General features: G+C 38.5%; 2 protein-coding genes across 21 annotated transcripts; one reads left to right on the forward strand and one right to left on the reverse strand.

Annotated features, from left to right (window-relative positions):
• Positions 1–23,816: 23,816 nt before the first annotated feature.
• On the reverse strand, positions 23,817–95,764 carry SPATA18 (spermatogenesis associated 18). 20 transcript variants are annotated; one of them, XM_036764258.1, is made up of 16 exons: positions 95,372–95,746; positions 80,494–80,599; positions 80,255–80,370; positions 79,264–79,382; positions 70,859–70,993; positions 67,993–68,233; positions 67,044–67,202; positions 66,260–66,435; positions 64,471–64,594; positions 62,759–62,842; positions 60,262–60,307; positions 42,595–42,726; positions 38,585–38,802; positions 36,632–36,749; positions 25,777–25,837; positions 23,818–24,180 (listed from the first exon to the last, which is right to left on the reverse strand). In XM_036764258.1, the coding sequence occupies exons 1-12, from the start codon at positions 95,456–95,458 to the stop codon at positions 42,683–42,685; spliced, it is 1,437 nt and encodes a 478-aa protein (XP_036620153.1). In that variant the 5' UTR covers positions 95,459–95,746; the 3' UTR covers positions 23,818–24,180; positions 25,777–25,837; positions 36,632–36,749; positions 38,585–38,802; positions 42,595–42,682. The 20 variants fall into 20 exon arrangements, with proteins under 20 accessions (XP_036620146.1, XP_036620153.1, XP_036620151.1 ...); XM_036764253.1 differs by lacking the exon at positions 42,595–42,726 and having other exon boundaries at positions 23,824–24,180; XM_036764257.1 differs by lacking the exon at positions 38,585–38,802 and having other exon boundaries at positions 23,827–24,180.
• Positions 95,765–101,951: 6,187 nt separating this feature from the next.
• On the forward strand, positions 101,952–126,041 carry SGCB (sarcoglycan beta). The gene is made up of 6 exons (XM_036763943.1): positions 101,952–102,049; positions 108,467–108,676; positions 109,815–110,000; positions 111,450–111,641; positions 112,004–112,135; positions 122,817–126,041. The coding sequence occupies exons 1-6, from the start codon at positions 102,005–102,007 to the stop codon at positions 123,018–123,020; spliced, it is 969 nt and encodes a 322-aa protein (XP_036619838.1). The 5' UTR covers positions 101,952–102,004; the 3' UTR covers positions 123,021–126,041.
• The last annotated feature ends 13,139 nt before the right edge of the window (positions 126,042–139,180 follow it).

Raw genomic sequence — 139,180 nt, forward strand, 5'->3', positions numbered from 1 at the left:
GGAAGTTAATATTAAGACTCTGCCCTGAACCAGACCATTGCAGAAGTACTGAAAATTTGTAAGACCCCTGCAAAAACTGTCCCTGAGATCCTGGAATAACACAACATTCACTATTCCAAGAAAACAGCAGCACAAGTAGCCCAGATATTTTCTCCAAAAGGGTATGGGGCCTGACTCTAACATGAAGTCTGAAGTCTGGAAGTAGACTAGAAGAATGAAAAAAAAATAATCCTATATGAAAAGCTATTATAGTAACAGGGATGCTCAAAACACAAAACCAGAAGAAGAAACTGACTATAAAATACCTACAAGCAAAGAGTCCAAAAAATGAAAAGAAAACATGGTGTGGTCACAAATCCAACTAGAATTTCTGGAAGAGATGAAGCAAAAATTTTTCAATGTTTAAAAAAGAATTTTTAATAAGTGAAATGAGAGCACTGGAGGAAAAAAATGGAAAAGAAATGAGAGTGGTGGAAGAAAGAAATGGAAAAGGAATTAACAGCTTGGCACAAGAAGTACAAAATCTTGACCAAGCAACAAACTCTCTGAAAATTAAAACAGATAAAATAAAATGACTTTATGAAATAAAAGATATTAAAACAAAATCAAAAGACTGAAAAAAAGAAGAAAATGAAAATTGTGTCACAGCAAAAACAACTAACCTGGAAAACAGAATAAAGAGAGAAAATTTAAGAATCTTTAGGCTACTAGAAAACCATGACCAAAAAAAAGAGCCCCAGACATCATATTTCAAGAAATCACAAAATAAAACTGCCCAGACCTTTTAGAACCAGAGGGCAACATAGAAAGAACAAGAATACATCAGTGACCTCTTGAAAGAAATCCTAAATGAAAACTCCCAGGAACATTGCAGCCAAAATCCAGAGCTTCAAAGTCAATGAGAAAATACTACAAGAAGCCAAAAAGAAAGAATTTAAGTACTGAGGAGCTATAATTATATCACACACAATTTAGCAGCCAACATTTCAAGCTTAGAAATATTGTATTCCAAAGCTGGGAATATGATATTCTAGAAGGTAAAGGATATAGGTTGACAACCAAGAATAATTTACCCAGAAAAACAGTTGGAGAGTAGGCTGGGAAGGAAGAATGGATTTTTAATGAAGTAGAGGACTTCCAGGCAATCCTGATGAAAAGACCAGAACTGCATAGAGATCTTGAAGTGCAAACACAGTAGTCATGAGAAACATAAAAAGGTAAACAATAGCAAACAACTATAAGGGACTAAATAAGGATAAACTGTTTACATTCTAATATAGAGAGATGATATGTGTGTCCCCTCAGAACTCTATGATCATCAGGGATCATAGAGGGAATCTAATCAAAGGATTAATTAAAGGACCAACCAAACTAAGTGGTTCAGTTGTGTTTTGATGATCTTAAAAGAAGAATGGAAGGGGAAGGAAAAATGAATGTGAGGGGGAAAGGGAGAAGGAAGGAAAAGGAAAGTTATCTCACATAATTGGGGAATAGAAATAGAAGTTTATATATGGTGGAAATGTTTCACATAATTGCACATGTATATATACATGTATATACATATATACATATAATGTATAATATACATATAAAACATATATATATAGTTTTATACATAATTAGGGGAAAATAAAATATTTTTTAAATGAAGGTTCTGGGAAGAATTGGCCAATCTGAGAAACAGATAGCAAGAGTCAAGTTATCTTCCAGCGGGGAGGAGGCTGTAGAGTCATTCAGTCTCTTTGAACAGTTTGGTGACTGGCAAGTTCATCCAGCCTCTCTGTGACTTGCAAATAGGACACATGTTTGACAATTCTGTTCTACATGAACTCATTAAGAAGGCTAACTCAGAGCAATCCCTCAGCTCACTGACTCCCTGATCCCCCTACAGCTGGACTTTGGGCTATCTCTTTTGGATGAAGAACTTAGTGCCATGGATAAAAATAAATTATAGGACTGCAGGCATGTTATCAACAGAACCAACAAGTAGAAATGAACCCCAGTTGAAGGAAATGTGCAAAGAGCTTCACTAGTTATATTTGAAGTCATGTAACAGGCTTTCCAAAATAGTGTTCTAGAAAAAAAATTTTAGAGAAAGATTCTGTAACATGATGAGTGGGACTCAAAAAGGAAGGAAGCAGAGGGGACTGCAATGCCTGAAAGGGTCACCACGGTTCTTCGCGTTGTAAATTTTCAAATGGAATCTGGATGATATCTTGTTGGGGAGGTTTTAGAAGGAATTCTGGTATGGATTGGACTCTCTGAGGTCTTTTTAAACTATAATATTACACCTTAAATATTTGGGTAAGGTGATTGATTTTTTTCTGACAGTTTGCTTAATTTTTTTTTCCACTCTATAGAATGCAAAGATGACCTAACAAAAGAAAATCCATAGATCTGGACTTTTCCTGGAATAGAGAGAAGCTTCCTTCATTTCTCATTCTGTTGCATTCATCTTGTATTTCCTTGACTTCTCTACCAAGCCTCCAGGAACCTTATCATTGGGAAATCTCATCATCCTGGGTGATCCAATTTGCCTAGGTACTCAGCCCTCATCAGTACCCTCTGCCCATCAAACTGGAGGACATAGCTAGGAACTCCTCAACCCTCATTAAACAAGACGGCACAGGAGAGACCTCCCCTCATTTCCCACCCAGATGCACTCATTTTGGATTTATTTGACTTCCCTATCATGCCTCTATGCTGGGTTACTTTCTCCACTTTTTTCAGCTTTCTTTTATATGCTGTCTTCTCTCATTAGATCATTAGCTCCCTGAGGGCAGGGACTGTCTTTTTCATATTTCTTTCCTCATCACTGTGCTAAAGTACGATGCCTGGCACATAGTAAACACTTAATAAATGTTTATTGACTACAACTTAACTGAGAAAGGGAGCCCAGAATTGGAAGGCCATAGATAGAAAACAAAACAAAACAAAATCCTGGTCATTTCTCCAGAATCATTCCAATCTCTCAATATGAGCATCTACAATTTCAAGTGGCCTATTTTTGAGGAGAGAAGGAAGAATAACAGTGATCCACAAACTTGCCAAAGTTCTTCGGTTTTCTGAATGAACTTCTCTGTTGCAGAGACTTTGGCTGTTTGTCTTAAATATTCTACAGGAACCTGCATGAAAATTCATGGGAGGAAAAAAAAATGTTTCCTGATATCCACTTGGGTCCTGAAAAGCACTGACCTGGCAAGCTTCCCTGTTACTCAAAAGCCCATTAGCACAAACCTATACTAAGTCAATCTTTTGATTCCAAATATTATAAAACTGTATTTTCCACTTCAGTTTGAACTAAATCTGGAGGCACAGACCACAGAAATTCAAAGGAGGGTGATCATAGGAAACAAAAGACCAACTAAGGATGTTTTATAAGTAAATACTGAGAAAGGCTCAAGGAAACTATTAGTTTAGAACCAAAGAAAGGTCATGTTAAGCATTTATCTAATTATGTCTGAAATGTCATAATGTCATTATGTCTTGAATTCTAGTGTTTACAAAGTATCTGTGCACAGAATCATAAAAACGGCATCTATAAATTCCTCTAGGGTGGGAAACATTTAATTACGATTTTTATATCCTCAGTACCTAGTCAAGTGCCTGGCACACGGGTGGCAGATAGAGCTTGATGCCTGCCTATTGAAATGCCCAGTAAAGCTTTTCACTTCCCAGTCACAAATCTCTCTCTAACAATCCACCATCAATAGCTACAGAGAACTTTGCAAGGGCCCCTGCTATAGAAAAGAAAAGAACCTAACAAATGAGCGTCCATGCATTCCCTCACCACTCTCCTGGAGGGGGGTGGGATATGGTACCCAAGGCATCCTTCTTGCGTTGTCACTTTTTCTCTGACATTCTTCTCTCAGACCTTCCAGAAGTTACTCCCTAAGCTGCCAAACCAAAAAATCTTCAGGCACTGTTTACTTGACCTGCCATAGCATTTTTGGCTGTCTCAAAGAAATTCAGCGTGCTCGTTCCCCCAAGATTAGAAGCCGATAGTCACTCTACTGCTTCCCCTCTCGTCCCCCCCGCTCCCCTCCAGTTCTTAAGGTCAAGTGCTATATTGATGTCAAAAATCCAGGGAGGAAGCAAGAGCACACAGGAAACAGATACTGGTGATCCAGAAGCAAAACAGGAAGAGTAAGAGGAGCCTCCAGGACTGAATGTGCAACAGACCAAACTCAGCAGGCATTGTAAAGAAAGAAAGAAAGAAAACACACATCTAGCCCCTCTGACAGAGCCACATTGTAATCCCTGGGAAGCAGCAATTGCTCAATAATAGTCCTGTCACTATTCTCTTTCCAAAAAAGAGCCAAGCGTTCCACTCCCGGCCCAGTGTCAGTAACCCCTGGGCCATCAAATTATTTTTCTACACAGGTGTCATTGCATTTCTGCATGCCTGGTGTGCTCCCAGATGTTCGTATTTGGGTCAGGAACCAGTTCCTTTCCCTCCACAGTGACTTCCGTTTTGATTCTGACTTTCAAGTTGGGCCCCATATCCAACCTCCCCCCACCCCCATGTGGCTCCTTGTTTGTTGTCTTCCATTTCAGTAGCAAGATTCTTGGCCAGGAGAAGCACCCGAGAGGTGCCAATGAAAACAATATGGTTTGAGTGACCTACTTCTCTCCCCTTCTCTCCCTTTTTCAGCTTGAAGCCAGCAAAGAAAGGGTTGGCTATTTTCCATTGGTCCACCCTTGGCTATGATATCTGAAATGAAGAATCTGTTAGAGATACCATGTCACATATCATGTCCTCAGGCAGAGGACATCTTATTTTAAGCTATATGTGCCAGTTGCCTCATCTTGCTTTCTTTTCCATTGCTTTTTCCGACTGGTAAAGTACCTTACCTGCTCTGTTCATCCATGCTAGAAAGTGTTTCCGATTTGGCAGGTTTGTAGGGGGTTGAGTTTAGAGCTGGAGGTAAATGGGTATGAATCTCAGCCCTGGCACTTAACAGTTGCTCAACTTTGGGCAAGTCATTTCATATCTCTGGGCCTCAGTTTTCTTATCTGCAAAATAGGGCATTGGACCAGACGGCCTCTGAGGTCCTTTCTCTGACTCTAAATCTGTGATACTATGATCCTGTGATTTCACAGGATCTCCAGGTCCTGTGAAATCACTGCGATGTGGAGAATATAAAAAGTCAGAGGACTTGAGTTCAAATGTAATCCCTCATACTTAGTAGATGTGTGACCTAAAGCAAATCTTTTTTATCTCTTTAGTCTTCAATTTCTTCTTTGAAGTCCCTTTCAGCTCTAAAACTTTTGGAAAAAGTGAATCCTTCGAATGACCATGATAAACTGGGTCTCTAAAACTCATCTTCATGAGTTCAAATCCAGCCTCAGACACTTACTAGCTGTGGGATCTTGGGCAAGTCACTTTACCGTTTGCCTCAGTTTCCTCATTCGTAAAAGGAGCTGGAGAAGGAAATGGCAAGTCATTTTAGTATATTTGCCAAGAAAACCCCACATGGAGTCACAAAGAGTTGGACATGACTGAAAGGACTGAACAACAAAAAACCAATTGCTGATAGATTCAACAAAACCTCAGCTAAACGAAATAAAATGAACACCTAAATGGTGTACAAACACAATGTCCTGAAGCCAATAGAAGGTCTTTACATGCTTGGAATGTGGAAAGGGCTGCTGAAGTTACTATGTAATATTCAATCCCACATGGTAATAATGTCGTTTTCAAAGCCAAAGGCCAATAATCCATAGAAATAATTAAATCCCCAGCTAGGATCAGAAAGAGACCCCATGCATCTGAAGATTCATGGCCTGCCCTGGCAGTAGAACACGCCCCTCTGGAAAGGAGATGCAAGGCCAAGAACAGCCTTGAGAATGGCTTCTAAAGCATCAGGACATGTTCTACTATGCTGGTCCAGGGCAGCCTGGGTTTGAAATGAATCCAGAGAAATTTGCCTTGGCTCCTCATACCTTCACTGTAATTACACCACCGGCATTTTTAGTGTTTGTGAATTACAGATGGTTTAAGAAAACGTTCTTTCTATTTGTCCTTCTGCTATAGCGAGTCCCAGATGTGCCTCGTCAAAGGAAAGATTTAGGGAAAGTGAAATTATAGATTTAGACTCAAGGGCAGGATCTAAAAGCTTTATTTGGACTAATCTAAGGGTCACATCATACATGGCCTTGGAAAGAGTCTCTCTTTAATCCTGTGACCAGGGATTGACAGTCACACCACCTTGATAAATGTCAGGATGTAGGTCCTTTCTTCTAATATGACATATGACAAATGTCTAAGGGCAAGTAATGGGACCAACTGGGAGAGGCCCTAACACAGAAAATTCCATGTCTCCATTATGGATTCTATTAATACCAACCCGACTGTGTTCCCTCAGCTTCACCAAGGCTCTCCTCCAAAGGAGGGGAAACAAGCTAGAATTATAGCTCCCTCTTTATATATACTCTAGTTCAAATAACAAGATAGGATCCTTCCACTTGGTTGTGATTTGCCCTCCTGGGGAAGGGGAAGGGAATGAACATTTCTATAGTGCCTACTACTTGCCAGGCAGTGTACTAAGTGCTTTACAAATATCTGATCCTTATAACAACTTTGGGAGGTAGGTGCTCTTATTTTCCCTACTTTACAGTTGAGGAAACAGCGGTTAAGTGACTTGCCCAGGGTCAAGACACTTAAACTCAGATCTTCCTGACCCCTAGGCCTAGCGCTCTATCAACTTTACCCCCTATCGGCCTCTTTGTGGGGTTAAGGTCTGTGAGCTAATTCCTTTTCAGATAGAGAAAAAGGTCACCTTCTCTCTCCACTGCTAATTAAGCAACAAAAGAAAAATAGTGTCACCTGCTCCAGTTGACCACATTTTCCCTCTCCCTTTGTACTAAAAGAAAAAGTTCTACTCTCAAGTCAAGTCATTAAGCACCTATTTTGTACCAGGCATTCTCAGAGGTTCCCAAAGTGGGTGATATCCAGGGCCCTGGGGGGCCCTGGAATGATCCAGTGGGTTGGTAGTAGCCTCAGGTACAACTGGGGTGGAGCATTGAATAGAAATAAGATGGTGTTTGAAACACAACAAAAGAAGAAAAGAAAAGAAAATTTTGAAGAACTGTTCATACATGTTTCAGCTGTTATGTAAGAGTTAAAATTGTAGTGATTACATTATTTTCTTAATAAACACACAAAATGCAAATTATAACCCATCGGTGGTTAAGTCCACTGACAGGTCTTAACAAGCAAGTGCTGGCAGGTGAGTGTGTCCCACATTGTCGGGAAGTCCAGCATGCATCATGCAGGAATATGTGCATGTAATGACTTTACAATATGATAGTATACAGTTACATGACACAATATTGTGTCATCAAAATTTCAATGTAGGAAAAAAGCCACAAATTTACAATAATATTAAATTTAAAATGTGCCTTTTAAAAAAAATTACATTTTTTGAAATAATGCAATTTTAAAAAAAAAACCATTAAAGAGTTAAAGATTAAGTAAGGGGAAAGGAGATGGGGGGAGGGGGTGATAGAAGAGAGGACAGACTGGGGAAAGGGGCAATCAGAATACATGCCACCTTGGGGTGGGGGGGAGCGAAGAGATGGGGAGAAAATTTGTAACTCAAAATCTTGTGGAAATGAATGTTGAAAACTAAAAATAAACTTTAAAAATTTAATTAAAAAAACAAAAAATAAAACTAAAACAAAACAAAAAAAGATTAAAGATTTCTGGGGGGCGGGGCACACTGAATAATATTTTTTAAAAAGGGAGCAGTAGGCCAGATAAGTTTGGGAACCTCTGGGCTAGAGAAACAAAGAAAAGCAAAAATAATAATAATGATAATGATAATAATAATAATAATAAAGCCCCTGCTCTCAAAGAGCTTACAATCTAATGGAGGATCCAACATCCAAACAACTACATACAAACAAGATAGGTATACAGGATAAATTGGGAATAATCTGGGAGGGAAGGCTCTAAGATTAGGGAGGATTAGGCAAGATTTCTTGTGTGTGGAAGCTGGGGGCTGGGTGTCCTGCCAGAGGCCTCTGTTCTGCATCTGAAGGTCTACAGCAGCCTGTGTTGCCCTAGTTGCCTTGGTGGCTGTCCCTGACCTTCAGCAGCATCTTCCATCTTTATATAACCTGCCCTTGAATCACAGCTGCACCAAACAGGAGAGCTCTGAGGGCTTCAACCAAGTGGAGTCATTGACCTTGTCTCTTTACTGTTTTACCTCATTATATTGAGACGCCCCACTGAGCTCATCTGCTTTCTTTCATCCAGCCCTTGGCATAATCGGCGTTTTCTCTATTTTTCTAGTCGTCAGTCTGCTTTTATAGGGAAATCCTACTTAGGTCTGCTCCTCATTGGTTCCTACAGGACAGATGAGAATGTTAGTCTAGGTAACTGTATATCCCCAACTTTGCCACATACTAGCTATGTCACCTTGGACAATTCATTTGATGTCTCTGAGCCGGGGTTTCTTCATATAGAACATTGAAATATTACCTGCCCTGCCTACCCCTATGGGGTTGTTGCAGATCAAGAGAAGAAATGTGTGTGTGTGTGTGTGTGTGTGTGTGTGTGTGTGTGTACGAGAGAGAGAGATGTCTATAGATACCTTTGCAATAGGGTTATTGCAAAAATCAAAAGAAATCAGATATCACTATCTTTAGATATCTACATTAATGCTATGTACAGACATCATTATATATATGTTTTGATACATGCATATATTATGCCTATATGATATCTACAAACACTAATAATCAATCTATACATGAAAGTGCTTTGAAAGATAAAAAGCTGTATAAAATGTAAGGGATTATAGTTCTTGCTAATAATATTATTATCCCAAGCTCCTTTATCTTCCCTGAATCGCCGCTTTTCTTTCCATCACATGCCATCACATCTCCCTGTCCTCAGTGATGTGATGATTATGAGAGGTTATCTATTGTCCTTCCCTCCTCAGGTCTCATTCCATTCCTGTCTCCTCACACCCCAGCCTCTGCCTCAAAGATGCTTCCAGAAGCCAGCCTTTATTGGGCATTTGGTACACTGTTATGGGTTAATATCAGACTGATAAGACAGTAAGATTGTCTATTGGGGAAAATGCTGAACTTGGAGTCAAGAGCACCAAGGCTTAAGTCCTGGTCCAGCCACTTACTAGCTATATACTCTTAAGCAAGTCGCTACTGTTTCCTTATCTGAAAAATGAGATTGGATTAGATCAGGGGTTCTTAACTTCATGGATCCTCAAAGGGTCTGTGGATAGATTTCAGAGGGTCTATGAACTTGAATTATATCTTTATTTTCACTAAATTCTAACTGAAATTTAGTACTTCCTTCAGTTATATGTTCTCAGCATTGTTAGCATAACTGTGCACAGTAAGTGCATCCCAGAAATTTGGGTATGTGATCTCACCATCATCTTTATTGATTTTTTCTATGATTTGTTTGTTGAGCCACTCATTATCTAGGATTTCATTGTTAAGTCTCTATTTGAGTCTGGGTCTTTTGTTTTGTGATCTCTGAAATAATTACTATTTCTTTTGCTTTATAGTATATAAAGTATGCGTTTTCTATTTCCGACTTTATACATTTTGTCAATATCTCAATGCCTTATTATAATGGTCAATTTTTGTAAAAGTTCCATATGGTGCTGAGAATTCTTTAATTATGAATGTAAGCAACAAGCCACCATAATATTAGCAACTCCTGTGACTTTCTGAGCAATAGAAATCACAGATATTTTCATATCTCAGTATAATTGTCTCAAAATATCTCAAAAGTATCATTTACACTCATCGCTTCTTCAAAATTTCTATGACTATTAGATCTACCTCCAGAATACAGTATTTCTGTCTACAGACTATATATTACAATATCGCTGGTTTCCTTTGTAATCCTGACTATTTTATTTTATGTACTTAAAGACAGTATTCTGAGTAGGGGTCCATAGGCTTCACCAGGCTTCCAGAAGGGTCGTTGACACAAAAAGGCGAGAAACCTCTGAGCTAGACATTAAGGTCTCTTCCAACTCTAAACCTATGACCTTATGAAGCAGCTGCCACTCTCAGGAAAATAAATGGAATTGAAATGCAGATATTCATTCAGAACCAAATGTACCATACCCTGCCCAGAAATCTCACTATAAAGCCCAATGACCCAGCTGAGCCCCATCTCACAGTCTGGAGAACATACTGAAGGCAGCAACAGCTCATTCCTCTAAAGCATAGAGGCGGCTTTGTCTGTACTGTGTGTTTGAGCTGCAATGCCTGCTCTACAATTCTCATCTGAGGATGGAACTAATTCTAAGACCTCTGATTGTGAAGCATGCAGATGAGTGTCCAAGAGAAAGAATTCCCAAAAGAACAATTCCACTTTAGATGGGAGATTCTCTTATCCTTATCAATGGAAGGCTTACATAAAACAGACCCAGCCTCTGGAGTCGACTGCTATTCATGGTAAGCCTAGAAGAGAAGAGATGTGAAGTTAATGAAAAACAAATGTCAACTTTGGCAGTGGATGAGGTTGACGTAAGGGGTTTTTTGCCCCCTCTCCAGTGTTAACAAAAAAAATTAATTGTCATAATGAGATAGAGCTGAAAGCATACTGAATGTTTTTAACCATTTGGGTTCCCCAGTTGAACTTTTGATTGGGCACATACAACATATGGAATAGACATTAACCCAGTATTTAATTTGTCACTATCAAATTAAAGATATAGTTGATAAAAACCTATTGGCTTCAGAAGAAAACCTTTAGATTTCTTGGGCAGTTAGACTTTTTCATGATTGCTTACACAACAAGTGTTCTTTTCTATTGTCTAGAGCTGTGAATTCATGGATCAAATGAGATTATTTATACAAAGAATTTTGCAAAACTTAAAACACTATATAGATACAAATTATTACTATAATCAGCAGCATCACAAGGAACTCCTGGACCGGAAACTCCCTCCACCCATGCAGACCAGCAGCTTGTCTCCCAATGGCCGAAGATGTTAAATGGCTTGCCGAGGGCAAAACAGCTATATCTGAGGTAGTGCTTGAACCCAGGTGTTCCTGACTTTAAGGCAGACCTTCTAGTGACCATGCCACTCTCTCTTTTTGAAAAAATATTAGAAATCATCTAATCTAATCCCTTCATTTCATAGATGAAATTGAGATACAGAATGATTTCAGAAAGCTAATTAGGGTATTATAATGGGTGGTTCCCCCGAAAAAAGCAAGAAAGAAAAATTGAGTCTTATATACTTGTGAGGAGAAGGTTGTGTTGAAACATTAATATGAAATGGTGATAACCCGTACACTAAAGCATGCAAACACTCATGGCCGAGGAAGAAAGGAAATAGTTCATGTGATTCATTTTGACTAAATAGACTTAAATGAAGGGAATACTTGGATACATTGGGTTGTGTTGCCCCAAGAGCAATTGGGAGAAATCGCCATGGCTGACAACTCTTAGAAGTTCTTAGTCAATGGGACCAGAAGACGTGTCCTGCCTGTTTTGTTGAGGCAGTGTGACTGTAGGTTGCCAGGACAGCACATTGGCACCAATAGCCAAGACAGGTGGTTGGGCAGTAACTAAACAAAAGAGCTCCCTGTGGCTTAAGTAAATATTCAGTAGCTACTTTCCAATATCCACATAGGAACCAACAGAGGCTAAATTGTCATAATTGCTATGGAGATCAGAGCTGCTCCTCTGTGAGAGATAGTTGATGGGTTTAAATTTTGAAACTCATATTGAAAGATCATAAAGTTTAAAGTATCTTATTAACAACAACAAATTGGTTCCCAAAATAGTCAAGCTAACGTCTGTCTATCTTTTTTTTATATAGCATCATTGCACCATTGTGCTCTGGGTTCCATAATCAATCAAATGCATGAACCAGACACTGAGGAGAGGTGGTAATGGGAAACTCAACTGAAAATAAACAACCCAGGGACTACCTAAAGAAACTGCTAACATATTACAACTACTTACACTCATCAATTGTAACTGAAATGCACGCTAATATACTGGATAGAGTGCAATTGTACATCTGCATGTAGTTCATGTGAGCACTGTTAACTTTTACTGTTTTGATTGCAGAAGAAGCAGTATTTTTATTTCTGAGAGAAAAAAGGAAGTATTTATTAGGTACCTACCATGTGTCAGGCACTGTACTAAATACTTTACAAATATTACTTCATATTAACAACAACCCTGTCAGGGAAGTGCTATTATTATCTCCACTGTATGGTTGAAAAAACTGAGACAGGCAGAGTGTAAGTGAGTTGCCCAGGGTCACACAGCTAGTAAGTGTCTGAGGCCAGATTTGAACTCTTCCTGACTCCATACCCAGCCTCTTGAAGTGGCACGTAGGCTGAGCTTGAAGGAAGCTACTGCTTTCAAGAAATAGAGATGAAGAAAGAGAACCTTCCGGGCAAGAGCCTGTGCAAAGATATGGAAACAGGAGATGGAAAATCACGTGTGGAAACTATTACTTGTCTGATTTGAACTATTTGTCTTTCCATGTATGCTAAAGAACAATCTATTAGCTGATTGTTAAAAAGAAACACACCAGTGGGGGCTTGTAAGTTAGTGTTAAAAGGATAGCTACCCACGAGCTTACCCTAAAACTCAAACTAACAGGTACCCTTTTGGGGACCTAACCTGCCAGGGCCAGTACAAGTTGGGGGAGTAAGACCAGAGGGAGTGCCATATATAGAAGGTAGTACGTGAGGCTGAATATTATGTAAAACTGGAGTCAGATTGTGAAGGATATTAAGATGTCAAAGAAAGGAATTTATATTTTATATTAGATGCAATAGGGAACCACTGACATTTCTTGAGGGAAGTAATATGGTCACAATTGTGCTTTAAAAATATCAGTTTGGCATCTCTACGATGAATGGATTAGGAGGGGAGAGATTGGGTTCCAGAAGAACTAATTAAGAGGCTGTTTATTACAGGTAAGAGGTGATAAGGCTCTAAACTAAGGTAATTGTGGTGTGAGTATAGAGAAGAGGATGAATGGCAGAGATATAGTGGAGGTAGAAATAATAAGACTTGGCAACTGATGTGATGAGGGGCAGGGTGGGGCACAAGGAGAATGAGCAAGAAGAGTCCAGGCTGATTACTGGGTTGTGAATTCGGATTAATAGAAAAACAGTCATATGAGTTGCACTAGATGACTCAAAACTACTTTCTAATTGTGAGATACGACTCAAAAACATTTTGACTTCTTAATGTGCTGCCACTAATGTTTCCTGTGACCTTGGACAAGTTACTTTACCTCCAGGCAGCTCAGATCCCACATTTATGAAATTAGTCTGGGTTAGGTAATAATAACAATAGCCGGCATTTACATAGCACTTTGAGATTTGCCAAGCCCTTTATGTATTTGAGGTCACTGAATCCCCACAATGACACTGTGAGGTAGGTACTTATAGCCCTGTTTTGCAGATAAGGAAACTGAAACTTAAAAGAGATGATTTGGCAAGGAAAGCAAACAGATGTAAGAGGTGGGATTTGAACCTAGGACTCTTTTGACTCCGAGTCCCTCTTACCACTTTACCACACTGCCTCTCAAAAGTCCAGCCTGACCATCCTCTTGTTCTGTAGACTACCTTATTTTCCAGCCTGCATTTATTTCAGATAGCTCTGAACTGTGTACAATGTGTCCAGATGAATGTTGCTCTGCAAATATCAATTTTGACATCTTCTGACTTATACATCCTCTCTCAAAAAATACTTTTCCAACAGGCCCATCTAGAGTAACCCATTGAGAAAAGGTATAGCATGACCTTGGTGAATGCATTACACAGCTTGTGTTTCATTTCAACTATCTCTTTGTTTCCTGTGAACATCATTTGATTTATTGCTGCTGTCAGAAGACCCCCTTGGTTTCCAGTAAGAAATGGAAAAAGATTGCACGGCCTACATCCCAGATGTCCAGTGGCTTGGCCTACGTGGCATCTGTGAAAACATTAGTGGTGTATTTCTGTTCTCCAACTTTATGTGAGAAAAATCTAGACTTGAAGTCTTCCTTTCCATCATGAGATTTGGTGTCTTTAGACTAACAAATATCTAGGTTAAAAAAACCTAAAAAGACTTTGAATATTGCCAAATATTACAATTACCATTTGAGTTACTGAAGCTTTGTCAGATATTACTAATTACCTGAAGATCTTAAAACATTTTTTAAATGTTACCTTGTCCATAAAGGAAGCCTCATGTAGTGAATAACTGCTGGGCTTGGAATCAGGAAGTCCTGGATTCACATCCTGCCTCTGACATTTACTAACAGCATGATCCTGGGCAAGTCACCAATCCTCTAAATGTCTACAGCACCACCCCCAGGTGGGATTTCTTAACCTGGAGTTTGCAAACTTTTAGGGTTTTCTTGGCAAAGACACTAGAGCAGTTTACCATTTCCTTCTCCAGCTCATTTTACAGATGAGGAAACTGAGGCAAACAGGATTTGTCTGGGGTCAGACAGCTAGTAAGTGTCTGAGGCCAGATTTGAACAAGTTGAGTCTTCCTGACTCCAGGCCCAGCACTCTAGCCGCTGCACCGCCTAGCTATCCCTCCCCAGCTATATCTAACTACACTGGTAACTAGGTGCTAAGCTCAGCTGTCCATATTCAGATGCAAATGCTATCAGCACGCTCTAAATTTCAGAACCCTGAAACAAAACTTGATCATTCCTCCCTGGTTGAAGCTCTGACTGCGGACTCAGTGCCTCGGAGGCCACCCAGGTGTTGCAGACAGTTTTCCATTCATGTGGACACCAAGTTTTGCCATTTTGTTCTTAAAATTTGATCTGAGTTCCAAAAAGACCATACAGTGTGATTCAGAAAAAGGAATAAGTAAACATATCGACCGTAGACTAAATAATGTCTCTTGTGTATGTAAATTAAGTTTTCTGTAGTGTTGTGATTAATAAAATGTAAATTCATCACCATCATGTATTTTTTCACTCAACACTAATAATATATGTAGAATTCTGAAAATTTATTTTACTTTTAAAAAAGGACCCTCATATTTGAAAAAGTTGGGAGGGGACAGGGGCAAGTGTTACTGGAAAATAACAGTGTGTTTTTAAAAGATCATTCAGAGAACATTTTAAAAGAGAAAGGAAGGAAGGGAGGGAGGAAGGAAGGAAGAAAGGAAGGAAGGAAGGAAGGAAGGAAGGAAGGAAGGAAGGAAGGAAGGAAGGAAGGGAGAGAGGAAGGAAAGAAGGAAGGAAGAAAAGGAGGGAGGAAAGAAGGAAGGAAGGAAGAAAAGGAGGGAGGGAGGAAGGAAAGGAGAAAGGGAGGAAGGAAAGGAGGGAGGGAGGAAGGAAGGAAGGGAGAGAGGAAGGAAGGAAGGCATCTTATTGTAGCTTTAAATGCACCAATCTCTTATCCAAGGATTCTTTTACTGTCACACTCTCTTTGCATGGATGGCTTCCTTCCCCAAACACCAGACCAGTACAACAAACCTAAATTGATAAAGTGATGACAAATTTCATACTTGACAACTAAATGCTAAGTTCTTGGAAGGCATCAACTGACTCTTATAGACTCCAAGAGCTGGAAGAGACCTGTTCATTCCCTTATTTTACATATAAGGAACCTGAGTCTGAGAGAGGTTTGATGACTTGCCCGTGGCCATATTGGCAGAGACAGGATTCAAACTCTGATCTTCATTCTCCAAGTTCTTTCTATTTCTTTGTATCCCCATAGTGCTCAATATAGTAGAAGTTCATTAAATATTGGTTGATTGATTATTGAGCTTAACCAGAAGGAACGGAATATCTTTTATTTGGCTAATTCTGGATTTTTATTTCTGGGTATTACAATTGGACCCATGATTGAACTTACTAAACAAATGCTTTGGTCACTTTCTAGGGGCTACACTTTCACATATAATCAAAGCAGAAAACATAAGGTGGAAGGATGTCCCATGTGTTGACCTGAAAGTTTGGTTAAAGGAGGCAAAAAAGCTAGGTGATATATAAACTCATAATGTTTATTCCCTTAAAGCTAGTGAAGCTAGCTTACTTGTAAGTACAAGGAGCCAAAGCATAAGTTCTGACTGTCTGAACCAAGGAATGAGAAGGTTTAAATACATTTTTAGTCCCAACTCAGCAGGCCTGTGTTACTCAATTTTATGATCCACACGTATGTTAACCAAGATACAAGAAAAAGACTTTTCTTAATTGAATAGGTTGTAAATACAACAAGATAAGAGAGTTGACAAAGTGTCAATTGAAATTAAAACCCAGGATCTCTGTGTTTAATTTACCATTAACAGGGGCAGCTAGGTGGCGCAGTGAGTAGAGCACCGGCCCTGGAGTCAGGAGGACCTGAGTTCAAATGTGGCCTCAGACACTTGACACATGTACTAGCTGTGTGACCTTGGGCAAGTCACTTAACCCCAATTGCCCTGACCCAAAAAAAAATTTACCATTAACATGCCCATAAAATATTAAGATAAGAAAAAATCACATTATTCAAGATAGTGTCTCAGGTTAAGGGTCTCATCCTTGATGGCCATAGACAGAGGAAAGAATGCTCTTAAATCAGCCCAGTCTGGCCTTGCTGACATAGGAAGAGGTATTCTCTCAGTAAACTCAGAGAACAAAGAAGCTTAGGTCCAGGCTTTCCTTCTGGTTGACTTTGAGTTCAGGCTCTTGCCCTTACTGAAGTTACTGAATTGATATTAAATGATTATCACATGTGATGATCGTGGTATGGCAGCCTGCTACCCATTCCCCTGATAAGACATTGTACCTCACATCTCATTGGCTTTGAATGCGCTCCTCCCCTCCCCCATCCCTTAGAATCCCCCGCTTCCTACAAGGCTCAGCTCAGGCCCCATCTCATGCTGGAGGTTTTCCCAAGGTCCTAGTGATTATTGTTCTCTCCCTTTTACATCATAGATGCTTAGTGCACAGGCTGTATCTCTCCACCCCCACCCAGCAGAATGCAAGCTTCTTAAGGAAAATAACTGTTTTCTTTTTCTTTGCATCTCTAGCAGAGTGTGGCAGCTAGGTGGCTCAGGGGATAGACTGCTGGGCCTCTGAGTCAGGAAGACCTGAGTTCAAATTCAGCCTCAGATACTTACTAACTGTGCAACCCTGGACAGGTCACTTAATACTGTTCACCTCAGTTTCCTCATGTGTAAAATAAGAAGGAAATGGTAAACCCTAAGTGGGGTTATGAAGAGCCTGAAATGACAGAACAATGACTAACAGAGTGTCTTGTACATAGGAAATACTTAATAAACATTCTTTGAATTGAACATGCCGCTATCAGATGTTGCATGATTTTGAAGCATGCAATTATTTCACGATTAATTATTACATGATCTGGCAATTCTAGACCTGTATAACACTGAATCTCACTATGTTTATTAATATAATTAATAAATTATAATAAACAATATATTAATTAATGTATTAGATAATTATATGTTAATTATTAATGTAATTATATTTGGTATTGCTTGGCAGTTCAGCTCAAGAACCTCCATGTCTAGTACACTTTGATAACAAAGAACACCAACCAACCATATTTGTTATTTCTTATTTCTTAAAGAACTCATGTTTCCTGGCACCAAGTAATACTATTTGAGCACATAAAGGCCAGCATGTTATACCCATTTCCTTTCCAGACTTGAGGAAGACACCAGTATTGGCCTGGCATGTGATCTTCCCCCACCCCAACCCATGGCCCCTCACAGGTGTTTTTCCTTATGGGCCCATTTAATTTGAATTCTTGGGAAGGACTTGACTTGCTAACTGGAAAGCGATCCTAGTTGGAGGAACAACCAAACTAAATCCAACCCCAGGGACCTTGTGACTTAGAGGTCTAGTGCAGCCAAGTTATCTGCCAATCTTGGCCAGCGCAGGTGTAGCTCAGTCCCAGAGGAGCAGCCGGAGACTCCTAACAAGAAGGTAGGGGCAGGCCAAAACATTAAACCAAGAGATCTCAGACGGGAAATAAAATGGGTCAAAGTAAGCAGACCTCTCCAGTCCCAATCAAAGGAAAACCATTCCTGGAAAGTCATCTGGATATCCTTAAACACTGGCCCAGAGAGAAAAAGCAATGTTTTTGGACCTTAACCCCCCAAATCCAAAGAGGTTGGAGGCTCTTTATTGAGAAGATGGAGAAGAGAGAAATGAAGCACTATAGTATAATGGGAAGGGTTTGAGGCCTGGCTTCTTCATTTACTTGTCTCCTATATAACTTTGTACAAATAGTTTAATGCAACAAACATGTATTAGTTGCCTACTCTGTACAAAGTACTGCGCCAGGCACTTTGGAAAATACAAAGTTTAGTTAAAGACACAGCACTCACAGTATGGTCATAAAGAAGTTCCTTGACCTTGTTTGTTATATGTGTCATAGGTAAACAAGCGAAGCCTATGAACCCCTTCTTGGAATGATGTTTTAAATGCATAAAATAAAATAAAATACATACAGTTGTAAAGGAAACCAATTATGTTGAAATACATTTATCAAATTTTTTTTTAGTTGAGAACTCCTGATCTGGTGGGTAGATAACACATGGATTATTTAGTATGACTGGCTACTGAAATAGGTCAGGGAGGTGGGCTCCCCCTATTCTTAGCCCATTTGGCAAACGATGTGATTCTTGGGCAGTTTCCACACCAGATAAAAACACATTCCTTTCAATGAAAACAAAATGTTAATAGGATCTAAAGCTGGGGGAACTTAGGGCACATGAGCACAAGGAGCAGAGCTGGAATTCAAACCTAGGTAACTAAGCCAACCAGCATTTATTAAACACCTGCTGTATACCAGGTACTGTGCTACCCTGGGATACAAATATAAAGAAACTTACATTCTGTTAGGGGCAACAAGTATAAGATCCTGTAACTCCAAATCCTGGGCATGTTCCATTACCCCAGACTGTCTCCAAAACATCAAGAACATGATTGTCCCATGGAATAAAATCAAAAGTTGCTTACCTGAGTTTTTCACTTTCTAGTTAGTCACATTAGGACCACATAAAGAGTCATATGTTTTATATAGTGTTAGATCACCATTTGAAGTTAAATTATCTTAGTAAAATATTAATCTGTAATTGATTTTTAAACAAAAGTAGTTGAATGTATCTTTGTTCATTTGGGCATCTCGCTAAGCTGTCTTTAAACTTCAATATTTCGACACTCCATAAGATCTATGAATTCAGTCACATGGGCATTTCCTCTATTGAAACAGATCCTAATCCTGTCCATCAGCCAAACTTTTGGTAATGAGTCTCCCCACACTTGGTCCATCAGCAGCAGGTATAGAGGCCATTGCCAGGACCATATTGGATGCCTTCCCAGCTTATTAGAATCTGCAGGAGTCTAGACTATGCTAACCTCAGCCGTAAGGAACCAAGAGGCAACATTCATAGAATGTTAGAATTGGAAGAGGGCAGAGAGGTCCTCAAGGCCAGCCTCCTAATTTTGTAGGCAAGGAAACCAATGTGTCCCCACCCTCTTCCATATCTATGCTCCTTGTCCTGGGCCCAGATTGTGGTACTTGCCCCAGAGGTGCAAAAGTTTCTAATTAATGCTCTGTTCTGGGACAGTGAGTACTGTCTATCCCACCACATTTTTAAGCAAGGTTTTTTTTAAGAGCATAGCTGCATTCTTCACCCTGCCTCTCCTACAAGCAGTTACTATTATGATCATACCCCTTCCTCTTGACTCCTTTGCCTTTCTTTCTTGACTTGTCTCCCTTAAATGTCTACGAGTCAATACCATTTCACAAAATAAATGTTTTTCAAAGAGAGCAGTATTCAGTAAAAAAAATAACAACAGGCTCCTCAGCCCCAAGGTTCTGTCATATAACATAATGCAATCATATTGAAGCGCGTTTCACACCTTTTACATCATACCTTTAAGGAACTGTAACTTCCCCTAATAAAAGTGCCAAATTTTGACAATTTATGATAATACACAACTACATTTTCTTCAAGGTACAAAAAAAGATAGCTTGGAGGTGGAGACAATGGAATGAAAAGTCACCTATTTTTTGTAGCCCCAAAGGTCAAATATTCTTCAGAAGGTGGGGTGTACTCGAGCCAGCTTATACCCAATTGTTAAACTTTCACAACTAGGAAACTGGCAAATGCTACAAATCAGGGTTTGGTTTAGTTTTTTTTAATTGTCCAGACTCAAGAGAGTGATGGAAGAAATGCTTTTTACCTAGATTAAACATGCCTACTAGCACATTACTGTATATATCTCACTTTAATAGCATCGATCATGCTTGCCAATTCTTTGTCGAGATGCCTGGCTTTTAGAAGTTCTGGGCCAAAGAAATGAGATGTAGAAATACAGCCAAGTCAATGATTCAAAATGCTACAAAATAATACAAAATATAAAAATGGGAGAGTTTATATGCTGGAGGGCCAACAGCAGCTGTAAGTGAATAATAGGGAGCAGACACACTTGCTGAAACTCAAGGCCAGTGGGGCTAGACTATTGTCTTGAAGAAGTAACTTGAATCCATTTCATGGTTTACAAAATCTATGCACTAATTTTCAGTATACCAACCAGACACCAATACATACTTTTGCAGGCCCTTCCAAACTCTTCAGAATCGTAGTCAGACCTGGAAGGGACTATACAAGCTGATAACACACATTTGATCCTCCCTATGAGGTAGGTAGGGCCCAGATACAGTGAGGTTAAATCAATTTGCCAAAAGTTACTCGGCTAGTAAGTAACAGAACTTGGACCTATTCTTTTCATTGTAGAACACTTGTCTCCTCTACTATGATGACCTAGGGCTACTCTGAAGGAATGTATACAGCAAGGTCCTGCAGGCATGCCTAGCAGAATGAAAGATTCCAGTGTAATGGGTCCTCAGTCAATACCTATTAACCAATTGGCCAAGGTACACACATCCTACCATCATCTCGGCTTAGGACAAGATAGCCTACCAATTTAAAAATAAAATAACAAACAAAATAAGAGCTAAAGCAACAAACTTTTTAATGTCAGAGGATCACGTGGCTCCATTTTCCCTTTAACATTTTCACAGAATCATAGAATTTTTAGAGAGAAAGGAAGTTGGTGGCCACATAGCACAACTCGTACTGACGAGTAGTCATCCAACCTCTGCTAAGAGACCTCCACTGAAGGGCAATCCACCACTGTCATGAGTGGCTGTCCCACCTGTGAACCCACTGTTCTTTACCACCAAAGGCTCCCTGTTGTCCCAGACAATGTTAGAATAATATACAAACTTTGCTCATTTGGCATCAAAAGAACCTTTCACAATCTGGCTTCAACCTATCTCTCTAGTTTTATTTCCCATTTTCTCCCTGATCGTACTACAGGTGGCATAGCAGATGGAATCTGGAGCCTAGAATCAGGAAGACCTAAGTTTGAATCCACCCTAAGATGCTTACTAGTCCTGTAACCCTGGGCAAGTCATGTAACCTTTGCAGCCTCAGCTTCCTCATTTGTAAAATGGAATTACTAATAGTACCTACCCTCTTAGGGTTGTAAAATAAGTGATACTTAGAAACATTACAAATGTAGTATTTGTAAAATGCTTTGCAAACTTTATATAAAGCTTCATATAAATTTATTTAACAATTTATATAAATGCTATTTTAGGTTCCAGTCAAACTGGACCCCCCAGGGGCAGCTAGGTGGTGCAGTGAGTAGAGCACCAGCCCTGGAGTCAGGAGGATCTGAGTTCAAATCCAGGCTCAGACACTTGACACACTTATTAGTTGTGTGACCTTGGGCAAGTCACTGCCTTCCACCCTCCAAAAAAAATACCACCCCCTCAAGGGAGGACGTGGACAAGTCACATCATACCGTTGTCATGCCCACCTTTGTGAATTTGCAAAATAATTCTCTGAATTCATTCACTTCTAATTTCTGTGAGTCAGAATCCTGCTCTTCCCTCAAAGTTCAGTGAAAATGACACTTTCTCTGGGAATCTTTCCCTAATCCCACCAGCTGAAAGGTTTTTTTTCTCTCTCTCTAAAAGGATTCTAGAAAACTTTGTCTGGCACTTTCTTTAGTTCCCAGCATCACCCACCTTGTCTGAATATATGTTGCTTCCTCAGATTGAATGCAAGATCTTTGAGGGCTGGGAGTGTTTTGTTCTTGTCTCCATATCCTCAGTGCCCAGTGCTAGGCCTTGACTACGCCAATGGTATCGCAGATGTGTGGATTCTCTCCAATGGTTCAGATCCCAATACATCCCCATAACCATGTCTGCCCATCTCGTAAGACTCTTGTCTGTGTCTTCCCATGAGTTCATCATAAAGGGTACACCCAACCTCCCGCATGCCTTTCTCTGTGTTCTTTTGACATCACAAGGACATCAATGGATGATGTAGGCTGTCTAGCCATTATCCTTCCCTTTGTCCATGTGACCAGTCCACCTGGCTTCTTTTATAGGAAGAATATAGATATTACTATAATTCCCTCCTTTGCAGCTACAAAAAGTATAGTGAACAGATGACTTGGCTTGGGGTCAGAGATTCAGTCTTAGAGGTGGAAGGGACCCCTATCTGGTGAAGCCCCCTCATTTAGCACTTACAGAGAAAGATCTAAGAAGGTGAACGACTTACGCAAGTGTCAGAGGAAGCATTGGAACCTAGATCTTCCTAACTCCAAGTCCAGTATTGTATCCATCACATCATAAGTAACACCTGAGTTGGAATCCTGCCTCAGACACTCACTAGTGGTATAACTCTGGGTCTTTCTCACCCTCAGTCGCTTATCGGTAAAATGGGAGTACCATCATTAAAGGGTTTTTGTGAGCATCAAATGTCATAACATATGCAAAGTTTTTGAAGTACTATAGAAATTACCATTACATATACATATGTATGTATATGGTTTATATATGTATGTACATGTACATATACATATACATATACACATACACACACAATATTTTTGTTGCTCAGTCGTTTCAGTCATGTCTGACTCCTTGTAACCCCTTTTGGGGTTTTCTTGGCTAAGCTACTGGAGTGGTTTACCATTCCCTTCTCCAGCTCATTTTACAGATGAGGAAACTGAGGCAAACAGGGTTTAGTGACTTGCCCAGGGTCACACAGCTAATAAGTATCTGAGGCCAGATTTGAACTCAAGAAGATGAGTCATCTTGACTCAAGCCTGCTGTTCTATCCACTGTACCACCTAGCCATATATACAGAAAACTATTCCTCCAGTACAATACCTACTTGTTAGTCATTGAACCAGGCTCTCGCATTTATTGTACAGGTTATTATGGTACTAAGTTAATATTTATATTCACTTTGAATCCAGGATTCTTAATAACCTTTCTACCCTTCTTTACTACTCATCCATTCTCAATGCAGGAGCAGGAGGTCACTCAGGACTGTTTCATGAATTTGTTTTTCAGTTGTTTCAGTTGTCTTCAACTGTTTGTGACCCCATTTGGGGTTTTCTTGGCAAAGATACTGGACTGGTTTGCTATTTCCTTCTCCAACTTATTTTACTGATGAGGAAAGAGACAAACAGGGTTAAGTGACTTGCCCAGGTCATATAGCTAATTGTCTGAGGCTAGATTTGAACTCAGGTCTTCCTGATTCCAGGCCTGGCACTCTACCCACTGCACCACCTCGCTGCCCTGTTTCATGGATTGCCATAGTCAAATGATTCATCACTAAATGGCTAGTCCACTGGTGATGAGCCACCGCTCTGCACTTAACTAGACTGGTCCACAGAAGGCAGACTCAGTCTGTTCCTGGCACTATACCTGATGCCATTCTCACATTGTAGGACCTACCAAAGTTTGTCCTTCGCTGGCCTAGTCTTTAAGAACTATATGGCAGAAGCTTCATATATGTTTGTTGAATTGAATTTATTTTCCCCAACGCATATAGGAAGATTTGGTGGGTAGAGGTCAGAGTGCTATGAATGGAATCCACTCTGAAAAGGTCCCTTCAGCCATGATCAAACAGCACATCTTCAGCCGACTCTCTTTATAGCCTGGATGTCACAAGGTCATCAGCACAAGACTTGTCTTTCACTACTTGCCTATGTCAGAGATCTCTTGGGAGGTTGCTCTTCAGTCACGAAAGTGATGTTTTGGTGAAGAGGTAAAAACAGTTGTGGGTGTGGGTTCAAGCACATGATCTGCCACTTATAAACAGCATCAGGAGTTTCACAAAAATCAGTGTATTCTTCTGAGCCTTAGTTCCTCCACCTGCAAAACATGAATAATGATAATATACGCACTACTGACCTCAGGCTAGAAATACGAGGAAAGTGCTTTTAAAAAGTGCCATATAATATGTTGTTAGAATTATTGGAAATCGATAGTAAGTTCCTCTGCATGCTTCTACAGGGCATAAGCTACTCTATTTGGTAATTGGCAGCTGCTTCAATGATTTCTAGAGGCCAGAACCCCCACAGCTGGAAGATCTGGGAAACATTTTACTGAATATTATCAGCATTGGCCTTGAACATGGGTCCTCTGTGTAACCTTTATTCACAGGGCTCACTCCATCAATCCCAGAAGGATGGCTGAAGAATAGAAGAAGGGAGATCCAAAATAGAACCCTACATATCTTGGCAAACACTTCACCAACCAAACCTAGACTTAAGGCTAAATAAAAAAAAAGACCTCTGGTTTTTCCAATTGTGTGTCAAGTGTCCAAATAAGTTATAAACCCCTTGTCCCATGGTACTTTGCACATGAACCTAAAAGTCATGCACAGAGAGAACAGGAGTGAGATCCCTGGGCCTGCAATATAAACATAACACAGCCAAAATAGTGTTTGTTTAATTTGTAGAAAACTTCAGTTTTAACAGCCTTAAAGTCACAATGTAATCACTCTTACTGTGGATTTAATTATGTGTTAACATTCCCTTCACTCCCCTCCTCCCCCGCCAAAAGATATTAAATTGGTTTGCCTGCTTTTGAGTTTCAATTACACTGGCTTGAGGGTCTTTCCATTCTGCTGAGTTTCATAGAAGGGATTTGGAAACACCGTAAAGCAGTCGCCACAGAGTTTTATAATACAGACATGGGTTTGCCAGTTCCCATATTAAATTTAGAAGCCAACTTGAGATTTAGCTCTCTGCTCTCCTCTCTACCATACTTTAAGGACAGACACCCCACATAGTCCTGCAAGATAGCTATTTTGGTCAAATGCTATTCATCTCTTTGAAATAAGTAGGGGATGAAACTATCTGTGGAGGGCAGAAATCTGTCCCTACATAAATTCAGTATCAGACTCAAATAGAGCCTGGAAAGGAATGATGACATGGCTGGTCTGGGGACTCTCCTCAAAATGGAGATTATGGGAATAACCAACCAGTCTGAGGAAGAAGCCTCAGTGAGAAAGTCAAGAAAGGAATGAACGTCCAAAGTAAGAAGGTGAACAGGGACAGAGTGAACTGTGAGGGTGAAAAGGCTCCTGAGACATGATAGAGAATGCCCAGAGAGTTAGGAGCAGAGTCCTGAGGAGAGAGGATGCCAGCCAGGGCCTCTCCATGGTTAGAGAACCATGGGAGATTGGGGGTAAGTCAGAAGTAGGGCCAGAACTAGATATGAAAAGGAAACTAACAACATATCAGGTAGAAAATCCATTAAGGGGTTGGTGAACAAGGAAAAAAGTTGAAAATTTTTGAGAAGAGGAGGATGCCCACAGCATGGAACTAATACTGATAATCACCATAATGACAACCATAATAATAAAAAGCGGTAAAATAGATGGAGAGCTGAGTCACCTGGATTCAGGGGCATGCTGGGACCAGCTTAGAAGAATTAATTTTTTAATATTCAGTGTGACCGTACCTCAGAAATCAGCAAACATTACAAATTCAGGGCTTGATTTATTGTTTGTTGATTGCCTAGACTAAAAAGAAAAGATGGAGAAAATGTTAAAAGAAATAGTTAAACTTAAAAGTGTGTAATGTGAACACTCATCCCAGTGGAGAGCCAGTTGTCAAGCTTTTTACCAACACACCACTGCCTAGATTCAAGGTAAGTCCTGACTCTGATGCATACTGGTTGGGTTACCTTGGGCAAGTCACCTAACTTGACATCCCAGGTCATTCTCTAAGACTGTAGGTTGACATCTGCATTACCAGAGTGTTCTTCAGGGGGAGTTCTCTACATGACAAAATCATATGTCTGGTTTAAAAAAACCTGGCTTTTATAGAGTGCTTTAAGGTTTTTGGAATGCTTTATCAATTAATTAGTATTTAGTAAGCACCTGCTATGTGCCAGGCACTTTACTAGGTGCTAGGGATACAAATATAAAGAATCAAACAAACCCTACTCCCAAGAAGCTTACATTCTTATGGTAGAGACAAATACATATAAAATATACATATATTATCAATATAAAGTGAATAAATACAAATACACACAAAATAGTTTGGTAGGGAGGATACTGTTAGTTGGTGAGATCAAGGGAAGGCTTTGTGCAGAAGACAGTGCTTGAGCTACATCTCAATCAAAGAGGACCCTATGAAGTGGAGGTAAGGGGGGAATGCCCCCCAGGTATTGGGATGGCAAGTACAATGGTTCAGATATAGAAGATGGACTGTCATGTGTGAGGAAGAGAGAGGAGGCTAATTTGACTGGATCACAGAGTATGGGAAGGAGAGTACTGTCCAATGGGGTTGGAAAGATGGGTTGGGAACAGATCGTGTAGAGATTTAAAAGCTAAACAGAGGACTTTACAGTTTATCCTAAAGAAAAAAAAGAAGCCTCTAGAGTTGAGGAAGGAGAAGAGTCCTGTGATCAGATCTGTGTTTAAGGAAAATTCTTTGGCAGTGACTGGAGGAGGGACTGGAGTGGGGAGAAGCTTGAGGCAGAATTTCTCATCAGAAAATTCTGGCAATGGTCCAGGCCAGGGGTGATGAGGGCCTGAACTAAGGCAGCAGCTGTAGGAACGGAGAGAAGAGGATGTGTTAGAGAAATGTTGTAGAGGGAGACACAGCAAGATTAGGCAACTGATTGGATGTGAGGGATGAGGGGGAGTGAGGAGGAGAGGATAATACCAAGGTTATGAACCTGAGAGAGTGGAAGGATGGTGGTTTTTTCAATAGAAAAAGTTTGAAAGGGGAGAACATTTAGGGGGAAAGAGAATAAATTCTGTTTTGGATATATTGAGTTTAAGATATCTCCAGGACATTAAGTTTGAAATAGCTAATAGGCAATTGGTAATATGAATCTGAAGCTCAGGAGAGAGACTGGGACTGGATGTATAGATCTGGGAGTCAAGTGCATTTAAATGGGAGTTAAAGTTATAGGAACTGATGAGAGGGTTACCAAGGAAGAAGAGAGCCCAGGACAGAGCCCTGAAGGAACAGTCACAGGTAAGACCCGTGGTGTGGATGGCGAGGGGGCTGAGGAGGAGTGGTCACACAGATAGAAGGATGTCAAGAAAAGTCAAAGAAGAGAGAGTATCCAAGAGGAGAGGGCCTGCAACAGTGTCACATGAAGCAGACAGGTTGAGAAGGATAAAAATTGAGGAGAAAAAACATTAGATTTCTCCATCAAGAGATCAACAGTAACTTTTGAGAAGGTAGTTTCAGTTGGGTGATGTGGCTGGAAGCCAGATTGCAAAGAGAGAAGTTAAAACTGTGTCTACATTGGGGGAGGACAGTTTAGGAAGAAAGAGGATACATAACTGTTTAAGTTTGTAGGACTGTCATGTGGAATTAATCAATCAATCATCCAGGACAGAATGGTACCCTGAAAACCCAGAGAATCCAGAGAATTCAGGAGAGGGTGCCCTGCAGTTTCAAATATGGTAGAAAGCTTGAAAAGAACCAGATTCCCCTCAGAGCAATGCTGTGAGGCAAGTACAAGTATTACCCCCATTTTACAGATAAGGAAGCTGATGCTCAAAGAGGTTAAGCAACACAACTAATAAGTAGGTATGTAAGGAGATGTCCCTTCCTTAGGCCCCAATAATATAGCCAGGGGTGGAGGTGGGAGTGAAAAACGTAGGCATGCATGACAGAGCTTGAGACTTAAATATGAATTTCCTCACTTGATTTCTTTCCAAGTTGTCCCATCACCAGGCTTTGCCATTCACCCTGCAGCTGCACCAACCTGCATGTGTTGAGCCCCCCTCTTAGAATGTAAGTTCCTTGAGGGGCTACGTGGCCTTTGCATTTGTATTTACAGCACTTAGTACAGTGCTTGGTACATAATAAGCATGTAATAGATGTTTTTTAATTTATTCATCTTCAGAAAATTTATTTTAGTAGCAGCCTTCAGATGTTTGCTGCTAGAAGCAAAGCAATATGTGGTCCCCAAATAACTTCCTACTCAGAATTAAGACTCTTAGTGGGAATTATTTCCTAACAGGTACTGATGAACAATCAATCCAAGCATTTGCAATATTAAAAATGATCTGCCTAGCAGTCCTTTCATCTTTTCCCACTCAGACCTCAGACAACCTATTTCAAAAAAAAGCTGGTTACAAAAACAAGGAAAGAAATAGACTGAGCATAACTTTGAAAGGACAATTTGTATAGCAGCAGAGACCATACAAAAAGTGTGGTTAATGATGCTTGATCTTCCTAAATGAAAAAACAGGGTGTTTTCAAAGTGTCATATAAAAAAATGAAGAAATTATCAAGTCCCATTTACAGCACAATGACATCTGTAGACCCAGCTGAACAACATTAGCCTGTGGACCACCGCATCATTACAAGCAGATGTTGCCTTCAAAGAAGTGAGACAAAAAGAGGGGTTGGGGGTGCTGTGGAGATTTCTAAATATAATTTAAATATCAGTCTTATTACACAACTGGCCAATGGCTGAGATCTATATCATTATCTCAGATGCATTTCCCCTTGACTGCCCTGACAATCCTAATAAGTTTCAAACAGCCATGGCTCTCTCCTCAAACCCAATGGCCTTGGCAAGAAATCAATGGAAAGGCAAAAAACTCTGAATTTCCTTTTCCTCAACTCTTTGGGGTCTCTACAGGCTGTTGGTTGCTGTTTGTTTCTCTTATTCTTTTGGCACAATGACCTGCTTTCCCAGAAAATCCTTCATGGTATGGTAAAACTTCGGTTGGGTTATCTCTGGGCAATCAACCAGACGAAGTCAAAAGCAGCCTGGGTGATTATATCCTTGAAGACATGATAGAAAAGGCTTAGGTTCTTTTTCTTTGTTCTGTTTTGGAAAGAGGGAAAGGTTAGGGTTAGAGATCTCTATCTCTGTCTCTCTGTCTCTCTCTCTCTCTCTCTCTCTCTCTCTCTCTTTTCCCTCTCCTCCAGTCCCTAATCTCATTTATGCTTTCATTTTACCTATGATTCCAGGGTGGTTTTCAGTGTTTCTAAAACAGGGACCAGTAGTAGTTCAGATAACTTATCTGATAGACTGAACTTTGCCAGGTCCACTCGGTGGGAGGGAAAATCAATGGGGGCAGAGAACGTTTTTCTCTTTGCATGGCAAGCAGTAGTAACTTAATAAATCATGGCTGAATTGTATTGAATTGAATTGAAGTGAACTGAATTGAACTGCATCACAAAAGGCAAGCATCTTGGCTTATTCCCCCCACAGTTTCCAAATGATCTACTTTTATTTTTAATTAAAAAGTTTTGTTAGTTTTCCCAGATGCCATGCAAAAGTCCCTGATTTTATTTTGGAAATGAATACCTTCCAAACTCCTCTAGTTTATGTAATAGTCATTTGAATTGGTCACAAGATCTCAAATGAGAGAGAGATACACAAGTTAAGCTATATCCACAGCACTGTGAATGGTAAGGAATCAACTACAACTTCAAGGATTCCCATCCATGACTTGGAAAAACAACCAGCACATCAGGGCAAACAGGAAGCCAAGAGCTATTCCTTACTGCGCATGGTCCCACACATGTCCCAGTTCTCTGCAAGAGTTCAACCTTCATCTGCTTGACTAATACACGAAGTCTGTGATGCCCCCATTGCTTTCATCTGTGAAATGCCCCATCTGTATCATATGCATGGACTTAAGAATCAAATTAAAATTCTGCAGGGGGAATACAAGTCAATTTCAAAGCATTTTCGTGGGGATTTTTTTTCATGCAGAAGACCCTTTTATTTTTTGTCTAGTTTAAGGACAACTCAGTTTCTTGGCTGAACTGGAAACCATTTCACACTATAAAAACATGCTGTAGTCAACTTCTAATTATTCCACCTTCTGTCAGCAATGGGGAAAACAGCTTCTGGACACTGCAGTTTTTCAGTTAAAGAAAACAATAAAGTGGAGCACTCAGCAGACAGGAATTCCTATTTCAGAAGACATGGTGATAACTTTGCAGTGAGATTATTATCCCCATTTTACAAATGGGGAAACTAAGGATGAGATCTAGGATCTTACCCCTAGCAAGGGTCTGAGGCAACAGCTAAATTCAGGCTTTCTTGACTCGAAGTCCAACACTCTGCTGCCTCACATCACTGCCCTATCAGACTGTAAGCGTGTCTGTTTTACTGATGGATGGTAAAACTTCCTCTGACTCCACGGACAGTGCTTTTTCTATTGTAACAAAACAAATTTTAGATAAAACAGGCTCTGCTTTCCTAAAACTTAAGAGTTTAGTTCATATATATGTCACAAACTCGTTAAACAAGGGTATTAAAGAAGTTTAAGGGGGCAGAGCCAAGATGGCGGCTGGAAAGCAGGGACTTGCCTAAAGCTCTCCCCCAGGACCCTCCAAATACCTATAAAAATGGCTCTGAACAAATTCTAGAACTGAAGAACCCACAAAATAGCAGAGGGAAGCAGAGCTCCAGCCCAGGACAGCCTGAATGGTTGCTGGGGAAGGTCCATCGCAGGGAGTGGGGAGCGGAGCGGGACAGAGCCCAGCATGAGCAGCGCCTGGACCAACCAGATATGAAGCCGGGTGGAGCAGGCCCTAGTGCCCTGAATCAGTGAGCTGTGGCAGTTACCAGACTTCTCAACCCACAAACACCAAAGACAACAGAGAAGGTTAGTGTGAAAAGCTGCTGGGACAGAGTGAAAAGAGTTCATGGTTCAGCCACCACCCCGTGGCAGGGGAGGTGGTGCAGCTCTGAGGACAGAACTACAGCTGCAGTTGCTTCTGGCCCCAGGCCCACCTGGTGGGAGGAATTAAATGACAGATCAGAGCTGGAGTGCAGAGCCTGCTTAAGATCTGAGTCACGGTCTGGGTTGGTGGTTCTTGGGGGAGAAGGAGTGCTGGTGTGGCAGAGCTTGCTGTGCAGAAATAGCTCTGAAAACAACAGCACAGCCCCTCAATCTTGGGACAAAGTACTCTCTACTCTACAAGAAGTCATACCCCGACGAAAAACTCAAGGGTCAAGTAGCTGCCTGGGAACATGGCCAGGCAGCAAAAACAGACTCAAATTCAGACTCAGACTTTGGAATCTTTCTTTGGTGACAAAGAAGACCAAAACATACAGCCAGAAGAAGTCAACAAAGTCAAAAAGCCTACATCGAAAGTCTCCAAGAAAAACATGAACTGATCTCAGGCCATGAAAGAGCTCAAAAAGAATTTGGAAAAACAAGTAAGAGAAGTAGAGGAAAAATTGGGAAGAGAAATGAGAGTGATGTTAGAAAACCATGAAAAACAAGTCAATGACTTGCTAAAGAAGAACCAAAACAATACTGAAGAAAATAACACTTTAAAAATAGACTAACTCAAATGGCAAAAGAGCTCCAAAAAGCCAATGAGGAGAAGAATGCCTTGAAAGGCAGAATTAGCCAAATGGAAAAGGAGGTCCAAAAGACCACTGAAGAAAATACTACCTTAAAAATTAGATTGGAGCAAGTGGAAGCTAGTGACTTTATGAGAAATCAAGATATTATGAAACAGAACCAAAGGAATGAAAAAATGGAAGACAATGTGAAATATCTCATTGGAAAAACCACTGACCTGGAAAATAGATCCAAGAGAGATAATTTAAAAATTATTGGACTACCTGAAAGCCATGATCAAAAAAAGAGCCTAGATATCATCTTTCAAGAAATTATCAAGGAGAACTGTCCTGATATTCTAGAACCAGAGGGTAAAATAGGAATTGAAAGAATCCACTGATCGCCTCCTGAAAAAGATCCCAAAAAGAAAACTCCTAGGAATATTGTCACCAAATTCCAGAGCTCCCAGTCAAAGAGAAAATACTGCAAGCAGCCAGAAAGAAACAATTTGAGTATTGTGGAAACACAATCAGGATGACACAAGATCTAGCAGCTTCTACCTTAAGGGATTGAAGGGCTTGGAATATGATGTTCTGGAGGTCAATGGAGTTAGGATTAAAACCAAGAATAACCTACCCAGCAAAACTGAGTATCATGCTCCAAGGCAAAATATGGATTTTCAATAAAGTAGAGGACTTTCAAGCTTTCTCAGTGAAAAGACCAGAGCTGAATAGAAAATTTGACTTTCAAACACAAGAATCAAGAGAAGCATGAAAAGGTAAACAGGAAAGAGAAATCATAAGGGACTTACTAAAGCGGAACTGTTTTGTTTACATTCCTACATGGAAAGATGATATGTATAATTCATGAGACCTCAGTATTAGGGTATTTGAAGGGAATACACACACACACACACACACACACACACACACACACACACACACACATATATATATATATATAGACAGAGGCCACAGGGTGAGTTGAATATGAAGGGATAATATCTAAAAAATAAAATAAAATTAAGGGATGAGAGAGGAATATATTGAGAGAGAAAGAGAAATGGAGAGATAGAATAGGGTAAATTATCTCACATAAAAGTGGAAAGAAAAAGCAGTTCAGTTCTGTTGGAAGGGAAGAGGGGGCAGGTGAGGGGGAATGAATGAATCTTGCTCCACTCAGATTTGACTTGAGGAGGGAATAACTTACACACTCAATTGGGTATCTTACCCCACATGAAAGTAGGGGGAAGGGGATAAGAAAAGGGGGGACGATAGAAGGGAGGGCAGATAGGGGGAGGAGGTAATCAAAAGCAAACACTTTTGAAAAGGGACAGGGTCAAGGGAGAAAATTGGATAAAGGGGGATAGAATAGGAAGGAGCAAAATATAGTTAGTCTTTCACAACATGAGTATTGTGGAAGGGTTTTGCATAATGATACATATGTGGCCTATGTTGAATTGCTTGCCTTAGGGAGGGTGGGTGGGGAGGGAAGAGGGGAGAGAATTTGGAACTCAAAGTTTTAAAAGTAGATGTTCAAAAAAAAAGTTTTTGCATGCAACTAGGAAATAAGATATACGGGCAATGGGGCATAAAAATCTATTTTGCCCTAGAAGAAAGTAAGGGAAAAGGGGATGGGAGGGAGTGGGGTGACAGAAGGGAGGGTTGACTGGGGAACAGGGCAAGCAGAATATATGCCATCTTGGAGTGGGAGAGAGGGTAGAAATGGGGAGAAAATTTGTAATTCAAACTCTTGTGAAAATTAATGCTGAAAACAAACAAAAAATTAAATAAATAAATAATGATTTTTTTTTTTTAAAGAAGTTTTAAAACAAAATTGCAGGGCAGCTAGGTGGGGCAGTGAGTAGAGCACCAGCCCTGGAGTCAGGAGGACCTGAGTTCAAATCCAGCCTCAGACGCTTGACCCACTTACTAGCTGTGTGACCTTGGGCAAGTCATCTAACCCCAGTTGCCCTGCCTTCCTTCCTCAAAAAAAATTAAAAAACAAAACAAAATTGCTACTGAGATCCCAAATGTAATTATAGATGGGAGAAGACAATACCACCTTGAATCTGTGTAGGTTCTTTTTGGTTGGTTGTGTTTTTTCCTATAGAGTTACAAATGCTTATACAATAGGCATCTTATTGATTCTCATGTAGTCCCAGGGCTAATGTTAACATTGGATGTCTCAAATACTACAATTTCTTGGCAGCCATAGATATGAAATGAATGCATAAATATGAGGGAAAGGATGGAGACAGATAGCTGATGCTCTGACAGGATTCCACCTAAGAGATTTTGTTTCTTGCCTTTCCAAGCCCCTTCTTTTTCATTTGCGTAGGAAACTCAAATTATCTGAGTACGAAGGAAAGGAAACAACTGAAGTCCCGAAAATTCTTGGTTGTTGTTTTTTTTAACAGAATCCCCTAAAATTAGTTTTTAGGATCATAGCTTCCCCATAAGGAAATTAAGCAAGAGTTAAAAGGGCTTTTTAACCCTAGGTGGGGCAGTGGATGGGGCACTAGTCCTGGAATCAGGAAGATCTGAGTTCAAGTTTGGCCTCAGTCAGTTACTAGCTGTGTGATCCTGGGTAAGTCACTTAACCTCTATTTTCCTCATCAGTAAAATGGATACACAATGGAGAAGGAAATGGCAAACCACTACAGTATCTCTGCCAAGAAAATCCCTAGACAATGTCCCATGGGGTCAGGAAGAGTCAGACACAACTGAACAATTCAACAACAACAAGTATAAAGGGCCTGACTCTGAAACAAATGGAGCTTAAGTATCTGAGTTCTAAGTTAAAAGAAATACAGAATACACACACACACATATACGTATGTATATATTGTATATAATATATATGTATATACATATATACATACATACATACACACACACATATGTGTGTGTGTGTGTGTGTGTGTGTGTGTGTATACAGTCTTCCTCTTATGGGGAAGAGCAGCATTTCAACTGAGGTTCTCAGCTGAAACTAGAAGCTATAATTAATCGATCGATCAAGCATTTATTGAAACCCTTCTATGAGGGAATAAAAATACAAAGAATCCTTACTCCTGAGGAGCTTACAGCCTATGGGGAAAGACAGTAAATACATATCAGCATGTGCAGAATAAATGTGAGGAGAATAAATACAAGATAGTTCTATACAAGGGAGTGAAGGAGGGTGCTAGCCCATGGGATCAAGGAGGGCTTCATGTAGGAGATGATACTTGAGCTTAGTCCTAAAGGAAATGGGATTCTAAGAGGAAGAGGTGAAGAGAGAGCCCAATCCAGACACGGGGGAAGCCAATGCAAAAGCATAGAGACAAGAAATGGGATGTGGTATATGAGGTAGTCTGGCGGGACCACAGAGTATGGGAAGGAAAATAATTTTTAAAAAGTTGGGAAACCGAATGTGAGAGGTCATGACCTACCTAGAGACCCCTAGGGGTGATAAAGACTCTCCCTTCACCAAACAGTCACCCTCAAGTCAGGGGTGAAGTGGGGCTGGCCGGCACTCAGTTTTTTGATGTGGGGGCAGCCTTGTCTCTGGGTTTCCAGTACCTCTAGTATTTGGAATCCTTGCCCTGGTAGGATGCAAAATCTTTAATATTCCAAGGAGCTCATAAGCATGGGAGACAAGGAAAGGATAAGCTGATAAAGTTAATCCTGAGCATTTTCTTAGAACTGGGAAAACAAAATCTAGTGCAAAACTAAAAAATTTCTAGCACATTTTACCAGATTGTGGGTATTAGGGTGTATTTTCTTTAAAGATTTCCAGTAAGATTACACAAGGTTTGTCCACAGAAGAAAACAGAAGCTCAGAGTCATGTGGTATAAGCCACTGCTTTGAGGGTAGGAATATTTCCCCTCCCAATGTCCCTGAGTTTTCTGGAAGGGTCGAGTACAGTATATAGTTAATTTTTTCCCCCATTGAAGCTCCTATTACTTTTAGTTCCCATTAGCTACACATATGAGTAATATTTGGATGAACTAGAGACTTGGAAATTGCAGTGAATGGAGTCATAGTTTCTCTAGAGTAACTGAGCAATAAAAATGCTGCTGCTTTTGGTAACCTAAAGCTAGAGTTGTTGACATCTGCTTTTGGAGCATGGGATAGGCTTAGTGTTTCCTTAATATGTTTCTCACAAAGTAATTCTGGACTGTCCAAGTGTCTCCATTAAACTCTACCTCTCATGCTTCGCCATGGTACAGGAAGTGACCCCTGAATTCTCAGAGCCCATGTCAATGGACCATAACCGCTGTCAGGTCTTGCCCTGATGGAAAAGTTTTGATGAGCAGAGCCAGAAGGATAATCTACATTTTGGTGTCAATATTATATTTTTTTTAATGAGCCATTCTGAAAAACTTAGGGATTCTGGTAAATTAGATGATTAGCCATGATTCCACAGGACTTATAAGGAAGAATGCTGCCTACTCATGCCAGAGGGATGATAGACCAATATGCAGAATAAAAAAGGTATTTTTGGATGTGACATTTATGAGAATTTGTTGTACTTGACTGCACTTATATGATATAGGGGTTCTTTATTTTTTTTCTGTATTTGTACCTGCTTTTTTAAAAGTAGATAGGGGAAGTGGGTGGGAGAAAAATGATAATTGAAAACATATAATAATAAAAAGAAACTCTTTGAGGATGAGCCTGCCAAAAGATTGTATATCTGTCACATAAGGACCATACTACCTAAATTTGGAAAGGGTCATCATGGGGCTGACCACAGGAAAACAAATTTTTCTACCACAGCAACTCCTGCAGACCATCAATTAGGGTCATAGAGGGGGTTTGACAGAGGCAGTGCCCACTAATTAAATTATATATTCTTGCATATTCTTGTGTGTGTATTGATAAAGTGCACATGGCTATTGGCTTGAGTGGTTTGAGGGTGTTTTTCTCCTAAATTTGGCTCAGATAAAATTCCACATGCATTTGAGTTAATCAAGTCAGCTACCTGATCTCTTCAATGAGCCACAGTCAAGCCTTTGTTTGGGATTTTGATTATACCTTTCAATGAAGGGTGTAGGTACAATCGTCGGGGCCTAGGGGAAGATGAGTTTTGCTGATGCCAGTTGAATTTGTTGGCTTCATCCCTTGTGGCTCAAATGCTTCTGGGAGGAACCACCTACAAAAGGGACATGCAGTGAGTTACTCCTCCCACAAAAATCAATTAATTGATCAAGAAGTACTTATTAAGTGCTACGTTTATCAAATTAAAAACTGGGAATACAAAGGCAAAAATGAAATTTTCCTTGCCCTCAAGATGCTTACAATCTAATTTAAGAGACAAGGATCAAAGCCTACTGATTCTGGCATCAATGAAACCCATTGTACAGGAGGCACCAAAGGATTTGTCCTTAGTATGGATTCATAATAATTAATTAATAATAATAATCGTTAATAAAAAGACTCATTCTGTAAAACTTGGGACTCAGTCAAAAGGCCACACACTCAAGGACCTAGAAGGCCACATGAGGCCTAGAGGCCAACAGCTCCCCACCCCTGATTCATATCATCCGTAGGAAAGTACAATCAAAATCCCAAACCAGTGTCATCACCCTGAAGTTTCTTGAGTTGGTCACAAGACTCCCTTTATCAATTGCCTACAGAACCTAGAGTCAAACTGTTCAACATCCCAATGCCTGTTATTCTCTTTCAGTTTAATGAAGTAGAAAGTACAAGGCCAATGTGCTTATCCAGAATTAATTCTAAGGATCAGAAAGTTTCTTATTATTTCTAACCTTGGCCTCTACTACTGCAGTTTGGAGGCGTTTCCTTCAAGAGAGGACCACTCTCTGTAAATGGATTTAGCATTTGGGGTTAGTAGTATGTATGGATGAAAAGAGAAATTTGTCTCCAGGAGAAGCCTTGCAGCTGACACTTTTCGGTCATGGCTACAGGGCTAGAGAAATCTAGAGAATGTCTAGACCAGTGCCTCTCCCCAGGATATAAAGCCTCTTCCCTCACTGGAGAGTGCAGGGCATTATACATGTGGGCAATGGTACAGATTACCATGGAAAAAAAACATTTGAGCTAGAAACCAAATGAGAATAGACAATGACATTTTAAAAGTGTAAAGACAGCTAGACGCAGTGGATAGAGCACTGGGCCGCCAGTTAGGAAGACTCTATATAGCTTAATTGTGAGTTTGATGGTCCAACATAAATTGAGAGGATAATTTCAGTTGTTAAAAGATGACCCAGGAACAAAATGTGAAGGGTACAAATATAAATCTGAAGTGTTTGACTGCTTCCTCACGTTACTCATGAATTTGTGTGCTTTGTCCACATTAGGGAAGTAGGAGTTGCTTCTATGCCAAGCACTTATTATTTACCTTAAACTGTGACCTAGGTGGTGCCATACTGCATAGGGTACCATGCCTGGAATCAGGAAGACCCATCTTCCTGAGTTCTAATCTGGTTTCAGATACTTACTAGTTGCGTGATCCTGGGTAAGTCACTTAACCCTGTTTGCCTCAGTTTCCTCACCTGTAAAATGAGCTGGAGAAGGAAATGACAAACTACTCCAGCGTCTTTGCCAAGAAAACCCCAAATGGGGTCACAAAGATTTGGACACAACTGAAAGGACTGAACAACTACAACAAAAAAGGTGAAGGTATCTCTGTTAATCTCATCAAAGTAGGACCCTGTCTAACTCAATGATGAGGCTGCAGGGATTGTACTACCCAAGTCTTATGTTTTGGGACGTGTCAGTGCCAAATAACTCATACAATGCCATTGAATGACCCATCTGTGTCCTCCTAAGTTATTCTGCACAAATGAGAATCTGTCCAGCTCAAAGACCACCAGAGAAGAAGATCTACAGCTTTGTTCCAGAATTAATTCTAATGATCAGAAAATTCTTTATTATCTCTAACCTTGGCCTCTGTGGCTACAGTTTGAAGACATTCCCTTCACGTGTGTAATCAGTGAGAATGAAAGGCAGCTAGCCAACTCTTACCCTGTGGTCTTCACAAGCTTTAAACTCATTTACTTCCAATGGCTGTGGATGTTGATCCAAAAAGCACTAATCAGCTTTGGCCCTGGTTACCATGGAGATGATTTTTCTCCCAGTGAACTTTCATAACAGTTGAGATCAACCAAGGCCTTTCTGCTAGAACATCCTAAGTGTCAGGGGACCGGACCTGGCTACCCATCTGCTCATACTTGAACTTCTCTCTGCAAAGAAGAAATATGTAAGCAGGTGTTTGCTTGGCCCACAGGAGTGCCATTGGGGTTACCAAGATGACATAAATGTGCACTTTTCCAGCAGCCTCTGTATTGGGAGCAATTAATAAACCAAAGAACTCATGAGGTGATTTTGTGAACTGAGCTGAGAGAAAATGGAGCCCAGTCAGGGAAAAGTGGAGCAGATTCCACATGAGGGACACCTAACAACTAGCAATCCTTGCCCTTGGAAAAGAGCTTTCAAATACAAGGTGAACCAAAAGTCTTAATGTAGTTTTAAGCTTTAATAGTTTAAAAAATAGTGTATATTTTCTATAGTAAATCTTTCCATTTGAGCATCACAATGACTGATGCCTGATATAGTAGGTGCTTAATAAATGTTTGTTGGTTGAATAAAAATGGATGATAGATTGGGTAACTAATATTATTCTCTTCTTACAGATGAAGAATGAGTGCCAGGGCAGTTAAAAGGCTTTTGTCCAAGGTTGCGCCAGCTAGCTAACAGAAAAATTCAGGACTTTAAACTCCCAGTCCAGTGTTCTTTCGACCACCTCTAGTCAACGAATATAGGAGACGCTTCATTCTATGCCAGAGAGAAACCTAACCCTACCCTACCTCACCTAGGTAGCATTGCATTGCAGGAGTGAAGTCTACCATGGCTTCCCAAGAGCAGGTGAGGCTTCTTACGCACGCCAACTCCTCATGATTTCTATGGGACAAAGGTCCTGGGAACACAAGAACTAGGAAGGTCACACAATCCAGGCACCCTGCCATCAAGTGTTCTTTCCATGGCAACAAATGTCAGCTGTTCTCTACCGGTGTTCACAAAACCCTCCTAAAACACCAGACACCATTTCTCTCTTCATTTTTGTCAAGGTCACATTCCCAAATTTCTTCCCTCCCATGAGGGGCTTCAGTGTAGTGATGTTGAGTTGATTTACATTAAAGTCAAGTCTTGAAAATCACATCACTGAGACCTAAGCCATTATCACATTCACTTTATTTTTTCCCTACCAACTTTTCTGGCAACTCAAGGAAGCTGTAAATATAAATATAAAATTGGGAAATTAGGAATCATATAATAAACATATCGCAATCAGAACTTGAACCAAGGTCCTCTTGTTCTAAGTCTGGTACTCTTTCCACCCCACCATGCTTGCTTCCTCACTAAACACAATTTCTTAGCAATCTAACCTTCAGAAACATGCTTATCAACCTTCTATGCTACTGCCACAGACTAGAAAGAACCAAAAGGCTCAATGCAACTTTCTGGATCTAAGAGCCTGAGCTGGGCTCCCATCACCTGGAAATGGAAAAACAGAGCTGAAATTACATTTCAGAATTGGGCTCTCCCAAAGCCATGGGCCTCCAGCTGCTCAGCTCAAAGTTTCTTACATTCCACTGCCTGCTTAGTGGCCTGTCAGCTCTAGTTTCATGTCAGGCTGAATCTGGTTTTGATTAGTGCTGTGGGCTCAGGAAGGCCAGCTTGTAGTCAGCGATGCTTTCCTTGGTTAACGAGCCCCTCTAGCTCCTCCCAGAAAACCCTATAAACTGTCTGCCCCTCACTCCAGTCAGGCTCCAAATGAAACAAAAGCCACACACTGCCTGTGTTTATAGATTTGATTTAATTGAGTTTTTAATTATTAAAAGTGAGACCGGTTGGGAAGGGATTTAGTGAATCAGGAGTTAGAATAGCACATCATTGAAGGGGAAAAAATTCTCCAGTCTCCTAAAGCCAATTAGTGTGTGTTTTGGAGGTGAGGGTAGGGGTCCAATTGAGCCTGAGGGAGGCCTCTTTGCTCTTGGTCTAGATTTTAATAAGGGAGTAGGGGGGTTGTGGCTCCATAAGTTTCCTTATGCTTCCACGGCAGTAGAGCAAAGGGATAATGAGAACTCATTTAGCAAAGCAATTCCATTAGGACTAGAGATAACTTTACTCTGAGAAACAGGCCGCTCTTTGCAGCCAGGGTGAGGACCACAAACAGGGAAATCCAAAAGATAGCCTCTCTCTCACTGAAGCTCCAGACCTGATCAGAAATGATGCCAATTGCTTCTAGAGATCTTTGTTAAGGGGGTCTTCAAGGACCATCTTGTTAAAGTAGAATTGGCGTCTGACTTTCTTGGTTAATTGCAGCTTCCCATCCTCCCCCCAAAATGCCCTCTATGCTTCAGAAGAGTTATTCCCATCTTATATATCATGACTATTTGGTTATGTCATACACAACTTTTCCTATTGGCTGTTGAAGCTATGCAATTACTGCACAACGCTCCTGGTTTTAAAATGTCTGCCACCTTTCTGCCTCACCAGTGGTATCATTTGCCCAGGGAAATTCCATTTGGTCAGACATCATATTTGGAACTAGTCCTCTACTACCATCTTGGTGGGGTTATTTCATAGTTATTTCCTCCGGGGAAAGAAACTATCCATGCATTTTAACTCTAGCTCACAAGGTAGTTCCATGAGAGAGATAATGTTACAGCAGGTAACTGGTAACCTGTCTATTATACGTTGTCTTGGGTTGACCAATGGTGCTGTCCATGACAATGGAGCTCCTCTATGCAGCCGCTAGGCTCAAGACCATGCTCAAGCAATCGAGCTACAGGCCAGAAATCACCACAGAAGGAAATGTATTGAAAGCAAGGGAAATCAAATAATGAGTAGTTCTAACAAAGGGGAAAGAATAGAACTGGAGAGATTTTCCAGCGGGGGAGGGGAAAATAGGGCTCCCCATTGCACATTGGGGATAGAGATCTGGCTTCAGAATCAGGAGGATCTTGGTGTGTTCAAAACCCACCTCGGATATATTTTAGCTATGTGAACCTTGGCAAATTACTTAGTCTCTCCGTGACCCCAGGCAACCCCTTAAATCTATAAACTGTAGGGTACATTGTACATTGTAAAGGAAGTTTCCTCATTGGGAGTTCCCTAAAAGCAATGATACAACAAGTCTAAAAACATTTTTTAAATGTGAAGTCCCACACTCGGGTTCAAAGAATTAATTGCAATAGGATGAAGGAGAGACAGCTACACAGCAGTTTGTAAGAGTTGAAGGTTTTAATGAACTGCAAACTCAGTGTGAGTCAACAGTGTGACACAATAATCACAAAAAATAATTTCATCTTAGGCTTTCTTAATAGGAAAATAATGTCCAAAATGAGAGAAGTGCCCCAGTCAGAGCACAGCTAGAATATTCGGTTATAGGAACATCATTTTAGGAAGGCTATTGATAAACTGAATCATGTCCAGAGGGATGTGACAAGGTCACAAGAAGCCTGATTACCATACAGCATATGAATCAGTTGAATGAACTAGTAATGTTTAGTTCAAAGAAAAAGAAAGGGAAAAAGAAGAGAAGGAAAAAAGGAAGAAGGGAAAGAAGGAAGGAAGAAGGAAAAGAAGGAAGGAAGGAAGGAAGGAAGGAAGGAAGGAAGGAAGGAAGGAAGGAAGGAAGGAAGGAAGGAAGGAAGGAAGGAAGGAAGGAAGGAAGGAAGGAAGGAAGGAAGGAAGGAAGGAAGGAAGGAAGGAAGGAAGGAAGGGAAGGAGGGAAGGAGCATTTATTAAGCATTTATTATGTGTTAGTCACTTTGTTAAGCTCTGGGGAAATACATGTAAGCAAGCAAGACAGTCTCTATCCTGCTGGAAGCTTAGACTGTAACAAGAAAGACAAGACACAAAGAGAACCTGGAAACAGGACAGGAGAAAAAGGAAAGATGGGATTCCCCAAGTGAGCATAATAAGAAAATGTGGAGGTCTGGGCCCCACAAGATAAGTCCAAAGCTCACCTATCAGAGCCAGCGACCCAGGGGTGGATTTCAAGTTTCCAATGAGGTGGAGATGGTCAGAAAAGGTCGTTAAGTATTTGAATGGCTGTCATGTTGAAAAAGGATTAGGCTTGTTCTGCCTGAAAAAGAAAACTAAAACCAATATAAAAATTTCAGAGGGGCAAATTTCAGCTTAATGTCAAGAAAAATTTCCTAACAAATACAGCTGTCTGTCCTAGGGTGGAGTGGACTAATGAGTTACCCCTAATTCAAGTTCTTCAAGAGAAGGCCACCTGGGGTTTTATGGAAGGGATTTAGGATTTCACTAAAAAGACCCTGGGATGTTTCACTGTGAGGCAGGAACCCAGTCACTCTGTGATTTGGTGATTATCTTTTATCTTGTACTTCCTTGTGCTTACGACATGACAGAGTTAGAGGGCCTAGGTTCCAGTCCCATCTCCTCCACTTAACAACTGTGTAGCTATGAATGTTAGTCAATGTCTCTGTTTTTTCATATCTAACATGGGGGTCATAATATCTACCCTGTCTGCCTCACAGACCAGTTATAAAGATCAAATCAATCAATGTATGAAAAGTATTTTATAAACTTTAAAGTCATATATAAATGTCAGCCATTATAATTATTAATAATCTCTCTGGACCTGAGTTTTCCCATCTGTAAAATGACGATTACAATGCTGTTCTAATGATTTCCTGTGCTGGTTGTTTTTACTGTGTAACATGGAAAGTATTAAGGGCAAGGCCAGAGAGTAAAGGGCAAGAGTAAAGGGACCTGACTTTCAAAGGTCAAGATGGTCTAAAGGATGGTCATCAATTTCTAATACTCTGTCCAATGTGGGCCAAGCACAGAACAGAACTTTTGTACATGGGCAGAAGAGTTCCTGACAGGAGTCCCATGATCTCTACATTTCTCTGCCTCCAGGAAGGACATCCACCTCACACACACCACCCAAACTCAATGCTAAATTTTGTACAGACTAGATTTTGCTATTTTAAATTTGATGCATTTATGGCCTGGCATTTACAATGGCCCTGGAATCACTCAGGTTCCAGGGCTACCTTAAGAAGAGAGAACAATTTCTTTTTCCTTCATGAGGCATGGAGGATTTTCTCCAAACCACCGGTAAACTCCCAGGAACAAACCAAACTCAGATGACCAGTCCCTAGCCACCAAGCCCTAGGTGCTTTCTCATTTCTTTCTCTCAGGGTTTTTGGGCAGACTTGTACATTTGAAAGAGAGTTGCCCACGGCCAAATGTGGTGCATCACTGACATGTCAGTGCAGTTGGGCATAGCAAATAATTAGTTTTGGGCGTCTGCAGGAGGAAGTGTCTATGATTAATTAGACTAATTCTGGAAGTGAAGTGGGCATAAACTGGGAGGGAAACTTGCTCCATGAAAACGCCCTGTCTTGGCCTCAGCAACATCTCCAAAACAACTTCATTAAGTCTAGCCTTGTGGGTTGCACAGAATGATGCATAAGGGTTGCCTCGAAGTCTTAGGAAGAAGCAAAGGCTGTCACTTTCATTATCCACAGCCCTTCTAAAGAAAAAACTTGGGAAAGCATTTAATTTATAAAGAACCACTCTGATCTTTTTTCTCTTTCTTTCATCCTCTCTTCGTCTATCTCCTTCCCCATCTCTGAGAGGGAACGAACAAGGCTGCCTCTTTGACTCCAACCATCCACCCAACAAATGAAGTTTGAAGTTAAAGCTGGCATTGAAGTCAAAATTATTTGGCCATGACATTACATGGGCTTTCCATGGAGAAGGTTCTGATGTCAGGTGGGATTATGACTTGAAATGAGCAAAGAGAATTCTCCTAAAACCAAGGGCTTTCCCCCCTCCTCCCTGTTAGGGTTTCTGGTAATAAAAAGCAGAGGGGGATCATCCTGGAAATTCAAATCATAGGCAAGGATGACATCCAGAGGCAAGGAGAATAAAGATTGTGACAAAACGAGGAATTTGGGATCAGACTGACTGCCACAGTGCCTAAATGCATCATTTTGCCTGATTTGCTTAAGTTTTCACAGTGCACCCCGACATTGGTACACAACTCCTTTACTTCCACATCAAAAAAAGTAATGATTTTAGGAGGGGGACAAGGAGAAGAAAAATCTTTTTTGTTCGTTTCAAAAATTTTAGGAGCACAATTCTAGAATCTTTAGGAGAAACTAGCTAATTGCTTAATTATAGTTTATTTACAGCCCTTGTAGAGAGGTTTGTTCCTGGAGAGGAAAGTCTGTAGTATGAGAGAGTGGGATGGACAGGCAGGATTGTTTCCAAATGAAATGTTTTTCCATGGTTTCTATAAAGCACTCATTGTTCCTTGAGCCCAGAAAATACTCATTTGTCACTGTACACTTAGCCAGCCTATGCATCACCAGCAGGTTAACTCTTCACAAGGCATACACTCATCTCCATAGAAGAATTCACAAGAAAGAAACTCCACTGGGGAGAGAACCAAGCCAAAAGAGATACAACCTTAAGAAAGCCCTGGCCACAGGAGAGTGAAGGCAACTGGGAACTGGATGGTGTGCAGCCACTACGGGTACATTCCAGGCCGGTAGACTTTTATAGGAAAGAATAGCTTAATTATTACAAGATCCTAGCTTCAGAGATGGAAGGGACCTTAGTTATCTAGGTTATCTAGGCAGGAGTCAAATGCATTTGACCCCTTTTCCTTTGAAAAATAAATAGTAGGGACAGCTGGGTGGCATTCACTCTAGAGTCAGGAGGACCTGAATTCAAATTTGGCCTCAGATTCTTAGTACCTGTGTGACCCTGAGCAAGTCAAGTCACTTAACCCTGATTGCCCCCACAAAAAAAGAAAGAAAAATAAAAAGAGGCCCAGAGAAGTACAGGGATTACCCAAAGTCACACAGCTAATAAGTGATAGAGCCAAGGTCACGCACTCAGGTTAATGCAACAGAAAGAGTATAGAACTTAGAGTCAAGAGATTTGAAAACTGATTTGAAAAAATTTGAAAAAAAAACAGATTTGAAAACTGCCTCTACTCCTTACTACCCATGCTGACTCTAGACAAGTCACAGTTTTCTCCTGTGTAAAATAAGGGGTCATTGGACTAGCTCACCTTTAAGGCCTCTGTGGATTCTAAAATCTATTGTCCTTTGACTCCAAATTCAGCACTCTGACCACTGCATCACGTTCCCTTTCTTTATAGACGCAGGAAACCAAGGTTCTGTTATACCTACCAGTTCATAACGCTCTTGGTGTCCTGGCCGTTGTTTTTCCTATCACCATCCCTGAAAGTTACTAAAAACTAATAAATAACTATACTAATTAATAAATAACAACATAATATAACAAATTCAGCCCCTGACACTTACTAGCTGCATGACCCTGGGCAAGTCACTTAACCCTGTTTGCCTCAGTTTCCTCACCTGTAAAATGAACTGGAGAAGGAAATGGCAAACCACTCCAGTATCTTTTCCGGGAAAACCCCACATGAGGTCACAAAGAGTCAAACACAACTGAAATGATTGAACAACAACAAATATATATATATATATATATATATATATATATATATATATATATATATATATATATATATGTATGTATGTATATGTATATGTGTGTGTGTGCGTGTGTGTATGTGTATATAATGAATGATGATGACAATGATGATGATGACGATGATGATAATATCTAGTATTTATTTAGTAGTACAATGGAGAAGAGCACTGGACCTTGTCTTAGAGTCAAGAAGACCTGACTTCTAATCCTGCCTCAGATACTTCCTAGCTTCCTTTCCAAGCTGTGTGGCCTCGCACAAGCCACCTAACCTCTATAGGCTTTGGTTTCTCCATCTATAAAATGGGGGTGATCCCTAACCTCATAAGGATTTGGTAATGATAAAATGAAAGAGTATTTGTAAAACACTTAGCAAATATTAAAATTGAATTTTAATGTTACAATATGTGCTATTACTATCATTATTGCCTATTATTTAATATCACTCAACATAGGGCAGCTAGGTGGCACAATAGAGTATCAGTCCTGGAGTCAGTAGGACCTGAGTCCAAACCTGGGCTCAGATATTTGCTGTGTGACCCTGGGAAAGTCACCTAATTCTGCTTGCCTCTGTTTCCTCATCTGTAAAATAAGCTGAAGAAGGAAATACCAAACCACTCCAGTATCTTTGCCAAGAAAACCTCAAATGGGGTCAGAGAGAGACATGACTGAAATGACTGAACTACAACCTCACTCAAAATATTCCAAAAAGAAGGTCCCTGTGGTAAACTACAGTGCCATAGCCAGGCTATACTTAGGAGAATAAAAACAATCTTCATCTAAATCATTGTAACATATTTCTTTCCAACAGGGATTGAAATCAGGCTTTCTCACCCCTGTATGAAAATTGGGCAAAATGATCTATTATTGACTAAGACACTCAATGATCCATATGTGGTCTCCTTTAGCTATATCTCTAGATGTAAAGCAGGAGGGTTGGAAAGTTTGGAGGGAGGGAAGATGAGGAAGAAGACCTTTGAGAAATTTTACGTGGGGAGCTACTGTTTAAATTTATGCTTGTGGCCATTAGCTGAAGATTTATTTCAATTGACTGACCAATTCTACACCATTTTGTCCTTCTATTCATAAGTAAACACTAAAAAAAATAAGAACACAAGGCAAGAGAAGAAATCTACTGTATACCATCTTTCGAGAAATAACTTACTATAACTTTCCACGAAGGAAGATGACCAACTTTTAAAAGGCGGGCCTTGCAATCTGTAATAAATTTCCCTGCTTCACAATAAGATACCAAAAATACCAAAGCCCAGAGGGATCAAAAAAAGAATTTGTATATTGGTGAGGATCAGTCTCCTGGAAATGAGCAAATGAATACCATAAAAATGACAATGAATCAGAGACAATGGAAAGATAGGCACACTAATACATTGCTGGTGGAACTGTGTATTAGTCTAACCATTCTGGAAAGCCATTTGAAATTTTGCTAACAAAGTTATTCAAATATCCTTATCCTTTGATTCAGAGATGCCACTGCTGGATATGAGCCCTCAAGGATATCAGATAAGAAGGTCCCATATACACCAAATTGTTGAATATAGAGAAGCATGGGAAGACCCAATGTGCAGGGAAATAAATAAAACCGGGAAAAAAATATACAGAATGAATGCAAAGAAAGAAAATAACTGAATTAACGCATGTAAAAGTGCTTCATAACCTTAAAGTGCTAGTTATTATAATGAGTAAGCTTGTCCCTAAAGAAGAGTGGAGACAATGTACTTCCCACTCTTCCTTGTAGAGGTGAAGAGCTATGGATGTGGCACATTGCCGGTACTACTGTGAGAGTCCATTGATATACATCCAGACTAGTTTTGCTGAATTGCTTTTCTTGCCCTCTTTTTTGTTTTTTATTATAAATGCTGGCTCGCTAACTAGGAAATGGAGGTGAGGCGATATTGGGAAATGAAAATGTTGCAAAAACAGAAGATATCAGTAAAAACTAAAAATTATTTAAATGCTAATGAGCTATTGCTAATGTTAGTTTCCTAACTGCTACATCTTCTTTCAATCCGTTCTGTACCAGTTTGGTTAGTCCCTGGAGTAACTCCGAAAGGTACTCATTCTGTGAGGATCCTAGAATGTCATAGATGGAAAGGATCTTTTTGTACTATTTCATTTTCCAGGCAAGAAACTAGAATTCCTCAGCTTTTTTAGCCCTACAACCTCTCATGCTCAATTCCAATGTATGTATACTGAATAGAAGCAGCTAATAATCAAAGAAACTCCAAAGATGCTTTAAGGATAGAGTTCTATATTACTTTCAGTACAAGTTTATAGAGCACCACAAGTATTTGCTAAAAAACTGTACATTCCCCAACAACAGGTATGGACTATAGTGGTGGGCTTAAGTCACATTGTTCAGTCATTTTCAGTCATGTCCAACTCTTAGTGACCACATTTGGGGTTTTCTTGGCAAAGATACTGGAGTGGTTTGCCATTTCCTTCTCCAGCTTATTTTACAGATGAGGAAACTGAGGCAGAGTGAAGTGACTTGCCCAGGGTCACACATCTAGTAAGTATCTGAGGCTAGATTTGAACGCAGGAAGATGAGACTGACTTCCTGACTCCAGGCCTGGCAACTCTAACCACTGTGTTATCTAGCTGCCTAGGTCACATATTTAAGGTAAATAATAGATGCTTGGCATAGAAGTAACTCCTAATTCCCTAAAGTGGACAAAGGATGCAAATTCATGAGTAACATGAGGAGGCAGTTAAACACTTCAGGTTTATATTTGTATCCTCCACATTTCATTCCTGGGCCATCTTTTAACAAATGAAATTATCCTCTCAATTTATATGAGACCATCAAACTCACAATTAAACTACATGCTCCAGGAATTTATTTTCTATTTTGAATTTTATTATTTTTTCTTTCCATCTCTTAAGCAGCAGTGCCATCTTCTGGACAAATATGAACATGACTTTTGGTGACAAGAGGACCTTACCAAGAGAGATTCTTTTTCTGCTCACCAAAGTTGATGATTCTTTTGTTGTTGTTGGACATGGGATGAGGGGTTTCACAGGGCGACAGATTCATTCTAATTTCCAGTGCCCACTATTGAAGACTACTGACCATAGTTGAGTTGTATATAAAGTCATTCCCCAATTGATAAATGGTTGAAAGGTATGAACAGGAAGTTTTCAGAAGAAGAAATAAAAGCTATCCATAGTCATATGAAAAAATGCTCTAAACCACTATTAGAGAAATGTACATTAAAACCCTGAGGTACTACTTCACACCTATCAGATTGGCTAAAGATAGAAAAGCAAAATAGAAAATTTTGAAGGGCAAGTAGGAAAATTGGGACATCAATCATTGTTGGTGGAGTTGTGAACTAATCCAGCCATTCTGGAGAACAATTTGGAACTCACCCAAAGTGTTATAAAACTGCATGAATCCTTTGACCCAGAACTACCACTAGTAGGTCTATATCCCAAAGAGGTCAAAGAAAAAAGAAAAGGACCTATATGTACAAAAATATTTATAGCAGCTTTTTGTGGTGGCAAAAATTGGAACTCGAGGGAATGCCCATCAACTGGGGAATGGCAGAACAAGTTGTGATATATGATTATGATGGAATACTACTGTGCTATAAGAAATTATGAAGGGGATATTTTCAGGAAAACCTGGAAAAACACATAACAGATGCGAAATGAAATGAGCAAAACCAGGAGAACATTGTACATGATAATAGCAAGAGTCCAACGATGAACTGTGAATGACTTAGCTATTTTCAGCAATACAATGATCCAAGACAATTCTGAAGGACTTATGAAAAATGCTATCCATCTCTAGAAAGGGAACTGATGAAGTCTGAGTACATATTGAAGCATAATTTTCCCTTTTTTGCAACATAGCTACTATGAAAATGTTTTACATGATCTCATATGTAGAATTGATACATGTCTTGCCTTCTCAATAGGTGGGGGGAGGCAGGAGGGAGAGAATTCAGAACTCAAATAAATGAGTATTTTTAAGAGTTATATGTAAGCTTTTATTTCATAGTATCTCTCTTTTGCTACCAGATGAAGAAAAGCTAAATTCAGGAAGGGAGCTGGCTGATCTTCTGGAAGAATTTAGCATATGTATTCAAATTCACAGCAGGCTCCAGTTTGGACTGTGTCTGTTTTCCTCTCCTATATTAGTTCAGAAGGGACCCATTTTTTGGTAGTGAGACAAGTTACAAAGATAGGACTTTGTGTTTGTTTTTCTAACCCTACAAAAGTCTTATATGTTCTTATATGGAAACTTCAAGCGCTTCACAATGCTGAGGCATTTGGGTTTTTGCTACATAAAGAGAAATAGCCAAGTTATCTCATCTGCATTTAGCTGTGGGTAAAATTCTAGCTAAAGAAGGCTTGTACAGGGGCCCAATATTTGGAGCTTTGATGCAGACTAAAGGAAAGGAAAGTTACTTTCATTGATTTTCCCCTATAGTCTCTAACCCTGGGCACCGATGAAGATGGGGAAGAGGACCCGCAAAAATCATCGGATAACTACTCATTTTTAGTGCACAGGGTTTAGAAACACAAACCAAAGTTAAACTGGCATTATATAACATACTTTTTTTTGCACTTTCCTGAGTTTTTCTTGAGCACAATCTAATGATGAACTACCATGAAGACTCTCCCAAATCTAAAATATCTAGCACCCGTTGGAAATATAGGAAAAGTCATAGGGACTCAATTTATGATTTTATTGATATGCCAGGGCAGATCAGCCCCTTCTCTGCATCTCATGGTCTCAGAGAGCTACCTAGAGCAATGAGAAATTAAGTGACTTGCCCAGAGTTACAGTCAGTATATGTCAAGGGGAGGGGAGTGGGTCTTGAACCTTCTATCCACTCTATTATACTAGGCCAGGGGTGGGGAACCTTCAGCCTTGAAGACACATGTGGCCTTCTAGGTCCTTGGGTGCCACCTTTTGACTGAATCCAGATTAGAACAAAGAGTTTGGATTCAGGCAAACAGCTGTACTTGACGAACAGGAGGGCCACATGTGGCCTTGATGTCACAAGTTCTCCACCCCTGCACTAGGATTATTTGAAAGTAAGACCAAATGACAGGATAACTATTCCTAATGTTCATTTGCATTTATAGTGTGTATATTTAGGTGATGCAGAGGATCTAGCACTGAGCCTGGAGTAAGGAAGACTCGAGTTCAAATCCAGCCTCAGATGCTTGTTAGCTGTGTGACCTTGGGCAAGTCATTTAATTTCTGTATGTCTTTGTTTCCTCAACTATAAAATGGGAGTGATAAGAGCACCTACCTCACAAGGTTATTGTAAGGATTAAATGGAATAACATTGTAAAGCACTTAGCAAAAGGGCCTGGCATGTAGTGTATTTTGTAAATGCTCGCTCCTTTCCCCTATGGTGTAAAAGGAATTTCTAGTAATTTGGGGGGGGGGGGGCACAGTCTAGACTTACAATTTAATGGCTGTGTAGCCACTAATGAGACAAATCAGAAATTCATCTGTAATTTAAGATTACTAGAGTTGCCGAGGGCACTGAGAAGTTTAGGGACTTCCCTAATCACATGGCCAAAATATGTTAGGGGCAAAACTTAAATCCACATCTTTCTGACTTCAAGCTCAACCTTTTGTCCATTGGGCCAGTTTCCTTACAATGTAAATGCAAACCACAGGAAATACGTTCACAAACTCTAACACAGGATCATGCTCAAACATAACATCCTACCAAAAGAAAATGTAAAACTCTAAGAAAGGTAAGAAAATAGCTATTCTGTAACTTTTCTTCTTCTGTTCCTTATTTTATTTCTCTTTATTTTCAGCGATATGCATAGTTATACAGCCTATCACTACATACTTATTACATTATGTACATACATATGTATGTGATTGTTCTCCTTCCACCATGTTCTTGGGTGTGTCATACCTGTAAAAATCTTCATGTTTCAAGTTTTTGTGGCAAGTTATCAAATGTCCCCAAAGCACAGGTCAAATTAACATGCCAAAGTTTTCCATTATGGAAATGAGTGATGGATGGTATAACAAATCCTATAGATGATTTCTTTGCAATGAAGTGTGGAATGAAATTTGGACAAAAATAATTTTGTTTGTAGAGTATATATACAATAATAAGTTGTGGGGATAATTTATGCTGAAGATTTGGTATGTTGTAACATCATGGCCCAAATATATATATTTATTCAGAGATACTGAATGAGGGAGTGAACTGTGTCTTATCTAAATGTCTGTCCTTCCTAGCATCATTTTTTTTTCAAAAAATGTTTTTGATACTTTTTTTCATATATCTTTTGTTTATATCCCTCCTTCCATCCTAGCCAGAGGGCCATCCTTAATAAAGATGAACTTTAAGAAAGAGAGAGACAAAAGCACTTCTACAAACTAATTAACACATCAATGTAGTCTGAATAGAATTATGTCCAGTTCCACATTCAAAGTCTAACATCTCTGAAAACAAGGGAAAAAGATGCAGTCTCCTAATTCTTTTTCAGAGTCAAGGTTAGTCCTTATAACTATATAGCATTGAGTTAAAAAAATTTCTTTGTTCTTTCCATTTACACTGTTGCAGTCATTGTATATATTGTTTTCCTGGTTCTGCTTACTTCACTATGCATCGGTTCATATAAATCTTCCTATGTTTGTCTACATTATATATTCATTAATTTATTCAAGTTCAGTAATAATCTAATTACATTCACGTACCACAATTTGTGCAGCCATTATACAATAGGCAGGTGTCTACTTTGTTTCCAGTTCTTTGCTACTACAAAAAAAATGCCACAATAAATAATTTGGTGTATCTAGGACTTTTTTTTTTTACATTCTTGGAGTATATGCCTACCAGTGGGATCTCTGGGTCAAAAGTTGTGAGCATTTTAGTCACTTTTTAGTAGAATTCAAGAATTTCCAGAATTGGTTCAATTCATAGTTTTAAAAATAGCATATTAATATGCCTTTTCACACCACTTCCAACATTAATTATTCCCACCTTTTGTCATCTTTGTTGAGTATGAGGTGAAACTAGAAAGTTGTTTTAATTTGCTTTTCTCTTATTATTAGTGATTTGAAAGAAATTTTCCTTTGGCTGTTTAAAGTTTGTAATTTTTGGCAGTTTTTTTTAACCTTTTTGCCAATAGACCACTGGAGAATAGCTTTTGGTCTTCTATATTTGTATTAATTTCCTATATGTCTTGAATTTTAGACCTTTACCAGAGATAATAGAGGATATAATTAACAGTGAGTTAAATTTTTGCTAGATCATTTATCTTTCAGTGATTAGCAAATACATAGTAATCTTTCATAGTAATCCTGCTTGTCATAAGCTGCTATTAGATCTCTTCACACTTAAGAGTAAAGGTCCCTATCATTCAGGACCCTCATGAAACTCAGTTCACAATGAAATCAGCAGTTACTTCAAATCTACTTCTGAAAAATGTGGTAAGGTGGGGTAACATAGGGAGGGGAACAGAGGGAAGGATTTCTTATCTTATTGTGAAATGGTCTATGGTCATCTTCAGCTTTTGTACACATAATGAATACAAATTGCATATATTATTGTGTACCACTTCTCTTACCGCACTCAGAAGAAATGTATTGTTACAAACAAATAAACAAAAAACAGATGCAATGTTTTTTCTTTTCTTTTTTTTAATATGCAAAGTCAGGAGGATTTAAAAACAAGCTAAGAGCAGTCTACAGACATGAATTTGTTTTAAAGCTCATAAATTGTAATCAAAAACAGTTGGCTTAGGCAATCCAATGTGTTTATAGATGCCAAGTTGGGCCTTTGGCCTTAGAAACACCACTGTCCAAGAACAAAGTTGCCTAATGAGCATGCAGAGAAAGGACAAGGCTTTTACACCAACCAACTGATAAATGTATGTGTGTGTTTGTGTGTGTATGTGTGTGTGTGTGTGTGTGTGTGTGTGTGTGAGAGAGAGAGAGAGAGAGAGAGAACTGTGACTTAAGTGAAGTGTGTCTTTGGTGCCCTTGCCTCCATGCTCCCTATTATTCACTCTACCCCAAACCCCCACCCCTTTTAGGACTCTCTTCAAATCCAGCTATCAAAACCTACTCTCAGTAAATTGTCTGAAACTCATTCACAGAAAGGTATGAGTGATAACAACAAAATCAATAATGCTGAAAAGCAATAAAGTTTTAAAAGGATCAAACCTTAAAATAAAAGAATGAAGTTTTAAGGGCTGTGGAAGATTTCAAGCATTAGCTTAAAGGAGAATTCTTTTAGACTCTAAGGTCTTCCTGAAGCTAAAAATCTGACTTTCCCCCTTCTTCCCACCCAAAGTCAATTTTCCACTGTGCCAAGATGACCACTTGTTGGAGATGCTTCAGAGAAAGTTTGGACTTAATTACCTCAGAGGTACTTATTGATTCAGTTCCGTACAAAGGCATTTATTAAGTGCCTACTGTGTGCAAGGCACTGTTGTAGATACTGGAGATATGGAACAAAATTTTTAAAAGTACTTCCCTCCAAGGAATTTATATTTTACAGGCAAAAACAACATGCAAGCAGATGAGTAAATGCAAGATAATTTGAGGTGGAAGAGGATACTAAAAAATTAAGGGATCAGAAAGATTTCCCATAGGAAGTGGCATATGAGCCAAGCTTTGAAGATGCCAAGGATTCTAGAAGGCACTGGTGAAGAGTGAGTGCATTCTGGTATGAGGGGACAACCTGTGCTACGGAAGAGAGGTGGAGGTAGAAGGTCAAATCTGAGGAACAGCAAGTAGGCCTTGGATTCTAAGGCCAGTGGTGATGTGAGAGGGCCCTTCCTTGCTCTGATTATTGGGATTCTAGAAAGTGAATACACATTCTTTTTACAATGATATTATAGCGTATTGTCCTCTATTTAGAGAGCATCATTTCATACATATCCATGTTCTCCTAAATATTTTCTTCCACAGTGAAGGCTAAATATTAGTAGTTTGGAGTGGTTTAAAAAACAGAAAGAACACTGGATTTGAAGTCAGGAAATCCTTTTTCATTTTAGAACAATCTTTGCCACTCTGAGCAAGTCTCTCAACCTTTCCAAATCTGTTTCTCCTAAACTATAAAATGAGGGTAATATTAACTGAAACAGCAACATCACAGGATTATTGTGAAGATAAGATTTGATGACGAATGTAAAGCACTATATAAATATTAGTTGCCGTTGTTGTTATAAAAGTACTTCCTAATGGCTATTTTCTGATATTTGACATTCATTAGTTAACTTTAGGAAATCCCCTTCCAAATGGTTCAAAGTGAATTCTGAGATATCAGATCTCAATTTTCAGGCCATTGACCATATCAAACTCTGGCTAAATTCACTGTTCATTGAATGGGTTTGAATCTTGAACTGTGACGGCACTTGCAGAGGGACCTTGAGCGCACCCTGTAGATACAGTGATACAGGAGTACTGTAGAGCTAAAAATGTGTCCTCCACCATTCCCCTTATTTTCTATTCCTCTATGTGTAGAATGCAGTCTAGGTGAGTCACAAAAGACAGCCTAATCTCGGTGTTTTGTGATTGTAGATGATGCAATTATGAAACTTGTATCCTGTCTAAGAGAGAAACCCACCCTCATATGCCTGGCACCCCACCACAAATTGATCCCCAAGTGTCAGAATTCAGAGACGAGAGTTATAATTGCTACAATATAGTTACAACCAGCTTCAAGAGCACTGAACTACTACTACAAACAGCATTTCTAAAATTGACTTCACATCACACTTCAACTCATTTCGGAATTATCACTTCAATCATGACTAATACTGTATTGGAGCATAGCATAAACCCCAATGATCATATTTATTTGCTGCTTACAATATAGAAAGGAATAGTACCAGTTGCAGTTCATTGCCACATTTGCTTTTGTGGTTAGGATGGTGTTTGTATTGACACTCAGTGGATGAAGCAAATTTGTTTTGTGATTTTTCTTTTGGCTGTTAAATAAGACCTTTTGAGATAAAGAGTTATTCTGCTTCACTTTCAGGGTCTCCTCTCACTGGAGGGAGGTTAGTGATTTAGTGCTTTGATATTTGAAGGACAAACACCAATAACAATTTAGAAATCTTGTAATGCAGCACCACTAAAGACAAGGAATATTTGTCACGGAATTTGTCACGGAAAAGCTCATAAACACTTGCTCCTTATTTGTATTTATGAATATCTTAAAATGATGGCTCCTATCAAATGCCCTCTTCTCTCTGTCCCACAGCCAGCAAAAGGCTATTGCCTAAAATGAATGTGATGGTCAGAGAATTTTTCTCTTATTTGGTGAAATAGAAGGTAGAATGTACATTTGGAAAAAATACACCACAGCACTTAATTTTTCTGTGGAGTCCAGTTGTCTCTCATCTTTAACTCCTACTAACTTTATTTTGAGCTTTTTTATACTAAAGAGTAGAGATCCTCACTCAAGAGTTGCTGAAGTACATGAGCAGCAAACTTTTTTGGGGGGAGGCAGAGGCTTTTCATAAACTTCTAATAATATGAAAGTTGCCTTTGGCCCTTGCATTTAATATACATAGGTCTTTCTATTAATGTCTTTATTCTTTCAAAAGACAAATGAGATATCCTCTTTTGTAGCTATAGTGCCCTGACTTCACCTTTCACAAAATCTGTTCCCCTTGTCATGAAAAATCCTAAAGGATAATGGAACTGGTGCTTACAACATAAATAAAGCTATCAAAAGAAAATTTTTTAAAATATGCTGCAAAGTGGGAGGATTGAGAACTTTAATCATGAAATCATGGATAAACTAAATACAGTTTTTGATCAGGGAATTACAAAAATCTCTAGGCTAGAAATGATACGTTGAGATGTGTGAAATCAAATTCAACTACCTGCATTGCAATGCAATCATTTCCAGGTAGCAAAAGCAATGATTTCTGTCTGTTCCAATAATATCAACAATCCCACGCATTCATTTCTTTAGCACTGAGCCCTGACAGAGATAGATTAACTAGAAAGAATCACTAAATCCCAGGTTAGGTCCTGCAAATTTTGGAGCAGATCTTCAAATGTGTAAATGTGTAAAGAGTTCACATTTTTCTTGTTTCTTGGATGTATCTATGATCCATGTAGCTATTCTATTAATTTATATTGCTCAGTCATGTTCCTCAAAACAGAGGTCAGTGCTTTTAGTTCATTCTATAAGCCTGAAATTTCTCAGGACTTCTAAAACTGTTACTTCAGCTGAGAACTGATTAATATTTATTTGGCCCTTGGTTCATGACTTTATTTTCCATATTTCAGTGAAGAGAGCATGCCATTAGGAATAGCTTTTGTTGTTGTTTATCTTAATGGACTGAGTAATAGTTAAAAATTCCTAATAGCACCATGTCGAACATACAAACAGGTTCAATACCAACCACAAGGTCCACGTTTTTATGTGGTCCCAGGAACATTTCACAAAACTTGACTGTGTAAAAAATACATAATATTTAGTGTTCTCATTTGAACACTAACTTGGCATATAATGCAAACTCAACATTTAGGTGATACTTCCAGATGATTCCTGCTACAATTATTAAGGTTCATTAATGTTCAAAATCAAACTAGATCCCAGAGCCTAATAGGAAGTTGATGTGTGAAGAACCTTACTGAAATATGAAAAGATTTGGGGAAAGAACTTCACTACAAAAAACTTGTTTTAACAAAAGCTCAATCTGTCTGAATTGTACTATCACGGGATATTGCCAATGATGCAGAAGCAAACATTCACCCAAACTATAAGAAAAGAGCCTTTCATTTTCACTGTCCCTAAGACGAAGGCATAACAATGGTGAAACAAGAGTAACCTGGTTGAGAATGTCTGCCTGTTTTAGTTATATGGAATTTCTAAGAGTTCTTTGGGAAAACTGTGTTCTGCCAATTCAGTTGTAGCACAGTCCAACAGGACAGAAGATGCATAGAAGAACTAAACTACCAGGGCAGAGTAGTGTAGGTTAATGAATAAGCTCCTGTCTTTTTATGCAATGAAATCTTAAATGAACTATTAGAATGAGAATTATAGAATTGAGATCACTAAGTCTAACTCCTTTGTCTTATAGATGAGTAAAGTGAGGCCCAAAGAGGGCGTTATAGAGGACTTTGCTCCATGAGGGTGGAGCTTGGAGCAGTTGTCCTACCTCTCAACAGTAATAGTCCCTGATTCTTTGACTTGCCATGAGTTATAAAAGTCTTTGGCCAAGCAGAACCCAGTCCTGCTGACCCCACCTCAATATTCTTTCTTCTACAGCATGAGGAAGAAAAAAAAATCAACCTGACACTTAAAGGAACCAGCAAATAACTACAATCGGGACAGAAAAGAATCTCACACCCCTGTCCTCTACCATTTGCTCAGCAAGCTAGAGCTAGCAAGATTTCTCAAAAGGTGTTTTCTTCATCATATTTTTTTTATTTAATGGGCTTAATAAATCCATTTCTTGAGCTGTTGCAACAAGTCCTATGTTCCTCTGTAAACATACATTTGCCCAAATAGCCAAGTATTGCTTGTGCCCAAGGCTGATCCTATAGGCGAAGAGGGTAAAGAATAAAATCAGATCCCAAGGAAGCAACTGCCTAGTAACCTGATTTTTTAAATATGTATTTTTTATTTATTCAGCAAATAAAGGAAAAGCTTACTAGGAGAGAAGAAAACAACTACACCAGATTTTAGGAGCTGGGATGACTCCATTCAAATAAAATTGAGTTTTATGTGTGTTTAAATGGAAATGGTAATGAACACAAATTGAGTAAGTATTGTCAAACTTCAGGTATGCATTTGCACAAAGCAAAGTAATCCCAAAAGATAAAGTAGGGCTGATGAGCACTAATTGACAGATTCCTCTTCTCAACGACAGTCAGGATTTAATAAACAAAGTAATTCTCATGACCTGATACTTATACTTTGGGGTAGAAGGCACAGAAAAGCAGAGTAACAGTATTCCCTCAGTTAAAAACTTTTCACATTTAAAAAAAGATAATTAATTCTAGGAAAAGAATGGAAGTTTCCTAGCCTAAGATAATGCTATCTCCCAAAAGGTAAAACAAAACCAAAAAAGCACCATATGATAACATTGTTTTAAAATTAAAATTAGTCTGTACACATGTGAGTTTATGAATAGACTGTGAAATTAAATGTCTTGTGTTGTTTCACATTGGCTAAACATTGGTTGATCAAATGTTTTTATCTTTCTTTCTATAGTTTGCTAAAATATAGTATGGTATTTAACGATGGAGTCCCTGAAACTATGAAGTAAGCCTTGCATCAAATGAATATGATCATAAACACCTATGCATTTTTATCAAATTAATTGAATTAATTTCTAAAATATACATATAAAGCAATATATCTAAAGTTATCAAAACACACTAAGCCAAAAAAAAATTCAACTCTCCCTTTGGAGTGATACAGAATTGTCATTCACATTATCTTAAGTGAGGTTTGAAGAACTCTTAGAACAGATGGAAGCACCACTGAAGTTGATTTGTCCAGATGTACAGGAGCAAAGAAATACTTCCAGTCAACTTAAAACCCTAGTGGAGAAAAACATACATGGTCAGAGTTGTCACTTCCTTTTCATTTCTTTTAGCATGGCTTGAAATGAAAGAAGAGGAGGCTAAGTTCCTAGCAATAAAACTTTTCTTCTTCTCCCAGAGTAGTGGCCAGACTATCTTTGCTGAACAGTCTTCATTTCTTGGAGAACTTCATGTAGGTCTAGCGGACAAGCAGGATCTTCTGCTCCTGTGTCATTAGTAAACGGTCAAGAGCAGAAGACGCGGGAATAATAATTTCTACTACATTTATTGTATATATATATATATATATAGAACAGTCTACAAAGTGTTTTTACCTACACATCTCATGTGACCCCCCCCCCAAAATTGAGCTCCAAGAGGTTATGTGACTTGTCCCAAGTCCCACAGCTAACAAGGAAGTCAGTGGTGGAGCAAGGACTGGAATCCAAGTTTCCTAAGTTCTAACTCTTAAGATACTACCTACGTCAACCAGGAACATTAGCGTCACTGAGAAATACAACTGGGGTGGGCCACCCATCAAAAAAGACACATTCTGAGGCTGAGAGAACTATGAAGAGTTTATGAAGAACTTAGCTGATCTAGATTACTCTCCACTTACTTGTATTGATATTTCTTGGTGGAGAAGGGCTTCGACTTCTTGATACCTACAAAGCATAGAATGACGACAAAAGGTCAGACTAATGAGACTGAAGCTTATAACAAAGTTGTTGGTTTTTTTCCTAATATCAGATAAATAATGGCTCCATAGCACTTCAGAATTATTCTGACTTATCTATTATATTATATATTATTGTTGTTATATATTATTATATATAATCATTATTCAGAATTATTTTTTGTTGAAGTTCTTTACCAGTTGTAGCTCTTGTTAGATTCTATGGGATAGAAATATATATATGTATATATATATATACATATAGATAGATAGATAGATAGATAGATAGATATAGATATAGATATATTAAACTGGAGACTTAATGTTAGTTAGTTTGTCTTAAATTGAAGCAGGTAGGGGACCCAGAAGATAGAGCAATGGAGTTGGACACAGGAAGACTTGGGTTCAAAGCCTACCTCAGATACTTACTAGTTTTGTGACTCTGTGCAAGTCACTTCTCTGTGTCTCAGTTTCCTTATCCGTAAAATGAGGGTAATAATAGCCCCTACCCTCTTCATGGGGTTGTTATGAAAAATCAAATAAGATAACAGGTAAAGTGCTTCACAAACCTTAAAGCACTACATAAATGTTAGCTATTATATTAAATTGCATATCTGGAACATATATCTGGAACATAAAGCAATTTAATAATAGCCAACATTTATGTGGTGCTTTCAGGTTTGCAAAAGCAAAAAAGACATGTGTCATAAAAGTCATTAAAAAGACTCGTGTCATTAAAAGTACAAATCAGTCTATTTAGATGGTTTTTCCAGGTTCAAATAAATAAGTTAAAGGGGAATTTAGAACTAGGATCTAAGACAACCCAAGATAATGTAATCTCTATTTTATGTAGGATTTTCATTCAAAAATTAGAACAAAAGGTATTAAAATCTAAAGGGGAAGGGGAGTAAATTTGATTGCTTCTAGGCTTATTATAAACTATTCTCTGTAGAACAGTAAACAACAGTATTCCTGTTGATGGCATCACAATCCTCCAAAATACCTGGGAGCAAAATTTCAGTCTTCTCTGACCTTCCCCCCTCCTCCCTCAGTCCCCACCTATGATCAGATGTGAAGCTGTATCAATGCTTGCTCAGCAACATCTCTGACATCCAGCTCCTTTCTCTCCAGGCATGCTACCACTGCCCTAATTTGCCTTTAAACTTCTCACTTAGACTATTTCAATAGCTTCCTAACCGGTCTCCCTCCATTAGTCTCTTCTCCTTCCAATCTATCCTTCATATTACTGCCAAAATAATCTTTCTGTTGCACAGGTTTGAGAAATCATTCTCCTGCTCAAAAACTTTCATGTGTTGCCTAATAAATTCAATGCATACTCCTATGCTGCCCACTTAAGGCTCTGATCCTGGCCTCCACAACGTGCCTCCCAGCTACCCTTCCAACCTTCTTTCCTGCTACTCTCCTTAGTACGTGCTATGTTCCAGACAAACTGTGCTCCTAATTGCTCTTCACTCTTGTCTTGTCCTTTTCCTACCTCTTCTCTGGAACATATGCTCCTCTCTCCTCATTTTCATTTGTTGAAATCATTTTCTCCCTGCAAGACCCAGCTCAAATGCTACCTCCTCCACGAAGCCTTGCTTAATCCTCACAGCTGAAAGTGATCTCTCTCTCCTTATATTTATCATAGCATTTGGTATAAACTGTACCTTTGACCTGCTCCTTTCTCTGCCTTGAATCACAACCTACCTCGTGTATGTGTCTTATCCCTCACCGTGCCTTTATATACAGTAGGCACCTAATAAATGTTTGTTGAATGCCATCCTCTGGTGCTAGAAGAGACCTCAAAGGATCTTCATTTCATAGAAAAGGAAACTCAGGCTCCAGGAAATGAGATGGCTTTCTCTGGGTTATGCAAACAGTGTCAAAAGCAGAACTTGAATATCGATCCTTGGAATCCAGAGTCAGTGCCTCCTGCTGTCCTAGCAATCATCATTCTACTGTAAATGGATATTATATTGATCCAAAGAGAGCTTTCTCCCTAAAATATATGCTGTAACCCTAACAAGAGAACTCTGAAAATATGTATCTCTGTGTATATATATATATTTATACATATACATACACACACATACATAGACATAAGACTGAAAACCACACAAAATTATTATTTAAAAGTGTATTTCACAGTGAAATGTATTATTTTATATTCCTTTCAATTCAAATAAAATGTTTTACTAATTTTTATCAATTTTTTTTGTTCTTTGTCATGAAGAATACAGAATGATAAAAAGTAAAAAAAATAAAGAGTGAGATTATAAGCCCGACTTTTTTCAGGCCAGACGTGGATAAAGTTTGGCCTATACTCAGACCAATATAACTACTGATTTTCCTACGTGGATTGTTAAAGGAATGGAAGTTATTGACTCCTTAAGATAAAAATTTGTTTCATAGAATTTAAGATAATTAGAGTGATAAATACCCCGCTTTTACCCAGGCTACCACGGTGATGGATAGGGCTTAGACTTCGGCTCCTACTTCGGTTGATGTTTCTCACAGATGACCACTGAGTCAAAGGGCAGAAAAGGAAAAGTCACTTGGCTGTGAAAAAGTAACAATACAACTTAATGCTAGCTATGGTAGTGATCTTATTATGACCCTAATAATCTACTACCACTGACTATCAGTATAATTTATACCACTTTTGTTTCCTATAGCTACCAAATACTATATTTAGTAACAGGTTGTAGTGTTTCTCTGATAAAATCCCATTACAAAGAACTCTAAGGGACATCCAATTTCTTTGTGCCAGGAGAATTTTGTTAAAATGGGTCGATTATTAGAAATTATATTCACAGTCTATAACATATGGAAATACAGCTAATTAATAAATAGAAAAGAAATACTTTTGAAAAGAAAAAGGGAGGTGGCGGTATGTATAAACCTTCATCCCACTAATCTCATTTTCCTCAAAGTTCCATATTTTTTCATATGTCATTTTGTTTCAGGAATTAAAAGGGTAGCAAGTTCTGATCTTAGATGTGGGAAAGGTAAGTGGATTTTAAAATTGGTTGCTATTTGAACATGAGGACCATCAAATATCTCTCTAATTCCTTCTGCAATGCAAAATGAGTGCTTGATTACAAGCCAGGAATTGGAAAGAACATTTGTTGTATAGGGTCTTTCAGTATATAAAGTTTATTGCAACCATTTCAACAAAACTTCTTTTCTATTTCTGGCTCACTGAAACATGGAAATGGTTTTACTATCTAGAACCCTTTACTGTAATGATATTCACATAATGGGATTTTACCCATAATGTGCTTCATAAATTCCCTTTAATCATTACAAAATTGAAATTATGCAATAAACTTGTTGGGTTTAATTCTCCCCTTGGTATCCAGAAATACTTCTGGTCATTACCCTCCCCATCCTCCAATTCGAAAGACATAGAAGCAGAGTCTATCCTCTGTGCTCTTATGTAGTGACTAGGAGAACTTTATTCTCCATTACAAAACTGATAATACCTTCCAGGAAGCACAGTGATACAAACAATATGATGGACATTCTATATATCCATACACTCACAACCGCCAATGAAATCCATCAATGTTCTCCCAACCAAACCCCATTTTGGTAACCAAGTGTAAAAGTCATGCACAGCGCAGAATGCTTGTGCATAGGAGGCAATGAATCCATGAGTTACATTAGCTTCAATCCTCACACCATCATCTCCTCCCTAAAAAGGAGGGGGAAAGATTATCAGTTTCATAATTTCTTGGAATTAAGTGACATAAAGATTTGTGCAATATCCTTAAGATTAATTGATAATTTAAAAACGAAATGACTACACAGGGTCTCCATTACAGCATGGGTCAAAGGATTTTGCCTATATTATCTCACAATATTCCTGAGAGGGTGAAGGTAAATATTACTTCTCCCATTTATGGATGGGGAAGTTTACTGCCTAGGAAAACATGGTGAATCAGTGGTGGAGCCAAAGAACAGACTCAGCTGTCTTCTTATCCATTGGACCACACACTTCTTCCCCTTCATGTGAAACCTTTTTAAATGATTGTTTTTGTGAAATTCTTTGCGGAATCAATGGAACATGATTTCTCCGTGTACAAAAAGTGCCAAGAATCTGCGAGGCAAACAGATTTGATGAATTTTGACTCCACAATGGCACCGTACAAAAGCCCCTCTCTTGGTGACAGCTTCTCCCTTCATAATGACAATTTCATTCTCCATCAGAGCAGGCCACACGTGATAGAAGACCAAGGGAGCCGTGAAATCAGAGTCACAGCTGCGGCGATACCTATATTTTAAACACATATATGAGAATTTTATCAGAATGAAAAAAGATAAGCTGAGAATAATGTGAAACTGGAATGAATCCATAATAAATCACCACTAAAGTCACTTCTAGTTTTAACTTCACTTAGAATGTTATATTAACTCTTTGTTGTATCAAATATATAATAGTACTATGTAATAGTTATATTAATGAACTAGATAAAGAAAAGTAAACAACATGAGTAAGTTTTGTACTGCTGGGACCAGATGTGAGGCATTACGTACTGTTAGGTACAATTAATTGGAGCATATTCACAATAGGATGACCAGGATGGTGCACAATCTTTAAAGAATATCTATTGAGAAATAGTTCAAAGAAATGGGTATGTTTAGCTTGAAGAAGAGAAAACTGAGGGAAATAAGATAAAAGTCGCTGACCTCTCCTTAGCTACTGTGTGTTGAACCAGGATCAATGGGTGAAAGTTACAAAGCAGCAGAAAAGTGCTCAGCATACAGAAGAACTTTCTAAAAAACAGGTACATCTAATAGAGTCACGGTCTACTCTGAGCATCACGGAGCTTTCTTTCACTAGATGTGTCTAATCAAAAGTCAGTAATCTTCTGTCAGGGATTCTACCCTGGGAGAAATGTTGGACTACACAGCCTCTGGGAGTCCTTTGTAATTTGAATATTCCATAATTTTATGATTCTAAGAAGGTTGTGGATGATTCTGGGTAGTAAATTCCCCTAAGGAGAGATTTATACAAAAGGAATAAGGTTTAAGATTCAGACGATTGCACTGTTTTGCCTTGCAAAACAAACAAAAGAAAAATTATCTGAAACCTAGATATTGATTGAAGACTAGGAGTAGCAATGATAGCAACTAGAAAACAGATATCATAGGCACAATGAAATCCATCCTTACTGTAACTTGTATTTGGCATAGAGGAGTGCTTATTCTCCCTTTACACGAGCTCTGATCATGTGTGGCTTAGAGAAGCCATTAAGTGTTAGCAAAACCCTAAATACTGAACAAAGCCCTAGAACTGTGATTGACAATTCTGGTTCAGTAACAACTTAAGAGAGATCCCATTTATTGGAGAAGTAAGATTTAAATGTCCAACTGAAATTTTAAAATGTTCAAGACAAAATTAGTTTCTACATTAGTTTCTATTTATTTCAAAGAAAAGCCCATCATAGGAGACTTTTAGGGAGGGAAACTGGAATATCAAACTAAAATAGGTAATTATAGTTTTGGAAAGGTTGGGAATCTTTGCTCTAGATGATACAGTAAATATTCAATAATACAATTGTGTATTTATACATCGCCTTTCTTCTAAGATACTTCAATCAGATACCCATTAATTCACACTATCTCCCAATGAGTTATACTTATACCACAACAATCAAATCCCATTTAATAGAGAAGAAAACTCAATTCAAGGTGAAGTGGTTTATAATAGTATTCATTATCATACTTATTGCTGTAAAAACAGTAATAAGGAGACAGGTCAAGCCTAGGAGTCAATCTATGTCTTTTGACTCCCTTTATCACTGTTCTTTATCCAAAACAACATTTTCCCAAAGTTGGGAGCAGCCTCACATTGGCTCAGAAGCTATGCTCTCATTGACTTATAAAATATTTCTTAGTGTTTTTAGCTTCTATTTCTGTACCTAAGTTTTCTTACTTGGAATCATTAAAAATCTCTCCATCAGCACCAAATGCAATATCTAGGGGAGGATCCAAAGTCTGCATTGCGAATGCAATACAGCATATCTCTTTGATGAAGCAGCTGATAACTATAAAGTCAACTTCAGGTGGAAAAGAAATCTTGGGGTTCACATTCATGGCACGAATCACATCCTGAAAATTAAAAAAATCTTATTCTCATTATGCACTTGTGATCTCCTAAAGCTTTGACATACGTGGGAGAAGAGAAAAATGGGCCACTTTGGTGGGCTATAGTGAAGAGAAAAAGAAAACGCATTTAGAAAAAGAATGGAAATTGTACCTTAACTACTACCTACTCATTTAGCAAGGAACAAAGAAGGAAGGACAGTGACAAACCCAGATCATTCATTGCTAAATGGAGAATACAGATGGGTGGTTTTTTCTTACCATTACCTTTATTTTGCCATCCTCGGTAAGTGCAAGATTTGCCTACACTGGAGATCTTGTTCATAACTTATCTTAAGAATATGAACTATGGTCAACTTAATCCTATAAAACTTCAAAATAAGGAAGCAGAAGTCAATAAATGCCTAGAGCAAACCTATTACTATATATATGTATATATACATACATATATACATAAGTATAGCAATAAATAAAATAGATGTTTACTTCCTCTCTCTTCTAAAACAGAGATATGTTTTAAAAATTAGATAAATTTATGGTTATATAGATTATCTTCTAGCCAACGACATCATGAACATAATATATTCATCAGGTTAAAATTTTCCAGCACTTACGTTAACGCTGCTTTGAACATCATATAAATCAAGATGACAAATTATGTAATCCATGACAATGTCCTCAATAGACTCTGCCCCTATATGACCTGGTGTTAAAGTCTTCCTCACACGTATTTTGAAGTGTCTGAATGCCATCTTAGCTACGTGGAAAGACTCCTGCACATAAAAAAGCCATATATTCCTCTTAGTGAAAGCACTGGTAAGGCAGGGGCTACAAAATAACCATAATCAAAACAAAATACTTTCTTGCTTCCTGTTGACCTAAACCAAGATGTTAAAAAGAAGTTTCAGGAAGGAAAGAAATTTCAGGGGTTTCAAAAAGCCTCTATCCCTGGACCAAAAAGTGCACAATGAAAAGGCTATGAGATTTCATGGATTTCAAGGCAGTTGACAGTAATCGAAAGTCGATATTGTCTGTCAATAATTGCAATATGGTGCACAGGAAGAGGGAAATAAATCATCTAGGTTATAGAAATATTTGCCTAATAGTGGTAGCTGATGTTGTGAACCCAAAGAAGCATCATACTCTTAATAAAGAAAGAATAGGAAATCATGTTGTTCTACCAGTAACTAGCTGTGTAGCTTTGGTCAAACCATTGGATCTTTCTGGGTTTCAGTTTCCTCATTTGTATAATGAATCTGTTGGACTAGATAATACCAGGTTTCTTTAAGAACCAAAAGTCTACAGAATTATATATATATGTGTACATATATAGACACACATGTGCAAATAGGGAGGAAGGGAGAGAGGGAGGGAGGAGGGAGGGAGGGAAGAAGAAAGGGAGGGAGGGAGGAGGGAGGATGGAAGGAAATAAGGAAGAAAGGAAGGAAGGAAAGAATATCTTTGATAAATAAATAATCTAGCCTTTCCAAATACTGTTAGTTAAAACCAACTATATACAAACTGTCAGCAAAGACATTATATCCCACTAATTTTATGTCCTACCACTGTGGCAATATAGATGATCCTCTGCACTGTTTCCATCTTATCAATGTATCTCTTGAGCAAGGTCTGTGCCTCCAGGCGGCCTTGAGCATACGCATCACTGAAACGGGCCAGGAGATTAGCTTTGCGTGAGACAGTGCTCATTCTGTTGGCTAGAGGTGCCAGGGTCATCTCTTTTTGAACGGGACTGGAAGGCCTGCCGCCTTGGGAATCAGGGCTAGGAGACCGGCTCCTGGAGAGTCTACCAGAGAAGAAGCATTAAAAGCATTTGAGAACTCTTAGTCGACAGCACCTTGTGCCCTGGGCACCAACTCCCTCCCCTTACACACAGACCTATAGATTTAGATGTGGAAAGGACCTTAAAGGCCATCTAGTCCAAAATCTTTATTTTAGAGATGAGGAAACTGAGGCCCAGAGAGAAAAAGTGACTTTCCCGACATCACACAGATAGAGGTGGGCTCAGGTCCTCTGACTCTAAATCTGGTACTCTTTCCTGTGTGTCATACTGCCTCTCTACATTTTAAATTATGAATAAGTGTCATAGGTACTGCTTTCTCAGTGTAATCAGGGTCAGACCTACATGGTCACATGCATTTTAATAAGGGTTGAAACAGTTAATAATAGTTTAATAATAACTTTTATATATTTAGATATATATTTAAATAATAACAGTAATGTTAATAATAACAGTTGAAGACAACTGTTTAAGCCAAAGGAGTGATTTTACTTGTTTACATTTCCCAGCACTAGACTAAGGTCAAGACACATTACCCCTATTAAAATACCCTGGAATGTCCCTGAAAACACCATCTCACTGTTAGCATCTGTTGACATCTTGCCATAACTAAGTTTCTAAGTCTGGCTAGCTTGGAAGAAATGGAACCAGAAATAGGTACATGTCTATGTGGGGAAGAAATAGCACGGAAAATCTAAATAATATGGGACAAAGAAGACAATGAGGAACCACAGAAGGGATGAGAATGGGGTTCAGTGAGCCAGGAAAAAGTATAAGGGCACTGGGTATGTAGGGCCAGGAGAAGAATAGAGCTTCTCAAAAAATAAAGACGGTCTAAAGATAAATCTGTCTTAGTTGGGCCTCAGCATGTCCTGTTTACTTGATTTTACTTGAATTCAATACAACAAAAATTTCTTAAATGCTTATTTTATGGCACAAAGCACTGAAGGAAACAAGAAGATAAAGAACCCATCCTTGCCCTTAGCCGGGGGACATGGTGGTGGCAGAAGGAGCACTAGAAGACCTGGTTTGAGCCCCAATGGCTGTAAGAAAGTCACTTATTCTCTCCAAGTCTCAGTTTCCTCATCTGTAAAATCGAGATAATAATATTTGCTTTCCATCTCTCCACATGGTTGTTGTGGGGAAAAGTATTTTGTGAACCTCAAAGCACTATATAAATTAGAGTTGTTATTGTCATTCTTATGGGACATGAGACATGTGAAGTATTTATAATACAAAATAAAATGAGTGCATTAAAGAAGTGCAAACAAGGTATTATGAGAGTTCTGTGGGGGGTAGTTCAATTCTTGTTTGGGAGAGATTGGGGCAGACTTTGTGGAGTGGATGCAGCATGTAATCTACACCTTGAAGGCTAAGGAAAATTTCAACAGGAATAGATGGAGAGAAGTGATGGAGAGGGAAAGGAAGAGCATTCTAGGCAGGAAAAAGGTATGAGCAAAGGCGTAGGGGACAGGAAAACCTGAGATACATTCATGGTTCAGTGAGTATCCTATTTGTCTGGAGTTTGTCTGGAGTGTGGAGGTCATGGACTGAAATTGTATTTGATCCAGCTACAAAAACTGGTTAGTGACAGTCAAAGGCTTTGAATGCTAGGCCAAGGAGTTAAACAACTTTGCCTAAGTTTCTAAATGTAGGAGAAAAGACATAACACAAAGCCAGCGTCAAAAATTGCTCAGATCTAGAAGGATAGGGTCCCTCAAGATGTATGGCCAAAGGGTCATCTTTTTTATAGATTGGGTCTCTAAGGCCCACAAAAAGTCCCCATATATTGCCCAAAGGCCCTTGGACATGGGAACCCACCAGACAAAGGCATTACGAGTTCAGGCTCTCAAGTCTGGCTTCAAGTCACAAGTTTTCACAAAATATAATTATCTGACTCATTCCTTTAGCTTCAATGTTGGCATGAAATTCCCATGGCAGCATTGTGAATATAACTTCCTAGGCTTCCTAAACATACAAGATATATTTTCCCAAGTAGAAAGAAACTCCTGTACACAATTTCTGTCTTTTCATACTTCCCACTGTAATGCCATGGACTACCCTAATACCCCCTTGCCTTGTGGTGCCAGCAAGGCCTAGGACTCAGGTTGGCTAGTGTAAGCACACAGTACAAGCACTGATCTTAGTGCTCCTCTCCCTTTCAGTAGAATGTAAAGACAGACTTTTGTTATCAGTTGTTTGAGTTACATAATACTATAATATTATAAAGACATATTTTTGTTTATGCTTCTCCCCAAAAGCCAGGCAGTCACTATTTTTCTCCCCTTTAGCATCAATTCAAATAAGATGAGGTAACAAAAAGATATTCCATTGACATAATGAAAACAACAAATTTACAGAGTGCTTTAATTTACAAAGCACTTTCCTTCCAACAACCCTGTGAAGTGGGTAGTAATATTATCCCCATTTAATAGAACCTGGCATTCAGAGAGGTTGTAAGTTGCATCAGATCACATGGCAAGTAAATGGAAGCACCAGAACTGAAACCTATGTCTCTTGACTCCAGGTCCTACCATATTTCCATGTTGTCTCTCCAACATTAAAACCTCATCTTGAAATATTTTCCATAATGGAAGAATTTAGAAGCATGTGTCAGACTAGATCACAGACCTGCTCTGGAGAACAGATTTTTCTGCAGACAGGACAGCAATCTCATCCTTCAGAGCCCGAAGTTGTCGTTCATAGTCAGTTAGCATTTCCAAGCTGCGTTGGCGGGACTCGTCCTGGGCTTGAAGAGACTTGAGTCTTAACCACAAAGGAAAAAAAATTCAATGAGCGACAGCATGCATGCTTAGCAGTAGCAGCAGCTCCACTAATCAGACCCCTATTGAATAATAATGATTCTATGACAACGCAGGTGAGCAATGCCAAAGGTAAGAAGTGCAAGGAAACACAGGAGTCAGAATACCATTCCATGTCTATGCCTCAGGATGAATGGATATTTTTTTCTCTACAGAGAATATTCACCTAGATGACTGGCATCAAGTCAGAGGAGTGTAACGCCAACTAGAAGTCCTTATAGAGTAAAGAATATTGCTTTGTTTTGGCTATTCTGCTCTAGGTTGGATCAGCCTTCATTGAATACCACTATGAAAGAGTTTGGTCTCCCGAAGTTTATTGTGAATGTTTATCAAAATCAGTGAAAAGGGGGTCGGAGGAAAAAAGTACACGGTTTTACCCTTGCATAAATTTTAATCTTAGATCTACATTAGGCATAAACTGATAACTATTGAGAGTCTCGTAATTTCTCAACTGAGTTCTTCCTTATCTGGAAAAATACCTTGATCAATTTCAAAGAAGCCATTTTAAAGCCATAACTGCCACAATTCAAGAACAGCAACACAAGAAAGAAATATGTAAAGGGATTGCTTGGGCATTACAATCAGAAAAGTTGGATCAGGCAATGCATGAGACGACAATTAAAGAAAGCTTCCCCATGGTGAAGAGGGAGATTGAAATTGTCTAAGATGAAAGATGAGGAAGAGTTTCTAATCTGCATCACCGCAGGGAGTTTCCACATCATCATTTCTCTGCACCAGTGAAATCACTGATCTAGATTTTTAAAAAAAAAAAATTTAAGTTTTTATTGAAGGCTAAAACTACAGTACCTCAAGCTCAAGAACAGAAGAAAAAGGGGAAAAACTACTTTGATACACAGACACATAAAATATAGCTCTGATTAAACAATTATTACTTTTTTAAAGGTTACTACTCATCTATCATTTGCTCAGTAAGATTTACCATTATTCTGCATGACAAAAGAATAATAAAAAACAGGAATAGATACTTCAAGAATTGGCAAGGCAAAGATTAAGCAACAGGCCACCACCAAATACAACTGGGCAGATTTTTCTTACTGCTTCCTTAGATGAATTATTTCATCCTCTGCAGCCAAAAGGGCAGTAGCTGATTTGGTCTTGGTGTCTTCTAGATCTATCTCAGTTTCTGCCAGACTGCAAGAGAAATCAGTAACTAAGGACAGATTTTCAAAGTTGGTAGACCTTCCAAATTAAGCACAAGTTCTTCCAGAGAATTCACTGATTCCAGAAACAAAAAGACACACTTGTGAATAGACATCTGCATTCATAGTAAAAATATTATAGTAGGTGTTTCTGTGTAAACACACACTAACATTTTTGGTGAACAAAAACAACTACACTAGAAAGTACCTGAGCTTCCATTCCCCCCCCCCAAATACTATATAATAATTTTTACTAAGGGCAGAATATAGCACACACAATAAAGATTATATTTGTCCAATCCTTCTCTCCACCTTGCCCCTCTAAATTGTTTCAATTGTTCATTTTCTAACCAACAGCTTTACTCCTAAATTTAAAATAGGCATCATATATCAGTTTACTAAACCCTAGGTCTTTTCTAGTATGGCAACACTTTTCTGCTTCACCCATGCCTACTATAACTTCCTAGTCTTCCTAAACATTCAAACAATATGTTTTCTGTGGGTCTCCAATAATGGCCCCTGCTTTATGGTAGATATTGCTTCTCTTTTGTGTCAGCAAAACACTATCTGCTGGTTCTCACTGACAATGTTTTCCATCTATTTCTTGGGTTCTCTGTTCCCACATGGTACAAGAGAAGGATACAATTTCTTTCTCCTCTCTTCATTTTTCCCCTTCTCTTACTTCCTTCTTAAAAGCAGCATTTGATCCTTACAAATAATTACAAAGATTTTCTACAGAGTGCTATGAGGGGAAATTCCTGGAAATTTTTCCTCCAATCTTTTTTCATGGTGTAGAGAAGACCCTGGGTCTTCAAATGCTATTCTAGTTGTATGCAAGGACCTACGTAAGGCTGTGAAGGCTGTGAGCACGGGCCTGGTGATGGAGTACTATCTGAGGACCGACAATCTTGATAAGTCTAGAGGCTTATCAACAGGTTGGCTTTACGAGTTTTTTATCCACGATAACTCTTGAAGACCATTTACTGAGTTACGGAAGGATTGCAATCTGCATCACTGATAGCAGAACCCACATGATAGCACAGATCCTTGAAGTACTGAAATACTATAAGAGGAAAACACAAAATGGGTATAATAAAAAAAATGAAAAGGGTAACATTTATAAGTAGAAAAGGTTCTTATGAATAAATTGTCTTCCTATATAACTACAGGGAAGTAGGGCTACTTTTTCTTAGCTCCCCCTTCCTACTAATTGACCTCCTTTTGCCAAGTCTTCTTCTCGATGTTACCTCTTTTGATGCTAGCTCTACTATCTTTGTGAACACTTCTCTGCACCGTATTCAATTTGCAAAGCTGTTGGTATCAACTTTTCTGAACAGCAGTTTCAATAGACTTGTTAAGAACAGAAGTCAAATTGCAAGGAGTTGAGGAATGAGTAGCTAAAGAAAATCAAGGTAGTAAGTGTACTAGACTACTTTTCGCAGATAGGTACAGTGAGAGGACAAAAAAAATGTTAGCTTGAGGGAGTTGCATTGTCAAGGGAAGAATTTTTACGGAGACACGGCCATTTTTAAGGAAAGAAGAGATATGAGAAAGTTTGTGGGTAAAGAAAAAGGGGCCAGTAAAGAGAAAGATAGTGAAGATTAAAGAGAGAAAATGAGTAATTTATGGAACAAGACCCTAAAGGAGATGGGAGAAGATGGAATTGAAGGTATAGAGGGAAGGGTTAAATTTGGTAAGGAGGAGTAATTTACCCTCTGAGACAAGAGAGGAGGAGGAAAGGATATACAAAATTATAGGGTGCTTTTGAGGTATGGAGGAAGGAAGCTGAGCAAGGTCATTGAGTAGCCTTCATTTTTTCAGTAAAGTAGAAGAAAAGGTAATTTGCTGAAAGAGAAAAAAAATACAAATGGAGAAGATCAGAAAAGTCTTGGAATAGCTGATATAGTGAATGTGATAGGGATGTCATAAGAAATTAATAAGAGGATTTTCATAAAGGACCTAACTGAGGTTAGAATGCATGCATTTGCAATGAATACATTCAGCACAGTATCATAACTTCCTAAACCAATATTCAGTTGTAGAAATAAAGAAAATGGGGATTAGCAGAGAAGGAACAGTGGAATCACAAAACGATTCAGGGATAGAGAGAAGATGATCAGTGGATCAAGACTTGGTAGGAAAAGAAATCAAAAAAAAGGATAAAGGACTAAGAGAAAAGATAGAGAGTAATTCAAGACATCAAAGGTCAGGAAGAGGGCTAAGTGGAGACTTTAGGAAGAATGAGGGAGTGAGAAAGGTGAAAGAACAGGAGTTTATAGTCACACATATATTTCATAAAGGGGATGGTGCAGTTGCATGCAATAGTGATGTTGAAAGGAGTATGACAAACTGTCCCTATAAATTTTTAATAAAATAAGATAATGATAGAGGTTCATGATTATTGAAGGATTGGACACAATGTGAGTCAAGGATGATAAAGGAAGCCTCCATATGAATAATGAAATTGCCAATGATGGTTGACTATTGAGGCCAAACAGGGAAGGAAGACAATAAACCAGGGGCAGAAGAGACTGGGAAGGAGAAAGTATCATGGAGCTCAGAGTATGATAGGGATAAATAAAGATTAAGAGAAGGTGGTATATAAATAGCATTAATTTCACAGAAAAAAAAGACTGAGTTAAGGTATTAAGAGAGTTGAGCAAAATAACACCAACTCTACCCCCTACCCAAGTATTTTGTTCTTGTTGTTTGGTCATTTCAGTTGTGTCCAACTCTTCATGACCCCATTTGGGGTTTTCTTGGCAAAAATACTGGAATTATTTGCCAAGTCCTTCTCCAGCTCATTTTACAGGTAAGGAACTGAGGCAAACAGGGTTAAGTGACTTGCCCAGGGTCACACAGTTATTTAGTGTCTGAGACCAGATTTGCACTCATGAAGATGAGTCTTCCTGACTCCAAATCCAGCACTGTATCCACTGAGCCACTTAGCTGCCCCAGTTTTTACTACACACCTACAATATGCAGGTCATTTTTCTAAGCACTGGAGACATAAGTATAAAGAAAGAAGTAATCCCCAACTGCTGAGGAACTTATATTCTAATATATATCAATATATAATATATATTATATATATATCTAATATATTAATATATCCTAATATATAATAAATATATAAAGTAAACAAGTGTAAATATATATACATCTATACATACGTATACGTACATACATATATATATATAGAGAGAGAGAGATAGGTAGATAGATAGATGGATATAGTGGCCAAATATATGGTAGTTTTAGAGGGAAGGCATTACTAGAAAGTTGGGGGAATCAGGAAAAATTTCAGACAGTTGATTCTTGAATTGCTTCTTGAAGGAAGAAAGGGACTCTGAGAAAGAGGCAAGGAAGAGGTACACTCCAGGCATGGGGGCAACTTGTGCCAAGGCCAGGAAATAGGAGAGGAAGTGTTGGATTAAGCAAAGAGAGAACAGAGTGGATCACAGAGTGAAGGAAGGGGAAATAATATCTAATGAGGATGGAAAGATAGGTTAGGGCCAAGTTGTGAAGGGCTTTAAAAACTAAACGGAAATCTTTATATGTTATCTTTGAGGCGATAGAGAGCCACTAGAGTTGATTGAGTAGGGAAGAGTACATGGTCTAATTTTCACTTAGGAAAAATCCCTTTAGCAGTAATATGGAAGGTGGACCATAGTGGTGAGAGACCTGTGGTAGGGAGACCAATCAGGATTCTGTTGCAATAAACTAGGCTAGAGGTGTTAAGGAGCTGAGAACTAAGGTATTAGCTGGTGAGTGGAGCAAAGGACTCTAATGTGAGAGAGATTATGAAGGTAGATATATGGCAAGATTTGGCAACTGACTGGGTGAAGGAAAGGGAGGAGTTGAGGCTAACTTTGAGGCTATGACCCTGGGAGACTTGTGAGAATGGTGGTACATTCAAAAGAAATAGGAAAATTTAGAAGAGGAGTGGGTTTTGGAGGAAACGTGAGTTCAATTTTGGACATGTTGAGTCTGAGATGTCTGTAGGACTTCTAATTTGAAATGGGCAGTAGGCAAGTAATGATGCAGGACTGAAGCTCAGGGGAAATACCGGGGCTGGATATATATGTGACTTTAACCATAATCTCTTTACACATATATGTGTGTATGTATGTGTGTATATGTGTACATGTATATATATACACACATAGTTTTACACACGCACGTGTGTATATGCATCTGTACATATACACACATTTACTATGTACACATACACACATAATTTTGTGTATTCATCTGTGAGTCACACACATAGATTGATAGTTAAAACCATAGGAGCTGCTGAGGTTACCAAGAGAGGATATGTAGAGAGTGCAGAGGGAAAGAGAAAGAAGAGAAACCAGGACAAAGCCTTGGGGAAAAACCTCCAGGTGGTGGATGATGAGACAACAAAGGAGACAACAGTGATCAGTCATGGAAGAGGAGATGCAAGAGGGGAGCAGAGAGAACGCTCAGCTGAAGAAAGTGGCCAAAAATGTCAAATGCAACAGACAGATCAAGAAGAATGATAACTGAGAAAACTCCATCAGATTTGGCAATTATGGCATCATTGATAACTTGAGAGAAAGCAGTTTCAGTTAAGGGAATTCAGCAAACAGACTAAGGAAGAAAGAGTGAAAGGAGAGGAAGTAGAAGCAGCCAAGTACAGACAGCTTTTTTAAGGATTTTGACCAAGAAAGGGAAGAGAGAGTTATAGGACAATCACTTGAGGGGATAGTAGGATCTAGTAAGGTTTTTTTAAGGAGAGGGAAAACATGGGAATGTTTGAATAGAGAAGGGACTATAGATAGGGAAATGTTAAAGATTCAAGAGGGAAAGGAAGATGATCAAGGATGTAATCTGCTGAAGATGAAAAAGATGGGATCAGGCATACATATTGAGGGGCCCAGGCAAGAACAAAGTCTACTTCTTTGTCAGCACCTAAGGGGAAGGAGGAGAATAGTGGTGAGGGAATTGAGGAGATTAGAACCACAAGCAGTAGTGGGAATTGAGTGAACCACGCTGACTCCATCGCGTGACTCAATTCTGGATCTAGCTCAATTCCCTTTCTATTCAATCATGGGTCTAGTCCAATTTCTGTCTTTTGAGAAAACTTTATTCAATTATGGGAACTGTGAGAGGACTTTGTTGTATTGTTTGAACCTAGCCCTGCAAAACTGAGAAGCTGGACTACCCCTATGTATTGCTTAGAGACTAAGGATCCAGAAACCCAGTCAGATCTGAAGATCGACACAAAGAGTGTTCTCGCAGTTGTACATTTCAAGCAACCCATATGTCTTATCTGAAAACTGACCCTGTTCTGGTCAATCAGTTATTGTTTTCATGTTCCTTTGATTGAATACAGACACTTTGAGGGGATAGACCTCCTCCCTTTCTGATTTCAGGGAACTGTACACCTGTTTATTCACCCCCTACCAACTTATAAAGTCTCTAATCTTTCCTCCAATTAGAAATCAGATTACCTAATTTTGTATTCTGCTTAATTTTTTTTTTAAATTAACTGATCTTATTTATTGTTTCTAATGTATAAAATTCTGTCTCTCTCTGTATTCGGGGTCCACTGCCAAAGCTGAGGAAGATGACTGGTCCCAATTTGTTATGTAATTGGCATGCATTACTTAATAAATTGACATGGTCAGAAGCTTGAACCTTTGTTTCCTCAGTCATTTCGTCTTTTACCCACCACAGTAGTAGATGACATCAAAGGGTTTTGAAAATTTTTAAGATTCAGGTGGCATAAGAGAAAGACACGGTCACAGAGATGTCATATGCTCAGAAGGACTGGACATGGTCGCAGAGATGTCATATGCTCAGAGAAAATTTCTTTCTCTCTCTTGCTTCAGCCCATTTCTCTACTCTCCTCATTGGTATGCCTGAAGTAAATTCTCCTAACAAAATTGTCTCAATTGACTCTGCTCTGGGGGATGAGAGATTGTCTCCTTTTCACCCATACTGTATGCTGGTATCAGACCTATTAACCCCACGATCCTAAAAGTAGGTCCTTCTTCTAAGTGCACCTGTCCCTGCCACATTGCCCCCAACATGGTTTTTGTTCCCTGAGCTTCCTTCTAATTCAAAGCTTCGTGGCACCTAGTATAGTTTCTGGTACATAATAGGTGTTTAATAAGTGTTTGCCTGCTTGTTTGATTAATTGATTAATCCCCTTGTGGACTTGTCATTCATTGGCAGAGCCAAGCTTGCAGACATACTTTTCAGCAGAGGTCACCAGTCTTTTAAGAGAGAAGTTATTTTTGTAAAGTTCTTTTAATTTGGCTTTTCAAGTAATATTCTAATATATGTTTTTAAAATTTATATCAGGGTTCCATGTCCTCTTTAATCACAAACTATAACTGGTTTAAAAAGTATTCCATTATAAATAATACAGAGATACATATTTTATTATAATTTGTATATATACACATATATATGTCTCTTCATTCCCATTAAATTATAAACTCTTCAATTTGATAAATTTCAATTGACTCTACCTAAGTAATTTTTCCTACATGATGTTTTTAAAACTGTAACTTTTTAAAATTTTGACTTTTTTTCAAGAATTTGACATCATTCAATCACCCTGTTCTCCAATTGGCCAAAGCGGCTTGATAAATGCATCATGATGCCTTACTTTTCTGTCCTTCTTTTGATCTCACTCTCTTCCTGATCTCTCACCCCTACCCTTCAGTTGTATGTTATTTTTCAGTCCCAAGTGCTGTTGAATCTCATAAGATAGTCTTTACCCCACCCTCTTGTAACCAGAAATGGCTAAAGTCCTGTGGAAAGAAGTGTACCAGGAAGGGAATAAATACTCCTCCTCCATGTCCTGTAGTGTTTGGGATCATCATATTTTAAGAAATATTGGGTGACACTAAATCTCCCAAAAAACTTAACCTTATTATTTATCTACAAAGGTTTCATTGACCGTATTAACTATGGGCCAAAACTTTCATTTCAAGGTTAAATGCAAAATTTTTAATGTAATTGAATGAAAAACAATTATTTTTGCTTAGAAAAAGACAAGTCATTTTCCTCTTACTCTTGTTGAACCATGCTGAGTTGTACACGAGTTGAATTCAATTCCGAATCTAACTGTTGTATCTCCCGTTCCCGAGCAGCAGAAAGTTCTCGCAGTTGTCTGTCCTTTTCAAGTGACTCCTTCAATGAAAAACAAATCCAAAAACTGTCTGAAACCCTATTAAATATTTTCAAAAAATCATGCATAGTCCCATATTTTTATAAAAGTCTGTACCATTTAGGAAAAAAAAAGTTACTAAGGCTTTACTTTCCCAGATACAAAAACATAGCTGTAACAATCATAATCACTACAATTATCACAGATCACTTTTATAATATGTTTTAAGAAGTTTACAAAGTACCTTCTTCATTAAAACCCTATAAAGTAGGTAAGGAAATAGAGTCAGAAAAGTTAAGAGCTTTGCCCATTGTTAAACAATTAGGGAATGATCAGTTAGGATGCAAACCCAGGTTTCCAGATAGTAATCACAGCCTTCTTTTCCACAAGGATGACCACACTGCCTCTCCTTCAGAAAAGTAAATTACCTTCTTCCCATCCTGTTCTATAGCTGCAAAAACTGGCAGTGTCTCACTATTATACTAGCAATAAATAACTATGGAACTGCTTTCCTGAGTCACTGAAAGGAAAATGCCTTTATATGTTGGGAAATTTTCAATAGGTTTTATTTTTCTTGTTCAAAAGTGCAGAGCCTTCTCCATTCACCCTACCCTTTGGCCTCTGAAGGCCTAGAACACATTGAACCACACATTTGGCACTTAGTGTATGAACTATTTCTATATGTCTTGTTTGCCAAATAGATTGTTAACCACTTGAGAATGGAGACTGTGTGTTACAGTCAATCGAACAAGCATTTACTAAGTGCTTACTAAGTACAATGGCAGGCATTGTGCTAACCTTTAACAGAACCTATCGAAACATTTCACTGATAATAAGTACTCAATAAGTGTTTGAAAATGGTGAAAAATGAGGATTATCTTTTAACATATACTACCTGAAAAAGGCTTAAGTTGTTGTCAATGGGTTTTCCCACAGAAGAATTGGAGAAACAAGTCCCTAGCCAGGGCAGAAGTCGAGATTTGATTGTTTCCACACCAGCGTAATGTCCACCTAGGAGAATGAAAGAGATGGCAGGTACGGACATGCATTTTCATCTAAGGTTTGGAAATCGTGGAAGAGAAGAAAAGAGAGTAGATGCATGATGTACATGCACAGGATATAACTCTTTCTCACCTTCTTGCGCTGTTAGGCTGAGGATCGTGAAGAGCTGCCCCTGTATTCTGGAATTCAGTTCAATTATTTCGCAGCAACAATTCAAGTTCTGATCACATGAGTTCATCTGCAAAGCCAAGCCATCAAGGATAAGTACAGTCTTCCACTCTAAAAATCATTCCAGGCCAGATAAAAATCTCATTTTACGCAACAGATGCGTCTCTGAAAAAGTTGTGCACCAAATAAACACGTGTAGATGGAATTCTATTTAAATGCTTTCCAGCTTCCTAGCTAATGGAACCTTGCAGAAAATCCTTTTGTAAAGTGGAGAATTCTTTCAGAAATATAATCACTCTACAAATTATGTTTTGCTAGTTCACATTCTTTCATATGCTGCTGGTATAAAATAGGACATACTTTTACCTCTATCAACAACTTCTCAAAGAGATGGCTCTTCTTTGAGAGGCTTGAGAAATGAGCAAAGCAATGCCAACTATGATTGCAGAGGATCCATGATAAAGCAAGCTATCCACCACCTCCTAACAGAGACATGGCGGATATCATGGACAGTGCTTATTGAGATATATTTTGTGACATAACCCACGAGCAAATTTGTCTTATCACATTCTTACACCAGGAGTTTCATATATGGACAAAAATCACAGATCCTTTGTGTGTTCTTGTATCTTGTGCACCCAATATGAAACAGTAAAAAGATGAGAAAAAAGGGTTAGTCAGAAATGATAGTGATAAGAGGTAAGAAAGATAAGGAATTGACTTAGATAACCATGAAGGGGAAAGCAATAAGGGAAAAGAGATAGGTTTGAATTTACTTTAAGATCATGCTAATCTAAGAATCACTGTGAGGAAGACGGAAAAAAATTAAAACCACAGGAATACTAGGGACTCTGGGGGAAAGGCTATAAGCAAAACTGACGGTATTGTACACAGAGTGTGGGTAGTACTATACTATTCCATCTCCTGAAAAAAATGCAACTAAAGATCACCCAAAGGACAATGGAGAAGCACATAGTAGGTATGAGTAGGTAGCAACACATTACAAATAAGAAATTATGTAGAAGTCATATAAAGGACCTCATCAGATATATGTACAAAGGAGGAAAAAGATGGGCTGGTCACATAGCAAAGAACAACCAGTGGACATCTTGTGTGCTCCACTGTGGTCCACAAATGGGAAGAGAATAGAAGATGGATAAAACCAGTAGCATGTTAGATGATCTATACCCGGTTTATGGAAGAACGTAAACGAAGTTGTACTGGATGGACAGGCAAGGACGAACTACAATATACATTTGGAGGGAGTATCCCCACTTCATGGAGCTCCCAGATCCATTAGGGTACTAAAGCATTAGAGCCTACAATGGTTAGCAGCACCACCTCTTAGGAATTTGTAAAAGGCTATGCCAATTAAATATCAAAGTTATGTTGGTATGTCATAGGTTTGTGAAGGAGATAAATCAGGGAAATTCCTTGATCAACTTGATGAAGTTACAAGGAGTCTTTGCTTAGGACTGACTCTGAGTTTATCTCCCTATGGAAAAAGTCAGAATCCCTATTAACAACCTCATTGAGTGGAGATGGAAGAGACATCTATTAGAAATGCCCATTAACACCTAAGAGAGGATGAGTGATTAAGTCTCTGCCATCTATAATGATGCTCATGAACTTCCCCTTCTCCATTCCAGAGGGTTGGGCCCAAGTTCTCCAAAATTGTTCAGGAAATCATTCCTGTCTTATCCAGGAGGCTGGGTTTAAGGGCCTCCCACCATTTAGCTATATGCTACCCATTTCTTAGGGTTATCATATGTTTGATAGCATGTGCAACTGTAATATATCACTGTCACTGCTACTCACATTACCTCATCATATCTGGCACTTGGGGTTCAGAAATTTTGGATATAGAAACTCTTACTACTCTGCCAATGGCCCAGCACCTACTAGCAATATGAGGTTAAGGTGTTAGTCAGATTCTGACACAGGGAAGGGCTGTGCCAATGCCCAAAATGTGCCCATTTCCCAAGTCTGCTCTCAGGCCTCAGCTCTCTCTGGATTGCATCAAGAAAAAAAAAAGGTAAAAAGCATCACTATGCAATGAAGCTTCCTTTTATAGGTCCAGCACAAAGGGATGGGTACAACCCACAATAGCCTGAGCCAATCAAATAACCCCTAGAGACTGTGACTCATCATAGAGAGTTGAAGTTAAAAATCCTCAAATATTCACTTCTATGTTATCAAAGTTGATGAGGAAACTTCCCTGATCAATTGATCTCCTATGCTTGTATCCAATCACAATATATAAAGAAGGGTTACAAAAATGTTAGTGGAGAAATACAGATAATTTTTTTGAAAAGTTATTTTGGAGAACAAGAGAAGATGACCTATACTGTAGTACAGGGGACAAAAACCAATAACAACAAAGCTAGACTGGGAATTTGAAACCTAGTGCCCCTCCTCTCACTTCTTATTACAAGTCCCTTAAACTCTCAGTCTCCATTTCTGCATAGATAAAATGATAGAATTTGACGTGAGAGCCTTTTCAACTCTGATATTCTATGATGCTGTAATTCCAAAATTAATTAGCCTAACAGCTCCCAGGAATTGATAAAAATGGAAGTTAAAAACAATAAGAGGAATACAGACATCATTTGAAACTCATTTCTCCCCTCAGAACAGGTTTCAAAAAAGTTCAGAGGAAGGCTAGGTAGGATCCCATAGAGTACAATTCTACAAGTAAGGCTAGCCTAGGAGGACATAAAGTTCTCAGGAATTACATCCTGAAAAGACAAAGAGAACCAATCGTGTGGAGGAAAAAGGAGAATCTTCCTTAAGAGAATTTTGCGGAACTTAGATTCCAAAAATGCATCAAATAAGATGGAACTAAGGGTAGGCAATGGACTAAAGAAGATGGAAGCAAGTGGAGGATGAATACTAAAATATGCAAGATAAAATAATGAACCCAGAGGGAAAAAAAAATTAACAGTTTGGGGAAATGAAAGGTGTTGTGGTACAGTGGGGAGAGAGCTGGCCTCAAGGCCAAGAAGAGATGGATTAAGTTCTTTCTTCTTACAAGTATTGGCTGTGTGCTTGTGAGCAAATCACTTAACCCATAAATGCTTTAGGCAATTTCCTAAGACCAAAAATTCTAGAGATGATGCCAAGATACACTGAGGAGTTTCCTCACTTCTGAGTTCCTGTCATCAATGAAATTCACAAGACTAAGTCATTATCCTTGGGGAGACAGGAGGATCAAAGAAAAAGATTCCTTCATTTGAAGACCTCTCTAATAAGCAGGTAACAACTGTGTCCTAAGAAGTCAAACAAGCTCAAGGCCTATAAAGAGGGACACACTAGCACCCCCTGTCCTTGAAGCACTAAGTGCCTGCACCCCACCACCACCACCAAGCACAGCCTTCTAGGGCACTGTGAAATTTAAATAGTTCCTGAAATCAGATGTTCTTCAGGACTTCTCCAAAGATCAGTACAGTTGGGTATGACCTTTGAGGATAAGCCTCTTTTCTCTAGTCATCAAACTCCAATGGACTTTCCACCCCACTCCCTTTTCCATTCTCTCCTTTATTTCTCCGAACGATTTGCGTGATGATTTCGACCAATTATGCCTCATTTGGATGTGAACACTTGAAAGTTTAAAGGGAGAGAGAAATTATTTATATTTATTAAAAATTGGAAAATTGTAAGTTGGAAGTTTACACAGGACACAACAGAAGTACAAGGACACAAAATTAGTTGGAGACACATTGGGAATTTATAGCTACGTAGCATTAGTGGTCCCTCTGCTCATCTGTATATAGACATGAGACTAAAGGTTTCTCATTAAAATGAGAAATCCTATAAATATTTGAAGACAGATATTATTTTCAAGTGACTATCAATTTCACAGGAGAAACTTTCTACTTTTGAGTAAAAGGTGAATTTTGTGAGAGCCAAGAGGCTTTGTTTTAAGTCATTGATGGATATAAGTGTTGGAGACAGGAAACTGAGGCTGAAGAGGAAAGAACTTATCTATTGAGGGCTGAAGGAATAGCTGGGGATTGGGAAAGCAATTTGTTGGAGCTGTTTGAAGAGACCAATAGCAAGCGCAGTCAGCTGACAGAAAGATTGAGAGATGGGATTTCTGATTAGCTGAATAAAGACTGAAATTTTAGTTACTGCCCTTCATTGTCACCTAAAGTTTAAGAGAGGTGAAGCTTCTCAAAAGTTTTTCCTACCTTTTTTCACCCCCTCTTGTCTGAGAGGGGAAAGCAAAAAGAAGTGGGGGAGGAAGACAGGTACTGTGTATCTGCTTTGTTTTATAGGAAGAGATGGCTAGGCTGATTTACCTTACCCAAGGAGCTAACCTGAGCTGTTTTGCTCTGGGCTCTGTTCTGATTGGGCAGCACATTATCCAAGTGAATAAAATGGCAAGTCAATTTTGGAAAAGTTATGTAATGAAAGTACACTAATACCTTGTTGGTAGAGCTGTGAGATGGCACGATCATTTTAAAAAGCAATTTGGAATTATTCAATTAAAGTGACTATAATGTCCACACCCTTTGTTTTTCCCCAGAATCTAATTTTCTTTCTTTTTTTAATTCAAATTCATTTTTATAATCAGTTCCAAATTCTCTCCCTTCAACCCCTTCCCCACCCATTGAGAAGGCAAGATTACAATGCCCCTTGTACACATAAAGTCATGCAAAACACATTTCCACATTAGTTATATTCTCAAAAGACAAAGAGAAAAAGAAACGTGGTTAAATCTGCACACTGAGACCACCAGTTCCGTGTCTGGAGGTGGATAGCATTTTTCAACATGAGTCCTTTGGAATTATGGTGGATCATTGTATTAATCAGAGTTACTAAATCTTTCACTGTTTATTACACAGTAACAGAAATGTTGTAAAGGTAATTATTCCCTTGGTTCTATTCACTTTGTATCAATTAATAAGGTCCTCCCACGTGTACTTGAAACCTTCATCATTTCTTACAGCACAATAGTATTTCATCTTATACCATAACTTGTTCAGCTATTTCCCAGTTAATGGATACTCACTCAGTTTCCAATTCTTAGTTATCACAAAAAGAGCTGCTATAAATATTTTTTGTATGGATCTTTATCCTTTTTCTTTGATCTCTTTGTTGTATAGGCATAGTCGTGGTATTACTGGGTCAAAGGGCATGCATAGTTTGAGAAGAGTTTGTGAGAATAGTTCCAAATTGCTCTCCAGAATGTTTGAACTAGTTCAGAGCTCCACCAACAGTGCTTTAGTGTACCTATTTTCCCATATCTCCTCCAGCATTTGTCATTTTATTTTTCTATCATCTTGGCCAATCTGATGAGCATGAAATGGTATCTCAGAGGTGGTTTAATTTTTATTTCTCTAGTGATTAGTTATTTAGAGCATTTTTATATGACTATTGACAGCTTTGATTTCTTCCTCTGAAAACTGCCTATTTATATCCTTTGACTATCAATTAGGAAATGGTTCTTACTCTTGTAAATTTGACTCAGTTCCCTATAAATTTGAGCAGTCAGACTTTTATCAGAGAAACTTGCCACAAAATTTTTTTCCCAATTTCCTATTTTTCTTCTAATTTCAGCTGCATTGATTTTGTTTGTATGTTCATACCTGTTGAACCAAAGACTCAGTTACTGAGCTTTTACCACAAGGAAGCCATTGATAAGAAAAAAAATACCCATTACACACCAAAATATTTATAGCAGAACTTTTCGTGACAGCAAAGAATTGGAAACAAAATAGATGCTCATTGATCGAGGAATGGCTAAACATGTTTTGGTTCATGAATGCAGTGGAATATGCTATAAAAAATGAAAAATGTGATGAATACACAGAAGCATGAAAAGATCCCCATGAACTGATGCAAATGGAGTCAGCTGGGCCAAGAAAACAATATACATAGTAAGTACAACAACATAAATGGAAAGAAATGACACAGACAAAAATCAAAAGTGAATGGAACAAAATTATAAAGATAAAACATGAATTAAATGAAGAGATGTGAAGACATCCCCAACTTGCCCCTTTTTCATGGAGGTGGAAAGTGTTGCACATTGTACATGTTTTCAGACTTTTTTCAATGTGTTGGTCAGTTGTGATTTTTTGCTCTTTCACTTTTTTGAGTCTTCAAAAAATACTATTTGTTATATGGAATGGCTCTCTTGGAGGAGGAAGCAGAACACTGGAGAAAAGTATGATGATGTAAAAAAAAAGATAATAAAAACTGATTTCTAAAAAAAAAAGAAATGAGAAGAGACTTGGAGTAAGGGAAAGTAACTAGGAAGTTATTAATAATTCAGGATAAAGGACCCAAACGAAGGTGGTGGCAGCATAAGGGCATAGATGCAAGAAAGATGTTATGACTTTAGAATGGATAGTATTCTAGGAAGTGACATGAGAAATGAGATAAAGGGAAGATTCAAAAATTACTCCAACAAAGTATGGATTGCTTAAGATAGTGGTGGCTAAAATAGGAAGCTAAAATTAACTAAAATGGAAAAAATGGGAGGAGAGAATTAAGGGTGAAGATTAAACCCAAGCTAGAGCTAGAAAGAACCTTATTAGCCATCTTATAGTCAGTCCAGTCAGTCAAAAAGCATTTATTAAGAGCTTACTTTATGTTAATGAGTTCTGGGGATATATAGAAAGGTAAAAACAGTCCCTGACTTCAAAGAAATCACATTCTAATTGGGGAGGTAAATATGTAAATAACTAGGTACGTACTAGATATACAGAGTAGATGGAAGACCATTAGACTGTAAGATCCTGGAGGGCAAGGACTGTCTTTTGCTTTTTTTTTTTTCCTGTATCACCTCACTTAGCGAAGTGTCTATCAAGTTATTTTTCTTGTTGTATATGACTCTTCATAACCCTCTGGACCAAAGCACACCAGGACCTTCCACGGAGTTTTTTCAGCAAAGATACTGAGTGGTTTGCCATTTCCTTCTCCTGTGGATTACCTTTTGTCGGAACTCTCCACTATGACCTGTCTTGGGTAATCCTACATGGCATAGTTTGTAGTTTCACTGAGCTACGCAAACTTCTCCACCACAACTAGCAGTTTGGGACCAGGAAATGATAACTGCAGGTGGCGGAATTTGAGTTTATTCTTAAGGAAGTAGAGTGGTGGAAGTGAGGAGCTAAAGTATTCCAGATATGGAGGGAACAAGAGATGGAGATGGAATGTCATGTTAGAGGCACAACAAGTAGGCCAGTAAAGTTGGATCAGAGAGTGTGTGAAGAGTAGTAAAATGATAAGAAGACTAGATTGGTAGGAAGTGGCTAGTTAGGAAAAGCTTTAAATACCAAATAGAGAAGTTTTATATTTGATCTTGAAGGTAATAGGAGTTTCTACTGGAGTTTATCTCCCCCTGAAATATCCTCCTTCACTCTCATCTTGGATAGAGAGGTGGTCCTTCTCTTGGCCAAAACCAGCCCTTCGAAATGTACCCTTGACCCCATCCTCCCCGTTTTCATTTTTACCTTCAGTCTCTATCCACTAGCTCCCTCCTTGTTGCCTACAAACATACTCATGTCTTTCCCATTCTTTAAAAAAAAAACTCTTCTTCCCTTCTTTTGAGAAAGCATAGACACCTCCTCTACCACCTATCTTCTCACTCTCTAAATTTTCTGCAATATGACTTCTGTCCTGATTATTCAACTGAAACTGCCCTCTCCAAAGTTACCAATGATCTAATTGCACAATCTAATGGCCTTTTCTCAATCCTCATCATTCTTGACCTCTGTAAAGCAGCTGACACCATTAGTCACTTTTTCTTCCTAGATTACTCTTCTCTCTCTAGGTTTTTGTGATTGCTCGCTCCTAATTTTCCTCTTGTCTGTCTGACCACTCCTTCTCCAATCACCTTTGTTTGTTCTTCATCCATGTCCAATAATGGAAGAGAATAAGTATTTACTACCATGTTCCAGACACTGTACTAAGTGCTTTACAAATATTATCTCATTTGATCATAACAACAACCCTTGGGGGGTAGGTGCTACTAATAAGCCCATTTTACAGCTGAGAAAACTGAGGGAGACAGAAGTTGTGACTTGACCATGGCCACACCATTTAGTGTTTGAGACCAGATATAAACTTCCTGACTCCAGACCCAGGGTTTTATCCACTGGGTATCTAGGGGTATCCCCCAAGACTCTACCCTGTTCTGTTTTCTGTTTGCCTCTATATTATCTTGGTGATTTCATCACTCAATAAACATTTATTAGGCACCTACTATGTTCCAGGTATAGTGCTAAGCAAAAGAAAGAGAGTCCCTGCCCTCAGGGAGCTCACCAGGATTCAGCTTTCATCTTATGCAGATCATTTCCAGATAGACAGACAGACAGACAGATAGATAGATAGACAGACAGACAGACAGATAGATAGATAGAGATGATAGAGATATGGAGCTGTAGAAATATCTATAGTCTGTCTCCTGAGCTCATTTTACCAACTGCCTTTTGGAAGTCTTATCCTGGATGTCCTCTCAAACTTATAATGTCCAAAACAGAAATAATTACCTTCACCCCAACTCCTCCAAATCCTCCTCTTTTTCAAAAGTCCCTATTACTGTCAATGGTGCCACCATCCTCCCAGTCACCCAGGCTTTCAACCTTGGTATTCTTAACATAGCAACCTCCTAGCCGGTTTGAGTTGTTCCTTAAGAGATCTCTCCCCTCAATCTCATTCAACTCACATATCCAATCCAATCCGTGCTAAATCTAGTCATTTCTACCGTCACAACATCTTCCCCCTATGTCTCTTCTGTCTATTCATGCAGCTACCTTTACTTCTGACCTAGGTTATTGCAAAACAGCCTTCTAATTGGTCTCCCTGCCTCAAGTCTTTCCACTCCAGTGTATCCTCACTCAGCTGTCAAAGTGCTATTTTAGTAAAGCATAGGTCTACGTATGTCACACCTCTACTCAATATATTACAATCCAACCTCTTCAAATCACAGGCCTCAGAAACTGAAACCTAGACAGATGAAATTACTTGCCCAACTTCCTACATGTACTAAGTAGTAGAGACAGGATCTGAAAAAAGTCCTTGAACTCCAAAATGCCATTACTACTTCTACTGCACCCAATAAATCTAATTTCCTTCCACTTTCTCTTTCTCTAATTATACTATTCTTGAAGTCTTATCCATCAACAATGTAAAAAAGTAACTGCCTCCTCCCCAAATGGTTCTCTGTCCTGCAACGTAGTGACTTTACTACCAATACCACATTCTCACCAAACAACAAATCTTAAAAAAAAAAGATTAAAAAAGGACTGATTCTCAGGGAAATGACAACCTTAATTTAAACCTTAACAAATACTGGCAACTATCAACATGACCTAATATAATCGGCTGTTTGTAAATTTGTTGGTGTGTTGCTTCCCTACATAATAATGAAATTTACATTTTGCTCTTGATAAAAATTGGAAAAATGATGTTTCTGAAATTGATATCACTAAAGAAAATAAACCAAACTTTTATCATGAAACTATGACTTTATTAGTCATGACAAAGTTACTGAAGTAAAAGATATTCTATATAAATTCACTAACCAGATTTAAAACTTCATAAATGGTATCGAGAACAGATTAACTACAAAAGCAGTATGTTTGGACAGCTATAGCAACCATTGTGTCCTTTTGTACTTTAAGAATCTGGCACCTTATGGTGTATAGTCTGTAATTAGTCAACAAAAATACAAAATAAACACAGATAATATCTCTGTAAGAAGATCTCTTCATTTCTTTTGAAATGACACACATTGAAGGCACAGTTTTAATTCTTTACAGTAAAAGTATATTACGAAAGAGGGAACTGACCCATAAAATAACCAAAAGTCTTGGTTCATAATCTATTTTTTAATTTCAAATGAATATAACCAGATCTTGACTAGGAAGTTAATTTTGTGACTCTATAGTGTTTTTTTTTTCACCTTTAGCTACCATAGAAATGTCCCTTAAAAACTCCCCTCCCTCAAATCTGGTCCTCAGTGTGGACTAATAAAGTTTCAAGGAATCCTAGATTTTGAACCCACTAAAGGGCAAGTGCAAAGTAACCCAGAAATTCATTAACTTGTGTACTTTATCTTTCTTAGGTTTTCTTCAAGCAGCAGCACTAATTTGTAAATTATCTTAATGCAACTATGAGATAATTAGGTAGCTAGAATTAATTGCTAGCAATAATTGAAGCCCAGATGGATGTGTCTAGTTTGTAGTGTGAATATAAAAGAAAATTCTAAATCACTTGGTTCTTCAGTCACTAAATCAGACAAATTTGAAAGATGAGATCTTTGAATTAAATAATGGGCCCACAAAGGAATTGTTTACATTTGGTCTCCAAATGATGTAAATAAATCCGCAACAGTTAGCACTGTGCCTTATATAGGGGAAGTAGTCAAATAAAATTTGAATAAATGAAACTTCTGGTGTGGATGAAACGTTAAAACTCAGTAATAGAAGACAAAATCCCCTCAGGTGCTGGTAGAAATAGAAAGGAAGCCATTTTATCTTAATTGAATGGTTCAAGTTATAAAAGCCCCTAAATTTCAAATGGAAAAAGAAATTTAAAGTCATAAGAAATAATCCAATTATATCCTGAGTCAGAGAGGCTACTCTGAAGGGTCCCATTAAATTTTCAGGGCTAAAAAAATATATGGCCTCTAACGTTTAAATTTATTTTATAATTTATTTGACAGCTTTTCATAACTTTTGTGTAAAGGAATCAAAAACATTATACTCTGATGAATTAATTAACAAATGAATATTTGTGGTCAGTTCTGTTAGGTGCTATTGAGATTATAGTATCAGAGATGGTCTCTGTCCTCAAAGAGCTTGCTATATATCATATGTGTGTGTGTGTGTGTGTGTGTGTAACATGTACATTATATGTGTGTTAGGGATAAAAATGACAAACAAAATTTTAAGTAAAACAATATAAAGTGATAGATTGTGTGCTGGCAGTGTATAAGAGTTATTGGAATGCAGAATAAAGGAAAGAGTCTAAGTAAGGGAAGGCTTCATGGAACTTGATCAGGGTCTCTATGATAAATAAATTAGGGAGAAAATAAGGTGAGGAGAGAAACAATGCATTCCAGACAAGAAGAGTAATATGAGCAAAGGCATGAAAGTCAGAATGGGGGGAGGGAGCAGTGAAGATGCAAGGTAAATCAATTTGGCATTTAAAGCCCTTTGGAGTTTAGTTCCAACTTTCCTTTCCAGATTAACTTTATATAACACTATGTAATTAATACTCCACTTTGGCCACTCTCAACTTCTAGCCAAATTATTTTACTTGATGTTCCCTGAATTTAGCATTCAATTTCCCACCTTTGCAAGGGTGATGTGCCATGTGATTGGAATACAAACACACTCCCCCCCCCCTTCCCCCAAACACCTCTTGGAATCCCTAGTCCTTTCAAGACTCAAACCCTTTTATGGGAAGTCTTTCTCTCCTTCCTCAAATTATATTGTATGTCTTCGTCTAAAAGGCTGTGTAGAGAATGTGAAATTCTGGACTATTTTTTTCATTTTGTTTCTGCAACCCCAGCACCTAGTACAGTGCTTTTATACAAAGCAGGTACTTAGCATACATATGATTACTAGATTAGAAAAAAAAATAAAACAGGCAAGACTAGAGTAGAGGCCACCCTGAGAACGTGAAAAATAAGATTCTGTATATATAAAGTCAAAGTACGGATGGACTTGAAAGATAGGCAGAGAATTTGAAGCAGCAGAACATAGAGAACCATTAAAGGTTTCTGAGCAGAAGAATTACGTGTTGAAAGCTGGTATATAGTTTAGTGGAGGAGATGGGGAGGGAAATCCCTCAGAAGCAACTGAAACCAGCCAGGGGGCTGTTGCAGCAATAATTTCTAGAATATGATGATGGCCTGAGATGGTATAGTAGCTAAAGAAATGAATTGAAAAGAAAGAATATGAAAGACATTGCAAAGAAAAAATAAATAGAACTTCATAACTGATTGGATATAAGAAAAGGCAGAACCAGATGAATCAAAATAACTTCAAAATTCACAGACTAGCTGACTCAAAAAATAAAAGTTGGGAGAAGGGGCTACTTGAAGAATATCTTAAGTGAGTCCGATTTCAACTACATCTAATCATTACACATACATATGTTTGTATGTATAATGTATATATGTTATCAAACAAGAGCAGAAATATTGGAAAGTGATTGCAAACAAACCAAATTTGAAGTATAAAGTATGGGCAAAAGGAAGTTGGACATAGGCCACAAAACATAGGTTGCTGGTGGGCTTGGAATGCCAGTCTGAGTTTGGACTTTTTTCAGCAAACACAACAGGTATGTCACACCATTCCTTATCCTGCAATGCTCTTGACACTCATCTCTGTTGAAATCCTTTCTATCCTCCTGATTCATTATCCTTTCCTGATTTTCCCAGAATTGAGGTTTTTCTTCCATGGAATTATCATCACATTCATAGTAAAGAAGGATGAAATTTATTAAGTGCCTACTATATTCTAGGCAGTATGCTAAATGCTTTTACAAATGTCTCATTTAATCTTCACAGTAATACTGGGAAGTAAGTGCTATTATCATCCCCATTTTACATAGTTAACTAAATCAGACAGTTTAAGTCACTTGCCCAAGGTCACACAAGCTAGGAAGTGTCCAAAGTTGGGTTTGACCTCAGATCTTTCTCACTCCAGATGACCCATCTGTCCGCTGTGCCACTAGTATCTGTCTTTTTATACCTACCATCTTCTATTGTGTATTATGGGAATTTGTATACATTTTATTTTCCCCATATTAGATTTTTAAACTCCTTGAAGGACAAGGACTAAGTCTTATTATTTTTTCTTAATGTTCCTCAGCATATAAACACAGAATGGATGTAATATTTATTGAATGCAGAGCTTCTTTCTCAAAGACTAGGGAGTTCTGGTGACTGACAAAAGGAAATGTAAAGAAGGAAGGAATGTGGGGATAAGAAGAAAGAGAGGGGAGGTGGGAAGGTCATAAAGCCCCTAATCAGATTAGGGAAGTCTGGGAATGAAGAAATAGCTTCAGGCAGAGATATTTTTCTTGAAGAGAATTGGAACAAACTACAAGGATCTGGCAAGGAGATTAGGTTTGAAGAAGCTGCATAGCAATAGCTTATTGATCTACTAGACTTTAAAATTTATAATCAATTGCAATCTACTGGTTTGGTAACCCCGCTTTAAGAAACGGGTTTCTAAATACATGAGGCACAGGACAGCTAGGTGGCACAGTGGGCAGAGTACAGGGCGACTCATCTGGCCTCTGACACTAGCAGTGTGACCCTGGGCAAGTCACTTTGCCCTGTTTGCCTCAGTTTCTTCATCTGTAAAATGAGCTGGAGAAGGAAATAGCAAACCTATCCAGTATCTTTGCCAAGAAATGGAGTCAAAGAGACTCAGACTTGGCTGAACAGCAACATAAAGTACATTCTAATTCCATCCTGGAAATGAGCTGGGTAATGATTTGATAACGTGATATTGTCTTCTTACAAATTACATACAATCAGTCCTCAATTCCTTACTGGTTTTTCCTGGTGAACGAAGGTAGCTAGCTGGAGGCCTGGAGTCAGGGAGACCTGAGCTGTGCTGGTCACCTTAACCTCTGTTAACCTCAGTCTCCTCCCCCGTAAAATGGGGATAATAACAGCACCTACCCGGCAGAGTTGTTTTAAGGATCCAATGAGATAACATTTATAAAGTGCCTGGCACTTTGTGGACTGATGTGGAAATGAAAACTATAGTAACCTCCTTAGGTGGTTCCTTCCTGGTTCTGTGATTGGGCAGAAAAATTTGACAATCTGATGAATTTAAAAATAATAAATTCTGAGATTACCTACAGCTTTTGGGAGATTGGTGGGAAATGGGGATACAAAAAATCCTGCTGTGTGTGATTATAGAAAAAAAGCTGAATTTAACTGCGTTAGTATTTAACTTTTAGATTAGATAGTGACGAACGAAATGCCAGGAAGACTTCGGTCACAGTGTACTGTAGGCTAGACCAGACAAGTCAATTGCTTTCCATTCCAGTCGTTATGGCAACCAGCGTCCTGGTTACCGCTTTCCCAGGAAATCACAGAAGTCGGACTTTCCTCAGCTATTTACACTGAAAGAACCCCCTAGTTCTGCGCTCTGCGGGAATTCGAGCTCCCAGCACTGCCGAAGACCAGAAATTAAGGAGCAAAAGTAGTGAGAGTCTTCTCCTTGTCGTGTTATGGGTCTGCAGAGAATCACAGAATCACAGAACCGGTGGGGATCCTCAGGAATCTACTAATCTAACCTGTAATAATTTTCAGCTCAAGGAATGGAAAAGGCAGTGGGTATATGAAGTCAGAAGACTGACCTGGGTTTGAGTCCCTGCTCTGTTAGGATCACATCTCTTGAGCTGGAAAGGACCTTACAAGTATTCTAGTCCAAACCGCTCATTTTACGATGAGGAAACTGAGACTTAGAAGGTGAATCATTACGGTATTTGCCCAAAGTCATACAGGTAGTAAGCATCAGAAGTGCGGTTTGAATCCAAGTCCTGTGACTCCAAAGTATCCAATGTCATGCTTTTTTGCACTACCTTGGGCAAGTCATTGTGAAAAGATCATTTTCGGTGTGACCTTAGGTGAGTGAAGCCATCCCACCTTCCTGGGCTCTTTTCCTCCTCTATAAAATGAAGGCGTTGAAGTAGAAGGTCCTTTCCAGCACTATGATCCCGTCAAGCATGTTTGTATCCCCTTAAAGGGAAGGCAGGGAAATTTCCTCTAACTCAGACGCCTCCCGCCCTCCCGGTAATCTCTGCGGATAGATGAGCCCTGCGATTCTTGCCAGGGGCTTGGACCCAAACGACTCACATAGTAATCCTTGTACCACGTCTCCAATTTCTCCTGCAACATCCGACAGCCTTCGTTGTTAACTAATCTCCTCAGGCTGTCCGCCATGGCTGTCCTTGTTCTTAGGCTGTCCTTGGGTTTTACAGGTGTACGTCAATTTTGGAAGGGCAGAGGGCAGGAAGAATGTTTTCTTCCTAAATGGGGGGGGGGGGGCGGGGGAGAGCAGGGGGAGGGGACCTTTAGAGCTCAAAAGGCATTTCCATTCTTTACCCCAGGGTCTTCAGCACCTGCAGCTCCGGGATGCGAAGGGGTTGGGAAGGGGAAAGGGGGTGGGGAGGGGAGATGTTCCGTGACCCTCAGGAGCCTGCATCCGCCGCCCCTTAGGGTGCCCCTCCTGGCGCTGCCCAGACCACTGGTGCATATTTATACCCAAGCGATTATTAAACAAACTTTGACGTTTGCTTTGCTCGGCTGTCAAGGACGCCAGCGCGAAAGGGAGGGCGGCTCTCAGTTGTAGCAACGCTTCCTCTTCCTTCCCTCCCTTCCCCTCTTTCCCACCCCTTTCCCCCCCCCATCCCCTAGCTCTTCAAGCCTCTCTGCCACTTTTTTTCCTAGTTTAGAAGTCAGGAGGGGAAAGTCTGCTCAACTTGCCTATGATGCCGTTGCTGTTCTTCGTGCTGTTAATACTTTTGGTGCTACTACTAGTGCTGCTGCTTTCTGAAGCGGAAAGTGTGGACCCAAGAGGACATGAATATTGAGAAGCATTCCTAATGTCGACGGGAACCGACCCCGGAACCTGGATCCGGAAGATAGTGTGGTGCAGAAAGGCATGACACGAATCCTGATAGAAACGAGGGTCACTTATACTTTACAAAGCAGGAGACACTAAAATCCAGAGCATGGGAACCGAAGTCCACGTCAGAAACGTTCAAGTGGAACTTTTTACTCCTACATCCTAAATTCAGACTCTTCTCCCCTATTTCGGGTCCTGGGTATTGAGAGAAAACACCACGGCCCTTATTAAGCGCCAGAGATGCAAGCCTTATTTTACAGCCTACTCATTGGTTCAGCTCTTAGGAATCACCTGAAAGCCAGTATGTTCGGACCCATTCTCCACCCCCTCACACCTATGCTTTCTGTTTTAGCAGGAACAGTTCCTTGAAGGGTAAGGGGGATGTGGAGAATTAGAGGGACAGGGCTTTAATGAGGAATGAAAACGTTGTTAAGTTGCGATCTCAATATCCCTAATGCTATCCTAGAACATATTAGGAGATACTTCTCTCAAAAGGTGGTACTTCTAAACAGAAAAAGTTTCCAAATCTGAGCTCCTGTGAAACCCTAACATGAAAACTTTGGCATGAAACTAGAGGAGAAGGCAGATGTTACTTCAAAATCTAATTCAAATCCCTCTTGAGGTCGCCCTCACTAAATCAGCAAATCTTCCCTCCACCTACTTAAACCAATGGAATGAGCAAGACATTGTCTGTATGAATGGACTATGTCCCAGGAATCACCTCCCCGACTGACGTAGGCAAAGTTGTCACTGATGCACATGAAACCACCATTAACCAAAAAGTTATAGTCTTACTTAAGTTTTCTCTTGCCTTGTTTTTTGGGGTACAGATGGATAGCTTTGGGGGTTCTAAGACGAGCACACATGAAGAATAACTTCTCAGGTATGGACAAGGTTTTAATGGTATAAAAATTAACTTATATGGTTAAAACTCATTAATTCAGAGTCTACTTAATTCAAAAGCTGTGGTAATTAAGACAAGACTTGGGCATTATTTGTTTAAAAAGAATTTCCAAACAATAGTGCAAGGCAATTGTTTTAATTAAGAAAACAAACTTCAAAAACCCTCAGCTCTTTAGATGGCATACCATTCTTATCTGGTCTTTCAAGTGGTTCCCCTGCATAGTCTATTAATTTTATTACTTTATGTGCTTGAAAGTATTAAAACCATTTATTGTCAAATATTTTACAATTCTGACTCTTCACTAATTTAGGACCCTATACAGTTTGCTTGAACTGGTGAGGTTCTACTGTATGCAAATCCAAAGTCCATTTCTACATACTTCTCTCTTCCTAATCTTTTTTTTTCATAAACAAAAAGAACCGAATTATGTCCATATAGAAAAGACATGCATAGGCAGAGGTTCACACTAAATACTATTTTTAACGCAAATATAGGAGTAGAATGAGAGAAATTAAAATTAGAATTTATAAAGATATCAACATTAATGATATGCCTTTTTAAAAATAAGAGCATGTGAAAACAAAATATAAATTTGGTGAAAATAATTTTATTTGCCATGCAATGAGAATTGGCTTATTCATAGAAAAATTCAAAAGATTTGTAGATGTATGAACAGCACTCCTCAAAAAATTGTTTGAATTTTATTTTTAAAAAAATGTAATTTTCTCCATTCTATTGTTTCATAATCTTGAAATCCTTACAAATATCATAGTGAAATGTCTAATCCTGTGATACAGCTGAATATCCTCTTCACTAAACTGTTTCTCAGTCAAAAATCTTAACATTCTCTAGAGTAATATTGAACAAAATTTCACTACATTTGCTTCACAATAAAAGTCCAAAGTGGAACATGATTTTTATAATATGAAATGTCAAAGCATTTATTAAACCTGTAGTACTCAGCATATCCTTCTATCAAAACAATATAAGGACACTCTCAAGCTCTCCCTGAAGAATTTTGAGATCTATTGAATGGCATGGGTAACAGTGGCAAAGGACTGCACAGCACAGTATGCCCATATCGAAGAAGACTCTGTGCTCAATGAGCAAAGCAGAATTGCAGTAGCTCAAAAGAAAAGTGAGATGCACTAATTTAGAGACATCACTGCTCCAAATGCTCATGTGGACTATTTATGCCCAAACTATGCTAGAGCCTTCTGAGCTCATGTTGGCCTTATCAGCCATAGTCAGACACATTGTACCTTAATGCCAATATAGTGATGCCATTTTGGTCCTCTTAGAGAAGGAAGGACAACCACCAACTCAGCATATGCTATCTTGTAGTATTAATTCTCTGTCTCGTTTTCTTCTGAACTAGATTATAAACTTCTTCAGGATAGGGTCCATCTTTTATATCTAATGCCCTTTGGAGTAGAGGACAAATAAGTGTTTTCTCATAATGAAATTTAGGGATACCAACAAGGAACTCAAAACAGATGAAGTATGCAGTACAGGTTCTGTTTGGATAATTTGGCTCTAGTTCAGTAGTTTTAGAAAATTGATATTTGTATTTTAGTGGAGAGGAAGGTCAATTCTGTTTTGAACTACATTGTGATTATTTGGGTGGGAGACTCTAATAAATTAATATTCAGCTTAGGTCCTGGATTTAGTAAATGAATATATCATTCATTCCCATTCAAGGCTGACAATTCAGTTAATGTGAAGCCCTAGTTTTAATATTGTTATCAGCCACTTGTATTTTCTAATTTAAAAAAATATAGAAGTGGATTACATATTCTGAACAAATTATTCTATGTTCTTTAATAGAATAATTAATATTCCTAACTTTGTGTATACAAGTAAACAAGAAGTTATATTTTCTATACAATTGTATACTTCTAATATAACTCAAGATCTAGAGATACCAAAATACTTGAATCATGTAAAATCCAAACATATCTTTAAACCTCTTAGTTTTTACACAAACGAATGTGCTGCTGCAGCAGGATGAACAATATTTTAGGAATATGAAATAAATATAAGATAGCTTGTACACCAATACTGATGAGTCCAAGCAGAATTTAAAATGGAGTAATGAATACAACTAAGACTTTCAGGAATCCACATTATTTAGCTAACTTAAAGCAATTTAATTGAAGGGAATTTGACTGATTTTTCTTGCCCTGCCTTAAAAGTGAGATTATTCAAACCACATGTCTTATTCTTTCAGGAAAATATATATATTTTATATGTGACTTATAAGTCACATAAAGTTGAAAGTTAAAATTAAGAAATCATTCCAAATAAAGTAAATATAACATGCACCAGAGGTGTCAAATCCACTACCTAGCCTGCATTTGACCAGAACCCATCTAAAATGTAATTGGGAAATAATTAAGAAGATAAATTATAATACAATAAAACATAAATAAAATGTGGTTTCTAAGTCACTGTGCTGCCCCCAAGGATCCTTATGTATAGTGGCCCCATTTCTATTTGGTATACACAACTGACAAAAGGAGAGAGAAAGAATGGAAAGAATATGATTGGCTATTTTCCCTTTGATGTCACAATCCTGGTAGAAAAGAAGGAAAAGATGACACTCAGTTTATTGATCTTCCAACATCATAGTGAGCATGTAGAAGTGAACCATTTTTTTTTCTGTAGAACAATTTAACATAGCATTAGCATAGCATTTTAGCATATATAAATATGGTATAGTTATTGTAGCTCATGTTACTAAAGATTTTTCAATGGTATAATCCCAACATCGAGCAGTAAACCATTTTTTTCTGGAGAACAATTTAACATAGCACTAGGATACCATTTTAGCACATATAAATATGGTATAGTTACAGTGACTCATGTTACTAAAGAAGAAAAGGCCCAGTGTGTGATGTTTAAGGGCCAAAATTGTGTGGTACACTGGAAAGAGTACTGGCTTGGGACTCAGGAGATCTGGGTTCCAGGCCTGACACTACTATGTCACTCTCTGATTTAGAGTAAGTCATCACCTCTGTAGACTTAATTTCCTCATCTGTAAAAAGAAGAGGTTGGTTTAGATGGTAAAGTCCCTTCCATTTCTGATGCTTTACAATTCTGCTGTCCAAAAGTATTTTCACCACCTCACCTCAAATTCCTACTTTATAGTAAAAGTTAACAAACAAGTAAAGAGCGCTGAAATTCAGAGGTCAAGGAATGCAGCATATCAAGAAATCGTCAGGAACGAGGCAATTCTTGAGAATTTACCAGGTCAAAACTGAGGTTGAGTCTACAGTATCTGGAGCATCAGGGACAAGCCAAAGATCTGAAAACACTGAGATCAAGGTAGAAGTGAAAAGAGGCAACCAGCTCCAATTAGTCAAGGAAAACAAGGGTTTAGATTCCAGAAACACAAGGTAGAGCAAGACAAGAGCACCAGAAATCAGAAGTCAAGTAATCCTTATCCTAGGGGATAAAGCCCTAGCCTTCTGGCCTTCTCTAGGTGAGGATTTGCTCCCCTGGAGCTGAATTATGTATGTTACCATGGATAGTACTAAGATCAAATAGCTGACTCTATCCAGACTTTTGTACCTTATTTGTTACTACCCATCTCACTTTTTTTACGAGAACCATTAGATTATGATAATAGCACGGCTGTTAGAGTTTTTAAAGATCCAGTCAAACTCTCTCATTTCACATCAGAAAATTGAGGCACCAATGACTTGCCCAAGATCATACACCTGGTTATTAGAATACCCAGGACTATTTCAAACCCATGTTCTTTGGCCCTTAACTTCAAAATTCTTTCTACTCCATCATCCATTAGTAAATACCTTTATGAGTCATTTATTTGTAAATTATATTTCTATTTGACCATTGCTACCTTATTTGCTCCCCCTTTTATTAATGAACCCCTCCCCCTCTGTACTATGAAATGGTTAAGGAGGAAGCCTAGGCTCGTGAATTATGTCAGGAATGGGACAAAAGGGTTTTCCTCCAACCCGCCAGTGGTCCACTTCTCTCTGAGTGACGGAAGACCACTTTGTGGACCCCAGCACACTAGCAGACGGAAATGTGGACCTGGAATAGCGTCGTAGACTCTTAAAAAAACCCAAACAGATCATTGTGTAATAAGCAAGCTTGGCTCCCAGAAGAGATGAGAACAGGGACCCCTCTCTTATTTGGGAGGGAAGAAGGGGGAGAGTGGATATGGTGTAGAATATTGCATCCTAAATCAGATTTGGTTGAAATACTGGTTAGTTTTTGAGAGCTTTTTTCCTTTCTAAATCTGTCCCATGGTACGGGTCTGTGGGTCAGGAAGGGTGTAATATATTCGGAAACTAAGGCGATATAAAAACAAGAGGTATCTTTTGTTTTAAGAGCTGCGGAATTCTTCTTCTAGACATTTGCACTAACTAGCCCCCGTGACCAGCGTTAAATCCCCCCAGGCTCAGCATCCTCAAAGTAAAATGGGGGCTGGGAGGTGGAACTAGGCTCTCTCCCAGGTCTCCCCCCAGGCTGCTTTCCCTCCATCGCTGCCCCGATGACCAGCCCATAGGATCCAGTCTATTTTGCGTCTGTCCTCAAGAGGTTCGACCACCTTTGGGAGGCTTAGTATCTGGGGCCTCCTGAGAGGCCCTCGGCCACACTAGGCAGATCACCCCGGCGTGGAGGGGGTGAGGGGACGGCCGGGGTCCTCCTCCCCGGCACAAGGCAGGGGAGCAGGACAAGGCCTCTGGCAAGGCGCCGACCGTAGGGATCGCGGGTTCGCCGCGGGGCGTCCCCCGCGCTGCGAGCCCCAGCCGCTACAGCCCGGCCGCAGCGGGGTCTCCGCGCACGCGCCGCTCGCGCTCTCGCCACAGGGGCGCAGACACGGGCGCGGGCGCAGGCGCAGGGGCGCGAGGCGGGGGGCGGGCGGGGGCTGAGGGCGCTGCCTCGGGCGGGCGGAGGCGGCAGGGGGAGCGGGAGCGGGAACATGGCGGCCACGACGGCGGCGGCGGCGGCTACGGCAGCGGAGCAGGTCAGTCCTGTGAGAAAGGGGCGCGTGGAGGCGGCCTGGCCCCGAGTTGTTGTCCGGGACGGGGAGGGGAGGGGGCGGCTTCATTTCCCGGGGAGGGAAGCCATTTTTCCCCTTTTCCCCCCACCCCCGGACCTGCCGCGCCTCCCCGAGGTCTTGGTCCGAGCCAGCCTCGCCCCTCCCCCCGGGGGGACCAGCTCTCTGCCCTGCGGGGGGGTGCGGGGCTGCGCGGCCAGGCCTCCGGGAGAGAGGAAGGGAGCTAGCCGGCCCAGGGCCTTGGCGGTGGGGTGGGGGGAGGGGGCGGGCCATTTACTGGAGAGAAGCAGGTAAAGTTGCGTGTAAATATAACTCGCCCCGGCGGCCCGCTTCTAGACAGGGCGCATGCCCTTCATCCCCAGCTCCACTCTCAGCTGTTGGAGGGATGTCAGCCCGTCTCCCCACCCCACTTGTCATTCCAGTCTCCACCCTCTCTTCTCAGGTTTCAGAGACCTAATCCCAGTCCATAAAGGGGATCCTCTTGGGCTAGAAATAAGGGCATCGAATATCTCCCAATATGTGCTTTAAACTTTTTAAACATCCTCCCAGGAAGATGTGTGAATACATTAGTGCGTATGTTATTAACCTATGTTTCTTATGCAGGGGCCTGCAAAAACAATATGCAAAGGAACGTTAAGCCTCTCCCCACCCAACCGTGATTACTATAGAAAAATGTAGTCATATTTAGTTTGAAAAATGTGAAAAGTCTGATCATTAATCCCAGTTCATAGTAAAGCCACTAAGTAATTTCTTACTCTGTTCATAAAGAATTTAAGTACTTCTATGCTATTTAACTTGGTGATGTCATAAACTCCCATGGATTAAATTATCGTCTCTAAGCAGTTGGTTCTTAGGTTTGTTGGTCAAGCCCTAACTTCTCTGCTGACCTGCAGTTTCGTATCTTCAGCTGCCTTTTTGACATCTCCAACTGGATGTCCCATAGACATCTTAAACTCACAAGTCCATCACTGAAATCATTATCTTTTCCCCCAAACCCTCCTCTTTCTAATTTTTCTATTACTGTTGAGGATACCAACATCTTCCCAGTCACCCAGACTCAACTCCTCGTTCTCTTCCTGCCCCTCTCCCCCACCTGTATCCAATCTGTTGACAAATCCTATTGGTCCTATCTTCAGAGCATCTCTTGTATATACCACCTTCTCTCCTCCGACACTACCACCATGCTGGTGCAAGCCCTCATCACCTCGCACTTGAACTCTTGGAATAGCCTGGGTCTCCCTGCCCCAAGTCTCCTCACTAGGGTATATTCTCCATTCAGTTCTCACCCTCTTAAATCAGTAAACTCCAGTCAGTAAGCTCCCTGTTACTTCCAGGATCAAATATAGAATCCTCTGTTGGCGCATTCGAAGTCTTTTATAACTTGGTCCCTTCCTAGCTTTCCAAGCTTCTTTTACCTTACTCCCCCTCCATATATTCCATGATCCTGTGATACTGGCTTCCTTGCTCTTCCTTGAACATGCTACTTCACCTCTGGACTCCAAGCATTTTCTACATTTATTTGACAAGTCTAGAACTCTCTCCCTTCTCCTCCCCACCTCCTGGCTTCCTTCAAGTCTGGTCTTGTTTTTACTTTAGCCTTTTCTGGCTATACTTCCCTACCACAGTCAGTCAACAAGCATTTATTAAGTGCTTACTATATGCAAAGCACTATGCTAAGTGCTGGTGATACAAAGAATGCAAAGAAAAGTAGTCTGTTCTCGAGGAGCTCAAGGTCTAATGAAGATGACATTCTAACAACTATTTCCAAACATAATGGTTAAGGGATAAATTATAGAGAAAGGTTTCTTACAAAGTTGAGACTTTAGGTGAAATTTGAAGGAAGCTAAGATGTTAAGATGAAAAGGGAGAGAGTTCCAGGCATGGGAAATAAAGAACATGCTCAGAATGCAGAGGTAAAGGATCATATTCAAGGAAGAGCAAGGAGGCCAGTATCACTGGATCACAGAGTATGTGGAGAATAGTAGTGTATAAAAAAGCTTGGAAAATATAGAAAAAGTTCAGGTTATGAAGGACTTTAAAGATGGATAGTTTTATATTTGATCCCTGAAATAATAGGGAGCTGGTGGAGTTTGTTGAATAGGAGGGTGACAGCTAAGTAGAGAATATACTGTAGTGAGGAGACTTGGGACAGGAAGACCAACCAGAGGGCTATTACAAAAGTCCAGGTACCATGATGGTGGTAGTCTCACAGGAAGAAAGGAGTATATATAGAAGATGCTCTAAAGACAGAATCAACAGGATGGGAGTACCCTTAATTGTAATAGGGTAGGTTGGAGGGAAAAGCTAATGAGTTCAGTTATGTTCTTAACTGAGTTTAAGATGCCTATGGGACATCCGTTTGAGATGTTGAAAAGGTGATTAGAGATGTGAAACTGGAGGTCAATAGAGAGATTAGTACTAGATAAAAGGATCTGAGAATCATCTCTAAAGATGATAATTGAACCTGTGGGAGTTCATGAGATCACCAAGTAAAATAGTATGGATAGATAGGGAAGAGAAGAGTACCTAGGGCAAATTCTTGGGGGAAAACCCACAGTGAACTGAAATGATACCCAATGAACATGACCCTTGTAACCAAAAGAATAAATAAATGCAAACTTAAGCAAAGCTGATATAATTAACATGTTTGATCGCATATGTAATAGTCCATACTTGGAGTCCTCCACTTCTCAACTGAAAAGAGGGAGATTCACTTTATCATCTTTTCTCTGGGACCGAGATAATCATTACAGTTGCTCAATATTTGGCTTTGTTTTAGTGTTCTTTTATTTGTTAACAACAATATCACTATGTGGTATTCCTGATTTTGTCCTTTACAGTCTACATTGATTCATAGAAATATTTTTGTATATTTCTGAATTCCTCATATTTACAGTTTATATTTCCTTATATTCATATACCACAATTTATTCAATCATTTTCTAGTCAATAGGCATCCACTTTTTATTACCTCAGAAAATGTACTATTTTGTTACCTGTTTTCCTGCCTGATTTTAAATCTCCATGCTAATTTTCTGTGAGACATGATAAATAAAATAAATATACCACCTAAGCCTTGGTGCTGCTTTTTGTGGTTATGACTGCAGCCCTCATTTTTTCTCCTGCTCAACAGCAAATTGTTCTTATGTCTTTTTTATTGAATGTGACAAAAATTACTAAAAACATGAGCATTTTTAAAAGTCCAGGTATATCTTTACATAAACAGTTACAGCCAAAGATTGAAAAGCCCAGTGACTTACTTTGGAAGTGTCTTACTTAAGGATCCCCTCATTCTTGATGGCTCTGTCTAGTTACCCTAGTCCACTGTGTTTCCGATATGGGTTCTTCTTGGCCAGCCAAGGTGTTTGTACCCTACTTCTTACTCCACTATGCTTCTTTCTCCAGTATAAGCTGACCTTTCCCTGAGCTCCCCCAATCTGTTGAGTCCTAGAGAACAGCAAATCTAACTTGGTCCTTTCCTCTCAAAGAGCTCCCTTTTCTTTAGCAATCTTTTTCTTCCTACTGGGAAGCCTGGATTTCATTTGAACATTCAGTTTCTCTTGTTCCTAGTTCTGTCACCAACTCTAGATCACTATCATAGTCATTTCACATCAGTACACATAGGTGAGTGGCATTGTGGTGGAGTAGGCTCCTTAGAAGGGCTCCTTTGTTGGTCTTAGATCCAGGAATTCTCAGAGGAAAGGCAGTAAAATTAAAGAGGACTGGGAAAGGTCTTGCAAAGCTGAGACTTGAGCTTGAACTTGAAGGAACTCAGGAGAGGGAGATGAGAAGGGAGAGAGTTCCAGGCATGTTAAATAGACAGAAAATGCTTGGAGTCCAGAAGTGAAGTAGCATGTTCAAGGAAAAGCAAGGAAGCCAGTATCACTTATCACAGATTATGTGGAGGAGAGTAATGTAAATGAGAAGCCTGGAAAGGTAAGTAGAGGCCAGGTTATAAAGAACTTTAAAAGATAGAGAATTTTATATTTCAATTTAGCAAGTATCCATTAAGCACCTACAGTGTGTCAGGCACTATGCTATGTGCTGGGGATAACAAATAGAGAAATGAGAACAGGTCAAGCCCTCAAAGAGGTTAATATTCAGCAAGAACCCAATAAAACTTGGCTACATATTCTCCCTCTGATATTTATTAGCCTTATGACTCTGGACAAGTCACCTTACTCTAGATCTTTAAGTAACTATCTAGGATTTAACTATGATTAGGAATGTGCCATACAGACACACGTCCCTGTAATAAGAGTGAGGGAAGGAGGAAATAAACTTTTTTAAAAACCAAGATATATACTAAGATTTGGTCAGCAAGCTTTTAAAATTGCCATTAACCTTTTACGTCCCCTTACAAACTTAAGTTCTGGGCTTTGGCTTTTTGGACACTATTTCCAGGCCACTTTTATTTATCCTTGTTTATATGTTTCTATTTTCATCTTTTGTATATATCTTTTTAAAATCTGAACTCACTAGTGCATTTCTTGTGTAGCTACATTGTGATACGTCCTTTTTTTTTTATCATTGAGTTAATTTGTGATTGTGTAACCCTAGTATTAGAAGCTCCCTCAAGATACGACAACCTCACGTGTACTGTAGGAGATTTCTTACTTTTGTAGTTAGTCGTTCCCATCCAAATGATCTGGTAACTTCAGCACCCCCAACCCCTACTCACCATTCTTGTAAATGCCTAAGATCTCAAGGCCCAAATTCAATCATAAGAGAAATAGATGGGACTTGGATCAGAACCAAAAATAATAATACCCATCAGTGAGCAACCCTCCACATACACACAAACACACAATACAGTCTCAGTCACATTCGGCATTACCCCTAATAGTGCTCCAGCCAGAGGCATCTTATCAGCCCCTTTTCTATCTGCACAGCCATGCTTTTTTTTTTCCAGCAACTCTAAGCAGATAGCACTGATTGCTATTTCATTTTGCTGTGCTTCCTGATTTTCCTTAGCTCCCAGCAGGAGGAGGTGTTATGTCCCTTTCTCTGTTCTGTTCATTTTCTAGGATTCTCATTAACCTCCAGCAGATGGTACTCATTTATTTCTCTAGTGGACCAGTTCTCTAATGCAGCCCACAGGCAAGGACGTTCCTTAGTCTCTGTCTTAGCCAAATGTTCTTATAGCCCAAAGACACCTGTTTTCTTATACCTTGTTGCATATACTAGCTCCATATCCTTGGTCCTTGTACTTTACAAGTAATATTCTTCTTCTGGCTCCATCTTGGATCATCTTAACTTATTATTGTCACATTCTTTCTTTTCCGGTGCTAAAACAGAATGTCTCCTGTTTACCTACTTCTTCTTGCTGGGCTTAGAAGCTCAGGGAGTACCCCACTCACCAATTATTGTTACCCCCCCCCCGCCATCCCCCACACCCCTGCACATAGGACAGTTATTCCAGTTACCTGGGGCCGCTTCCCAAAACTTCTTAGAAGAGTGAGAGAGAAGAGTTACAATCTTATCTCTGACTCGCCCATTCATGTGCTAGGAAGAAGAAGTAATTCCTATACACATTTTCCTGTTATTATCCCAGATACTACCCTTTTTCCAGTGACCCACGTTAACAACTTCTGTCATCCTCAACTCTCCATCCCCACACCATACATCCAATCATTTGCCAAATCTTCTACCTAAACATTTCTGTGTCCACAACATCCTTCAAATAAGTCTTCCTTCCTGCACTCATGCAACTACCACCCTGGGTGAGGCCCTCTCACCAATCTCCCTACCAATCCCTCTACCTCACCACTCTCACTATTCGAGTTCATCCCTTATACAAACATCAAAGTAATTTACCTGAAACATAGGTATAACCATATAACCTTCCTCCCCCCCAATATAAACTCTAATAACCCCTATTACCTCTAGGACCAATTATAAACTCCTGTGTTTGGTATTTAAAGCCTTTCAACAATCTGGCCCCTTCTGCCTTTCCTGTCTTTTCACACATTACTCTCCTCCATACACTTCCCCCAAATACCACTCATTCTTAGGTCTCAGCTCAAATTCCGTTATGCCATATGGTCATTCAAAGCTTTTATAAATCGGCTCACAGCTCTCTGCAGTTGAATGGCAGACTAGGTTTTACCTACTGCATTATATGCTCGTGGAAATGTTAACCTATTCCCAGTACTAAACTACATATGCATAGTATGGCCAATAAGTAAAGAGGCAGAATACAGCAAATTATGAAGGTGAACTTTCTCTATATTAATAAAATAGAGTGGCTGACTACTGTAGATGCAGGGTATATAAAATCTACTTTTCCATTACTAGTGAAAATTCCAGTCAGTATTTCAACTTTTATTTCTTTGAACATGAATTTGTATGCTTATTAACTTGGTGGTGTTCTGGATTGTCTAGCAAAGTTCCAATGGTCCTGTAAAGAAGTCTATGCGAGAGAAGGCTGTTGAGCGAAGAAATGTTAATAAAGAGCATAACAGTAACTTTAAAGCTGGATATATCCCAATTGATGAAGATCGACTCCATAAAACTGGCCTGAGGGGGAGAAAGGGCAATTTAGCCATTTGTGTGATTGTTCTCCTTTTTATCTTGGCTGTCATCAATTTAATTGTGAGTAAAACATATAGAATGTTTAATGTTTTCTTTATGTTTTCCATTATTAACATAAAGCATTAATTTGTTCCTCTGATTTTCAGTCTTGGGGTGATCTAAACTGTTTCCTTGATTTCTCATAAGACGGATAAGGCTAAGGGAGGTTGATGACTTGCCCAGTGTCAAAGGGATAGTAAATTGTGTAAAATAGTTGGAATTTGAATTCGAATTCAGGTCTTAGGATCATAGAGTCAGAAATAGAAGGGAATTTATTAAATCATTTAGCCTGACCCCCTTTATTTTATAGATAAGGAAGCTAAATTCAAAAGAGATCAAAAGACTAGGTAGTCTTTTAGGTAGAAAATAGAGCTAAGTTCTGGACCAAGGTCCTCTATTTCCAGATCCAGTACACTTTCTTTTGCACTGTGCTGCTTCTCAATAATACTTTTCTGGCTCCCAGGTCAGTACTCTTTCCACACTGTCTTGTGTTAACTCTGTAATGAGTTAGTGCTCCTTGATAAGAAAAAATAAATGTAATGGAGCATTATTATGCCACAAGAAACAATGAATATGAGCAATTTTAAAAATTGGGAATATTTGTATGAACTTATACAAAGAGAAGAAAGAGCCACCAAGAGACCAATATGCACAATGACCACAATAATGTAAAGGTGTAAACAATATAAAAAGGCAGCTGAACTTCAAATAAAATGGCCAATATTGGTTCCAGAAGACAAATAATGAAGCACACTCTCCTCTTCATAGAGAGGTGAGAAACTACTGGTGCAAAATGTTGTACATATTGTCGTATGCCATTTCTATATATTATACCTCTTACCATTCTCTATTCATTCACCTTAGTATTTATGCATACTTTTCTCCTTTCCTAGTTATATTTAATATGTATACTTTCTTTGTTTCCAGTACTTTGCATGTTTTTGCAAATTTATTTCATATTTATTATTTAAATTCTGTTCTATTTAAAGTCTTTTATAAATAGTATGCTATTTCTATGATCATAACATTTGTACCCCATTTCTTTTAGAAAGCACTTAATTTTTTTTTTGTTTTATTTGGGGAGATTTGCAGTTTTTTTTCTCTTAGTTATATCTGATATTATGCTGAATATAATACTGAGTTTATCTTACTTTTTTAGATAACACTTGTTATCTGGGCTGTGATCCGAATTGGACCCAATGGCTGTGACAGTATGGAATTCCATGAGAGTGGTTTGCTGCGATTTAAACAAGTATCTGATATGGGAGTTATACATCCTCTTTATAAGAGCACAGTAGGAGGCAGACGTAATGAAAATTTGGTTATCACTGGCAATAACCAACCAGTAAGTTATCATGCTAATTAAAGCAAAAATGGGGATGGGATACTAGCGATAAGTTATTTATGAAAAAATGCATACTCATTTTTATTGCTAAGCAGGGAATGATCATTAAACCACATGAATTCTTTAGTCTCTTGCAGCTCTACAATTTGTAGAGTTTTTTATGAATAGTGTTGGAAGCCAAAATTTTTCTCTATAGAAAAATCATAAACATTTATTTTTACTAGAAAGTCTAACCTTAATAGGGAAATGTGATGTTTTCTTTAAATTCCATACTTTATTCTCTGACAGTATATAAAGATTATTCTTTTCTATGGGGAGTTTCAGTAATAAAAATTATAAAGAATATACATTGTACTCATTCTCTACTTCAAGTGAAGGTGCCTATTATGTACCTTCCTAGTCCAGAAAACTTACATTGCTTTAGGGTGCTTCCTGAAAAAGTTTATTTCTAAGTATTTATTATCACATAGTTTTTCTCCTTTGCAAAGGTACCATTAGGTACCTCTATAGATGTCTCTCACCACCCTGTATTAGGAGGGCAGAGTTTATAATCTCAAAGAGGATCATATATATGTCTGAAAGGTTCGGAACCGCCGGATATAAGAAACTCTCAAAGTAGGAGGCAGAAGAATCAAAGCATATATTTAGGCTCCACAGTAACCAACCCATGAACCAGCATCCCCATTTTGACATATTAATCAAAAGCTTCCAGGCCCAATAAGTACGCCTTACAAGAGTAACCAAGAGGCCACAGAGAAGCATGATGGTGTACAGCAAAATCATATACATGCTTCCCCTCCATGGTAAAAAGATTACCCACTGGCCTCAAGTCCTTGTTCAGCTTCCTCCCGTATGTCAGCTCTGCTACCGGCAGCTCCTGCTTCAGCTTCAGCTTTGGCTGTAGCTATAGCAGCCTCTGGCTCCAACGGAAGCTGTTTTTAACCATCTGGCTTCTGCGGGGGTTGTAAGGTACGCCGGGGAAAGCACAAGTTCTTTCGATCTGCTTAAGCAAGGTAAAGGGGTTGACCAGGAAAGCACAGGTTCTTTCAATCAGCTTAAGCAAGGGAAGCAAGGTGAAGGGGCCGACAAGCTTACTCCAATCCAACATACAAACAGCATTCAGTTCAGGGGAAAAAGCCCAACTATTCAAGGGCACTTGTTGACTAAGTGCTAAGGAGCCCATTTTTGGTTACCAACACACACCCTGATGCTGAAGAGCCATGAACTATATGTTTTGTGTCTCCTGTCAAAAGTAGCCATTCTCTACTCCCTTGCCCATCTATGCAAGTGCACAATTTATCCTTTTATAGCAGCTGCTTTTCCATGTAGTACAAAATTATGGCTGCAGAGAATTGTAGCTTTGTTTAGTGATGTTTTTAAATATAATTCCATGAATTTTGTTTATGATATGTTTTAAAACCGTATTCACCATAAAGTATGTTTCTAAAGATTGTTTTTCAGCAAGGAACAACGAAACTCAGTGTAGAAAAGAACAAAACTTCTATTACAAGTGACATTGGCATGCAGTTTTTTGACCCAAGGACTCAAAATATTTTATTCAGTACAGACTATGAAACCCACGAATTTCATTTGCCAAGTGGAGTAAAGAGCTTGAATGTACAAAAAGCATCTACTGAAAGGGTATGGATTTTATCTTTGCTTTTTATATGAATAACAATGGTGAAGTTACTATCCAATTTTTTAAAATGGAAGTGTGGTTTTATGTAATTTAGTATTGTCCAAGGATACATAGTTTAATATAGAGAGAAGAGTACTGGGATGATTTCCTTTGGTAAGTCACTTAATCCCTTTGTCATTCAGTGTCCTCATTTTCAAAATAGACGTCATAATATCTACCTAACAAAATTCCCAGAGACGTTCTTCCTTTTGAAATAAAAATTAATATCTCACAAACACAGTGTGGTGGCTTATGGTAATAATACTTATACAGATTTATAAGCCATATTTTAACACATTTCTTTGTGTTATTTTTTTTCTTTCAGATTACCAGTAATGCTACAAGTGATTTAAATATAAAAGTTGATGGGCGTGCCATCGTCCGTGGGAATGAAGGTGTATTCATTATGGGCAAAACTATTGAATTTCACGTAGGTGGTAATATGGAATTAAAAGCTGTAAGTATATACTAAAAGAATTTAAAATTATTTCAATATGAGAATTTATAAGACTTTATTTCGCTTTTGTTATTATTGTTAAATTTCCAAATTTTGAGAAATGAAAAATAATTTATTTGAAATTACTATTCACATACACAGTTACAGATTAAACTCATAAAATATATTTCTAGTTGCACTTCCATTATCAAGATGAATGATTTTTTTAAAACATACCTGCATTGATCACATATGTCTACGGAAATTATATTTAGATTTCAAAAATGTATTTGAATTTTGTAACTTTTGGTTTCACACTAGAGAGTTAGGTTTACCAAACACTTTCACACACTCACAGTTCTCACCAGAGCAAATTTATTCACTGGTTGATTCATCAACTCCTTCTCTTATAATTCCTAGTTTCTTCAAAGTTCAGCTTAAGTGCCACCTTCTACCAGAGTCGTTTGATGATTTCGCCGTGATTGGTGCCTTTCTTCCACATTATCTCGTTTAGACTTAGACATGTTTCCCCCAGTAGAATATAGGGAGTGTTTCATCTTTGTCTTTGTATTCTCAGTACTTAACACAGACCTAGTAGAAAGTAAACAAATACTTGTTCAATCATTGATTTAGCAAACCTTTATTAAGCATGTCCAGCGATTGTGCTAGGTGCTAGGGATACAGAGACAAGCATGAAATGGTCCCTGCCTTCAAGAGCCTGACATTCTGCTGATGGAAAAAACAGCCACACTAATAACCAGCACAAAATATATACAAAGTAAATAGGAAGTAATTTAGGGAGGAGGAAACTAAGAATTAGGAAGATCAGGAAAGACCTTATATAGGAGGTAGACTTGAGCCAAGCCTTGTGGGATAGTCAGGTGGAATGAGGAGACACTGTATTCCAGGATAGGGAGACAACCTGTACAGAGGCTTGGAGTCAGGAGATGACTTGTCCTATATAGGAAATAGCAAGTAGGTGGATTTGGCTGGAACATAGAATGTGTAAAAGGAATAATATCAGTAAGTATTTCTTAAAACTGTTTAAGAACTCCTGTGCTAGATATTGAGAATACAAATGCAATGAATGAAACAATCCCTGTTTGCAAGGAGCTTAAATTTCAACGGAGGAACCACAAAGGGTGTGTGTGGGTGTATGTGTGTGTACCCATATATATTTGTATGTATGTATATGTGTATTATGTATAGAGAATAAGTATATAAATATATATGGGTATAAAAAGAATCAATACAAGGTGTCCCAAAAGTCTTAGTGGAGTTATAAGTTTTAAGAATTTATTCTGGGGGCAGCTAGGTGGCACAGTGAGTAGAGCACCAGCCCTGGAGTCAGGAGGACCCGAGTTCAAATCCAGCCTCAGACACTTGACATGTACTAGCTGTATGACCTTGGGCAAAGTCACTTAACCCCAATTGTCCTGCCAAAAAAACAAAACAAACAAAAAAAACTAAAACTAAAATTTATTCTGTAAAATGGGAGTATAGTTTTATCTGTGTTAGAACTGTACAAGGATAGAGATGTAGTAAGAAAAGTACTGGGCTGTATTTCCTTTGGTAAGTCACTTAATCTCTTTTTAGCTCAGTTTCCTCATCTACAAAATAAACATCTTAATACCTGCCCTACAAAACTCCTTATAAGTTTTAAGAACTTAAAACTGCATTAAGACTTTTGGGATACCCTGTACAAAGCTGTTCAAAACAAGATAGTTTGAGGGAGGGAAGGGGTACTAGTAGTTGCAGGAAAGATTTCATGTAGAAAGTGGTGCTTAATGTTATCATATGAATTGTTCTCCTTGTTCCTCTCATTTCATTTTTCATCAGTTTCTAGAAGTCCTCAAAATTGCTTGTTTTTATAGCAGTGATGTTCTAGTATAAATTGTTCTCCTGCTTCTGCTTCCTTCACTCTACATCAGTTCACAAGTCTTTCCATGTCTCTTTGAAATCATCTATCTCTTCAGTTCTTATAACACAGTATTCTGTCATATCCATATACAACCATTTATTCAGCCATTCTTCAATTATGTGCCTGTTTTCCTACATCCTCTCTAACACTTTTTTCCTTTTTTGTCATCTTTGCCAGTCTGATTGGTATGAGGTAGAATCTCTTAATTGCTTTAATTTGCATTTTGTGGTTAGTAATGATATCTAGCATTTAATAATAACAAGCTAGAATGGAATAACAGTAAATAGAAAACAAAATGAGCAGAACTAAGAGAATAATTTATTCAGTAACAACATTGTAAAGACAAACAACTTTGAATACTGTAAAAACTCTGTTCGATATCATAATCCATCCATGAATCTAAAGGATCAGTGATGAAACATACTATCCACTTCCTGACAGAGGTGTCAGATTTAAGGTGCATAGTGAGACCTATTTTTGTATGTAGCCAGTGAGGAGATTTATTTTACTTGACTATATATATTTGTTACAAGGAATTTGTTTTTCTTTTTTTTCAGTGGGGTGGCTGGAGAGGATTGGTTAATTTTTTTTTAATTTAAATACAGATGAGGTCTCTTTAATTTAACAAGAGACTTTTCACAGAGTGGCAATAATCTATAAATGTTTGTGGTGTAAAAGTAAAACACATCAATAAAACTTGAAAAAAAATAACATGATGCTTGGGCTGTGTCTTGAAGGAAGAAAGGAGGAATTCTGTGAGATGGAGGTGAGGAGGAAGTGCATTCTAGGAACAGGGAACTGCCAGTTCAAAGGCATGGAGATGGAAGAGATGGAGTATTGTGTGTGAATGAACAGTAAGGACACTTTGCCTGAATTAAAGAGTGCAAGACAGGCAGTAACGCATATTGAGGTTAGAAAGAGGTTGGGGCCAGGTTTTGAGAAGATTTAAAAGCTAATCACAGACAGTTGTATTTTATTCAAGAGGCAATAAAGAGCCAGTAGAATTTATTGCATAGAGGCATGACATAATCACTTTTGTGCCTAACAAAAATCATTTTGTTAGCAGTACGGAGGATGGACTGAAGTGGGCAAAGACTTGAAACAAAGACACCAATTAGGAGGCCATTGAAATGTCCAAGATCAACCTTTTTTGGATTATGCATCCATTTGAAAGAATGGTATATCTCAGGGATCCCTTCTCCAAATTATGTTTTTAAATACACAAAATATGTAGAATTACAAAATAAAAATTACTATTGAAATAGTAATTAAAACTTTTAAAAAAATTAATGGACCTCAGGTTAAGAGCTTCTGATGTAGGCAAAAGCTCATGAGAACCTGAATTAAGGTCTTTTGAGTAGAGAGAAAGGATTGGAGCCAGATATGTTGTAGAGGAAGGAGTGGAAAGATTTTATAGCTAATTAGGGGTAAGGGAGAATGTGAATGTTGAAGACAATACCACGGTTACAAACATGCAAGACTAGAAGGATCACTACCTTTGACAGAAATCAGAAAGTTTGTAAGAGGGGAGAATTTTGGAAGAAAGATATTGAGTTCTGTTTTGGACATGTTGTGTTTAATGTACCATACACCTGGAAAGGTACACTAGAGCCAAATTGTGAAAGATTTTGAATGCCAAGCAGTGGTGTTTGTATAAGGCAGTAGGGAACTACTGGGGAACAGGAGAATCATATTATCAGGCTTGCTTTAGGAATAGTAATTTGGGAGCTCTGTAGAGAAGGAATTGGAGAGATAAAATGAAGGCAGGGAGACCAGTTAGAAAGATATTTCAGTAGTAAAGACAAGAGGCAAAGATGACCTGAATTAATGTGGTAGCTGTGTTTATGGAGGGAAGGGGACAGAGAGAAGAGTTGTAGTGGACATAGAAGACTTGGCAGCTAAATCAATATGGTAAGGTGGGGGTGATGAGGTACAGTGAAGAATCAAGGATGACTTTTTGAACTTAGTTAACTGGAAGAATTTTGGTTCCCTTAACAGAAATAGTCAAATTGTAAGGAAAAAAAAGAAAGATGCATTCAGGGAGAAAGATGATAAGTTCCGTTTTGGATATGCTGAGTTTGAGATGCCTGCTGAACATCGAATTGGAAATGTCCAATAGGCAATTGATGAGTCATCTGCATAAAGATAGTAATTGAATCCATGGGAACTGATGAGATCATCAAGAGAAAAGAGTTAGAAAAAAGGAGAGGGCCCAGGACAGAACTTTGGGGAACAACCACAGATAGGGACAGGATATAGAGACTGCAAAGAAGTGACCAGAGAGGTAAAAGGAAAACCAAGAGAGAGAGCAGTGTCACAAAAACCCAGGGAAGAGAAAGTATCCAGGTGAAGGTGGTGGTCCAAAGTGTCACTTGCTACAAAGAGGTCAAGAGGGATGAAGATTGAGGGGAAAAAAAAACACTGGATTTAACAAGGGCAGTTTTAACATTGGGGAGAGGTATTGGTACCATGGAGAGAGTAGTTTCAGGTTGTGTGAAGAGGTCTGAATAATAAAACTTCTTACTAGAAGTAAAAACAACCTAGCAATTAAATGTATTTGCTAATTAGTCTTTCCCGTGGTGGATATTAGCCACCTTTAATAATCGTTCATTGTCATCATTCAAATACTTATTGAGAGCTTTCTGTGTCTCAGTTCATTAAAGTTATTTTTCAAAAAGAATCAGCATAACCATATCCTATGTCAAAAGGCAAGGAACTACAAATAACTCTTAATAGTCTGCATAATTTAATAATATATTTTTAAATAGGGCTTTTGGGAATATCGTATTATTTATTTTTCCTAAGCAATTTTTAAGGTATTCATGATATATTTCTCATGTTGTTATAAGTTACTTTGGTATTAGAAGAATGACTAAAAATATTATTCTGCTGAGTTAAGTAGCAGTAGTGAACTCTTTATTGAGCAGCCATTGCATTCAGAAATTACATTGTTGATGGATAGGTACAGTAATGTTTTTGTATATGTGTATACATAATACATGTATACATGTATTATGTATATATGTATCATAAAGGAGGAAGTAGGATCATATCAGTTTTGAAATTCATGCTATAAATGAAACCAGAAAAAAAGAATAGTGTAGCTAAAGGAAGGAATAACAGGTTCTTAGGCAAAAAAGGAGCAGCTCATGATCACATAGATCTGGAAGGTAATTCAGAGATCTAGTCTAATCCTTTCATTTTGCAGATGAGAAAACTAAGATCAGGGAAGTTAAGTAATGTGTCCAATGTCATCCATTAGGATCAGTGGCAAAATTTGAGTTCTCATCCTTTGAATCTTGAGCCAGTACTTTTTCTATTATACCATATTGATTACTGAAGTTTCTTCTGTTGTGCACAAAAAAAAACCCAAGAAGCATAATTTTATGCAACATTTGATTATCTAATATTCTTACTAAGAATTTGTAAAAAGACCACTATGAAAAATAAATGCAGAATATTAAACCACATCTGTTGCAGGGGATGAAGAGATAGATAAATTTCTGTAAAGAACTCTATAAAGGTTCATTTGGATCTTCCCAAATAAGTCAACATCTACTTTGATACTTGATGAGAGAATGATGATTTCTTTTTTATATTAATAATCAATTATTGAATTAGGACCAGGATTCTTTCAGAAACCTGCAGGTCCTTCAGTCTCTGAAGGATATTATTGTTGGATAAGATTGTCCAAATCCCCTGGGTACATACGTGCCTTTTGATCCTGGGTGAGAGACTCCACCCAACTAGAGAACTTTACAAAACAATTTAAGGTGAATTCTAACCCATTCTGTTCCACTCAGGCTGACTAGATTGCCCAAGGCTGGGGAGAGTGGTCTGGCTGGAGATAGTCTTTCTTTGTCCATGGGTGACACAATTAGGTCCCCCACCTCCCCTTATTAGAATAGGTCCACTTCTCCTTATAAATATTCATTCTCTTATTACTTGTTAACCAATCAGATTGATTGCCACCCTCACTAACAGCCACTCTTCCAGGGGCATATAAGCTTTGAATGGATTCCATGGAGGGGTCTTTGGCATTCGCAATTTCCCCTGACCCCTTTTATTAATTATCTACTAGTATAGTTAATAAAATTATTAATTGCCTTGAAACTATGTCTCTCGAACTTTTTATGTGTCACAGTGACTTCAGTGCACAGTAGACATAAATCAGGATGATGAGAATTTTTTTGCAGTATCTAAAAATTTTTTTAATTTTTTTTCAATTACGTGTAAAAACTTCTAATATTTTTTTTTAAAAATTTTGAGTTCCAAATTCTCTTCCTCTCCTTCCCCTCCATCACCCCAGATGGCAAGCAGTTTGATATAGGTTATACATGTACAGTCATACAAAACATATTTCTTCATTAGTCAAAGGAAAAAGAAAGTTTAAAAAGTATGCTTCAGTCTGCATTCATACTCCCTTCAGTATGGAGATGGGTAGCGTTTTTCATTCTAAGTCCTTTGGAATTGTCTTAGACTTAGATCATTGTATTGCTGAGAATTGCCAAGTCATTCACAGCTGATTATCATACATTATTGCTTTCACTGTGTACAGTGCTCTCATAGTTCTGCTCATTTCACTTTGCATCAGTTCATCTAAGTCCAGATTTTTCTGAAAGTAGCCTGCTTGTCATTTCTTACAACACAGTAATATTGCATCACTATGATGGTGAGAATTTATGGGAAAATATGAATCAGAAAAATGGAATAAGAGAGTTCAAAGAACTATACACTACGTAGAAGCCTCACGCTTGTGTATATCATGAATACTTTCTTTGAGAAAAGAATCCAAAGGTGCTGTATGTGATGAGCACTTAATGCCACAAAAATGAAATTGATTATATTTTAATAGGAAATTGGCACTCTTCTTGATGTCATTCCTGTATCAGCAGTCGGTGTGTAGTCAGATCACCAACTTGTTAACAGCAAAGATCAAAATTGGTACACAACTAGAATAAAAATGAGGAAAACATGAATACAGCTGACCTGTATAACCAAGTTATTGATGAAAATTGGATGTGAATAGGAAAAAGGACACTGACTATATAATGATTTCATATGGAAGTTTAACCAATGTAAAACAATTACCATAACAAGGAAGCAAAAAGATCCCCCAAAGCAGCTTGACAAATACTTGTCTTAACCTGTCAAGAAAAAAAGGCAGCCAAGAGCAATACCACTTCAGAATGCGAACTCATTTGTAAAATGTTTCAGAGGAGGATGATTAGAAATTAAAAGCAGTATTGTCTCACAGCACAGTGCCTGGCATATAATAAATGCTTTATCTATAGAGAAAAGATAAGCAGTGGAGAGTAAAATGAGGTTAAAGAAATCTTGGCAAGAAGATAAAATCAAAATGGACACATAATTCAGATGTAAAGGGTGATGCCACAGGCAGATTAGGAGAGCAAGGAATAGTTTACCTGCCAGATCTATGAAGAAGGGAAGAATATATGACCAAACAAGATAGAAAGCATTACTGGTTGTAAAATGAATAATTTTGGTTATATTAAATTTAAAAGAGGTTGCACAAACAAAACCAGTGCAACCAAGATTAAAAGGAAAGCAGAAAGTTGGGAACAATTTTTACAGCCAGTGTTTTTGATAAAGGCCTTATTTCTCAAATATGTGGAGAACTGAATCAGATTAATAAGAATATAAGTCATTCCCCAATTGATAAGTGGTCAAAGGATATGAACAGGCAGTTTTCAGATGAAATCAAAGTTATCTATAGTCATGTGAAAAAATGCTCTAAATGCAAATTAGAACAACTCAGAAGTACCACCTCACATCTCTCAGATTGGCCAACATGACAGAAAAAGAAAATTTGGAGATGTGAGAAAATTGGGAGACTAATACACTGTTGGTTGAGTTGTGAACTGATTCAACCATTCTGGAGAGCAATTTGGAACTATGCCCAAAGGGCTATAAAACTGCCTACCCTTTGATCCAGAAATACCACTGTCTGTATCCAAAAAAGATTTTTTTAAAAAGGGGGGGAAGAAACTATTTTTACAATTATTTTAGCAGCTTTTTTGTGGTGGCTAAGAACTGGAAATTGAAGGGATTCCCATCAACTGAGGAATGACTGAACAAGTTGTGGTATATGATTGTAATGGAATACTATAAGAAATGACAAGCAGGATGATTTTAGAAAAATTTGGACTTAGACAAACTGATGCAAAGTGAAATGAGTCGAACCAGGAGAACATTGAACACAGTAACAGCAATATTGTAAGATGTTCAGCTGTGAATGTCTTAGCTATTAGTAGTATAATGATCCAAGATAATTCCAAAAGACTCATGATGAAAAATGCCATTCATCTCCAAAGAAAGAATTGATGGAGTCTGAATGCAGATTGAAGCAGACTGTTTTTCATTTTTTTCAGTTTTATGTTGTTTTTTTGGTCTGTCTTCTTTCACAACATGACTAATATGGAAATATGTTTTGCATGATTGCACATGTATAACCTATATCAAATTGTTTACTATCTCAGGGAAGGCAGAAGGGAGAGAACTTGGAACTCGAAAAAAATTTCTTTAATCTTAAAAATCGTCTTTACATGTAATTGGGGAAAAAATAAAATATTTTTTTGAAAAAGAAATCTTGGTAAGAGGACCAACTGAAAGTTCATCTCTTGAATATTTAAGGAAAATAAAAGGAAAACAAGCAGAAGAAAATGAAATAGCTCAGCAAAGATTTTTATAATAATTTTTTTTACCATTAAAGATAAGGAGCTGCCACACCTGGACTCTTAACTTCACAGTCCCAGGTGTGCTTATGGCGAATGTAAAAATGATATGTAAGAAGAAAAAGTCAAGAAAAACTGTTTTGACCACACATCTCTGATGTTCCAGTCGCTCCATTTTTGAAAATGGAAATAAAATCTTTGAGGTATATTAGCCCTTAAAGGGACAAATGATACCATAGCTAGGAAGGCACTTTGAAATAGTAGAAGAACACTCTGTATCTATAATTCAATAAAAAATAAATGGGAACAACAATGAATAATTTAAAATTCATAATACACTGTTTAGACTATGAACAAAGTTTTCTGACCACTAGGTGGCAGAATCAGTACAGAGTTTTAAAGTCACTGTTAACCTTATTTGTTCTAAGATACAGCTAAAGAAATATGATTGTGAAGCAACAGTAACATAAAATTTGAAAACAGTTTAATAAGTAACTTTTTGCTAATACTTCCCTTCAGTGTATGATTTTAAGGGGCACTGTAACATAGTACCTAGAAAGCTAAGCCCAGAATGAGGAAAATCTGGGTTAAGGCCTGCATCTGACAGACTGGCTACTTTACCCTGGAAAGTCACTGAATCTCCCAATGACCCAGGCAACTCTGTAGGCCATAAATTTCGGAACAGTTGCCAGTCTGCATTTGGTAAAGGGAGTTTCATAACCCAGAGTTCTCTAAATCAATAAAATCATATGTTCAGGCCAATAGGTGTATATACGGTCTTAAAATTTGTGTATAAAAGCAGGAAGAAATGCATGATTTCTGTTTCTTAAATGTGTTTTCTTGCCAATATTTTTGAGCATGCATATTTATTTTTTGTTTAAATGCAATTAAGATCAGTAAAGTAAGGAATTTATCAAATAACTTATGTTAGACTTATCAGATTCATCTTATTGCCACATCAGAAAACTCTTTTCTGAAGAAGATTCTTTAGTGATAAGAGTGATAACAAGAAAAGCTCAAAAGCTCAAATGAGTACCTCTTTCAGGTCCAAAATATTAATTGTGGCCAAATTACATATTGGTTAAACAGGATGAAACAGCACTATTACATACTTTAAAAGTGTTATAATACAATCTTACTGAAAGTCTACAGTGAAAAATTAACTCTATGCTACTTTTTGTAACTAACAGATTATATCCAAAATAGTTTTAACATAAATCTAGTTCACATCATAATTTAACATTCCTACAGGGTTCCACAAAGAAAAATCATCTAGAATGCATATATAAGAAGGTCTGGGGAGCAGTAGGTTGGAAAAAGGTCTAGTCTACCAAATTTTATTTGGAATATTGATATTTAGATATGTAAAACTGGTTTGAATCCTATATGTAATTCTGACAAAGCTATAGGAATTAAATCATTTTCCTAACCAAGAAGAAAAACATGTTTCATTTATGAAAATCATTGTGCTAACTTTTAGTCAGTAGCATTATTAGTACTATATAGTAGTAATAGTATGACTGAGAGGCAGCATTATGTTCTTGACTCAGAACCACAAAGACCTGAGTTCCAAAGTGGCCTCTGACATGTATTGGTCTTGTGACCCTAGACAAGTGACTTACCCTCTCAGAGTCCTAGGCAACTTGAAGTGTAACAGAGAAGGTGCTGATCTGCATTGATAGAAACGAATTTTCTTCACCTAGGGAGTTTCCTGTACCAGTGAAGTCACAGGTCCATTCCTTAGTCCTATATTATGACTTGGTATTCATGAGACTTTATAAATGACAATGAACTGAGTTTCATTTTTTAATCCTCAGTAGATGTTTGCATGCATTATAAATCTGTCATGGACATGAGAATTCCAGGGAAGCACCAATTTGGTGGGTGAAAAACAAAATATATGGCAGGTTGACTATCATGTATCAAACTCTAAAGTTAAGATAGAAGACCTCTAGTTGAATTTGAACCCATTTGTCTATTGTAATCCCATTTTCTTATTACTTTTGCAAGTAAACTGCTTTTATTAACTATTGTTGCCACTACTACTGTTGGTAGTAAATGAACCATATTATTATTCTCCCAATAGGAACACAGCATCATCCTAAATGGATCTGTGATGGTCAGCACCTCTCGCCTACCAAGTTCTTCCTTTGGGGATCCGTTAAATAATGGTGACTGGGTGCGCTACAAGCTCTGTATGTGTGCAGATGGAACTCTGTTCAAAGTACAAGTAACAGGCCAAAATATGGGCTGTCAAATCTCAGACAACCCTTGTGGAAACACACATTAGATGAGCTGGAGAGAGAGAGAGAAAAAAAGTCATCAGTGTGTTTATACTTGTCTTTGCTTTTTTTTTTTTTAAGTGCATGCATGCAAGCCATTGTTTTTACAGAGTTTATGATAATGCATTGTAGTTATTTTAACTGCCTAGCATTAATAGATCTGTTAACCTCTAAATTTAAATATTCTGAATGAAAATAGCCAGAACCTTAAAATTTTCAATTCAGTTACACTGTGCTGGGTATCAGACAAATCTATTTTTAAAATATTATGAGAAATGAGTGAAATCAAAATGAAACATTTCAAGAAATGTTTTTTAAATATCATTTCTTGTCCACAGAACAAAGGGCTGGTTTAGCTATTAGACTCAGAATAAGTAAGCTTTTGATAATTTTGAGGACTGACCACTCATTAAATTACTAAAAAGGTACACAATCTGTATATAAATATATTTTTAAAATCTGGAAAAATTGAAATTTTATTTATAGACTCCATATGGTTTGGACTTCTAAGAATAATGACTTGAGATTTCATACTGAACTAATCATGGGCCAGAGTCTCCCTTACATTTCAGTGAGATCAAAGCAATTTTAAACAAATGTGATATGTAATAAGAAAATAGAAATCCAGTTAGAAGTCGTGAAGAAAATATTTTGTGACACCAGATTTTTACTTAAAGTACTATTGAGTGTAACTATACTATCACATAATACTAATGAGCATTCAGTGTTTCATTCTGGTAGTACTGCATGAATAACATAAGGAAATATTTTAATATCTAATCTGAAGCTCTAAAAAGATGAAAAAGAAGGTATTTGGTCTTCAAAAGACCAATTCAAACTAACCTATAAGGTTTTGTGTGTGTGTGTGTGTGTGTTTTAAGAAAACAAAATTTATCCACCTAAATAGAACAGAAGAGATAGTAAAAGAATTTCATCAGTCAAGAAAACTTGATTAGTTATTGCCAAATTTAAAAATCAGAAATAACCTGGTTCCAAAGCACTGCACTAAAATAAGCCCTATACAGTTGTTTTCCATACTAGAGAATAATACAAATAATTTTTAGGTTAGTACAGTATCCACTCTTAAAATCCCCCTCTATTCCCCATTCTACCAACAATTTAATTGTGTCTAACACATTTCTTTTTTGTACTATTATTATTTTGTTAAATATTATTTATATATAGGTCAAACAAGCCCCTTTAAGGGGTCCTTAAAGTGAGTTATTGGCCTACTGTTAAACAGTCATCAGTGATGAACCACAGGCACCACCTATTTCTTTTTTATCCTGGAAATAGGTTTAAACTTAAATTTACATAATGTTTTAATCTTGCAGGTATTTTTTAATGATTACTTACATTGTGTAGACAAGTCTAAAAAAACCAGTATTTGATAGTGTTACTATTGCTGTGTGTAAATAGCTTAAAAACAAAATATTTATCAAAACCTAAACATTACCTTGGGTTCATTAAATTTAATTGAAATAGCCATTGAATCCTTTCCTAATCCTGAAAGTTGCACTTTAAGTATTTATAACAGAATTGTAGCCTCTATTAATTATTGCAGCAGTTTTGCTAGCACTTTGTCCTTCCATATATACTCCAATTGGAAATCTCATTAAAGTCAAGTTCTCCCAGCTATTCCTTTTACATCTATGTGCTTTATTCAGATTTATTTAAATAAGTATTCTACACAAACTGTATAAGTTTATTACACAATATTGTTTATTAAATAATCACACATAATCTCTTTTTTCTTTTTGAAATTTTGTCATTTGTTTTTGGTTTATATACATATGTGTATACATGTATGTATGTGTGTGTGTATTATATATAATATTATGTATATATAATACACACTCACCCCCATCCCAAGTGCTTTTGACTGGGTAGAATCAGTTGATGCAGTTTTCCAAATAACTTCAAAGGATAGCATTTTAAAATACTTTACAAGTAAGCAGTCCCCACTTTTTGCTGCAATACATTCCTGTAAACCACATAGGAAAACCAAACAGCAAAAAAGGGAGAAGGGGGCAGGGATCATTGCACATCCATACAGCTTTGATTTAATAGAAATTCAACCTTACTCTCTCTTGCCACCAGATGGTGCTTGACTATATTCCTGAAACTAAGTTCGTGCCATCATAGATTTAGCTTTATAAGGGAAACCCAAAAAGGAATCTGCTTTATAAAATGCCCTTCCTCAGTGGTCATCTTGCCTCGGCTTGAATATCTCCAGTGAAGGGAAATCACCTACCTCCAGAGATGGCCCATTCTTCTTGGGGACAGCTTTCTCTACTAGGACATTTCCCTTATATTGAGTCTAAATCTTCTTTTCCAGGAATGAGTAAAGTTCTGAAACCTAGGATTGGCCTTCAGTGATTTTTAGAAAAAGTAATCAATTCATAGAGAGAATGTGTTGCATTGGAAAGAGCAGTGAATTTGGAGTCAAAGAATCTGGGTTTAAACCCCAGCTCTACCCTATATTAAGCTAGGTGACCCTGGACAAGTCACACCTCTCTTATCCTCATTCGTAAAATGAGGGATTTGGACTAGATGGCATTTAAGAACCCTTTTGCTCTAAATCTATGATACTGTGGAAAGCATGAGTTTCTTGTATATAATTTGCTGGTCTACACATTTTAAAATATATACATTTGTTTTATTTAATTACAATATGTGTAGTAATTATTTATAATAATTATTGTTGCCCATTGGTAATTCATTTTTCGGAGGTGAGAGTTCAGTGGTGCTAAACATGACACTAAAGAGACCATTGTACCTTTGAAATGCTGATAATTTGTAATCTGTTTCAAAGATGTTGGTGTTTACCAATTCTGCCATACAAAAATAATTATATAAATCTGTTGTTCCATATTGCTAACTTTAGTTGATGTAACATGTTAATGACCTCTGTTTACAATAAAGATGATATAAACACATTTCTGCTAATTTGTTAAGGGTTATGTGTTGATAGGTTTCTATTTGAAAATCACATCAAAATGAATATGATTAAATATAGTTAGATAATGTAACATCATTATTGCTGTTTCATTTGCTTTTAAGGGCTTATTATTAATTATTTGGTATCTACTGAGGTGGCTAGCCTCCAGCTTCCTAGTATGTACCACCTCATTGTACCCTGGCAAGCATAGGTTGGTGGGCTAACTTGTTCTCATAGAACTCAAATGAAAGGGTGCTGGTTGACAGAGCTTCTTAAACTGAGTCTCAACCCCATATAGGGTTGATGGGGTGCTTGGGTGCCTGTGCTTGGATCCCAGTTCTTTTTTTTGGAGGGGGGAGGGCAGGGAAATTGGGGTTAAGGGACTTGCCCAAGTTCACACAGCTAGTACATGTGTCAAGTGTCTGAGGCTGGATTTGAACGCAGGTCCTCTGACTCCAGGGCCGGTGCTCTACTCACTGCACCACCTAGCTGCCCCTGGACCCCAATTTAAAATCACATTTCTCCCTGACCTCAAAACACTGTCTCAGGCAGTTTCTCTCTAGCCCAAGGACAGCATGCCCTAGCAAAACTGATGTGTAGCCAGCTGCACCTATAGAATTTATTAGTTTGAACTGGCTGTGTATTGGCTCATAGAGATATTTACCACTCACTGAACTATCACATGTCTTCCGGACTCCTCATTATGTGTATCTCAGACTTAGATATGCATTTATCTTGTCTAATTTCCCAGTCAGCCCTGACCGTTAGTTGTTGACTTAGTGGTTTCAGGCCTAAAACCACACCTCCCTGTAGCCCTTCTTTGGGCTATTGCCCAGTGAACTCTGGGTAAAATACCTCACAAGAGATGCAAAAAATGCATGTTCCTTTAAGAACTGACCACTCCTTAACCACTCCCTAATCCTGCCCTGAATCACCCACTTAGCATGGCACATGTTTTACTATAGTTTACCCTATATAAACTTTAACTGTACCCCTCTAAGGTTTCCTAAGAACTCTTGCCCAGTGAAAAGCTTAGTAATAAATCTTTGCCACTTTGACTTAAAGAATGCTTGAATCCATGAATTCATGGACTAGCCTGTCAGAGACCTCCAGTCTTGGGGTTACTGGACTTCATCGACCCCCATTAAGGTCATGAAAAATTTGGCAACAGTAAAAGCTTTCTGAATGCACAACAACCAAAAGTTAATTCCAAATCAAACACATAATGAATCCTAGGTGTTTCTGGCAGGCAGGGCTTGCCGGTGTTGCATTGCACAACTTCACTGTAGCCTTGGTTCTGAACACAAAATATGGGCACTTTGCATTGCGCATGCCCTCAGGCCTGGTAATACCAACAAACAAGCTGGAGAGAAGAGGGCTTGCTAACTGTCTAACCTGAGGAAGATGTAGTAAGACCTGGCCCTAATGTTTCCAGACTGCGTCAGAAGGACCAAGGAGTCTTCTGGAAGACTTCAGTGGTCAACTGAAGACCTATCTCCCAGGCTCTTCTCATTCTGTCCTAAAAGTAAATAAAACAATCTGTTTTAAATGTGCCTTTGATTCACCCATGAATCCAAAATTTACATTCTTAGAAGTGATATTACTTCCCAAGTTATGTTGAAAGAACACTTCCATTATCAACGAAAACCTTCCAACTAAAGTTCTATGATTCCATGAATATCTCCCCTTCTGCTTTTTCCTTGATTTTTTTTTCTATTTCCCCTTTGCTAGCATGAATCTGTTTTTTCTTTTCCCAGAGTGAGTTCTTTTTTTGCTTTTCCTCTTGGCCTTCTACTTCCTTGTGTCACACATTATTTCATCCGCTTAAAAAACCAATACATTTATCTTAGTTTCCAATTCCCACAGAAACTTGTTCTCTAATTTTAATTTTTTCATCTTGAGAAATGAATCTCTCACTTTAAGGCATTACAAGGTTCCTTTTATCTTTTCAGAACTTCAGTATTCTGGCAGTCATATAATTGTAGGGCTCTTAACCCATCACCCCCTTCAGGTGCAATGTTGGGAAGAAATTAGGAACATTTAGCAAAAGGCAGAAGAGGTCGACTTTGCCCAAACGCAGCAAGAATAAACAAAAAGAATACAGGAGCACTTAGAATGTGTCTAGTCGGTATGCCATTGGGCTGATGGGTGTGGCTGGGTCTGAGACACCCAGACTGCAGTCCACTGAGACTTTATGCCTCTTGATCAGAAAGCTGCATCAGGGAAGCCAGAGCCAACCAGGTGTGGGGAGGGCAGGTGAGGGAAGTAGAATTGCTGAAGCCACAGCCAGGAAAGCTGGAGCAGAAGCCAGTTGTATTAGGCAAATACTAGTTCTATCACAGTAAAGTATGTCTATTGACTGACTTAGCAAGATTATTTTAAAAGGGGACCTAATAAGAACAACAACAAAAAAAAGATGAAAAGGTTTTTCCCCATAGAAGCAGGGAATATTTAAATCTCCTTTCAAAAAATCATTTTTAACCTAATCTTTCTTATCAAAGAATTGCATAATCTCTTTTCCAAAGTTCTTCCCTTCCTGCAAAGCCCTACTCAGTTGCCACTTTTTGAAACCTTCCCTACCTTATCCCATCCCTTCCCATCCCCCCAGCTGAAAGATCTCTCCCACTCAAATTACTCCTAATGTTTGTTTGGATCTTTCCTTCACACTTAATCTCACTATCCCATGTATCATATTTATTTCTATGCTTGTCTTTCTCTACTTTAGATTCTCCTGAGAGCAGAGTATATTTTCCATCTATTTTTGTGTTCCTTTTATCTACCAAAGTGTCTTGCACATAGTAGTCACTTAATGTTAGATAAGTAAGTGATTGGTTCACATTATTCTTTGTGACTATCAATTAGTTTGATAAACATTTGTATATTTAAATAATGTTGTTATAAATGAGGAGACAAACACTTTACAAACTTAGCCCCCTGAAATTGCATCAAATGAAAATATTATGAATACCTCACCACCATGTTCTCTGGTGTATTTATAATTCTTGTTATAAAACTGCTGTAACTCCATCCAGTAAATCCCCCAGATCTTTACAGCAGAGGTAGCTTTTGATGGGAGGTGTCATTTCTATTCATTCAAGTGCAGGGGATTTTGAAGGGGGGGGGGGGGAGTGTTGAGGCTCTATAACAAGAGTTCTTAACCTGCAGTTAAACTCCAAGGGGATCTGTGAACAGATTTGTGGGGGCCCATGAATTGTGATGGAGAAAAAAATTATATCTTTATTTTTACTAAACTCTAACTGAAATTTAGAATTTCCTCCAATTATTTAAAAACATTATCCTGAGAACTTGGTTATATATGGGTACGAGCCTGTAGTTAGGAAGTGAATTCAACCCTAGTTCAATTTCTTTAAGACATTTCTCATAACCCTTCTGAGTCTTCTTTATCTAGACTCAGTATCCTCAGTTCCTTTTATTTTGCCTTGTACAGTGCAGTTTCAAGTCTGTTTGCTATTCTGTCACCCTTCTCTGTACACAGTTATCAGTTTTCTTCCATGAAGGGGATACCCAAAGCCAAAGCAATATTCTACATGTGGTCTGACCAGGGTAAAGCACAGTGCAGCTAACCTCTTCTTCAGTCTGGACACTGCTTCAATTATGGCGAGGCAACGGCATGATATAGTGCAATTGAGGGCTGAACTCAAAAGTCCAGAATATCTGGGTTCAAATCCTGTTGCAGACAAAACTAGCTGTGTGACCCTAGGCAAGTCATAACCCTTTTAAGCCTCAGCTTCCCAATCTGCAAAATCAATAAATCAACCAGTCAATAAACATAATTAAGCTCCTACTTTGTGCCAGACTCTATGCTAAGCATTGCTTTCTCTGGAAATGATACTATCTGCCTCAGAGGGTTATTGTGAAGCTCAAAAGATATAATGCATAATAAACTTTGCCAACTATAAAGTGCCACTTACATATATAATTAATAGTAGTAACTACTTCTAGCCTTTTAGTTTGCCAAGAATGTCTTATTGTTGACTCATCAGCTCTCAGCATTTCAGTTAAAATGCCCAGTCTTTTCCACAGGCCACAGCACATCCCCAGTACTGTACTGGTGCCACTATTTTTAATCTGTAAGTAGGTATTTGACATTTAGCTGTCTTGAATTTCACCTTTCTTAGAGTCACCAATTCATTCTGGCCTCTCAAGAGCTTTTGATGTCTTGATTCTTCTGTCCAGTATGTTAGCTATTCCTCATAGGTGGCTTCATAGTGTCTGCAAATTTCACAAATGTGTTCATCCAAGACACTGATGACCATGTGGAATAGAGTTAGGGTCAAGAACTGATTCTCAGGGCACTCCACTAAAATCTTCCTGATTGGCATCAATCTGTTAATCATCATTTTTGGAGTCCAGGTGTTCAGCCAATTCTATATTATTATTTCAGACCTCGTCCACTAAGATATTGTTAATGTGTGTAAAGTACTTTGCAGGACTTAAAGGGCTACATACACATTTATGATGATGATGAGGATGATGATGTTTGTTGTTGTGCCAAATGCCATGCTGAATTCCAGACATGCTGCACCTACATTATTCCCCTGATGTGCCAGTAAGTAAACTTGTCAAATAAAGGCAATGAGATAAGTCTGGAACAACTTGTTCTTGATGCTTCATAGTAATCACTGTTTCCTTCTTAAGTGATCACAAACCATCTGTTTAATAACGTGGTCCAGAAATTTTGCCAGGAATTAAAGTCAAGCTTACCTTTAGTTTGAAGATTCCGACTTCTTGACTTCCAACCAAGATGGCCACTTGAATGGAAGCAGGTTACTCAGCTCCTCACAACCACAGTTAAGTATGGAAACCCAGGCGTCAAACAGAACAAGTCTAATCTTTTCTCCACATGACTGTTCTTCAAATACTCAAACCCAGCTAGCACGTACTCTTTGAAGCTTTTCTTCTTCTGGCTAAACATTCCCAGTCTTCACTGGGAATTGACTCAAGACCTTTCACCATCTTGTTTGAACTCTTCTGGATGCTCTCCAATTTATCTGTGTCCTTCCTATAACATGTCACCCAGAACTGAACACAACAGAAACAGATGCAAAAATGAAAGAATCTCTACCCTTACCAGAATACAAGTTCACAAATAAGTAAATACATTACAAGATATATACAAAATAGATAATGTAAAGTGGTTAGGGGCAAAACAAATGTAGAGTGGTTAGGGGCATTAGCAACTTAGGGAGGCAGAGAAAGCTTCCTGAAGATGGTAGCTTGTGAGTTAGGCTTTGAAGGGAGATAAGAGCTTCAAGAGGTATAGGTGAGGAAGGAGAGCATTCTAGACTTGGCAGATTATTTGTGAGGAACAGGAAGAAAGCTAATTTGGCCAAAATTTAGGATGTGTGAAGGATAATAACATGTAATGAGTCTAGAAAGATAGACTAGATCCAGATTATGAGGGTCTTTAAATGCCAAACAGAGGAATTTATATTTGATTCTCTAGGCAATGAGGCACCTCTGTAGTTTCTTGAACAGAAGAGTGACATCATCAGATATTTGCATTAGGAAAATGAAATGAGTAGCTGTGTGAAGGATGAATTAGTAAATTAGAGTCAGGACAAGAAATGAGAAGACTATTGCAATGATCTAGGCAAGAGGTGAAGAGGGCCTGGAGTATAAGTAGAGAAAGGGGGGTAGATTTGAAAGATGTTGATAGATTTGAGAGAACTTTGCAACTAATGGGCTATTAGTGGTAAGTAAGAGAGTGAAGAAATCTGGCCTCAAACACTTGACACACTAGCTGTGTGACCTTGGGCAAGTCACAACCCCAATTGCCCTGCCTTCCCACCTCAAAAAAAAAAGTAAGAGAGTGAAGAATCCAGGAAGATGGCTAGGTTGTGAAACTGGGTGACTAGAATGGTAATGCCTACAACAGAAATAGAAAGGTTAGGAAGAGTGGATTTAAGAGGAAAGATAATGACTTCTCTTTTGGATATGTTGACCTTGAGATGTCTGTCAGAGTTCCATTTGGGCTGGAGCTCAGGAGAGAGAAGAGGACTGGACTTGAGAATCTTCAGTGTAGAGACAATAATTGAATCAAAGAGATCTGATGAGATCACCAAAAAAAAAGTGTAGAGAAAGAAGAGTAGAGGGCCCAAGATGGAGTACATTAGCCTACACCTACCCATGCCAGGGAGAGAATCAGTTATACTTCAGACCAAGATGGCTATCTGAACAACGACAAATGTTTGCCAACTGAGACTGCCTACCTCCCATGTACCTGCTCCAGAAAAATCCTCAAGTTCATGCTAGGTAGAATAATGATCAAGAAATCCAATGAGATACTATGATAAGTCATTACTTTCACTCCAAAAACTGTGCAAGAGGTCAGTCAGAAGCCTCAGAGGTATAATAGCAAAAAGGGCTGCTGGAAAAGCCAACCAGCCTGACAGGCCAAGGATATAGGTAGCTAAAAGGCTCTGTCCTGAGGCAGTAAAAGTAAAGGGCTTCTTCAGGGTAGTCCCAGGGCATCCAGAAATTCCACAAGTGCAGAAACCCCAAGGAAGATAGCACACAGAGCAGGACACTCTAAAACCAAGGGCTCTGAGGTCTCTAACACTCTATCCTGAAATGCCAGAAAGGCCTGAAATGTCTAATGATTTAAGCTTTAAACTTTAGAGGGAACTTACCACATAAGATGAAGGTCACCACGAGAACTCACATGACCCAGGGTGAAACCAAGCAGAACTGACCACTCTGCCCAAATGCATGGCAAGGTGCAGAGCCTGGCTATAATGCAAAGCCTTAATTCAGGAACTAAAGCTAAAGAGAAAAGATTAAGTATAAAAAAAATTACTATAGATCTAGAGAGCCCCCCAAAAAAGGAGTATGTAATTGAAGCAATTGTAAACAGAGAATGAAGGGAAAAATTGGATTTTCTATCAGGACTACATGAATACCTAGAAGAAATTAAACAAGAGATTTTTAAAAATGAAACACAATCTCTGCAAGAAGTAATTGAAATAAGAATAAATATCTTAGAAGAGAAAGTGTTAAATATTGTGAAGAAATGAATTCCCTGAAGGGGAAAAAATAAGATACCTGATATAAAAGAAAAAAACAAACTAGAAAACAAGTCAAGAAAAGGTAATTTAGGAATCATTGGACTCCTTGAAAACTAGGATATTTTTTTAAATCTGGGCATTTTATTTCTTTTTTGTTAGAATTTTTTTAGTTAAGCATTTTTTTTCTCCCTCTCAATTCCCCCCTTATAAAAAATATGCATAGTCAAGGCAGACAAGTTCCCACATTGGCTAATTCTGCATCTCAATTGGCTCATTCGGTATCTTGAGCCTAGAACACCATATTTTTAAAAATTGTAAGTGAAAGCTACCCAAATTTATTAGAGGGCAAAATAAAGATGGAAAGAATCCATTAATCTTGTCCTAAAATAAACATTAAAAGGAAAAGTCCCAGGAATGTCATAGCCAAAATCCAGGATTCCCATGTCAAAGAAAAAAAAAGAATTCAAGCATCCAGAAAGAAGCAGTTCAAGTAGTAAGGAACATACATTAGGAACATACAAGACTTGGAAATTTATTAAAAAGAGGAGATGTTGGAATGCAATATTCAAAAAGTAAAAGAGATAGGCTTACACCAAGAATAACCTACCCTTCAAAGCTGAGTATAAATCTATAGAAGGGAAAATAGTTCTTTAATGGAATAGAGGACTTTTAAGCATCCTTGATGAAAAGACAGGGCTCAGTACGAACTTTGAAATGCAAACACCATATTGTAGCAGGGGTGGGAAACCTGCAGCCTTGAGGCCACATCTAGCCCTCTAGGTCCTCAAGTGCGGCCCTTTGACTGAATCCAAACTTCACAGAAAAAAAAAATCCTTTTATCAGAAGAGTATACATCAAAGAATATACGTATATATAGTATATGTATATACATATATCTTTGTATAAAATATATAATGTGTATAGAATAATATACATCAAAGTCAACAGAAAAACAAGTGGGGATTGAGAAGGAGAATGGGAAGAGTGAGTTAAGAAGGCTAATAACAGGAAGGGAATAGCCACAAGCAAAGCAAACTTCCTCATTCTGCAAGGGGGATTAAAATGGAAAAAGCAAAGAACTAGAACATAAGAGGATATCCATCAATTGGGGAGTAGCTGAATAAATAATAGCAAATGAATATAATGGAATATTGTTAGAAGTTATGAAAGAGAACACCCAAGGGGGCATAGCCAGGATGGCAGCTGGAAAGCAGGGACTTGCTTAAGCTGTCCCCCAAATCCCTCCAAACACCTGTAAACAATGGCTCTGAACAAATTCTAGAGCTGCGAAATAGCAGAGGGAAGCAGGTCTCCAGCCCAGGACAGCCTAGATGGTTGCTGGGAAGGGTCTATCACAATGTGCTGGGAGCAGAGCACAGCCCAGCTTGGGCCACCCCAGGACCAACCAGACCAGGAGTCAGGCAGAGCAGGACTGAGGGCCATGAGTCATTGAGCTGTGGCAGTTACCAGACTTCTCAATCCACAAATGCCAAAGACCACAGAGCAGATTAGTGGGAAAACTACTGGATCAGGGTAGGAGTGGGTCCAGCCCCAGCCCCAGGGGAGAAGGAGGTGGTGTGGCTGTGGTGGCAGCAGCAGGAAGCTCCTGCAGCTGCTTCCAGAGCTCCAGCATGAGCTGCTTCCAGAATCCCTGGCCCACACAGTGGGAAGTATAAAGCGGCAGATCAGAACGGGAGTGTAGGGATAGTTTTGCAGGTGCAGAGGCAGGTTCTCTTGCTTTGCCCTGCTTGGATCTGGGTTGCCATCCTGGTTGGCAGTTCTTGGGGGAGGAGGAGCGCTGCTGTGGCAGAGCTTGTGGTGACGGTAGAGTAGAAGTAGCTCTGAAAACAGTAGCACAGCCCCTAAAGCTTGGGACAAAGTACTCTCCACTCTACAAGCAGTCATACCCTGATAAAAAGCTCAAAGGTCAAGTAGTTGACTGGGAACATGGCCAGGCAGTGAAAACAGACTCAGACTACAGAATCTTTTTTTGGTGACAAAGAAGACCAAAATATACAGCCAGAAGAAGTCCACAAAGTCAAAGAGCCTACATCAAAAGCCTCCAAGAAAAATATGAATTGGTCTCAAGCCATGGAAGAGCTCAAAAAGCAATTGGAAAAGCAAGTAAGTAGAGGAAAGTAGAGGAAAAATTGGGAAGAGAAATGAGAATGATGCAAGAAAATCATGAAAAACAAGTCAATGACTTGCTAAAGGAGGTCCAAAAAAATACTGAAGAAAATAACACCTTAAAAAATAGAATAACTCAAATGGCAAAAGAGCTCCAAAAAGTCAATGAGGAGAAGAATGCCTTGAAAGGCAGAATTAGCTGAATGGAAAAGGAGGTCCAAAAGACCACTGAAGAAAATACCACCTTAAATATTAGATTGGAGCAAGTAGAAATCAAGAAATTATAAAACAGAACCAAAGGTACGAAAAACTGGAAGACAATGTGAAATATCTCATTGGAAAAACCACTGACCTGTAGAATAGATCCAAGAGAGATAATATAAAAATTATTGGACTACCTGAAAGCCATGATCAAAAAAAGAGCCTAGATATCATCTTTTAAGAAATTATCAAGGAAAACTTCCCTGATATTCCAGAACCAGAGGGTAAAATAGAAGTTGAAAGAATCCACTGATCACCTCTTGAAAAAGATCCCAAAAAGAAAACTCCTAGGAATATCATCGCCAAATTCCAGAGCTCCCAGGCCAAAGAGAAAATACTGCAAGCAGCCAAAAAGAAGCAATCTGAATATTGTGGAAATACAATCAGGATAACACAAGATCTAGTAGCTTCTACACTAAGGGATCAAAGGGCTTAGAATATGATATTCCAGAGGTCAATGAAACTAGGATTAAAACCAAGAATCACCTACCCAGCAAAACTAAGTATCATGCTCCAAGGCGAAATATGGATTTTCAACAAAATAGAGGACTTTCAAGCTTTCTCAGTAAAAAGACCAGAGCTGAATAGAAAATTTGACTTTCAAATACAAAAATCAAGAGAAGCATGAAAAGGTAATCAAGAAAGAGAAATCATAAGGGACTTACTAAAGTGGAACTGTTTTGTTTACATTTCTACATGGAAAGATGATATGTATAATTCATGAGACCTCAGTATTAGGGTAGCTGAAGGGAATATACATATAGAGAGACAGAGGGCACAGGGTGAGCTGAATACGAAGGGATGATATCTAAAAAAATAAAATCAAATCGAGGGATGAGAGAGGAATATATTGAGAGGGGGAGAAAGGGAGAGATATAATGGGATAAATTATCTCACATAAAGGTGGCAAGAAAAAGCAGTTCTGTTGGGAGGGAAGAGTGGCCAGGTGAGGGGGAATGAGTGAATCTTGCTCTCATCGGATTTGCCCTGAGGAGGGAATAACATACATACTCAATTGGGTATCTTACCCCACAGGAAAGAAGGAGGAAGGAGATAAAAAGGGGGGATGATAGCAGGGAGGGCAGATAGGAGGAGGAGGTAATCAAAAGCAAACACTTTTGAAAAGGGACAGGGTCAAGGGAGAAAATTGGATAAAGGGGAATAGGATAGGAAGGAACAAAATAGAGTTAGTCTTTCACAACATAAGTATTGTGGAAGGGTTTTGCATAATGATAGACACGTGGCCTATGTTGAATTGCTTGCCTTAGGGAGGGTGGGTGGGGAGGGAAGAGGGGAGAGAATTTGGAACTCAAAGTTTTAAAAGCAGATGTTCAAAAAAACGTTTTTGCATGCAACTAGGAAATAAGATATACAGGCAATGGGGCATAAAAATCTATCTTGCCCTACAAGAAAGTAAGGGAAAAGGGGATGGGGGAAGTGAGGTGACAGAAGGGATGGTTGCCTGGGTAAAGGGGCAATGAGAATATATGCCATCTTGGAGTGAGGGGGAGGGTAGAAATGTGGAGAAAATTTGTAATTGAAACTCTTGTGAAAATTAGTGCCAAAAACTAAAAATATTAAATAAAAAAGTACCAAAAAAAACCAAGTTTCAAAGATATAAGAACTGTCATCAATGCAATAATCAACCATGTCTCCAAAGGACCTGGGATCAAGTAGGTTGCTTTTTCCTGACATAGAGATGATAAATACAAAGTACAGAAAGAGACATACATTTTTGGACATGACTATTTTGTGAATTCATTTTGCTTGACTATGTTTATTTGCCACAAGGGGTTTTGTTTGTTTGGTTTTTAGAGGTTAAGTCAAAAAGAGGGTCACTGAAACATTTTTAAAATGCACAGGATGGAAACAGAAGAAAGCACATAAAATTCATTAGAGACTTTCTTTAGAGCAAGTGATATAAAATGAAGATTCAGTTTCATATAGAATCTTCTTTCTGTGTTCTGTGTGTGTGGAACTATTCTGGTTTTTAATGTTTAGATTCAAAAAAAATTAATTTTTTTAAAGAGAGGATTCAGTTAGGCAAGGAAGAGAACAACAAGAGTAAGGTCATGAAAACCCACCAAAGAGAGAATATCCAGAAGACAGGAGTGGATAACCGTGATAAATACTATAGGGAAGTCAAAAAGGATGAGGATAGAGAAAAAAAGACCATTAGCTTCAGCAGTGGATTATTTTGGGCAGGGGTGGGTGGAAAGGGGCACAGCAGGAATTATTCGAACTCATGAAGATGAGCCTTCATGATTCCAAGCCCAGTATTCTATCTACTGCACCACCTAGCAGCCCTGAGAAACATCACTACAACCGGTTGTGGCTCCTTGCTGCCTTCTGCCAGTCTTTAGCTGGAACATAGCTTCTTTGTTCATCAATAGCCCCATGTCTGAAAAACTCATGATCTCAGCAACCCAGGAAACTGGCTAAACAAACTAGCCTTTAGGGATTTAAAATCTAGATTTTTAAACTGCTTTTCTTGGGCTACCTGGTTGGGGGTTAGGAGAAAGTGGCTGAAATTCAGTTTTGTTTCAGTTGAAACTCATATAATTTGGAGTGAAAAAAATCCTTTTAATTCCTTTCAACTCCCATGATACAGTTGTGGTCTATGGGCTGGATGAAAAAGACTGACAGAGGCTAGTGACCCTCATGCTGTTTCTCCCCTCTAGATTTGGAAGTAGAAGATCTGGGTTTGAATCTTGGTTCATTTTCTTACTATTTGTGTGACGTCTTGGGGGTCTCCATTTCTTTACCTCTAAGATGAAGTGATTGAACAAGATTTTATTTATTTTTTTGGAGGGGGGAAGGCAGGGCAATTGGAGTTAAGTGATTTGCCCAAGGTCACACAGCCAGTTAAGTGTCAAGTGTCTGAGGTCACATTTGAACTCAGGTCCTCCCAACTCCAGGGCCAGTGCTCTACTCACTGCGCCACCTAACCACCCCTGGATAAGATTTTAAAGATTTATAAAGTCCATCCCAACTCTAGAGTTCTGATATTATGAATCAATGTACTCCCTGCATCAGCATCATAGGATTTAGAGCCAGAAGGAATCTTTGAATTGCCCATTTTATAAAGGAACTTCCCATGTTCATTTTCCAGTTCAAATCACCTCACTTTCCTTGGGTCCCTTTTAGGCTTCTCTGATACTTTACATATTTGTGTGGCCAAAGTAATTTGCCTTTAGAAAAAAAGCTTCAATGTAAAGAATATAAAAAATAAAGTGAATGTTGTATAATTACAATGATTAAGATTGTCCCTGAAATAGAAACAGGAAAATATCTCTCTTCCCCCACTTAACTAGAAAGGTTGGGGACTGTGGATGAGGAACCTTGCATATACTGTCAGACTCAATTGCTAGATTGCTTTGTTTTGCTGAACTTTCTTTTTTACTTCTTTTCTTTTTCATTTTTTTGTTACACGGAGTAAGTCCCTGGTTTGGAGTAACAGGAAGAATCTATTTGAAAATGAAAGTGATGTCAAAACAAAAACCAGCAATAAAGTTTTTAAAATAGTGTTTATCTCAAATGGATTAATTTTTTAAGAATCACTTGAGGCAATTATTTTCCACTGAGAATTCTTCTTTTGGGGAATGAGGTTTATATATTCAAACAGCCTATATTCAAATGAATGTGGTATTTACAGCTTTCTCAGTCAGAACTGCCCCTAAAATGGTTCGGGTGATTGATGGTATCTGGCTGCACCTGTATGGATGTGGAAAAGCAAGGTTTTAAAAAACCAAACCAATCTACATGGTGTGTTCCAAAATCTTATAACCTGAGAGTGACAATGTTTTCCAAA

The sequence above is a fragment of the Trichosurus vulpecula genome, chromosome 6, assembly GCF_011100635.1.
Source record: "Trichosurus vulpecula isolate mTriVul1 chromosome 6, mTriVul1.pri, whole genome shotgun sequence".
Classification (NCBI taxonomy): Eukaryota; Metazoa; Chordata; class Mammalia; order Diprotodontia; family Phalangeridae; genus Trichosurus; species Trichosurus vulpecula.

What these genes read in the sequence shown, in the direction of transcription:
- SGCB (XM_036763943.1), top strand. Translation starts at nt 102,005, where the DNA reads ATGGCGGCCACGACGGCGGCGGCGGCGGCTACGGCAGCGGAGCAG. An exon ending in TCACTGGCAATAACCAACCA is followed by an intron (nt 110,001 to 111,449) that starts GTAAGTTATCAT and finishes ATGTTTCTAAAG; the next exon opens with ATTGTTTTTCAGCAAGGAAC. An exon ending in AAAAAGCATCTACTGAAAGG is followed by an intron (nt 111,642 to 112,003) that starts GTATGGATTTTA and finishes TTTTTCTTTCAG; the next exon opens with ATTACCAGTAATGCTACAAG.
- SPATA18 (XM_036764250.1), bottom strand. Translation starts at nt 95,458, where the DNA reads ATGGCGGACAGCCTGAGGAGATTAGTTAACAACGAAGGCTGTCGGATG. An exon ending in CGTGGTACAAGGATTACTAT is followed by an intron (nt 80,600 to 95,371) that starts GTGAGTCGTTTG and finishes TTGGCTTTGCAG; the next exon opens with ATGAACTCATGTGATCAGAA. An exon ending in CTCAGCATGGTTCAACAAGA is followed by an intron (nt 72,202 to 79,263) that starts GTAAGAGGAAAA and finishes TTTCTCTTGCAG; the next exon opens with TCTGGCAGAAACTGAGATAG.